The following is a 144,179-nucleotide window of genomic DNA, read 5'->3' as shown; positions in this document are numbered from 1 at the left end:
ACACCATGGAATACTATGCAGCCATAAAAAAGGATAAGTTCATGTCCTTTGTAGGGACATGGATGAAGCTGGAAACCATCATTCTGAGCAAACTATCACAAGGACAGGAAACCAAACACCACATGTTCTCACTCATAGGTGGGAACTGAACAATGAGAACACTTGGACACAGGGTGGGGAACGTCACACACCAGGGCCTGGCCTGTCGTGGGGTGGGGAGAGGGGGAAGGGATAGCATTAGGAGATATACCTAATGTAAATGACGAGTTAATGGGTGCAGCACACCAACATGGCACATATATACATATGTAACAAACCTGCATGTTGTGCACATGTTCCCTAGAACCTAAAGTATAATAATAATAAAAAAGAAAGAAACATCTTAGGTCATGGTGGCAGGGTTGGACTCTGAATGAAGAAAAATCACCTCACTCTCATAAAGAATGTAGCTATAGAGATGTTTTAAGGCCAGGAAGAGGGAAGTAGAAGTTATTACTTTGAATGATTGCCTTTAGAAGTGTGATTGATCTGGGGCAGTGGCTGGGAACCTGAAGAGAGTGAGATATTTTGAAATAATAGCTACAGTAATTGAAATAGTCACCTAGTGATGAATAAGAGAAATATAAAGTCACCTGCCTGTGGAATCTTTTAGCAAAATGTCTTTTCAGACTTCATTTTCCACATGGGTGATAAGTTTTAAAATTTAGGTATTTTATGTCAACCATGAAACCCTGAGTTTTTCCCAGATGAATTGAGAATGATTTCAGGGTTTTTGAAAAGTATGTGATGTGCACAAAAAAGGTGTGTGTGTGAGTGTGTGTGTGTGTTTGTGGGTGTGTGTGTATTGTGTTGTGGGTAGTCATGTGATAGTATAAAATAACATCCGTATCAGAGTTTAATTAACTTAGAGCTTTTTGGGGTTTCACCAGATAATGTCCAGAGGTTTCTTAAAGATTCTGCTAAATAAATTATCAATCACATTATGAGTTAATTATTGTACTTTGACAATAATCTATTGATGGTACTACCTTGAGAAAACTAGTCTCACAATATTATTCTGATTTATCCTTGCCTTATAATGTAGGAAATAGAATAGGAAAGCATGAAACAATCTGGCTTTCCTTATGCATATTGATTAAGGCCCCAAAGGGGAATGAGGAATCAATTCCATGTCACTATGGTTATTTGCACATAGAGTAACTATTTGGAATTTAGCCTGATTCATATTCTGGAATGGCTTTCAACATCCTGCAGAGTCAGCACTGTTCATTTTGAGGTGTTTTCCATCTACTTTACATGCTTAATTGCTCAGTGACTGGTGGGTTTGTTTCATTCACTATGAGCAGTCTTGAGGCAAAGAGGCAACCAACAGGCACTAGATTATTTTCTTCAATTTCAGCCTGTGGTGTCAGGAGAGGTCCTTGACTTGTGACTGGCATTGAGCCCAGCAACCCGCCAGATCTATTGGAGCCCTCAGTGGGTTTTGAATGGTTCATTGGAGGGAGTTGATACTATCCTACAGGAAAGTTGAGTGCCAGCTGGTTTTAAAAATGTTCCTCTTTGACTTTCTGTGGCCTCTCCAATAAACCCATTTTACGAATGGGGAAAGGGAAGTTTATAACAAGTAACTTGGGTCATTAAAATCCCCTAATGGCTGGGTGCTAATGGGTAGGGGTATAAGAACTCAGTGGACTCATAACAATGACACAATGGAATAATAATAGGTAGTAATTTCATGAATACTACCTATGTGCCTGAGTATCTACTAACTCTCACAATAATTCTTCATGTTACCTACAATTATTCCCATTTTACAGTTGAGAAAACTGAATCTCAAAGATAAAGCCTCAATAATCACACGTCTAGTAAGTGATAAATTCAACATGGAAACCTACTGCTATCTCATTCTAACATGTTAGTTTGCTTCTTCATAAGAAATCACGGAAAAAGATTATGTGGCTCCAGTTTTGCATACTGGACCCCATACATAGTTTATAGAAAATTGTCGATTCCTCTTCATTATGCTCAGTGTCTATTAGACCACTTATGTGGATGCCTAAGAGTGCCAGAACTACAGTAGCATAAACATGTACCAAAATGTAATCCTTAGTAAATATTTTTTCTGATCATATCATTGTGATGTTCCTGAGAGATTAGAAACACAGGAATTTTAGTTCAAAAGAAGCTATTATAATTTTCCACTGAGGTAAAATATTTTTAAACATTTTGTCTACTCGGTTGCTTTTATTCAAATTCAGGAGTCATGCTTTCTGCTCTTATTGAATTCACCACCACGCCTAGCAAGCAAAAGGGTTCTTGGTAAATTTTAAGAATATCTGGTTTCCTAACTCAGTTTTTTCCAATATTCACACTTATACGTTATTTGCTCCAGATTTGCCCCATCCCAGGCTAAGAGATCAATTATGTTTCTTTCTAGATGGATTCTGCATGGTTTACGTTAATAATTAAATGGTTCAATAGCTAGTCGAATCTTTTTCTCTGGCTTTCTAGCTGATATCTTTCTCTGACCATGTACTTGGTTCTAGAGATAGAACTGTTGTCTCGTTGATTACGTACATACCCCTTCCTTAATTTTGACCCAGCCTCTCTACCTTGTTGGTCCTGTTTCTCGCTGACCAGCTTGCTTCTGCCAGTTCTCCTGGAGGCTGAAGTCTAGTTTTCAGCACCAAGTCTCATCATTTTTTAGTTTTGTAATGTTAACACTCTGCCTACCTACACCTCTATACATTTCCTGTCACATGCATTCCTGATTACAAGCACTGCCTAAAGACCTACTATTTGTTCTACAGGTGAGCATGTCCTACTCTGGTGGATTTTTTTTTTTTTCATCTCTGAGCTTGACCTGAGATTGACCATCTGACCTGAGCTATAATTTTGACATAAATTTTAACTAAAAGGTAACCTCTTATTTTAGAAGTTTTTTTCATTGTTGAATTACATTCTTCTTTGAAAGAATTGAAGACAGCTAATTATCCATGTACTGCCAAATGGTTGGAAAAGATGTGGTTACTATTTACATTATCTTAGAGAAAGTGATCTAGGGAAGAGATGACCATGTCTACTTAGGATCTCTCATGCATGCTTATATACATAATGAAAATGATCAATATAAGAATTTCCATTAATATGCTCTTAGATTACCTCTATGTGCTTGCAGTAGGTTAGCCCAATAAGGTCATCAAAATTATATGAATTCATAATAGAAGGGTATTCCTCAATAATTGATCCAATATTAAGGCAGAAGCACTTCAACAAAAAAAAAATCATTTCTTAAGAACTTTCTGTAAAACATACACTATACTATGTGTGGACCATATAGAGACCTGTTCTTTACTGTCAAGGGACACACCAACTTGATCTGGTAGTGCATTGGTTGCACATAACATTCTATCTTATATTGCCATTGTAATAGACATAGTGAGGAATATAGTGAGGAACTTTCATTGATATTAGAAATATGTAACTCAATAGACATGTGTACCTTTTGAAAACTGGCCATCAAGGAAAGGGTCACCTTGATTGCTACACCTAGACTTTAGGCCTGACATCTAGTGGCCACTATAAGAATTGCAGCACAGGCCTATACACCATGGAATACTATGCAGCCATAAAAAAAGGATGAGTTCATGTCCTTTTCAGGGACGTGGATGAAGCTGGAAACCATCATTCTCAGCAAACTAACACAGGAACAGAATACCAAACACCACATGTTCTCACTCATAAGTGAGTTGAACAATGAGAACACATAGACACAGGGAGGGGAACATCACACCCAGGGGCCTGTTGGCGGGTGGAGTGTTAGGGGAGGGATAGCATTAGGAAAAATACCTAATGTAGATGATGGGTTGATGGGTGCAGCAAACCACCATGGCAAGTGTATACCTATGTAACAAATCTGCACATGTGTCCCAGAACTTAAAGTATAATAATAATTGTAAAAAAGTATTGCAGTGCAGGGTACCAGACAATGATTGCCCGATAAAGGTCACATGAAGGATCTGAGGTAGTTGAAATGAAAAATGAATTCCAACCAGCTTCCTCTCTCACAGTCCTGAACCTACAATATATATCCATCCTTCAAGTGCATTTTCAAAATATGATCCTAAATAATCATGTAATTTTAGAGGTAGAGGGCTCACATACCATTTTCATTTAACTATATTCTAATTACTGGATATGAAAAAAATATAAAGAAAAGCAAATCTTTAAATGTTCTGGCTTTAATGAGCACTTTTTGTAGAATTAACTTATTGAAAAGAGGAATTACCACATGTTTACATTGACTACATTTTGTCATGTTTTCTTCTTTTTTTAAAAAATGGAGGCTAATAATACTAATCTATTCATAGGGGGATGTCTTTACCTTTATAACAGTGAAGGTAATTATAACATAGCTTTTAAGCTTTTGGGGAGAATTTAAACAGTTAATTCATGTAAATAATTTTGAACAGTGCCTGAAATATAGTAAATCCAAATGGTATTTGCTATTTTTTATTTGGGGTTTTATGATGATAATAAGCATTACATAGTTTTTAATGTATGCACATTTGTGGTCTTATTATCTTGGAAAAGTATTGTTTCCTCATATTAAAGTCTACCTATTTGGAGAATTCAAATGTTATATGTGATATGAAATAGTCATCGAGATTCAAAGTTGAAGGAACAATCTCTAGTCCAGCTCTCTCCTTTATGTATGAGGAAATATTACTAGAGATGATTACACAACTTTGCAAAGGTTATACAGATTGTTAAGAATGTGCCTAAAATCTGTTTTTTTAAAACTAAGTTTAATCTTGATTAAATCTTGGTTTAATCTACCAGCACCATGTGTCTCATTTTTATCTTCAAACTAATGCTGACAAATGAATTTTTTTCTCACAAAGAGGTGTCTGTTTTCATACATGGCTATGGATTTATAATATACAAGTATAATAAAAAAGTTTTATGTATTTCTACATTTTGAAAAAATATTAACAATTTTAACAAGTTTTTTCACTGTTGGAAAATAGTAATGTAAGTAAACAGAAAGATTAAACATAGCCATAATCCCATTGTTCAGATATACATACACACACATATAATATATACATACATATTTATTATTTCCACATATGTCCTTCTGTACTGTTCTATAAACAGGTACATATATGTTTCAACTAAAAGGTAGATTTAAACTGTATAGGTTTTGTAATTTGTGTTGTTCATTTAGGTTATAACATAAAATTTATCTATGACATAGTTTTTGTTGGCTGCATTTTATTTTATGGTTTTACCAAAAATGGTTTAATTAATTCCACTTTGACATTATATTAATGATGAAAAAGGGAAGTTAGGCAATTTCTTAATAGCAGGGGCCAATTGAGAGTAAGAGAAAAAAATTGGTAGTGCTATTGAAAGCCGTTTCTTCCCTCATTCTCAGGTCATTATGTGCCAGCAAAGGACATTAGATAATTGAAGGAAGACATCCCTAGATGACAGTGTATTTACTTGGGTACTGATGGGAAAAAGTGGAGTGTTCAGTTGAAGAAACATCAAATAATCAACTTGGAAACATGAATTCTGTAAATGGCAGCAAGTGGAGTACATTATAGAGTTCAAACTCCTGAGGATAAAATACCAAAGAAAGAGACTTTGGTAAAAGAGAGTAAGCTTCCAAGTCTCTCTAGGTACACAGAGTAGACCCATACATCACGAGTTTGGACACGGTTCTTAGTTTATATTTGCCTTTATAAATGTAATATTGGGTTATAAGTGTGTGCATTTGAAATAAGCATGCATATCCCTTTCCATAATTGTTTTCTGAGACTCCAGCAGAGGGCTGACTGGCAGAGCCATATATTCCCAAGTGTAGGGGCAGGGGACAATACTACTAGAAGATAAGCTGCTCTAAGAGAGTGACTGATCCAAGGTCTCATGACAGAACATTCTGCATCAGGTTAGGACTCTAATTATAAACAGTCCACAAAATTTCCAGGCTGTAAGAGAAGAACAGATAACAATATAAAATTATATGGGAATATGACAAGAGTCAGGGCAGAGCTACATTATTATTTTTTGCCTTTCTTTGAACCTAGTTTTTTCATTTCCATCCATCACAGTTTCATAGTTGAACAAAAACATCTGTATGAAGGATATTTGGAAGTTTCCCAACTCATACTGTGGCTTCCTTTCTTACATGCTCTTCTAGAGCTCCATGTGACTTCTTTTGAATCCAAGATCCAAAATATATATTGTATATATTTTCTTTATAAAATGTGTTATCACTTAGTAGTGTACTCCCTACTTTTTTTTGCAATACTAATAGCAAATTATTGAGAACACTAGTAATGCTCCTTGGATCCTGCTGTGTGTATCCACAGGGTCTGCCTTTGATCCACATATCTGTCTTGTGTGCAGCTTGTCACAGTGCGAGTGAACAGGGGAAGCCAAGTGCCAAAGGCCCTGTTTGGGGACAGGTTCATTGTGAATGTCCTGCCAACCATGCCGGCCTTTAGGAATTAGAGCACGGGTGGACTGTCAGGTCTGTGCCTAGCACACTGACAGGTGGAAAGCACTGGAGAAGAATTGGCAGTTTGCATCTTTCAGGAGGCAAAGGCATGAAGTGCCTTATTCGCATTCTTTGGCAGGGGCACTTTCTATTTCTAAAAGACAAAGGTAGAAATAATAATAGTCCTAACAGAAAACTATAGTTTTACCCCCCTGATATTTTTTCTTTGAGCTCCAAATTCAAATTTGTCTTTTTTTTTTTTTTGATCTGAGAATAAAATCCCATGGCCATTTTGTAGAAAAATGTGATAAAATCACAGCTACACATTAGCTATACCAACTAATAGGAATATTTACTTTTTTGAGAAAACTCACTTGCCCTCCATCATTTCTCAGATCAGTTAGAGAAAGACAGCTATGCAGGAACAGCACTATTGAAATAGTATTCACACCATTCCACTAGACGGTTCACACACTTTCGTTCCTGTTTAAAAAAAAAAAAACAACATAGTTAAATTGCGTGATTTATTAGCTCATGTTAGAGGATGAGAAAAGCGATTTGGAAAACCTATGCATTCTGTGTAAGACCAAGCCAGCTGTCTCTGAGTAAAGACTTTTGGTCTTGTGCAAATTTTGCAAACTACTGAATTGCTAATGGGCTGTTTGTTGGATGTTCTTATACACTTAATGGACTCTACATCACTTGTAGAAAAAAAAGGTGGTGTTCTAAAGGCAGAAAAGGTAATGTCTATTTCATTAAACAAATTAGCAGAGTCAATAATGATATTTTCTTTGACGCTAACAGATTCTGCTACATGTCTATAACTATTAATCTGTAAAGGTATTTTATAACACAGTCTACTTCTAATTTTACTTTCTCTGAAACTAATTATCAAATATATTTATCTCCATGCATTCAGACTTTTACAAATACACGTCTTTCTGTGATCACCTTTAAGAGCACAACCTTAATTCAGGCTTTCTACACTCTGTCTGGTTTATGGTGATATTAAACTCAGACAATTTCATTTATTGAAATCAATCTGGGGAAAAACTCATTGGTCTATAATTTCAGATTATTTGACTGCTCACTGGCAAATGATTAGGTAGCATAATCATTTACTGAGCCTCAATCTGCATTTTTTGAAATTCTTTTACATATGCTATGATAGAGGAGAGTAGATAAATGAGAGAAAAATAGCAGCAAGTACCAGACAACTGAGCCATTTTGCAACTCTTTAGTTACATGTATAAGTTAAAATGCCTTCAGAGAGATTAGGAGAAGACTGACTACCAGAATCGTCCAAAATAGTTCATATTTGTGTATAGACACACACAGACACACACTCACACACGTACACACATTTCTTGTAATGAACTCATCAGGGAGCTCCTCCCTAATTTAAGCTCAAGCTTGCAAAGAAGTCAATTGTTTTTTTTCTTTTTCCTGACATTATTACATCAAAACAGTATCCAGGCATTAGACAGTATTTATTAGCTTGTAAGGCCAGAGATAATGATCCCATTCAATCAGAACACATGAATAATTCAATAGTTCCAACTTCACATAATTTCTGGCTCTACTCTTAAAACCAGAAAAAGAACCATTTGTATCATTTATTTATTTTTGGATACAATGGGTAAAAGATAAAGAAGGATTTGTTTTGTGTGTGTGTGTGTGTGTGTGTGTGTGTGTGTGTTTCCAAGAAAGAGAGCCTCTTGGCTCTTTCATTTCAAATTGGTCAAAGACAATGCCAAAAGAACATGTATATGTATGTAAATATGAAAAAGCATTATATTACAAGGGGCACATATAGCAATTACCTCTATGAATTATTTCTACATAAATTTGTTGAGGGTATTTTAATCACTGTGAACGGTTTCATATTTTACACACTACTGCTAGGTAACAATTATAGTTTCTGCAAGACCATTGAAGCTACAATTTCAGGGGTCATTTCTGCAATGTGCAATTTGAAAAGTACATTTGAAAGAGGATGAACTGTTTTAAACACCAAGAAGTTGAAATAATTTAATCTTATGACAGAAAATGTTACTGTTCCTTATTTTCTGACATGAACAATGAGAAAATATGGACAAGAACACCAGTTTTGCCTCTAAAGCAGCTCTGTCCTAAGAACTTTCTGCAATGTGTGATATCAAGGTAGTCCAATATGGAAGTCATTAGCCACATGTGGCTATTGAGCACTTGAAATGTGGCTAATGCAACTGAAGAACTGAATTCTTATTTACCTTTAATTAATTTAAATTTAAACAGCCACATGTGACTAGCGACTCCTTGTCAGACAGCATAGCCCTTAAGTCCTCAAGGAGAATGGCTATTACATTATAAATACTAACAGGTAGATACTTATTATTAAGATATTTTAATCCTTCTTTTTAGTTTACCATTTCTGTTGAAATTCTCACTTTCTTATTATAGCCTATCCAGATACTTGTGATTAATCCATCATGTGCTTTATTTTGAGAGTTCATTTGACATTTTGTGAAGTCCTGTTCCAATTGCTGCTTTCGCTAAGATATACTCTAATGAATGATGTATGATATAGCCACGAGAATGTATAAAGACAAGCAACAGATAAATTGGATGAGAGAACACTTTTATTTATATCTCAATGGCTTAACAATGTGATTGTATTAATAATTTAAAAGACTTTGGGAAGAAACTTCATTTGGGAAATATTTTGTAAAAAATACCTGGTCTTCAAGAAGGTTATTAGCTTTTCTAGAAATATAAAATAGTTATACTTTAGGAATTGTAAAAGTGTTGATTGACGTTATTTTATTTTCATACCCTTGCGGTGGGCCTTTCCTCTCCTACATCCTGAATATTATAAAGAAGAAGAGTAATCAGTAATGTTAAAAGTTAAAGGACAAGAGTAAGTAAGGTTAATCGATATACCTCTCAGGTTTATTTAAAATTTGGAAACAGCTACCATATGCCTTGTTGCAATCAGTTGTCCATAGAGGGAAGATCATTATCAAATTCCAAGATACAGATGCTTTGTTAACTTCCAAATACAGTCCAAGTGTGTGCTTGTGCATTCATTCTGGCCATTAATTAAAGGCCACTTGGAGAGACTTTAAGCTCTTAAACTGGATTAGTGAAAGTGATCAAAAGGACCAATTGAGTTTTGGAAATTGAGTTTTACAAGATAGGGGGTGGACTTTGAAAAGAACTTCCTAAATCAGGCATTATTGATTGCCTCATCACAGCCCTAAAATGAAGGTCGTCATTAAGAGGACTGGAGTAGAATCATTGACTGAATGTTGATACTATCTGCACAGTAGATGAAACGTGATGTAACAACAATCAGTGGTAAAATTCCAAAAGTAAAATCCAATGATACTTCATGAGCTGGAAGTTCATTTTGACACTGAAAGTTGCTTTCCCTGTAATAGTGATTGATTTAGAACAAAATTTCAGAGCTATTCTCAAGGGACACTAAAAATATTTTTTACAGGCCTACATTGATGAATTTCTGAATTGAATAATTGGAATGTTGTTAGACACAAACATGATGCTTATATAGATTTTCTACTATTATTGTTGTTTTGTTAAGAAGCCACTTTTTGGGTTTCAATTTTGTATATGTTATTTCTAATCCTCACAAAACCATGCAGACTGTATATTCCTGTTTTATAAGTGAGCAAAAGGGTTCAAAGAGGTTAAATTTGTTTATGGTTTTATGGGCAACAGGTGCTCAAACTAAATCTTCAACCATTGAGATTAAAAGTCCTTGTGTATATTCAACACCATGTTATTTCTCTAATCTTCAGTATAAGCACACAATATTTTAGTCTGTCTACAAAATATTAATTTACAAAAATGAATACATATGCTCTAGGTCACTTTTCTGGGAAGAAATGTTGTCTAAAGTTAGGATTCTATGTTATCTGTGGAATCTGGCAATTGACTATTGCTACTCATTTCCAAGAAGCATAGAATTCTCCAAGGTTAGGCTCAAAAAAAGTCTTTCTTTTTGTCAACATTTGTCTTCTAGCCATTCTATGTTGTTCATTTTCTGATTCAATAGCAATGGTTATGATTTAGCTCAGAGCCCCTTCAAGAATTGAGTGTGTATGGGTTCCTCTCATGGGAGAAAATATAAAGATAAATATAAATATATATTTATACATATATCAGTAACAATATATATTTATATATTTTATATACAAAATAATACATGTATAACATCTATTTACATATGTATAAATATATAAATATACATATATGTATAAATGTATAAATATAAACATATATGAATATATATTTATGTATATATGTATACACACACATATATATTCATATATATAATTTTCCAGAGTTCAATGACCACTTAAACACAGGTTTGTCTAAAGTATACTAGGGAAGATAATACTATATATGTGTTCTTTATGAGAAGCAAGAGTGGTCAGTGTATCAGCATCCTAGAGTTGCCATAATAAATGGTAAAAAACTTGGTGACTTAAAACAACAGAAGTTAATTCTTATTCTGTCACTGTTCTGGAGGCCAGAAGTCTGAAATTAAAGTGTCAGTATGGTTGTGCTCCCTCCAAAGGCTCTGAGGAAGAATCCTTTCTGGCTCCTTAGCTTCCGGTGGCTCCAGGCATTCCTTATGTCTGGATCACTCCAATCTCTGCCTCTGCTTCACATGGCTCATTTCAAGATTCTTAATTCAATTATATCTGCAAAGACCTTTTCCAAATAAGGTCATATTAACAGTTTCCAGGGGTTAACAATATGGACATATTTTTCAGAGGCCATCATTCAACACACTACAGTCAAAAAGGCCTATTTTCTTTTTTAATCTCATTGCCCCATGTAAGTGGTCCAGTCCTGAAAGTATTCCTCATTAAAATGTAATTAATACATAACAATTTGCAAAAACAAAAAAGCAGAAAGGCAAACTATAGATCTAAGTAGGAGGTAGTATGTTTAGTGGTAAATGATGCAGATCTGAATGTTGGACTGGCTGCTTGGGTTGCAATCTCACTCACAGGATCTGTGTCTGAGGACAGTTCGTGAACTTCTGTCTTCACTTTTTTCATGTGCACAACAAAATGACTATCCTCCTCACAGGGTTATCGTAAAGATTAAATGAAAAAACCCAGGCCAAGAATTTAGCATACTGCTGGCCATGAAGTAAGTGCTAAGCAATGCTAAACATCAGTACATGCTTCCCTGAAGCATTCCCTGAAGTTTCTTAGGCATAGTGTATTTATCTGTCCATCCATCCATCTTTCATTGACCTATTTATTTGCTTGTTAGGTTTACCAAAAATTATTATAAATAAGAACAAACCACACTCCCAGAAATAAGAAGGCTTTCTTTCTTAGAAGTCATCTTCAGGGACATTAACAAGTAAAATGACCTTTTTTTTTGGCCTATAGATATTCTAAATATCCATCCACTCACCATTTATTGAGCATTATTATTTCTGGCCTCAAGATAGAAACAAAATACCAAAAGATGATTTGGAAAATTTCAACTGTCAAATAATTTACATTCTATTCAGTGAGAGAATTGAATTATATACTTATAATAGAGTGCAATTGGTGATTTAAATGTAATATCAGACAGTGATGGGAACAGAAGGAAATGCAGGGAACATGCAGTTTAGAAGTGTGAGGGGAAAGGAAGATCAGAAGACCTTTTCTCAAATGACAGCCTATTATAGAGGAAAGAGCATAGATAGAGAAGTCTGGGAAAAGTCAGGAATGAATCCTATCTTTGCCACTAATGAGCTATTTTCTTTTCTTAAACTCTCAGCATCCTCATCTATAAAATTATGTAATATCTATATCACTGAATTGTTGGGATTAACGAAATAATGCATATAAAACAATGTCTGGTACCCAGCTCAAGATAAGCACATATCAGCTATTTAGTTGTTGTTATAATCACTATTAGTCAATTTCCTAGTGCATGGCAGAAGTTTAAATAGTTTCTTTCCTTTTCCTGGATGACAGTTCCCATTTCAGAACCATTTCACCAAGGAAGCCCTTAGTACCTGCACCACTTTTTTCTGCCTCATTTTTCTGTAATCTATGATAGTAACATATATCTGTTGAAATAATCTCTTCTTCTCTATACTATAATAATCTCCCTGAAAATTGGAAAGATATTCTATTCATATGTGTTGTCCTAGCATATGATAAAATGTTCAGCAGTTAGTGAATGTTTCTTGAACTAATACAATTTCAGGCACACCTTCCTGCTGCCCACTCCCCAAAATCTGATAGCTGTATTAATACCTTCTAAGAGAAAGGGTAATTCCATATAGATAGCTTTAGATCAGAGCTTTAGTACAAGTCCCCTTTAGTCTAGTTGTATTAGTTTTCTATTGCTATATACCAAATTATCATAAACTGAGTGACTTGAAACAACACATATTTCTTAACTGATGTTTGATGTATGGCTTAGCTAGGTTCTTTTTTGTCCTGAAGTACCTATTAGTTGATCTATTATAGTAGAGCCATCTTAGAAAAATAATTCCTCATACTAGAAGAGTTATATTGTGTTATAAATTACTATAATGATATACTACACTTGATAGTTATTAATTTAGTGCCATCTGATTTACCATAATATTTAACCATTCTGTATTTGAAGAGAGACAAATAGAAGTTCATTTTCTTGGTTTCTGAGAAATGGCAAACACAATGTGCTCTAGAATAATAATGAGAAGTTGGGAGTTACTGTATTTTCTGTATCAGAGTCTGTGATTACCTAGATATGGTAGTTAAATTTCTTAACTTTATTTTTATTAAAGTCAGTTGATGATTTACTACATAATGATGGTTATAAAGTTAATCTGGGTTGTGATATCTGCCTGTGTTATCACATAGACTGTCTACTTGATTTGGTCAATCTGGCTGCCTGATTAAGTGGCCTCTTCCCTCATCACTGTCCCTTGCAGCTTTCTTTAACACCTGCAGGCTAATGAAAAAATACACTGTCCCAGCTTGAAGAGGACATTGCTAGTAGTTGGCCTTTCTTTATGGAACCTCTAAATCAGGGCACCATTCAAATGACTTCAGGAGCCAGAAAGATGGAGTTACAGAGTAAAAATTTATGATGTCCAATAATTGAGCTAAACACACACCTCATCCACAAGGAAAAATATTATTCATGCTCAGTAAATTATTCCTACTCAGCAATATTGGCCTAGTGATGTCCATGAATCATGACTAGGGAAGCATCTATGACTTTTGTAGCTAAATTACCCAGGAAGAGATTAATTTTTAAAATGCTTAAGCTCCATTGGCCAGGCATCGTGGCTCATGCCTGTAATCCCAGCACTTTGGGAGGCTGAGTCAGGTGGATCACCTGAGGTCAGGAGTTTGAGACCAGCCTGGCCAACATGGTGAAACCCCATCTCTATTAAAAATACAAAAATTAACCAGGTATGGTGGCACACGCCTGTAATCCCGGCTACTCAGGAGGCTGAGGCAGGAGAATTGCTTGAACCCAGGAGGTGGAGGTTGCAGTAAGTCAAGATCCTGCCACTGCACTCCAGCCTGGGCAACAGAATGAGACTCTGTCTCAAAAATAAATGAATAAAATGCTTCAGCTCCATTGTTTTTCTTACACATTTTATATTTCATTTAGCAAATAAAATAATTTATCACTATATGCTAAGTTCATCAGTCATTCAATGATTATTTTCCAATAAATATTTTTAAATGCATAATGTAATTATATATAATTGTATATAATATATTGCCTATAAATACTTGAAAAAGGATGGCTGTAGCTAACTATTACCCCCATTCTGGAAATTTGGGCTTTCAGTAGAGGAAAGTTTTAAGTAGAATGAGTTTTGGAAGCTGCTGTGTCATTTTGACTATTTCGAGTGGTGAAAAAAATGTCTGGGGTATCCTCCATTGTTCACTCAGTCATCACTGCACACCTATTGTGTATAGAGCAGTGTTCTGGACATTGGAGATACAATAAAGTCCCTGACTTCATCAAGTCCATTAGTGAAATGGGGAATGATGGGCAGACAATAAACAATGTCAGACAGTGACAAATGCTATGTCAAAAAATAAAAATAAAGACAAAATATGAGGTTAAGAGGGTGATAATGGAGTAAGTTTAGGGTTACAGCAGTGGTTCTCAACTGGAGCGACTTTGCCCTCCAGGTGATATTTGACAATATCTGCAGACATTTTTGGTTGCCACAACTGGACAGACACTACTGATATCTAGTGGGTAGAGACCAGCAGTGCTGCCGAAGATTCTACAAGGCACAGTATAGCCCTGCCCCCACAACAGAGAATTATTTGGGCCAAAATGTACAGAAGCTGAGAAACATTGACTTAGAAGTAGAGAGAGGGTACAATAGACAGAATCTCCAAAGGCTTGAGAGAGTGGGACATTCACATTCTTGGAGAACAGACAGGGGAGCAAGAATGAAAGCTCCAAACCAGGGTGTGACTGGTATGATTAAAGAACAGATTCTCTTTTTAAGATATTTTAAATGACATCTTTCCAGTCCCTACGAATACTTGCAAGCCTAAGGCATAAAAACAGGTGAAAACTTACCACCATACATTGCAAAACATAAAACTTGTAAATTAAGCTAACAAATTGTTAGATAAAATATGTTCTGTTCCTCTACCTTAAAATTTACATTGGTAAAATTGAAAATATATAAAGCTGTGGTTTTCATAAGATGGAAATTTAGCAAAATACTGAATTATTACTGTGCATATTGGGATGGCCTATGGGGAGACTGAAACAAAGAGGTGATTCATAAATTGTTACATATTTTTAAATAATAATTTTTAACCTGTGATTCAGCAAAGCCATTAATCATATTATAATAATTTTTTACGTAATTTGCATTCTATGGACACAATTGCTTATTACAAAATCCTTTTTGAATAAATGTGGATTTTAAATAGTCTTCAATATGGGGAAATTTCATTCTGCTGAAGAAATAGAATCCGAAATAGTCAATAAAATTATTAAAGCCACATTTATATTTGAAAATAAATGTTGACTTTTACATGTCGTATTAAGTTACATATGATGAATTATCATTGTCACAGAAATATTTCAAAATAATTTTGCTGTGATCTGAATGTTTGTGTTCCTCCAAAATTCATATGCTCTAATCCAACTCCCAAGGTAACAAATACTATTAAGAGATGGGGCCTTTGGGAAGTGATTAAGTTATAAAGATGGAACCTTGAATAATGTGATTAGTGTACTTTTAAAAGAGACCCCAGAGAACTCATTTACCCTTTTACCATGGGAAGACTCTGCAAGAAAGTGGCATGTATGAACCAGAAAGTGGGCCCTAGACATCACATCTGTTGATGCCTTAATCTTATACATCTCAGCCTTGATACCTGAGAGAAATAAATTTCTGTTGCTTATATGCTGCCCAGTTTATGGTATTATTTTACGGTAGCCCAAATGGACTAAGACAAGTTTCATTTTAACATATGATATTACCATTTATATAATGATTTCCAAACATCTCTTAAAACAATATCTAGATCCCTATAGTTATAAGTTCTTCTTAAGAACTTCTTAAATCCTTTCTTAAGTTCTTCTACTTTTAGATATTTTATTGTTGAAATACAATAAAGAAAACTAAAAACAGCCATATGTTGCTCAATTTGTTCAATTTATTTTCAATTGAGATTTTTCTTGATCTAAAATGGTTTCTATAGAAATTAGTTTTGATTTTATTTTATAAGAATCTCCTTCATAGTCATATGAAATTTTTAACTAATGTTCTTGCAACAGAATGTCACTTTTGTTGCATATTTTACAAGTAGGTTTTTTGTTTGTTTGTTTGTCTTAAAGAAACTCTTTTCCTAAAGTTAAGAAGTATTTTCTGTTTGGGATTTTTTGTAAGATTTTGCTAACATCACTAAGTTCAAGCAAAAACTTATACTAAATAATCATGAATAAAATTCATTCAAAATTAATTTTATTGTTTGCCAAAGACAAAAAGTCCTTTTTTTTTTTGTTTAAAGATAGTTATATTTGCTTAGCTCATCTAATGTATCACAGGCCTAGTCTATTTTTAAATTCTTTCCTTTAATATCAGTTAATTGAGATTCCCAAATTGTGTCCAAATGGTTAGGAGATCAAATGTGATGTGTGTTTCATCAAGATGTTCTATCTTGGACAGATCTAGAAAATATTCGGTATAATCTTTGAATTGTTCCAAAGAATGCCTTTGCTATTAAGACATTTGTTTGATAAATTTGTCTCTTATTATGTCTTGTTGACAAGTTCAAATTTTTTTTTGTATATAGCACAAAGAATACTTCCGGCTTTTTCCCAAAATTTAGCTGGTACACCTTTTTCTTTACAATGGCATTAGCCTCAGTATTATAGACTTGTCCTCAACTATATTTAAATCAATCCCTGAAGTTTAAAGGTATTTTTCTAGTGCTTCACGTCACCTTATTTTAAAAAGTTGTGAAACAGATGAAATACTCTAATTTTTAAGTTTTCATTTTCTATTTCTGGTAGTTGAAATATATACAAACACACTGTCTCTGTAGATTGCTGAGTGACAATGTAAATGAATTGACAGCTTGCAAGGTCTCTTATCTGCAAGTTAGGTAGATAGAATACTGATCCCCCAATGATGTTCACATTCTAATCCCTGGAAGCTGTGAATATGTTAGGCTAAAGGGCAAAGGAGAATTAAGGGTGGGATTAAGATGGCTAATCAGCAGACCTTAAAATACAGAGGTTACACAAGATGGTCTGAATGGGCCCATGAAATCACGGGGTTGTTTTTTTTTTTTTTTTTTTTTTTTTTTTTTCATGGAGTCTTGCTCTGTCACCAGGCTGGAGTGCAGTGGCGTGATCTCGGCTCACTGCAACCTCTGCCTTACAGGTTCAAGCGATTCTCCTGCCTCAGCCTCCTGAGTAGCTGTGACTACAGGCATGTGCCACCATGCCCAGCTAATTTTTTGTATTTGTAGTAGAGATGGGGTTTCACCATGTTGACCAGGATGGCCTTGATCTCTTAACCTTCATGAGGGTTTTTAAAAGTGGAAGAGGGGCCAGACGCGGTGGCTCATGCCTGTAATCCCAGCACTTTGGGAGGCCAAGGCGGGCGGATCACGAGGTCAGGAGATCGAGACCATCCTGGCTAACATGGTGAAACCCTGTCTCTACTAAAAATACAAAAAAATTAGCCGGGCATGGTGGCAGGCACCTGTAGTCCCAGCTACTCGGGAGGCTGAGGCAGGAGAATGGCGTGAACCAGGGAGGTGGAGCTGGCAGTGAGCTGAGATCACGCCACTGCACTCCAGCCTGGGTGACAGAGCGAGACTCAGTCTCAGAAAAAAAAAAAAAAAAAAAAAAAGTGGAAAAGGAAGCTAGAAAAGAGCATCAGAGGGAAATATGACTACAGAGGAATGGTTAGAGAGATGGAACATTGCTGGCTTTGAAGGATGTGGGCCATAAGCCCAGGAACGTGGTTGCATGCTAAGAGTTGGAAAGGTTAAAAAGAAAAAAAAGGATTCTCCCCTAGAACCTCCAGAAAGGAACAAGATTTGTTGATATTGTGATTTTAGTCCTGTGTCAGACTTCATACCCACATAACTAAAGCAACATTGGAAAACCTCAGAAATGTTAGGCCAAACAAGAGAAGCCATACACAAAATAATCGTATTATTCCACTGTATTGCTATATCAACAATAACACACTTTATATAAAATAATACAATGGAATAATATGAGTACAACATGGGATATTTTGTGCTTTATACATCAGCAAATATAGCGGAATAGTATTTCATTATATGAACATACCACAATTTCTCCTTTAGATGGAAATGTGGACTGTTTTCAGGTTTTAGTTAGTATTCATAAACCATGCTCTTAAACATATTTTTTTCTTTGTGTTTTTGATACTCAGGACTCCCTTGCATGAAGCCTGGGGCTGTGGCCCCTCTAAACTAGAATTCTTCCTAATTACGTACCACCTCCCTAAAAATACCTTTATTTTTTAACATTGTGATACTAAATTCAAACTTTTCTTTCTTTATTGCAGCGACTTAGAACACTGCTATTAAAACTATTGCCTATTAATAATAATGATAGCAGCAGTAAATCACCATTATACAGTTACATATAATCTCTTTTGATTCTTGTAAAAATACTCTGAAGAAGTCCAGAGATGTAAAATGTCTTTCCTAAGATACTATGGCAAGTGAAACTAGAACCTGAATCCAAGTGAGACTTTTGACTCAAATCCCTACACCCTTTCCATTGCATTCATTTGCCTCATACCTTCATTAATCTCATCTTTCATTTATTCATATAGCTACTGAATGCTTATGACGTGCGAGATGCTGTGCTACCACCTCTTATAATAGCATATTGTATATTTATGTAATCATGCATGGTAATATCATATGGCATATTCTGTTTTTCTATTTGCTGAATAGAAAAAGAGAAATAATAGAGAAAGACCAACATTTTGTGAGGTCCCAAATGGGAACTCACTCAATTTTCAGAAATGTGCCTACCTTAAACAATAAAAAGAACAGAATAGAAATTCATCATACCCTTGCCCATGTACAGACAGTTAATTAGCTCTTTAACTTTTATCACATGACTTACTTGTGTTGTTTCACACATAATAGAAATGTATGCTTTCCCTTCTAATAAAAATAGCAATATATGACTAGCTTATTTCTTTGACATGATGTAAATAATGGAACCCCGATGACTAGTCTAAATTTGATTCATTTTAATTATCTACCAGTAAATTATTATTATTCAGGTTATTCATAATAGTATTTCCTAAACTTATTGGATGTTAAACTTAAAATAATCATGTATATCCCAAAGAGCAAAGACTCATGAACTCTAATGCCTGCTTGCATAAAGGAATAAGCAAAAAGGTGTTTCACAAAAAAAAGTTTCATATGTTGACACTAGCTTTAATTTAAATGTTCAATATGCAGTAAGCACCAGATATATCACAAATACACAATATGGATCAATAGTCATTTAAAAGATGATATACAATGAGATGGTTATTGGACTATACTGCCTATGTGTAACTGGGCAGTTTGAATGCCATGCTTCATATATTGCTCATGCAATTTTCTAGGTTTCTCTATGGTGGCACATCTCAGGGATTTTTTGCATAAATAACCACCTAAATACATATAATTTTTTGAGCCCATCTATATAACACTCATTTTGGTGTTGGTTTTTTTTTTTTTTTTAAGAAAAATAGTGTTACTAGTATCAGGTTCCCTTGCCATTTTGTTGGTTTGTTTTTCCAGAACACATATTGATCCCATAGAAAGTTGTTTGGGAGAAGCTAGTCTCGCTTTTTTTCTCTTTGCTAGTTCTAGTCACAACGCTGAGGCAGCGAGGTTTTGTCAATATAGAGTTTCTGTGTGGCTGTGTTTATCTCTGGCTGCATTCCAAAAGGAAACACAAATAATGTCTGCATAATCACTTCCTTTGTTCCTTTTCACTAGCCTGTATCATTGACAGTATTCTGTGGATGGAGTTACAAATGACAGTATCATAACATCATGCCAACTTTTAAGCACTTATACACCAGATTTCTTTTTTTTTTTAATGTGTCACAGTTGGGCACACAAATACAAAGACTGGATTCCCACATACAAAGTGAATAGAAGAAATTCTTTGATTAGTGTGGAGGCTTTAAACAGAAAAGGAGAAAATGTGTACTTGGATAATTGAGCTCATCTTTATCAATGAAATTTGCCTCAACATTTAACTTCCTCTCTACTGTCTAACATCTGCTTGCTTGCTTCTCTTCTTAGACTTCCTCTCTTGATGACCAGGATCAGATTATCTATGTCTCCACTGTGCTCCCTAATACAGTCCAAGTTTCAAATCATATCACTTTCTCTCACTATAAAGTGATTTTGTGTTTGTTTTTCTGTATTTCCTAGCAGACTGTAAAATCCCTTTGGACAGAGACTATTTCTCTGGTTCACTGTTGTATCATCAGTGCCTAGCATGGTATTTTGTATGAGAATATCTGTATCTATCTCTGTCTATCTCTATATATTAAGAGGGACACAGACCAAATATTAACAATGATGAGGACATAATCATTTTATTTCAATTCTGGTGTTGATTGTATTGAAGAACACAATGTCAATGATATTCTGATGCCTTTATTACATACTATATATTGGATTGACACTTGCGAATATTAGATTGGCTGACTATTTCAGCAATCAATTTTCCTAAAATGAGTACTGAAAAATATTGGCTCAGTTAGATCTCGACTGTATAGTTGCTTTGTTGAAGTATTATTTTTTCCTTTTCTCCCTTCCCTCCTTCCCTCCTTCCTTTCTTTTTGTGGTTGAGATCCTGTTCAGGAAAACATTTTGTCTATCACACAGTTAAGTTCTGGAAATCACTGGTAAGTTCGAATTCTATGTAGTGGTTGTTCTTGTTGTTGATCTTAAATAGGCTTGTACATTGTGGCTGCTATTATGAAGTACAATTGTAATTTTTTTTAATTTTAAGTTTTTTCAGGTAAACTTTTGAGTATCTTAGACTCTTAGACACTTCTCTTTGAGTGGAACTCACAATTCTATATTGTAGGTGACAGGTCCCTGAAGTGAGTTTAAAATGAAGTAGTCTACCAGAGGAAAAGTGAAAAAGACTTGATAACCCATGGTTCAAGACTCTTTAGGGTCCTCCAGAGAAAAGAACCAATAGAATGGATAGATAGACCACGAGTGAGACACACACACATACACACACACACACACACACACAGAGAGATTTTAAGGAATTGGCTTCCCTAATTGTGAAAGCAGGTAAGTCCAAAATACACGGGTAGGCTGGCAGACTGGAGAGTCAGGAAAGTGTTGATTCTGCAGTTTGAGTCTGAAGGCAGTCAGCTGGTAGAATTCCTGTTTCTTTGTGAGAAATCTGTCTTTATTAAGACCTTCCACCCACATTATGGAGGATAATTTGCTTTACTTAAACTCTACTGATTTAAATGTTAAACTCATCTAAAATGTACCTTCATGGAAATATCTAGAAAAATGTTTAATCAAGTATGTGGACACTGTGGCCCAGCCAAACTGATTGACACATAAAATTAACCATCACAGTCCATATAATACATCTCTTTTCTTTCCCTATGTCTAACAGACATCAACTGTTTGGAAGAGCACAGCTATTGTGATAATCCTGGTTGAGATCTCTTCTACCAGAGCAAGGAGTATTTAGTAATCAAGAGCTGGCAAACAGGATCAATCATTTTTGCCATTAAATTTAGAATAGGCTATGCCATTGACTTGTGTGGCTTTAGATATTCATTTAAATGGTTCTAAAATAGTATGCATCAGTTTCCTCATTGTCAAGAATAACAATCACACAAATGTGGAACGTAGCATACACATTGTAGAATACAATCATTTCTATTGCCTTGTTATTTCTGTGATAAATGCAGAGAATCTGATATTGAATATAGGAAATGGAACCCCAGAGGCTAGAAGCTGGCTCTAAATTTAGAGTATAAGATCTAATTGGGTTCTAAATTTGACAAAATGATTGTTCCTAGTTCCCAGTCAATGATAAGTACTAGAAGAACCATAAGCTACATACATACCACATTTTCTTTTACATTTGTAAGTACACCAATTGCTTTTTATCCATGTTTGAATTTTTCCACAAGGCACAATCAAGAATGCTTGTAAAAACATTTGTCTACATGGGAAAGGAAAGTTCCATATTTTGGCCATGTGCAAAGACAGGTAGCCATCTGGAAGGGGTCTGTTTCTGTGTGTCCAAGATGTGAATGGCCTTTTCTGATAATAAACAAAGTGCCCAAAGAACTTGTCAAGGGGTTTGTCATAAGGTAGACCAAGTGCTCATAATCCCACACAAGAAAGATACTATGCATCAGGGTCTGTTCTCTATTTGATGCATGCAAGTTCCATTATAGCTAATGGGAATTACATGTGCATTTTCAGGAGGCACTATGCTGTGTGAACTTCAGAGGAAAAGAAAACATAGGCATGAGATTTTAAAAGAAAGAAAGAAGGAAAAATAACAGAAAATAAAAGAAACCAAAATCAGTTTGCTCCTGTAGTCCTGTAATGATAATAAAAACTGTGGAGGCTGAAAATGGAAGTGTGCACTTTTTAAAGAAACTATAGTTATGTGCCTTCCCAACTATGTGTAAGCCCAGATTCACAAGAGTATATTTGGCAACTGGTACTTTAGCTATTCATTTGCTTCCATGAAACAGTAGGTAGATTGCATGGGGGTGTTGACTTCATTTTTCTCTTTTTAGTTATCTATTTTAAAGGATTTTAAATATTATAATTATAAATTCTGGAATTAATGTAACTGTATAAATATAAACTTCCTTTTACATAGACCAGAAAATGCAGGCTATGGAAAGCATTTATATGTCAAAATATACTTCAAATATTAACAGTTGTGTAGATAGTATCAGAATATATTTAAAATTTCATTTTTAGGCAATAGTTGACATAAATATAAATTATTTTTTGTTTAAACAGGTAACATCAAAAACACAAATAAGAATGGTGCTTCTTTGAAGTACATAAAATGTTTGGAAAGTGTAACTATTTTGAATTCTTGCCACATAGCTAAGTATGAATGCCTAGCATGAATCAAAATCTTCCAAAGAAATCTTGGCAGAAAAACACAAACCACACACACACAGAAAATATCTAGTCAGTCCCATGAAAGGAAATAAACAGACTACAAATAGAAATTGCTTTATTTCCAAGTCAATTCATTTTGGCAAACTACATGGTAATATAATGTCTTTTCTATGGTGATGAAAGAATAGTTTTAAGTGTGAGTCATGAATAGACCTGTTACAAATGATTAACATTTACCACATGATAGTTAATATTCATAATAGAAATAGATACAGTTTTATGCAATATAATTTAATCAAATGCCATAAGAATTTTCTAGGTTTTTTTTTTTTAACTGACCAACATTCAATTATCCCTGTGTGTGGTTTCTGTGCACAAAGGAGAGAGTTTCTCTTTTACATTGCTGCCATGATCCCTGGGGCTGTAAGAATTATTAACATCACAGCCGCTACTTAGATTTGCATGAGCAATTAAAAATTCTGGAAGTTATCTAGTCCCACTGGATGGATTTTCTAACATTTTATTAATAAAGTTGATAAAGATAATGATGATGATGGCATTTATTAAGGGTCTACTCTATGCTTCACATAGATAGCTGTTCCTTCCCACAATAATCATGATATATACTGACAGCAAAATGTCTATTACAGATGAGGAAACTGGGCTCAGAAAAGCTAAATAACTTTTCCAAGATTTCACAGCTAACAAGTGTCTGAATGACTAAGATGAAATGTCTGTGACCTAAAGCTTGTATTTTTCTCCATTTACTATGCTATCTTTATGTGGCTAAATGTTTATCTTACACTCACGAATTAACTGACTATATCTATTAGAGGGGAAACAAACAAAAATGTAATATGCCATAACAAATAATTTTTATATAAAAAAGAAAAAAGATATTTCTCATTTAACTTAGTTCACAACATAACTTTTTAATTTTAATATAATCCAAGTAGAGTAAAACCACTATCACATTTTTGTTATATTTTAAAATGTAATACAATGACTACAATTTTGTTGCAGGTAAAATGCACATTGTATCAAATATATATGTGTTATGCAAGTGTGTCTTGATAAAAAATGCTTCAGCATATTTATTTAAATTCTGAAATTGGAGGATGTCTGTTAAATTTGGACATTAAAGAGCATCAAAGTACTAAGATATTTTTGTTTATCTAAGTCATTGTCTAAATCCGTAACTAGAAATGAACAATGTGTCAGTATTAAGGTTCTGAGGCATCGGTTTCCTAACCAAGCATTCCATATTTTAGAGTTCCATCCAAGTGCATAAATATTAGTAGCTTTTGCTAGCTATGAATAGATGCTAGATGCTTGAAGCTTTTTATATCCCCCCATGAAGTTTTTGAAATAGAAAAGAAAACTTCCTTCTGTTCAACTCAAATTGGGTTTCCAGATGTCCAGGGTCAAAGGTTGGAAACGAAAGTTTTGAGGTTTGGGCTACTCTAACCAGATAGCATGCCTGAATGTGTGAGAGCTTCCCCAGAGGGCATCTTTTTGTAGTTTTTATATTTTCTCTGGTCTCTCCTGCTAAGAAGTCCATACCCCTCTGCTGACTTACGCTGTTCTGATTCCACTTTGTAAGTGGTCTAAGCCTCTTGGATTTACTCTTTAGCAATTGGCTATTTTGAACCATTAAAGTGCTGTTATAAATGCATAAATTCAGAAAGCTTATAATTATCTTCTTCCTGAGTATGATGTGTCAGGTTCTATTTGGTAACATTTGATGTTCTCTCTTTTTGTTAACTACCAGTATGAGATGAGAGATAGGGGGTAAATTAACAAAATATAGAGACATCAAGAACTTGATTTTATTTTGCTCTGCTGAATGGTTGATCTTTAACCATTGCTTTATATTTTAAGAATTATTTTTTGCAGGCCAGTTTTATTCAGAGAATATTCTAGAAATTGAAAATTTTACTAGAAAATATTTAAAATGAATCATCTTAAAGGCATGAATTATGATGCCAACTTGAAATACCGTGTTATCCAAAATAAACCTAGAGCAACATCTCAAACTTTTATTTTTCTTAATTGTTTATGAAATTTATGAAATGTACTAAATAGTTTGTTATATTACAGGAAGTAAGAACAAATACACCTTGAGCACCTATTAAGGCAGTGTCTAGCACAGAGCATGAACAATAACAACAAAAATGGTCTCTTGTGTTCTATTATGATTAAGTTGAATTATAACACATGCTCTCCTTTTTCCGTAGCTTATTCTAAGTTCTGAGCTTTTTATGTGGATTTTAAAACTATGGGAATCTCATGAAACAGTCTGTAAAGCTGTCTGTCTAACTAATACTTCACAGCCCTATAGTGAGGAGGCCACAGAGGAAAGTCAAAGAAGACAAGAGAGACAGGATCTGAGGAAGCAGGAATAACAGTAATAAAATATTAGTATATATACTTGAAATAACCTATTATCCATAATCAATGTGGGAGAATATAACGTAAGAAATAATGCAAGTGTAAGCACAGTTATGCACCTGGGTTCTGTTCGCAAATCTCAGACATTCCATTCCCACTAATATAAATACGCCCATATTCAAAAGGAGAGTCATAGGACAGACTTCTAACAAGATCTGCTCATATCTTTCAAAATCCGTGTTTAATCAAGGGCAACTCTTCCTTGCTCTAAGAGTTTGTTGCACCCATTAAGTTTTGTATTTGAGAAACATGAGATTGTAAAATCGCATTTCCCAAATACAGTGAATAAATAATAAAGTGTGCTATTTTATTATCAATTATTAAGTTCTATACATAACCTTATAATATAGAATTCTACTTTTTAAAAAGTTATGACCTACACTTGGTTGCTTTGAATAATGTATCAAACCATTTACATAAAAAGAAATACACTGCTTGTAAACTGTTCAACTTTAAGTAGTATTCAGTGGAGTGATTGAGGGGTAAACCTTAAAATTCAGATTGCATGGCCATTTAAATCCTGGCTGTCTCCATCTGGCTAGGTACTTTATTCATTTATGTTAGTGTTGCTTTATCTGTAACTATCTCATAGGTTTATTATGAGGAATAAAAGATGTGGTATATATAAAGCATTTAGAATAGAGCCTAAACTCATAGCTGTCAGTATTAATCAGAAAGTGAACTCCATGGGAACAGGGATTTTTGTGTCTTATTTGTTCACTGATGTATTTCAAATACCCAAGAGAGTGATTTCCAAATAAATAATCTACCAATTTAAAGAATAATTTTTAATTATACTTTGATGATAAAATATGACAATTTATATCACTTAATATCATCAGCAGAGAGAAGAAATAAAATTCTATTCAAATATAAAGAAAATATGCAGAGAAAATTGGAATTGGATTCACTTATTAAAAACTACTATTTTTTTTGGTTTTTATTTTATATCATTGTAGCCAATTAATGTAGCTTACAGAGTAGTTATTTTTGGGAATGTTCTGAGATTTCTATGTAATCTAAAAGGTGTTCCATTTTTTAATAATGTTCAATGTGTGTTTGACAAGAACACATTTTCTATTTGCAGGATAGAATATTGTAAGATATATAGTATATCAAACTCACCTATGTTGTTAAACTCTTCTAATTTGTGTCTGCTTGATTTACTGTGTTTTCAAAAGACACAGCTAAGAAAAAAAAATGACACATAGTAATACAAGAAAATATGGTGAGAGAAAATGTATAACAAGTAACCCTAATTAAAATAAAAATTATATAGCAACACTATTTATTAGATAAAACAGAATATAAGGGGAAAATCATCGATAGGGACAAAGAGTAGCATCCTGTACGGATGAGGGAAGCAATTTGTAAGATATTATATTAATTATAAACTTCCATGTACTAATACTTTAGGTTTAAATATATAAAGTAAAATATGACTAATTTGAAATGAGATTTTATCAATCCAGCCTCAGTAGTGTATTTTAACATACACTACTGTATAGAAATTGACAAAATCCAACAGACACAATCAGAAAAGTTTAACATAGTTGAGTTTGATATCATACATATCTTACAGTTTTCCGTCCCACATATTGAAAATGCATTCTTGTCAAAAAGACATGGAACATTACAAAAACAGAACACCTTTTAGACCATGTAGAAATCTCAGAAAAGTTCCAAAAATAACTACTCTGTAGGCTACATTAATTTACTATAATGATATAAAATAAATAAGAAATAAAAAATGAAACCACAGCAAACTTTCCCTTCCCTTAATCTTGGAAACATAAGACTCTCCTAAACTACTTGAAAATAAATGTATTTACATATAGAAGACAGAAGAAAAAGACAAACAAACAAATAACTCTAGAGAAATCCTAAGTAAATAAAAGAGGGAAAGAGAAAGAAAAACAGCAGAAATTAATAACAAGCACAACAATAAGAAATGCTCAAAATAAAAGTAGGTTCCTTAAAAAGAATAAAACAATATTAAAATTCAGGCAAGATCACTCAAGAGAATAACAACAAAGGCACATATAAATGATATTAGGAACAAAAATGAAGGTATAATTGCAAACAGAATCTAGATTTTTAAAAAGCTATAAAATCATGGTCAATAACTTAATGACTATAAATTGGAAACTTAGATCAATGGATTATTTTATAGATAACCATAAATTTCTAAAATTGAATCAAGAAGAAATAGAAAAACCAGAGTATATCAATAACCAACAGATAATTGAATTAGTAATTATAATCTCCTCCCAAGGAAGATACCATGGTCAGACATGTTTTATGGACAACTTATGGGATGTATCTGAAGAAAAGAGATCACCTCTCTCCAGTCAAATCCTAAAGAAAGTATAAATGAAGGTGAACAAAACACAGGAAGGTCACTTGCTCAATGCCCTATCATTTTCTTCTTTATCTTTCTAAAATTCAGTGTGGTAAAGTCTTAGGGGAAATAATATTGAGACCGAGAATATGCTAATAAAGTGACTCCCCATTTCCACCATGGATTCTTAAAATAAGCCACAAACATGAATGTAGCCATGCAGTGTAGATTGAATAACTCAATTCTTCAATAACTCACTCTCTTTCGGAAATCTTCATTCTGAAAGAATGGAGAGACCTGGCTTTTCCACAGGATTTCCTCTAAAAAGAAAGATACCCGACTCTACAGACCAAAAGTCATCTCTATGTCTCTGCCACAAATTCCCAGTGTTGACCATACACCCTCCTCTTATACTTGATAGGGAAAAGAGATCCACCAGAATTATCTGTGACGCCCACCCTTCAATTTCCAATAGTACACGCGCACACACACACACACACACACACATATATATAGAGAGAGAGAGAGAAAACACATATTCTCTATCCCTCATTTCCTCAAAGAAAGACCCAAGTCCAGGTTCATTGCATTATGCGCCCATTATGGATTTTCAACATCTTTAATGTCTTTCTTTTATTCTGAGCCTTTTCCTCACCCTCCACCATAGGGTAAAAATAAAACAGACATAAAACATCTCTATTAGCTTTATATTGCTGCGTAAAAATTACTACGAACTCAGCAGCTTAAACCAAACGCAAATTCCTATCTGACCATTGATGTGGATCCAGAGTCTCACATGGTGTGGTGAGGTTCTCTGCTCAGGGTCTCTCATGACTGAAATCAAGTTGTCAGCCAAGGTTTCCATCTCACGTGAGGCTCAGGATTCTCTTCCAAGCTTATTCAGGTTGTTGGGAACATTTAGTTCTTTGAGGTTGTAGTATTGAGGTCCCTGCTTTCTTGTTGGCTGATGACTAGAGGCTGTTCCTAGAGGCTGCCTGCAGGTCCTTGCCGTGTGACCTCTCCACAGATCATTCACAGCATGGATGTTTGATTTTTTTTCCAGGCAAATTGAAAGTCGTCTCTCTGACTTTCTCTTTGGAGGCCACCTGGAGAAACTGTGCATCTAAAAGGCTTCCCTGATTAGGTCAGACCCACCCAAGATAATCTTGTTACCATATAAAGTACCATGTATGATAATCACGAGAGCACCATATCATTGTATTGACTGTCTCTATTCACACTTGAATAGTAGGGGATTATGCAAGTGTGAGGCTTATTGGAGATAATCTTAGAATTCTGCCTTCCACAACACCCAAATCAAATAGAAACAAAACAAACAAAACAGCCTTTATTTGTAACTCTCTTCCTTATTTCTCTTCACTGCTACACTTGAGATAATACTACATTTACTGATTTCTATACTTTCTCAACTATTATTCCAAAATATAATTTCCTTTAAAACTATTCTATACCTATCCAATTGCTCATTAGCCATCTCCATTCAGAACATCTTTAAAAACATTATGTCCAAATAGAAATTTCTCATTTATCCCCTCCCTTTCATTTCTTTTATTTTTTTCACTATAATAGCCCAATCAAATATCTTTTCTTCCAAAATAAAATTCTGAAATTATACTTGATTCTGTCTACTCCCTTATTTCCCACAGAAGGTAGTAATTAAGTCTTGCAAATCTTACTTAGAAATCTGAACACTGGTCCCTTTCCAAGAGGTCCAGCCATTATTTTCACTCAGTTTTTCTTTAGGATATGGGCAGCCTCCTCCCTGCTTATCCTGCCATCTGCAGTCACTATCTCTGTCTCTCAACAACACTGTTCTTCTCCACTGTCTCCCTAAAGATAGAAATGTCCAACAAACGAATTGAGGAACCTTTCAAAATTCTAGCACAACGTTTTTGAAGACTTAATCCTCAGTAACTTTGTGACTTTTGGAGATGAGCATTGGTATTTTAAAATCATAAAATGGTTAGTGTTTGGGAATTTTTAAGGTATTAAAAAGTAAATCCGACTTCGTTTGTCAACAGCTACAGTTTTCTCTTGGATATGCCATTTACACTGCAGAAATGTTTTCTAACTAAGGAAACTCTGGCACGATGAAGTACTAAACATTACTGAATAATGTTCTGTAAACCCTCAGGCCATCTGCAGGCTTAAAATGGGTTTGTATCTCATATCTTTGCTTTCAAAGTCCTCCAGTGACTTTACATATATTTTTCTGGTAATTTAGATATCATTGAACTGGAGATTCCACAGTGAAAAACTTTAATACTCTTGAAGAAAAATTAAAAAAATAACAGTTTGATACACTAGAAAAGGCTTTTTTCTCTTGCTTTTCCTGCACACTAAATCTAAAAATCTAATCTTTGCTACAAGAATTGAGATTTGTGCCCATTATGGTTTTTCAACATCTAAATAGAAGTTTTTGTGTTTGCTTCTGGAATAAAAATGCAAAATGACCTGAAATACTTTTAAAATATTCAAATTTTCCAACTGTGCCTAACATGACACATTTTAAACTTCAAAGAAATAGTGATTTATTCAATAAAACAAGTTGTGTGCTTTTGAGCAATGGCTCAAAGCTCCTTTTGCCTGTCTGTGCTTCCCATGCCTGTCCGTGCTTCCCATGCCTGTCCGTGCTTCCCATGCCTGTCCATGCTTCTCATGCCTGTCCATGCTTCCCATGCCTGTCTATATTTTAAGTCACTGAGTGTCTTATCTTCATTTGGAGGCTGGATATATTTTCTTCCAATTTGTAGTCTTTAATCACTTCAGTTTTTTTGTGTGATTTTGTTTTGTTTTGTTTTTTAGAGACAGGGTCTCTTTCTTTTGGCCACACTGGGATCCAGTGACATGATCATGGCTCATGTAACTTCAAACTCCCGGGTTCAAGTGATCTTCCCTCCTGAGTAGCTAGGCCTACAGAGCACACTACCACATCTGGCTAGTTTTTCTTATTTTTTGTAGAGACAGGGTCTCACTATGTTGTCCAGGCTGGTCTCAAACTCCTGGCCTAAAGCAAACCTCCTGACTTGGCCTCCCAAATTACTGGCATTACAGGCATGAGCCTCTGTGCCTGGCCAGTCACCTCAGTTTTAATACTGTTTTTCTTAAGAGATAGCTAAAAGATTTCCTTTAAAAGTCATCAATATATAGACTCTGAGAATGTGATGTGTGAAAAAATTGCCTGTTGAAGTAGAGATAATAGCCATCGTTTTACTGAAAATCAGCACTAGTTTGAAAGAAACATTTGGAAAAAAAAGTTCTAAATGAAATTTTTAATAGGAGAGAAAAAGTAATCTGTGAAAACACATAACTTTTTCAAATATTAAGAAATATTGCTGAAATACGCTCGTCAGCTGCTGCTTTCTGCTCGTGGACGCCGCCAAGGAGGCATCGTTAAAGTCTCTCTTCTCCCTGCCATCATGTCTAAGTCAGAGTCTCCTAAAGAGCCCGAACACCTGAGGAAACTTCACTGGAGGGATGAGCTTTGAAACAACCGATGAGAGCCTGAGGAGCCATTCTGAGCAATGGGGAACGCTCACAGACTGTGTGGTAATGAGTGAGTCAAACACCAAGTGCTCCAGGGGCTTTGGGTTTGTCACCTATGCCACTATGGAGGAGGTGGATGCAACCATGAATGCAAGACCACACAAAGTGGATGGAAGAGTTGTGGAACCAAAGAGAGCTGTCTCAAGAGGAGATTCTCAAAGACCAGGTGCCCATTTAACTGTGGAAAAGATATTTGCTGGTGGCATTAAAGAAGATGCTGAAGAACATCACCTAAGAGATTATTTTGAACAGCATAGAAAAATTGAAGTGATTGAAATCGTGACTGACCAAGGCAATGGCAGGAAAAGGGGCTTTGACTTTGTAAACACTGATGACCATGATTCAGTGGATAAGACTGTCATTCAGAAATACCATACTGTGAATGGCCACAGTGGTGAAGTTAGGAAAGCCCTGTCAAAGCAGGAGATGGCTTAGTGCTTCTTCCAGCCAGAGGTCAGAGTGGTTCTGGAAACTTTGGTTGTGGTCATGGAGGTGGTTTCGGTGGGAATGACAACTTTGGTCATGGAGGAAACTTCAGTGGTGGTGGTGGCTTTGGTGGCAGCCATGGTGGTGGTGGATATGGTGGCAGTGGGGATGGCTATAATGGATTTGGTAATAATGGAAGCAATTTTGGAGGTGGTGGAAGCTACAATGATTTTGGCAATTGCAACAATCAGTCTTCAAATTTTGGACCCATGATGGGAGGAAATTTTGGAGGTAGAAGCTCTGGCCCCTATGATGGTGGAGGCCAATACTTTGCCAAACCACTAAACCAAGGTGGCTATGACAGTTCCAGTAGCAGCAGTAGCCATAGCAGTGGCAGAGATTTTAATTAGGAAACAAAGCTTAGCAGGAGAGGAAAGCCAGAGAAGTGACAGGGAAGCTACAGGTTATAACAGATTTGTGAACTCAGCCAAGCACAGTGGTGGCAGGGCCTAGCTGCTACAGAGAAGACATGTTTTAAATAAATCCTCATGTGTATGGGCAAAAACCTCGAGGACTATATTTGTGACTAATTGTATAACAGGTTATTTTAGTTTTAGTTTCTGTTCTGTGGAAAGTGTAAAGCATTCCCAAAAAGGGTGTATACACATATATATACGTATATATATATATATATATATACACACACACACACACACATATATATACGTATATATATATACACACACTATATATACATATATATACACACACATATATATACATATATATACACACATATATACACACATACATAAATATACATATATATACACACACACACATATATATATATTTGCACCATAAACGTACGGTAGTCTGATCATGACACAGAATGAATGTCTTTTTTTTTTTAATGTGCTGTGCAAAGTTAGTCTACTCTGAAGCCATCTTGGTAAATTTCCCCAACAGTGTGAAGTTAGAATTCCTTCAGGGTGATGCCAGGTTCTATTTGGAATTTATATGCAACCTGCTTGGGTGGAGAAGCCATTGTCTTTAGAAACCTTGGTGTAGTTGAACTGATAGTTACTTTTGTGAAGTTTACCATTAAAGGAGATTACCCAAACAAAATCATGGAACTAATGGTTATAAAAATGATTGTTGGCACATCCTATGCAATGTATCTAAATTGAATAATTGTACCAGATAAAATTATAGATGGGAATAAAGTTTGTGTATCATCCATTACCATGTGTAATCAATAAATGATTTCATTTTCTTGAAAAAAAAGAAATATTGCTTTACTATGTATGATACTATGGCTTAAATTGATTTCCTAGATTACTGAACCTAAATGATGATAACTTTCTTCTCTATCATCATTAAAATATTTACCAAGCCTTTGCTTACATAAGGCACTTAGAGTAGGCAAAGTTAGTTAGAAAGATAATCCCTGCACACATAGAATTAATTATTAAACAAAAATTTTCCAGGCTGATGTAAATAATAGCTAAAATGTATTGAGCACATACCATGTGGCAGCACTGTTCTTTGCATTTAATCTTTTATAGTTATATGCTATTATACATAAAATTTTGTTTTTCAGATGAGGGAAGATGAGGCACGAAGAGGTTAATCTAATGCCTACATAATTAGTAAGTGAAACATTTAGGATTCAAACTCAGAGCCCATAATCTTAACCATTAAGGTATCCAGCCTTTGAAGAATCAACTTGACTTGATTAGATGCGGTTGATGTTTTAAATATTAGGTTTAAAAAATATTTTATGTGTGCATGTGTGAAATCTTCTACAAGAGTATTAGCTTTAAAGAGACCACACAATATTGCTGTATGTGGAGAAATAGAAACTGGAAACAGAAAATCAGAAAATATGCTTTTTGCTAGTTGAGGATGTAAGAGAGTTTGGGGAAAAGTCTATATTAGTATTTTAGAATAAAGGGCCTTTAAAATCATATTAATAAATGCACTTATTTTACTTCAACAGTGAAGTTTTACCAGATTGCCACCTATTTTAAATATAACCTTTGTATTTAATGTATACTAAATGTATTATATATATTTCCCCCCGCCCCCAGCAGGAAGTCTTCTGATCTTTCTAAAATAAGCCATTATTTCATTTCTTTAAGAACAATTTTTAAAATTTACATTTTCTTTTCTATTATTCTGTGAACAATAACAACATCAAATGCTTGCAGAACCTTAATGGAATAAAAGTAAAATTGAGCTCCTATCCAGACAAAGGCTTTTATAAATTAACCACTATCATGCTAAAAAGATCAGAAAGCAATTTTTCCAACCAAAAAACTGCCCTGTTTCCTATCATGTGATTCACACTCAGAGCTATAAATAAAAGAGACCCAGAGAGACAGGACAAGAGAGATAATAGTAAGTGAAAAAACACTGTTAGCTATGAATTCTGAACTAAATGAATAAGCAATTGACTAGTGGCTCATAGGATTTTTTTATAAACTCTTAAAAAAAATCTCCATAGGTTTTAGTTAAATTCATTACTTAATTTGCCATAAACCACTATAGTATATTTCTGTGGATGTGTGTGTACATGCATGAAGTCAACTATTTTGTGGATATATATCCTTATGTATAATTTTCGTTGACTGCAATCACACTTTTGGAGGTAGTGAGAACAAAAATGAGTAAGCAGATTTATATGTATGTAAGGTATAGGAATATTCTGAGCTACCAAGAATTATTCTTCTTGGTTAGTAACAGTTAACTCAGAGATACAATATTTTATTAGTTCTCTCTGTGATGAAATTATACGTGCTGTCTCTCATACTCTCCGTCTATCCCAACCCCATACCTGTGTATGACAGAAAAATTAGATTTATCAAGTACATTTTTACATATTCTCTCTCTCTCTTTTTTTAAATTTTTTTTTTCAGACTCACTCTGTTGCCCAGGCTTGAGTGCAGTGGCAGTCTCGGCTCACTAGAACCTCCACCTCGCGGGTTCAGGTGATTCTCTTGCCTCAGCCTCCCGAGTAGTTGGGATTACAGGACCGTACCACTACATCTGGCTAATTTTTGTATTTTTAGTAGAGACAAGGTTTCACCATGTTGGCCAGGCTGGTCTCGAACTCCTGACCTCATGTGATCCACATGCCTTGGCCTCCCAAAGTGCTGAGATTACAGGTGTGAGCCACGGTGTCTGGCCCATTTTTACATATCCTTAAATAAATAATTCAAGACCCATAAAAACAGCATAAATGTTTATACTTATAATTCTTTAATTTAAAAAAATGCATTGACAAATATAAGCAATAATGAAATATACGTTTTTTCAATAAAATATGATTTAGCTATAAAAAAGAATGAAATCCTATCATTGAAAGCAACATGGGTGGAACTGGAGTATGTTAAGTGAAATAAGTCAGGAATAGAAAGTTAAGCACCACATGTCCTCATTTATATGTGGAAGCTACAAAAAGTTGATCTCACAGACGTAAAATGTAGAACACAGGAAAAAACTGATACTACAGGACAGGAAAGGTGAGGTAAAAGGAGGGATAGGCAGAAACGTGTTAAAGGATACAAAATTACAGCTAGGTAGGAGGGATAAGTTGCAGTGTTCTATACCACTGCAGGATGACTATAGTTAACAATAATATATGTTTTAAATAGCTATAAGGGGGATATTGACTATTTCTAACACAAAGAAATAATAAATGTTTGAGATGATGAATATGTTAATTACCCTCACTGATCATTATACATTCTATATGTCGAATATCACTATGTACCCCATGAATATGTACAATTATTTTTTGTCAGTTAATAAAGTAAATTTAATAAGAAATATATGTTTTTAACATGTACAATAATAACATAAACAGTTCATTAGCTCTAATAATAGGAAAAACTAGAACATGGTTAATTGTAACCAAAGTGTCTGAAACCTCATATTTCTAGTCTTCTGGCTCACTTATTGCCTACTCTTACTAACTGTGGTGAATTGATTTGTCATAAAGTGTCTTTTTTAAAATGAGAAATACGAAAAAATAATAAAATATCCAGAAGTTTTCATGCATATGTATTTGCCACAAGCCTTTTTACTTTTCTTTGTTTATAATTCTGCACTTTATTCTACAGACTCCAAAATGAGTCAGGATTAGTTCTGCCAACTGATGGGGAATTGAAATAAATTTTAAATGTAGCTAGTCCTAATTTTACTAGAAATGGCCTTCAGCATTCATCCTTCTCTTCCCTGAACCTTCCCTAGCCCCCTCCTACAAAGCTACAGCACCAACAACTTTGATGTGATTTTTGTCTTTGAGTCTAAAGCAAGTGCTTTCAAAATATATTTTAAAATAGTGTTATTGTGATCTTTTATTCTAGAATGGCTTTATTTATGCACAAATTCAACTAATGGCTCCTACCTCATGGAGCCTTGATTGCAAAGACCTATTTTCACCAGATGGGGATGTTGCATTAGGAAAGAGCAGCCCTGTAGAGTAAAACAACGATTCTCCTACAACCAGGGAGGTGCAGAAGGCAAAAAGCTATCTGCGTTTTTAAGATTTGGTCATAAAATAAGTGACAAACATATTTTGAAAATATTTAATGGTAATATTTATCCAGATGATTTACAATGGTTAGATGATTTACATTTGCACATTAGACTTCATTTTTTTTTTCTTTGTTTCTTGCTCACAAAAAGAACTTTGTTGTCAGCTGCCCTTTTCCCTTTTTTCTATTCAGGTAAAGCATTTATGAACATCTAAATAAATGGTATTTTAAGAAGGAGGTAGAATGTCAAGGATTTTTCTGTTTTTTTGAAAGTCTCAAGATAGTAATGTGGGTCAGTATTATTTTACCATTTTACAGTTGTTTTTAATCCATTTTGTATTTCCTTGTTCTTAGGATGCTATAATTTAAAGCTTCTAAGTGGGTAGTTATTTATAAATATTATTAGTAACCATTGACATATTTTTGTCTATACAGTTGACCCTTGCACAACATGAGGGTTAGGGGTACCAACCCCCTTGCAGTTGAAAATCCATATGTAACTTTTGACTCCCCCAAATCTTAACTACTAATAGCCTACTGTTGATCAGAATCCTTACCTATAACATAAACAGTTAACACATATTTTGTATGTTATATGCATAGTATGCTATATTCTTACAATAAAGTAAGCTAGAGAAAAGAAAATGCTAGAGAAAAGAAAATGTTATTAAGGAAATCATAATGAAGAGAAAATATATTTACTAATCATTAAGTGGAAGTAGATCATCATAAAGATCTTCATCCTTGTCATGTTCACATTGACTAGGCTGAGAAGGAGGAGGACCAACCCTTCGGTTGGTCTTGCTGTCTCCGGGTGGCAGAGGCAGAAGATGAAGAGGAGGTGAAAGGGGAACAAAAGAGGCAGACACACTCGGGGTTAACTTTTATTGAAGAGAACTCTAATAAAAGTGGACCCACGTAGTATTGTTCAAGGGTTAACTGTATTATATTTTCACTACTTTTATCACATTTCTGAAGAACAATGGTTGAAGTTGGCAAAATAAGATTTATAAGTATACCTAAGAGATATTGCAGGTTTGGTTACAGGCACCACCATAAAGCGAATAGCACAATAAACTGAGTCACATGAATTTTTGGTTCTCCAATGTATATAGAATTTATGTTTACACTGTAGTATAGTCTATTAAGTGTGCAATAGTATTACATGTAAAAAAATTATATAGCTTACCTTAATTAAAAAATACTTTATTGCTAAAACGTGCTAATGATCATCTGGGCCTTGAGCAAGTGGTAATCTTTTTCCTGCTGGAGGTTGGAGGGTCCTGCCTTGATGTTGATGTCTGCTAGCTGATTAGGTTGTTGGTTGCTGAAGGTTGGGGTGGCTGTGGCAATTTCTGAAAGAAAATAAGACAACAGAGAAGTTTGCCGCATCAATTGAGTCCTTCATGAAAAATTTCTCTGTAGCATGTCATGCTGTTCGACAGCATTTTACCCACATTAGAACTTCTTTCAAGACTGGAGTCAATTTTCTCAAACCCTGCTGCTGTTTTTTCAACTAGGTTCATGGATTATTCTAAATTCTTTTTCATCATTTGACAATATTCACAGCATCCTCACCAGGAGTAGATTCCGCCACTTGCTTTGCTCATCCATAAGAAGCAACTCCTCACCTCTTCCAGTTTTATTATGAGATTGCAGCAATTCAGTCACAAGTTCAGGCTGCACTTCCAATTCTATTTCTCTTGGTATTTTCACCATACCCACCATTACAATAGTAACATCAAAGATCACTGATTACAGATCACCGTAACAGATATAATAATGATGACAAAGTCTGGAATACTGTAAGAATTGCCAAAATGTAATACACAGACATTAAGTGAGCACATGCTTTTAGAAAAATGGTGGCAATAGACTTGCTCAATGCAGGGTACCCACAAACCTTCAGTTGGTATAAAAATGCAATATCTCCAAAGCACAATAAAGTGAAGCACATCAAGAAGGTGTGCCTGTATTCATGTGATCATTAACATTTCAAATCATGTGCTGATTCAATTGTATAACATGCTGTATTGTGTATATCTCTGAGGTGAACTCTCAGCATTTAGACTTCTAGAGGAACAAGTTTTCAGGAGAACTTCAGTTTGGGGAATTCTTTGATGTGATTGGTTTAAAAATACCTATGCTCACAATTTAACAACTTAAAAATAGAAAATAGTGCTGTTCGGATGTTCCCATATAAACTTTAAATGTTCATTATTAAAGCATTATTTTTAGTAAATTGAAAACAATCTAAATATGCATAAGTGGGTAAGTGACTAAATTATAACACTCCTCTCTTATCCTAAGGGGATATTATCAGGGAACCTGCCCTGATATTCACGTAGGTTCTTTTCTATTTTCCTTAAGTGTCGGCAGGCTTGAGAAATAAAAGGACAGAGTACAAAAGAGAGAAATTTTAAAGCTAGGCATCCGGGGGAGACATCACGTGTCGGTAGGTTCCATGATGCCCCACAAGCCACAAAAACCAGCAAGTTTTTATTAGGGATTTTCAAAAGGGGAGGGAGTGTGCGAATAGGTGTGGGTCTCAGACATCAAGTACTTTACAAGGTAATAGAATATCACAAGGCAAGTGGAGGTAGGGCGAGATCACAGGACCACAGGACCGAGGCGAAATTAAAATTGCTAATGAAGTTTCGGGCAGCATTGTCATTGATAACATCTTATCAGGAGACAGGTTTTTTGAGATCAACTGGTCTGACCAAAATTTATTAGGTGGGAATTTCTTCTTCCTAATAAGCCTGGGAATGCTATGGGAGACTGGGGTCTATTTCACCCCCTGCAGTCTCAACCATAAGAGACAGGCACACCTGGGGGGGCTGTTTACAATCCTATACCTCTAGGTGCGTATTCTCTTTCCCAGGGATGTTCCATGCTGAGAAAGAGAATTCAGCAATATTTCTCCCATTTCCTTCTGAAAGAAGAGAAATATGGCTCTGTTCTGCCTGGCTCGCCGGCGGTCAGAGTTTAAGGTTATCTCTCTTATTCCCTGAACAATTGCTGTTATCCTGTTCTTTTTTCAAGGTGCCCACATTTCATATTGCTCAAACACACATACTGTACAATTTGTGCAGTTAATGCAATTATTACAGGGTCCTGAGGTGATATACATCCTCCTCAGCTGACAGGATTAAGAGATTAAAGTAAAGACAGGCATAGGAAATCACAAGGGTATTGATTGGGGAAGTGATAAGTGTCCACGAAATCTTTACGATTTATGTTTAGAGATTGCAGTAAAGACAGGCATAAGAAATTACAAAAGTATTAATTTGGGGAACTAATAAATGTCCATGAAATCTTCACAATCCAAGTTCTTCTGCCATGGCTTCAGCCAGTCCCTCCATTTGGGGTCCCTGACTTCCCGCAGCAGGATATGTTACAAGACCTCCAGTGAATGTCTGAAATCATGAATAATAGTGAACTTGATTGCCATTAGTGTTTCACCCACAAGTTTTATGACTTTTTCATCTTAACTAAGAATTTATCACACACTGTGGCCACAGTCATTACGGTTTGAGATGTGACAGCAAAACTAGCATGAATTTCTTTTTCCTTTCTTACTACTTCACAGACAGAAGATAAGTTCTTAAGGTAGTCTTAGCAACCTCAGCATAAGATTTGTTTCTTTCCTTAAGTTGAGAACTTTCACATTTTCACTTACAGAAAGCACTTAATTGGCTTCCTTTTGGCATATCCAAATAGCCAGCATCACTATTTTTGCACTTTGGAGCCATTATTAAATAAAATAAGGGTTGCTTGAACGCAAACACTGCAATACCCAGCAGTCAATCTGATAACTCAGGGGTAGGGTAGACCGCGTGAATATGCTAGACAAAGGGATGACTCATGTCCCAGTGGAAGGGAGCCAGATTTCATTGTGCTACTCAGAATGGTGCACAGTTTAAAATTTATAAATTGTTTATTTCTGGAATTTTTTCATTTAATATTTTCAGACCATAGTTAACTGTGAGTAACTGAAACCCATGGAAAGTGAAAACTGCAGATAAAGCAAGACTACGATAGTGGATAATATATTAAATTAATAATTAACAATTTTGCTATTCTAAAATTCCACACTTATAGTAAATGTGAACATTTCTTCAAAAACTTGAAGGGATGTCCTTGATAGAGTTAAATTTTTAAAAATACATGATAATATATATTAATATTTTGTCATTCTGACTTTAAAAAGTCTGTTTTTAATCCCTAGATAACAATAAAAAAGCCTTATAAATGAAAACACACAGATATACACAAAAAAGGCAATTTTTCACCTATCCTGTTTCAAGTGAACTCCCCAAAATTATACAATACAAAGTTTACTTTTAAAAATTTTATTAGGCATGAATGAGCTACAAACATTATGTGTTATTCTGTATTTCAAATTGAGGGAGCAGAGAAATTCTTCAAATCTTACTATAATACATTGCTTTTCAGATTGCTTTGCCACATCTCCATACCTACCATGGGTGGAGCTAGGAAACGAACAAGCAAACAAAAACCAGCAATGAATATCACAACAGCAACACAACAAGAGGAAGAATGAGAAATTTATCCTAGATAGCTATTAGTGTAGTAAACCCTCTACAGCTCACCTCCCATATACCAAAGGCAGTCACTGTTAGGAAATTCCAGAAGGGCTGCCCCAACAGCTTCCACAAACCTATCTGCTATGGCTATCACATTTAGTCCATTCTGATCTTTTCTCCTGCATGGCTTCCACTTACCCAATTCCATGGCCTAAAAAACTATTGTCAACTGTTTATCATGAAACTAACAATGACCATACAGAGGAAAATATTTTGTCTGGCTTCCATCTCATTTTAAATAATAAATTAAGCATTACTTGAAAAATAAAATATTGGATAATTTCATATTAAAAATTTCATGCGCATCTGTGTGAAGAGACCACCAAACAGGCTTTGTGTGAGCAACATGGCTGTTTATTTCACCTGGGTGCAGGCGGGCTGAGTCCGAAAAAAAAGTCAGCAAAAGGTGGTGGATTATCATTAGTTCTTGTAGGTTTTGGGATAGGCGGTGGAGTTAGGAGCAATGTTTTGCAGGCAGGGGTGGATCTCACAAAGTACATTCTCAAGGGTGGGGAGAATTACAAAGAACCTTCTTAAGGGTGGGGGAGATTACAAAGTACATTGATCAGTTCGGGTGGGGCAGAAACAAATCACAGTGGTGGAATGTCATCAGTTAAGGCTATTTTTACTTCTTTTGTGGATCTTCAGTTACTTCAGGCCATCTGGATGTATACGTGCAAGTCATAGGGGATGCGATGGCTTGGCTTGAGCTCAGAGGCCTGACATTCCTGCCTTCTTATATTAATAAGAAAAATAAAACAAAATAGTGTTGAAGTGTTGGGGTGGCAAAAATTTTTTGGGGGTGGTATGGAGAGAGAATGGGCGATGTTTCTCAGGGCTGCTTCAAGCAGGATTAGGGGTGGCGTGGGAACCTAGAGTGGGAGAGATTAAGCTGAAGGGAGATCTTGTGGTAAGGGGTGATATTGTGGGGATGTTAGAAGAAACATTTGTCGTGTAGAATTATTGGTGATGGCCTGGATACGGTTTTGGGTGAATTGAGAAACTAAATGGAATAAGAGGAGAAAAACAGGTATAAAAGGTCTAAGAATTGGGAGGACCTAGGACATCTGATTAGAGAGTGCCTAAGGAGATTCAGCATAGTTCTGCCAGCAAAGATTATTTATTTACTTCAAGAGTTTAGAGTGGCAGTTTGGGGATAGCACCAGGAGATATCAGCTCTGATGGCTTGGAGAAACAGTGTAAACAAGAGCAGGGCATGTATGAGTAGTTGAGAACGGTGAATAGGAGTATGACTAGACAGAAGATAGTAGGGATGACAAGTTTTTTGGGGCACAGTCTAAGTTGGTCTGGTGTCGAATGAGAGACTGGGGCCTAATAAAAAGGAGCGTCTACACAGGAGCTTAAATGGGCTGTACCTTGTAGCATTCTGAGGACAGGTCCAACTTCTGAGAAGGGAAAGTGGTAAAAGTATTGTCCAGTCCTTTTTAAGTTAGTGCCTGAGCTTGGTGAGGTGTGTTTTTAAAAGAGTTTTAGTCCATTCTACTTTTCTTGAAGACGGAGGACCGTAAGGGATATAAAGGTTTCACTGAATACTAAGAGCCTGAAAAACTGCTTGGCTGATTTGACTAATAAAGGCTGGTCTGTTATCAGACTGTATAGATGTAGGAAGGCTAAACTGAGGAATTATGTCTGACAGAAGGGAAGAAATGACTGCGGTGGCCTTCTCAGACCCTGTTGGAAAGGCCTCTACTTATGTAGTGAAAGTGTCTACTGAGACTAAGAGGTATTTTAGTTATCTGACTCGGGGCGTGTTGAGTAAAGCTAATTTGCCATTCCTGGGTGGGGGCAAATCCTCGAGCTTGATGTGTAGGGAAGGGAGGGGGCCTGAATAATCCCTGAGGAGTAGTAGAATAGCAGATGGAACACTGAGAAGTGATTTCCTTGAGGATAGATTTCCATGATGGAAAGGAAAGGAGAAGTTCTAAGAGGTGGGCTAGTGGTTTGTACTATAGCATAGCCTGCCTTTGCTGGTGTGTGGCGATTAGGCCTGGTGGAACTGCCATCAATAAACTAAGTGTGATCAGGGTGAGAAACAGGGAAGAAGGAAATGTGGGGAAATGGGGTGAATGTCAGGTGGATCAGAGAGATACAGTCATGGGGGTCAGGTGTGGTATCAGGAATAATGTGGGAGGCCGGATTGAAGTCCGGGCCAGGAACAATGGTAATTGTGGGACAACAAAGAGTGAGTATAGCTGAAGGAGCCGGGGCGCAGAAAGTATATGCGTCAGGTATGAGGAAGAAAATAGATTTTGGAAGTTATGAGAAATGTAGAGTGTGAGTTGAGCATAGTTTGTGATTTTGAGGGCCTCTAAAAGTATTAGGGTGGCAGCAGCCACTGCAGGGAGACATGATGGCTAGGCTAAAACAGTAAGGTCAAGTTGTTTGCAGAGAAAGGCTACAGGGTGTGGTCCTGGCTCTTGTGTAAGAATTCTGACCACACTAACCATGCCTAGGAAGGAAAGGAGTTGTTGTTTGGTAAGGGATTGAGGTTTGGGAGATTAATCATACATGATAAGCAGGGAAAGCACGTGTGTTTTTATGAGAATTATGCTCAGATACGTAACAGATGAGGATGAAATTTGGGCTTGACTGAAGTAATGGGGGCTGTCTGTGAAGCCTTGTGGCAGTACAGCCCAGGTAATTTGCTGAGCCTAATGGGTGTCAGGGTCGTCTAAGTGAAAGCAAAGAGAGGCTGGGATGAAGGGTGCAAAGGAATAGTAAAGAAAGCATGTTTGAGATCCAGAACAGAATAATGAGTAGTAGAGGGAGGTATTGAGGATAGGAGAGTATATGGGTTTGGCACCACGGGGTGGATAGGCAAAACAATTTGGTTGATAAAGCACAGATTCTGAACTAACTTGTTAGGCTTGCCTGGTTTTAGGACAGGTAAAATGGGGGAATTGTAAGGAGAGTTTATAGGCTTTAAAAGGCCATGCTGTAGCAAGCGAGTGATAACAGGCTTTAACCCTTTCAAAGCTTGCTGTGGGATGGGATATTGGCATTGATCGGGGTAAGAGTGATTAGGTTTTAATGAGATGGTAAGGGGTGCGTGATCAGCCGCCAAGGAGGGAGTAGAGGTATCTTATACTTGTGGGTTAAGGTGGGGGAATACAAGAGGAGGAAGCAAAGGAGGCTTTGGATTGGGAAGAAGGGCAGCAATGAGATGTAGCTGTAATCCAGGAATAGTCAGGGAAGCAGATAATTTAGTTAAAGTGGCTCGCCCTAATAAGGGAACTGGGCAGGTGGGGATAACTAAAAGGAGTGCTTAAAAGAGTATTGTCTAAGTTGCCACCAGAATTGGGGAGTTTTAAGAGGTTTAGAAGCCTGGCTGTCAATACCCACAACAGTTATGGAGGCAAGGGAAACAGGCCCTTGAAAAGAAGGTAATGTGGAGTGGGTAGCCTCCGTATTGATTAAGAAGGGGACGGACTTACCTTCCACTGTGAGAGTTACCTGATGCTCGGCGTCCGTGATGGTTTATGGGGCTTCCGAGGCGATCAGGCAGCATCGGTCTTTAGCCGCTAAGCCGAGAACATCTGGGAAGGAGTCAGAGATCCTTGGGCCAGAGTTCCAGGGGCTCTGGGAGTGGCTGCCAGGTGAGTTGAACAGTCCGATATTCAGTGGGGTCCCACACAGATGGGACATGGCTTAGGAGGAATCCTGGGCTGCAGGCATTCCTTGGCCTGGTGGCCAGATTTCTGGCACTTGTAGCAAGCTCCTGGGGGAGGAGGTTCTGGAGGAATGCCTGGCCGCTGCAATTCAGGCATTTAGAAGTTCTTGTGTGCTGGAGATGTGGCTGGGGTTTGTCTCACAGTGGAGGCAAGGAATTGCAACTTTTTTCTATTATTGTACACCTTGAAGGCGAGGTTAATTAAATCCTGTTGTGGGGTTTGAGGGCCGGAATTTAATTTTTGGAGTTTTATTTAATGTTGGGAGCAGATTGGGTAATAAAATGTATTTTGAGAATAAGACGGCCTTTTGACCTTTAGGGTCTAGGGCTGTAAAGTGTCTCAGGGTTGCTGCCAAAGGAGTCATGAACTGGGCTGGATTTTTATATTTGATGAAAAAGAGCCTAAACGCTATCTGATTTGGGATAAAGAAAAAGGAGCATTAACCTTGACTATGCCTTTAGCTCCAGCCACCTTTTTAAGAGTAAATTGCTGGGCAGGTGGGGGAGGGCTAGTCACAGAACGAAACTGTAAGCCAGACCAGGTGTGAGGAGGGGAGGTAATAAAAGGATTATAGGGTGGAGGAGAGGAGGCTGAGGAAGAATTGGGACCTAGCTCAGCCTGGCGAGGAGCAGCCTGGGGAGGAGGGAAGAGGTCAGATGGGTCTGTAGAAAAGGAAGATTAGAAAGACTCAGTAATGCTTGGGGTTGGGACTGAGGGGACAGGTGGGAGGGAAAGAAGGAAGATTTGGGATGTGTTGCATTGGGAACAGAGACTAGAGAGGGACTGATGTGTATAAGAATGCCTGGACGTCAGGCACCTCAGACCATTTGCCCATTTTACAACAAGAATTATTTAGATCTTGTAGGATGGAAAAATTGAAAGTGCCATTTTCTGGCTATTTGGAACTACTGTCGAGTTAGTATTGGGGTCAAGCAGCATTGCAGAAGAAAATAAGATGCTTAGATTTTAGGTCAGGCGAGAGTTGAAGAGGTTTTAAGTTTTTGAGGACACAGGCTAAGGGAGAAGAAGGAGGAATGGAGGATGGAAGGTTGCCCATAGTGAAGGAAGCAAGCCTAGAGAAAAGAGAGAGTAGAGACAGGGAGGGAAGGGGTTTGGGGGTTCTTACCTTCCAGAAAAGTGGGAAAGGGGTTGGGGTGCAGAAATAAGGGGTTGGGGCGCACAGGTAAGAGGTCGGGGTGTGGAAATATGGGATGGGGCCCAGAGATAAGAGGTCGGGGTGTGGAAATAAGGGATTGGGGCACAGAGATAAGAGGTCGGGGCCCGGAAATAAGGGATTGGGGCGCAGAGATATAAGAGGTTGGGGCGCGGAAATAAGGGATTGGGTGCAGAGATAAGAGGTTGGGGCAGGGAAATAAGGAATTGGGGCGCAGAGATACGAGGTTGGGGTACTTGCCTCTCCTCTAGGAAAGCAGGACTTGCCGCTCAGGGTGAAGGAGAGGGGCTTGGGGATTTATTGCCCCCCAGAAAGGCGGAGAAGGGGTAGAGACACGGAGAGAAGGGGTTGGGGTACTTGCCCCTTCCCCAGAAAAGCGGGACTTGCCGCTAAGGGTGAAGGACCAAGGCAGGCGTCCCTGGGTGGTCTGACACCTCTGAAACCTGGGTGAATAATCAGAGAGGCGTCCCTGCAATGATTAAACACCAAGGGAAGGCTGCCTTCCCTAGTCCGTGACCGGCACCGGAGTTTTGGGTCCACGGATAAAACGTGTCTCCTTTGTCTCTACCAGAAAATGAAAGGAATTGAAATTAAGAGAAGGGAGAGATTGAAGAGTGGAAAGGAGAAAGTGGTTGAGGGACAGTGAGAGAGGTTGGAGAAGAGAGTAAGAAGAGGCCACTTACCCGATTTCAAATTGGTGAGATGTTTCTTGGGCTGGTTGGTCTGAGGACCTGAGGTCGTAGGTGGATCTTTCTCACAGAGCAAAGAACAGGAGGACAGGCGATTGATCTCCCAAGGGAGGTCCTCCGATCTGAGTCACGGCACCAAATTTCATGCGTGTCCATATGAAGAGACCACCAAACAGGCTTTGTGTGAGCAACATGGCTATTTATTTCATCTGGGTGCAGGCGGGCTGAGTCCGAAAAGAAAGTCAGCAAAAGGTGGTGGATTATCATTAGTTCTTATAGGTTTTGGGATAGGTGGTGGAGTTAAGAGCAATGTTTTGCGGGCAGGGGTGGATCTCACAAAGTACATTCTCAAGGGTGGGGAGAATTACAAAGAACCTTCTTAAGGGTGGGGGAGATTACAAAGTACATTGATCAGTTTGGGTGGGGCAGAAACAAATCACAGTGGTGGAATGTCATCAGTTAAGGCTATTTTTACTTCTTTTGTGGATCTTCAGTTACTTCAGGCCATCTGGATGTATACGTGCAAGTCATAGGGGATGTGATGGCTTGGCGTGCGCTCAGAGGCCTGACAAAAAAGTATGTATTGTCAGTGAAATGGGCTGAGCTGAGTAGGAACCACCCACATTAGACAAATAGTAGTAGGGAGTATGTGTGCTTTTTGATCGGGTCATGGCAGGGAAGAGTTGCGAGAAAATTTCCTGTTAACACTAGTAGCAATTAGTCTATAGCAATATTCTCAAGAACTTATTATATGACCGCTACAGTGCTGAGCCCTTCACATAAATTATCAGGTTGATTTTCAGAATAACATTATAAGGTAAATATTGTTATTGTCTTCAATTATGGAAAGAGGACACGGAAGTTTCTATGACTTAAGTAGTCAGGGCACATAGCTAATAAGGGACAGTCAGGACTGAAACCAGATAGTGTGCACTCTGTTATTCAGCATTTATTGAGTACCTCATTGATTCACATTCCTGCATCCTAGAGTTTGAGGGGACTATAAATAATAATGTATACCCTCTAGCAATATATATGATGGTTTTGATTTTAAAATGTATTAAAATGTATTACATGAAGGATCTTGGGAAGATTAACCACACATTGAGTGGAAGGTTGAATTGGAGTATGGGGAGATTAGAGGGAAGGGTATCAGGTAAAGAGCTATTGCAACGGTTCAGGAAATAAGCTGATGAGGGTGTTGGTAGGGGTGTTGTTGGTAAAGTTGCTTTTACATGAAAAATGGATTCTCTTCAAAGCATATGTAATATTTACTTAAACTGCAGCCTTGGAATGCCTCTAAAGTAAAGAGCTGTTATTTGACAGTCACATATAGGCAAAGGTGTATTATATTAAGCACACCACAAAACTATTTTCAAATGAGGAAATGATTTTTATATAACAGCACAAGTACCACTTAGATTATAAACATTTTCTTATTTAAATAAATAAATATTTCAAGTTTCTTTTTTCAACTTTTAAAATAACATTTGTTTACTGAACATTTACTATGTGCCATGAACTAGAGTTTTCATTCATATGATAATTGTATACCTGAAACAACATCAGCCAATGAAAGAGAAGAAAAAGAAGCTAAAGGTACTTTTCTGAAATACTTGTTAAACTCTCATTTTTTTTTTCATTTAAGGATAGGCACATTCTTACGTTGTTTCTATCTCATTGGAAGCTGTGTTTAATGTTATTGCTGTCTATCAAAACATATTATACGTGCATACTTTTAAAAGAAATCTTGTGATTAACCCTTTGTCATGCATTAATCACCCATAATGTATCTGACTGTTAATCTTGAATCTCATTATCCATCTAATTTGCCTAGAGTGAGCAATACACATATTGTTATTTGCTCAAACAACTTTTAAAATGAGCCCTTCTCTATATACTGGCAAAGATCAATATTAAAATTACAAAATAACAACCATCTTAGGAAAAATTTGGGGGAAATGCAAAAGTTATTTTCTAATCCAGATTAAGAAAAACTTTAGCTGTTTAGCATTTCAGTGTCAGTGAAATGGAATATTTAGAAACATTTTACTCCACAGAAAGTGTGTTTAGTCTCATTTCTCCATTGCTTTCCAATCAATTACATTTGTTGTAGCATGGAAATGACTAAATATTCCTGAGAAAGTGAGATATTGAGTTAAATTTGATTCATTAAATCTGATGATCTCTTGAGAAAATGTCATCTTCCTTTCATGTCTCTCTTTTGCTCACAGTTGAAATGATGAGGTACAAATGACCACAGAAAACTATGGACTTTTCTAGTCCGAAAGCTGAAGCAGACACTCATATTGGGATCTTGTCAGTAGGAGGTGTGAAGTCAGGCTGTCACAATGATGGCATCACATTCTTCGGCCACTCTCATGTGAATACTAGAGAGAATTCTTTAGTGATAAGTGCTTCTTAATGCTAACAAATTGCTAGCTCTTTCTTGGGTAGCAAATAAAACCCAGAAAATTCTGAAATGTCACAGTTACTTAACAATTTTTGAAAAGCTTTTAATATTCTTATTTCACATATCAAACACTAACTTTACGCAGAGCTCTGATCTCTAATGTTTGGAGATGCACATTCTACTTGCATGAACAGCATGTGAACAAGCTACAGAAAATATTATAATGTATAAATAAGAGCAAAATATCATGTAACAAAAACTCTGATTATCTTCCTCTAGTTTTTTATTTGTATTTTCTATTTTATGTTCATTATTCTGCTTTTTAACATATCAGAATATTAAGAATAAATGTATGTGAACATAAACTATCTATGTCATTATAAAGGACTGTAATTCTGGTTGATATTTAAATTTTAAAAAAAGAATCAGCAAATAATATGACTGGTTTTCTATTTACACCGATATCATAACTTTGAGTTATTTATTAATTAAAAGGTTTATAATTAACTGAAGCCATTATTAATGAGAATTATAGTCTTTACATTCACCCCAAGAGTGGCTTTTCACTAGCAAGTTTGAACTTCAGATATTTTGCATTTGATATCAGAAATCTGTCCTCTAATAACAAAATCCTTATGTATTTAATAAATACATGCCATTCCACTTAAGCTAAACCTTTTGTCCCTATTTACATATGTGATTGACGTGCATTATTTTTCTTGTTTTATTGGTGTTATTGTTATTATTGGTAATGATCTTCAATTGAATTTTAACCAAAATATAACTACAAGAGCTGTAGCATTTTCATATGTGTGGAGTTACTTCTAAGATATTTAATGGGGTGGGATGTTTATTGAAGTGGGCTTTCAAGAAAGTACACTTGAGGATTAAGAGAAACTTTGCAGGAATGTCAAGGAATATGACATGTAGCACCTATTGTTTTTGGGAAAATATTTCTCATGACTGTAATATTAGGCTCATGTTGAATAATGAAAAGGTTAAGTTGTCGATGGAAGGGGACAGGGAGGTATGTAACATGACCCACTTCAAATATCATACCTGAATAGGAAGGTTACAGGAAGAAAAGTGTGATTCACTTGAAAAGTCAAATAGAGAGGGAAAATTAGTAAAATCCCATAAAAAACCAGCTTCTGAGTTCCAACTTCTCATAATTTTGCCCTCACAGCCTCGAATGTCCGTTTACTTACTTTTTGGGGGTGACAAAACTGTGGGAAAAAGATACTAAGTGTTGTCAGTTGTTAGAGCTGGGGAAATAGTAGGAGTCAGCACCATGGAGTGGTAAGATAACTGTGCTGGGAGTCAGATTGGGTCCCTGGCTCAGGTCTATGACCATGTAGTATCATGACTTTGCAGAAGTCACTTACACCCTCTGAAATTAAGTATCAAATGAATGTGGTGCACTAAGAGATTTATAAGTTTAAATGACATTCCAGGTTACAGACTTGGCCAAGTCGGAGATTTGAAGAAAATTTTTAGAAACATGTCAGAAATGGCACTTTCATTTTTCCCACATAGAGAGAAGTATCTCCACCCTCATTCTGCTGAGAAATGACTTACAGTGCCAGGGAACTGGCCTGTGAAATATGATTGTGAAATCATTCTGATTTTTACTTTTTCAAGGGCATTAATGATTCTGCACCCATGATGCTCATCTTAGGAGCAAGCACTGAGGTTTGATTTGCTGCTGTATGTCATTCAGAACACTTTTTCTCCTGTATGCAGTGTTAATTATTAATAGCATAGGTATATTTGGAATGATGCATTAAAGGACACTAGGAAGAAAATACTGAGTGTTTGGGACAAACTGTAAGTCTGAAAACAGGAGTGGGTCTTTTTTCATTTTGCATTCTTCTGCCAGATTTATAAATATAAATATATAAAGGCATAAGCAAGAAAGCAAATAGCAAAGTTTCCAAAAGATGATATTATATTTTTATTACAAAAAGGACTAATCTGAATGTATATAATATATAATATGTATATATTATATACAGTATGTGAGAAGTCCACTGTATGAGTTACTACATTGGAATGATATTAATGCAGAAGAATGCATAAGGACTGAAATACCATTAGTCTGGTTACAGATTTTTAAAATAATAAATGCTCATAGAAAGACTGATTCAACTCAAGGGAAGAGAATAAATAATGCTCTTGGAGTCAGCAAAGAGTTTTATATTTTTCCATGGAAGAACTCATTCTTTATCCACAATTTTATTTTCCCTCAGTGTAAATGAAATCAAGTTTGGCCACTGTATTATACTCGTCAGAACATGATTACTACTTATGTGTTCTATAGCCCATGCAGCTTATGTGCTTATAAGAACTGCAATATAGGCTTTTATGATACTCATCAGCTTTTGGGAATATCAGCTTACCATGACTTGATTTGATAAATACCAGGAAATACAAGAGTTTGTGAAGCTATGGTCTATGACCTGCAGCTTACAGCAATGTTTCTAAAAGTATTCAAGTACCATCACTGTTATTTGGGCACTGCAGGAAATACAAATTCTTTGGCTCCAGCCCAGACCTACTGAATCAGAAATACTGGGGGTGGAGCCCAGTAACTTGTATATCTATGTTTTAACAAGTCTTTTACACAATTCTGATATGTGTTAAAGTTTGAGAACCACTGGTTCAGTAGCTCTCCACTTTTGGAACTGAAGAGTTTGTTTAAGACTTTAAAAATGCACATAGCAATGCAATTCCAATCAAAATCCAGGAAGAATGTTCTTTATACATTGATACACTGAATCTAAAATATATGTAAAATTCAGAGGACAAATAACAGCCAAGGCAAACATAAAAAGAAATCACACACACACACACACACACACACACACACACACACACACAAATAAACAAGGCTGGACTGTTTACACTTCAAGAAATGAAGACTTATTAAAAGCAATAGTAATTAAGCCACTGTGGTAGAGGGGCAAGAATAGACAAATAGAGCAGAAGAGAGACCTACACTAGGTGGTCATATAATTTATGACAAAGTTGACACAAATATGGCAGCAAAAATATGTTCTTTCCAGTAAGTTGTGCTGGATTAATTAGATGTACATGTTGGGAGAATGTTTACCTCATTCCAGGCAAAATAAAATCAATTATAGATGGAATGTATATACTAAGATAAAAGATAAAACAATAAATTTGAGGTGAAAACAGAAAAAATATCTTAACAAATTTGGTGTACACAAAGATCTCTTAAATAAAACACAAAGAATGCTGACTATAAGAGAAAATAATTACTTTATTAAAATTAAGAGATTCTGTTCATCAAAACACACTATTAAGAGAATGCAAAGGCAAACTATATAGTGGCAGAAGGGATTTACAATACATGCATTTGACACACGACTTCTATCCAGTTGTATCCAATAGTTTAAGAGCTCCCTCAAATGAATAGCAAAGAGTAAACAACTCTTTAGAAAAATGAGCAGGAGGCTTTTACAGGCACTTCACAAAAGTTGATGTCCAATTGTATAGTAAACATATGAAAGAGAAGGTACTCAAGTTTCTTAGCTATCAGTGAAATGCAAATTAAAATTATTATGTGACATCACTATACACCCAGTAGAATAGAGTCAAAATGAAAAGGAAAAAATATCATGTTGACTGATGATATGGAACAACCGAAACTCTTAAATTGCTTTTATCCTACTCCTAGGTATATACCCAATAAAAATGCAAACACCTGATGACCAAAATATATGTTCCAGAATTTTTATAAAAGCAGTATTTTTAATATCAGCAAAGTAGAAATGACCCATTAATATAGTATAATGGATAAACAAATTGTGGTATAGCCATTCACTGTAAAACTATACCTCAGTAAGTATGCCAAAAACTACAATTACACAGAAAACATAGATTAATCTCCCAAACATGTTGAATTTAAAAAGTGTGCAGTGTGTAACTTCATATACATAAGTTCAAAACATGAAAAATCTATGGGAATAGCAGTTGATAGTGGGGATGTGGGATAGTGAGGGCGCACAGAAGGTCTTCTGAGGAATCTGTTAATCTATTAATGTTGTTTTAGATCTGGTTACATGGGTATATTCAGTTCTCCACTTTTGGAACTAATAATTGAAGAGTTTAAGTATTTAAAAATGCACAGGGCAATGTAATTCCAATCAAAATTCAAGAAGAATGTTGTAAAATTTAGACTTCTGTAAATACATGCAATTTTCTGTTTGTGAGTTAAGCTTTTATTTTTAAAAGTTTCCTAAAACATTCACAGGGATATCAGGAAAGCTGTATTTTGAAAACAGCAATCCGGATGTAGTGTACAGGAGAGATGGAGCTGGAGCTGGTTTGAGCCTATTGCTTTAGGCTAAGACAAAAACAATGGTAGTTTGGTTTAAGGTAGAAACAGGGAGGTTAGAGAGAAACAGATAAATTCAAATGTAAAATTATTAGATAAAACTACCAGGACCTGGTGATGGACATGAAAGGTGAAGAGATCAAAATGCTTGATTCTGTGAATCTGCAGATTACCTTCTAAGAAACTCCTGTGATAGAGGTGAATGCACCAAGAGGTCAGTATCAGAATTCCCAGTGCTGTGTTGAAGAGGAGGAGGTGCTTCACCAGGGCAAAACTTGAGTTGAGACAGGTGCTTATCAGATGAAGTATTTGGCACGTTGATCACTCCTTGCCTTTTGATTGACTTTCCTCACTGCCCTCTTCCAGTAAAACACCTTCTGCTGGTTTTCCTCCCTCTTTTTCAATTGTTCTTTCTCAGTTTTACTTGTTGGTTCCTCCTCTGGAATGCCGAGGACTCTGCTCTAAATGCTTTTTTCTTCCGTATGTATGTGGTTATTCAGGCTCATCTTCTTTTCCAACAATGTACAAACACAACAATGTGCAAACACACCTCTAATTCCAGACTTATGTTCAAAATCGTGTAGTTGATATCTCCTTTTGGGTATCTAATAGACATCTTAAATTTAATATATTGGAAATGGAATATCTGGTCTTTCTTCCCAAACCCTCTTTTTGCAGCTTTCCACATGTGGTAATGGAGACCAGAAGCTCTGAGATCATGGTTGCCTCTTCTCTTTCTATCATACCCCACATTCCATCTTTCAGCTCTGCCTTTAGAATATACTCTGAAATCCCACTGTTTCTCATTATTTATATTGCTACAGTCTCATTTGCACTATCATATTCTCTCATCTGTGTTATTAAAGGAGTATCCTACTTAGTTTTTTTCTCTGCTTCTTCTCACGCTCCCTCTCCATATTATATTTGCAATACAGCAACCAGAACGATCCTTTTAAAATGTGAATCTGATCATTTCTTCATCAAAATACCACAGTGATTCCCCATATACACTGAGTAAAATACAAAGTCCTTATAAGTAAGTAAAAATACGAAGTCCTTATAAGTAAAATACAAAGTCCATGATAAGGCCCACAAGAATCCATATGACCTGCCTATTAATTTCCCTTTTGACCTTATTTTCTACTGTTCTACTATTTTTTTCATACTATTCTGTTGAACTTGGGAAACTTGATGTTCCTCTAATATTTTGGGCATGATCTTCAATGATCATTTGGTACAGCCTTACCCTGAATAAATTCCTGGATGGAATACTCTTTCCCTAATGGCCCCTTTGCCAGCTCCCTCACTCTCTTCAAGTCTTTGTTCAAATGTCACCTCAATCATTATCATATTTAAAAAATGCAATCCATACCCAATAACACAATTCTGATACCACTTACCATGCTTTTTTTTTCTGTAGTGTGCATCGCCTTCTAATATGTAATATAATTACTCAGTGTCTGTCCCCCTGCTCCATTAAAAAATAAGGTCCAGGAAGGCAGCGATTTGTGGGAGCTTTGTCTAATTTCACTAGAACTGTCTGGCCCACAGTAGATGCTCAATAAAAATCTAAAATTTATTTATTTATTATGTCTATTTAAAAAAAGGTTTCTGCTTCTCCTGTTTCTTCACTAGAATATAAACTTCAAGAATTTCGCTTTGCTCATCCACAGGTCCCAAATTTCTAGAAAAGTGCCTATCACATCCATAGTTAGTTTCTTACATATTTATAGAATAAATGAGTATTGAACTGTTATGTGTAGGGCAACTCAGGTACACATGGAAAGTCACAGAAGGATTCTAGAATATGCTATGCTCTAGAACCACAAGCAGTTGAACATTGCTAGAGAGTCATAGTGAGAAAATAATAATATTTGGAGATAAAAGTGGGAAAAGAGTCAGGGAGAACTCATGAAAAACATGTAAGCCATAATACATGGAAACCAGCAAAAGTTCTAGATTTTTTCCCTGGGAAGACAATGAAGAAACAATGGAGAATTTTGTGGAGGAAAGTGACACTATCAGATTCAAATGTTAGGAAAATATCTCTTACAGAAGAGAAGAGGACAAACTGTAAGAGTCCAGACTAAAGCGAGGCCAACTGATAAGTGGACAGCTGCAATAATTCATTGTGAAAATTAAGAGCTGATACAAATATATGAATTTCTCCCCTATAACTCAGTGGAAAATTTAATTACACAGGTAGAATTCCATAATAAATAAAATATATATTTATGATGATACATGGAATAATTAAAATGCTGGTGTATTTTTCTCTTCATCTTCAAGGCCTGAAACATAAATTAGAATATCACATTTTAATGTATGAAATATCATACTGATTTTTAAACTATACAACCTATGGACATCTTGAAAAAGAAACCACTACAATTTATCCAATACAACTACATAGCCTTTAATGTTGAAGTTCTTACTTAAGGATGTTTTATAATCCTCTTCCCATTTTCAGTACTTCTGCCTAAGCAATTATATCTATTCTTAATGATCATTATAAATGAGTGATACAAATGTCTTTACCTCTACCCAAGATCTCTCCTTTAGATTCATATACACAAGTGTCTTTATATGAAGCAATATATTTTATAAAATGTAAATATATAATTACACAGTATCACGTATATATAAGAACATAATAATGTCCTTATATGAATATATTTGACATCAGTATGCCATGTGCTTTGTGCCACTTTCCTTTTCTCTGATGCATCCTTCAAAATCCTTGACATATACACTTGGATGATTCAAAAGTATCTGTGTCTCAAATGCAACATAACCAAAATTAAACTCACTATTCTATTCCCAAAACAGATCCCTTTCCAGGATTTCCTTACTCAGGGAATATGCCCACCAACCATGCAGAAATATGGACATCATCCTTGACCCTTCCCTCTCTCTTATCCATTATTTCCAACATTCTTTTTTTTCCTGTATCAGAATGGAATGTTTATTTTTTATTATTTTTAATTTAATTTAATTTTAATTTCCAGGTTACATGTGCAGGACATGCAGGTTTGCTACGTAGGTAAACGTGTGCCATGGTGGTGTGATGCACCTATCAACCCATCACCTAGGTATTAAGCCCCACATGCATTAGCTGCTTAGCTTGATGTTCTTCCTCCCCCTGCTCTCTGACAGGCCCCAGTGTATGTCCTTGCCCTTCCTGTGTCCATGTGTTCTCATTCCAACATTCAGTCTTATCAATTTTACACCAAGGATGTCTTTCAAATATTCCCGTTTGTCTCCATCATTATTACTGCCACCACCTTAGTCCAAGCTACCATCATCTCTTGTCTTAATCATTCTAGTGGCCTCCTAACTAGTTTCCTCTCCAACACTCTTGCGACACTCTTGTTCCTTTCTTTCCTCTCAATGCATTCTCCACACTCAAGCAAAAATGATCATTCAATATGCAGATCTCATTTTGTCAGACATATGCTTAAAATCTTTCAAAGGATTTTGATTGATTTTGGGATTAGGATCAAAGTCATTAACAAGGTCTGCATAATCTGGTCTCTCCCTAACTCTGCTCCATAAAAGTCTGCATCATCTGGCCCCTCCATAACTAACCCTTCTCCTTCTTCATAAAAGTGTTATTTATCTTGTCCTATCACATGACTTTTGTACTTGCTGCTCCCTCTACCTGACCTACTCTCCTAATGCTCCTGATGCAATCATCCATACCCTGGCTCTCCTGGGTAATGACTACTAATCCTTTAGCTTTCAGTCCAACTGTCATTTTCTCAGGGAAGCCTACCTGCTTCTTCAGAACATACCAAGTCCTTCAAGTACCTTTTACTTAAAGCCCCTATCATAGTATAACTTACATTTTTCTGTTTGATTATTGGTCAATGCCTGTGTCCCTCCCCAGCCTGTAATCTCTGTAAGATCAGGGAGTTTCTGTGTACAGTACTGTACCACAAGTACCCAGAATAGACCCTAGAACATTTTTATGATCAATAAATATTTGACTGATGAAAGAACCATTTGGGGAAATCAGGCTCCATAATGAACGTCACCAAGAAGCAAGAGGATGCCATTAGCTCACTGAGCCCCTGTGAGTGTCAGGCAAAACAAGACAGAAAGTCTAAGGAATAAACATTATAACTGACCTTTTTTGACTTTATCTAGTTTGCCTTTGATACCTAATTGAGTGTTAGTCCTACATATTATGGCATGTAATAAGGTCTTCAATTGAGTTCTGGAAATTAGATACTAAATCATTGGCTCAAAATCGTTTTGATTTAAATTAAACAGCCGTTAAGTTATAGATTTTAATCATTTTTCATCCTTTAGTACATCATCTGATTTATATAATAACTACATTTAAAAATATTTCAGTTCCATTGATCTGGGAACTAAGGGACCTGAAAAAGCTGATCCTGAGATGTTTTTACACTTATAGAACACTTTTTGCAGAAAGCTGAGTATTAGTAACAGCTTAATAAATCGGGCAGCTACACAATAACCCTGCACAGGCGGAATGTATTAAGATCAGCTTTGGGGGCGCTGAGGATTTTTTCTTTTTTGAAATATGAGATCTAAAATAATTTGGTTTCTAGCTGCTTGCCACTGTTCTCACTCCACACTTGCCGTTTTACATATGATTACTGAGTTGACCCCAAAGGCTTTTAGGTTGAGAGGCTGCAAGGTCAGTGTCCCTGCCACCTCCCAATCTCTGCCTGTACCTACCTCAGACATGTCTTTGTACTATCCCTGCTGGACACTGCACCTTTCCATAATTATAAATGTCTGTTTTCAGTCACTTCAAAGGTTTCCCAGCACTGGGAGTCCTCCTTCAAAGCCTCTGCATTGCTGAGGAACTTCTGTCATTGACAGGAGGTCTTGCTTTGAAGTTTTTCATGCCATTTATTGATTTCCCCCTTTAAAGATGTTCAGATTAGAAAATGCTTCACCCCCTTTGAACATGTGCATATTTTTATGATGTTGAAGGGTTAATCCTTTGAAGATATTTACATTTTATAGCAATGTCCTTATATGAATAAATTTGACATCAGATATGCCACATGCTTTATGACACTTTCCTTTTCTCTGCTGAATCCTTCAAGATCAAGATCCTCTCAATTTAGTGTGTTGTTGGTTCTTATATTATGCTTTGGTTCCTTTTTTAATATAATGCCCAAGAACGAACTAAGTGTGCTTGAAAAGGGTTTGCATAATTTAGAAATAGCCTTTATTCCAATTATTTATATAAGTTTACTTAAAGTTGGGACATGTTTAATGTTTAGCAGGATTTGCAATGTTTTCTGGACCTCATGACCATTTTTAGTGTTCTAAAGTTATACATTAGCACCAACAAAGGTTAGGTTTGAAAAGTAGCTCTATCTTAGTTATAAAATGCATAATTTCATACACATTTTTCTTTGTACATGTGCTTAAACCTCAGTTTTCTAATGCCTTGAAGAGAATAAGGATGATATGAGGATTAAATTTGAAAACTGCACTTTAGGAGTTTAGTACGGTGCCTCACACATAGTAAGTTAGCTATGCTTGTGGCAATTCAATGACCAAATCCAATTAGTTTGATACTGGATAACAGCCCATGTAATGTTTTAGGCATTAGCTTTAGGACTGTCCCTGCTGATCAGAAGTACACTACCGTCCTCTAATGAACTGATTTCAGCAATTCTACCTCTTGGAATTTCTCTCATTTAGCTTAAGATTTCGATTACTGACACAGGTAGAATAAAGTACTATTAGGAGAGGTAATGCTTTAAATCCTAGTGTAAATGAAGACTCTGAAAGCATGTTGTGGTGATACAGACAAACAAGAAAAGGAGGAAACAGTCCTCAAGAGTAGAAAAGGAGCTGGGAAAATTGAGGGAGCAATGGTGGTAAAGAAAATGGGGTAAATGTGAACTTTCACACAATTTTTTTCAAAGGTTGAAAATAGATACACACAAACACATCACCCCAAGCCTGCTTTATAACTAAAAATGGTAAATAGTGGTAGAATGCAAACTAAACTACAGATGCCAAATCTAGAAATGCCACACACAGAGAAAGAAAATAAATATAATTGGCATGAATTTTGATGCCTAGTGGGCTGGTAAAATCATTTAAGTGTAGTCCAGTTGTTAACCAGGAATCATATATGACCTCCCTGTGCATAATAAAAATAAAGTAGCTCTATTTAATTTCTGTGTTTGGCATAATAAGATTGTAATCATAATGCCAGGGAAACATTTTCATTTTCCTGGATGTCAGTGATTGACTTTCATTTCTCTAGCACTCTAAATGTATTGTTTCATTCAGTAATTTAATCATTTATTTATTTGATATTTATACAGTGCCAAGGAAGTATAAAAGGCCAATAAACATATAAAAAGATACTCAGCTTTACTATTCATGAGGGCAATATAGAGTAAATGTAGACAACAATAAGGTACATATTTTATCCATTATCCAATAATAGCAAGTGTTATTATCTTAATAGTATCAAGTGCTGTTAGGGTTGTGGAGGAATTAGTATTTCTTATACATTGTTGGAGGAGGTATAATTTGATATATATTTGCAGAATATGATTAGAAATTATTTATAAAAATGTAAGTGAGTATATCCTTCAATCCAGAAATGTTCCCTCTCAGTTTTATTTGCAGAAGCATCATGTTTGTGATAGCATTGTATTAATAGGAAAAAAAAAAGAAATGAGGAAAAGAAATAGAAGGGAAGAAAGGAAAGAAGGAAAAAATTAACTTAAATATCTAAACATCCACTAATAGTGGAATGTTTGAATGAACTATAGATGTTCTATTGCACAAAATACTACACAGGAGTTAAGCAAAAAACAAACAAAAAACCATAAGCTACTATCTATATGACCAGAGATAAAAAATTTTTTAACCATGTGGAAAGAGAAAAAAAGCAAAACTTGAAGAATAATATGGACTGAGACTGGTAAAAGATACACAAAGTGTAAAATATATGTATTTATATATGTGTGTAAGAAATACAACACTGCCTGTGCTCTGAGCCTGCATTTGAGGGTGCTAATCAGTGGGGGCTCTTTATCTCAATTAATTAATCAATATGTAATTGATTATTAATCTTTGTGTAATAGATTTATAATAATATATAAATATATTCATATATTCTTGTGAAATCCTTTCTGTAATAGGGATATATTCATATATTCTTTGTGTAATTAAAATAAATAAGTAAAACTAAGTACATACATATTTCATAAATCATCTTCTAAACAAGTTAATACACCAGATTTCATTCCAAACATGCAAATATTGAGATTGTCTGTTAGTAATTTAATCTGTATTTAATTTTTTGCAAGTTCCCCATTAGTCAAGAAATCTGGTGTGCTACATTTTATTAAATTATTAGAAGGGTACAAAAGGGAGATGGCTTTACGCTTTTGGATCAGGTAGTAACAAGATTACTGCCCCAAAGATACTTCAGATGTAAGGTGTCTGCCCTAGTATATATAATGAGTGGGCAGAGGCAAGAATGTCTCCCAAGCAAAGTCTCATGTATGTTTATACCCACCCAATCTCCCACCAAGGCTCCCTAACCCCAGAGTTGCCCAAGAATCTATAGTGGTGCCAGGGCTACCAAATTGTTCTCCACTTCCTCAACTGGAAATATTGGAAATAGAGCAATACATTTTCTGAGTTGTACATGTAACATCAAAATGTTCAGGTTTTCAAATATATATTTTATGTCAAAGAGTTCTCCTCTTCTTTTCTTAATCTTGCTTACATGAAAATATATCTTTCCAACTCTTAAAGTATCTCAAGCCCTGATACTTAAAATTTTATTACAAAATCAGAACCATTGAAATTCCAGTTGATTTTGAACATAGTATAATGCATGTTGATATATTGATTCTCTTCTGGAGTCCTGTAACTATAAAGAAAATAAAAGACATATATACATACGTGTGTATGTGTGTGTCCCTCATTCATGAGAGAACAGACTCTAGCTATTGAACAGACTCTAGATATTTGGCCTTAATATTTATTAAATTGATGCAACATATTTGGCCTTAATGTTTATTATACATGAACGTGGTTTTTTATTAAGATATAGTTTATTTAAAAATTGCTCTATTTTTGACATCGATAGCTTTTGTGGGGGGTGGATTTTAACATATTTCCAACTCCTGAGTCTTGGATTGTATTCCTAGACAGTCAGCTGGTGTCCAGACCTTTTATTTTGAAAATTAAACATAATTTTTGTCTAGCCTCTCCTAGATTGTGGTCTTGTTGACAAATTTTATCTTATATTTTTCTCATTAGTGAACATTGTTAAAGAAGGCTATTAATAGCAACTCTTTCTCTGAGTCATGGAACTGCACTTTTATTTAGTGAATACATAGCAGTCTTTATTGGCCTTTCTATACAATCCTCCATTGTTTCATAGGATTATTTGATACCAAGGAAAACATTAAAATATGCTATCCTAAGGGGAAAACTTGGATTGATTATGGCTATTTATCTTCAACTATGGGTGCAAAAGCAGCATCAATGCAATAAATTGTCCAAAATAAAGTGTCCCATTAGTATTTAGGGGAAAAAATGGAAAATGTGGTAGAACATGTGTCTACAGATTTTTATTTACTAAAAATATATCTGAAATTTTAGCTTCAACAGAAACTGCACACGAGTTTTTCTTTCTCTTCTAAATTGAAATTGCCTTTATAATTGTCAGACAATATGTGTTGCCAAATGAATGCTGCATAGTTATTTACCTTTATTTTTCCCATGAAATAATAAAATTACTTTTATTACATGCCACAAGCCACTTTTCAAAACTTTTTGAGGTTTCCAAACAAAATTTAGAATAACATAGGCAAAAATGTTTGTAAAAGCACTATAAGTTTTTATCCCATTAATGAATATTGAGTGCCAACAGCTGACATCACATAGAGACAAATATCATATGGCTTCTGCTCACCATAATGCCCAAAGATAGTCAAAGCCATGTGAGGAGGCTACCATGTAGCTTGACACTTGAAATACCATGAAGCAAGCATAGGATTACAGGAGCAACTAAGACAAAGGGAGCCTCCCCAAGGTTGGGAAGGTTAAGCACAAGGGGATGGTTTCAGATTATTTTAGAAGAGGTAACATCTCAACAGAATCTCTAAATATTATCAGAGGTTACCTATTTGAGGGATTGGACAAAGATAATTACAAACACAAAAAAATGGTAATCTAAATATGCTAAGACCTAAGGCAGCATAGCATTTTGATAGATTCTCAAATATTTCAGCATGTATGACACAAGAAGAGGCTCAAGGAGGTATAGGGCTAGCCCTAGAGAAGTAGACAAATGCCCAGTGTGATGCCATGATGGGTGGGAGAGTGCTTGGGTGCCAACTAGGGAAACTGGAATGGACACAATAGAGAGGCATTAAAGATCTTCAGTCATAAGTGAGAGTTAGTCAGATGCAGAGTTCAGAAGGAACATCCAGTCATTCAGAGCAAATCAATTCTTTCAACTGCTTAGGAAAAATTTATATGGAGTCCTCCTTTACTCTGTGCCTTCTGTCACACCCCAATTCTGGTTCAGCAAACCTTACTAGCTTTTATCTTGAAAATATGTCCAAAATATCAGCAGTTCTTGCTATGATATCACTTCCACACAGGTCTGAGTCACCATAATCCTGCCTAAAGATTACTGCAATTATATCCTAAATGATCTCTCCACTTCTGCCCTTGTTCTCTTCTAATCTAATCTCTATAGGAGCCAGAATGATGCTTTTGAAACACATCAGACCATGTCATCATTCTCAGTTATTAGAGAATGCATTATATCTTGTCGGCTTCTTATTGTCTCTTTATTAGCTTCTTGTTGTTACTCGACAGATTACTACCAACTTACTGGCTTAGAATAGCACACATTTATTATTATAGTCTGGAAATCAGAAGCCTGATATCAGTTTCACTGGATGAAAATCAAAGGTGCTAGTAGAGCTGAGTTTCTTCTCCAAACTCTAGGGGGACAATTAATTCCTTGCCATGTGTGTTAGTCAGGGTTCTCTAGAGGGACAGAACTAATAGGATATATGTATCTATGAAAGAGTTTATTAAGGAGAATTGAGTCACATGATCACAAGTCCCATGATAGGTCATCTGCAAGTTGAGGAGCAAGAAAGCCAGTAATGGATCAGTCTGAGTCCCAAAACCTCAAAAGTAGGAAAGCTGACAGTGCAGCCTTCACTCTGTGGCCAAAGGCCTGAAAGCCCCTGGCAAACCACTGGTCTAAGACCAGGAGTCCAAAAGCTGAAGAACTTGGAGTCTGATGTTCAAGGGCAGGAAGCATCCAGCACAGGAGAAAGATGAAGGTTGGAAGACTCAGCAGGTCAAGTCCTTCCATGCTCTTCTGCCTGCTTTAATATAGCCATGCTGACAGCTGATTAGATGGTGCCCATCCACATTGAGGGTGGGTCAGCCTCTCCTAATCCACTGACTCAAATGTGAATCTCCTTTGGCAACACCCTCAGAGAACACCCAGGAACAGTACTTTGCATCCTTCAATCCAATCAAGTTGACACTCAACCATCACAAGTTCATCCTTTGTCCCAACTTGAACCCATTACACATCACCTGAAGTCATACAAATCTTCAAATAAAGACAGTAATAAGGTCCTAATTACACCTAACATAATACAGCTATCCTTCATACAACCATAAATGCACTGATTCTTAACCTAAATTCTATCACCTAAAGTTAACAAGACTTAAGTGTTGATATGAAGTCAATAAATCTTATGCCTCATGATAAAAGAAAAAGGAAATAAAATGAAGATATTTTCTTAATACAAATGTATCCATGCACAAACATGTTCTTAACAAAATAAGGAGGAAGCACTTATGACAATTACAGTCCTCATTTCTGCAACTGGTCGCATGGTCATAGCTGGTATTGATTACTACCTTCTTCTACCACCCATTCTGTATTCCCTTTGCCTTCTGCGCACATCTCAGTGGATTGTGGCTTTTTACCTTGTGTAGTGACCCAAACCTTCACTTCTGAAGGGTCTGGGTCATTTGTAGTCCTGCCTGGATTGAGTTGTTGTAGTTTCCCATGGACCCCAATCACATGGCATGGTAATACTAAAAGACACCCTAAAGCATCTCCTGTATTCCACGCATACTCTTGCTTACCTCCATTGTGAAGTAGTAGATCAATTTCATCTCCATAGTCAGGTCAATCACCCCAGCCAATACCATAACTCCCTTTTTAGCCTGTTGACTTAGAGGTAGGAGGAGCCAAAAGTGGCCAAGTGGCAATCTTAACTTCCAGTTTAATAGAACTATTGTTGTGTCTCCTGGAACTGAGATCTCTAGGCCAGCAGAACATAATGTCACGAGAACAGGAAGCAAAAATTTTGTTAGTGGTTCACTGCGGGTGATGGTGAGTGGTGCCACTTCCACCTCTTGATTCCTGGACCCATGAATCCTGGCTGTGGGAGAAACAGTACCATATATTGGATGCTGATTTATGGCATACACACCCTTCTGGAGAACTTTGTTCAGCCTTGTAAAGTATTGTCACCTAGTTGGCATTGTAATTGTGACTTCAAAAGGCCATTTCACCGTTCTATCAATCCAGCTGCTTCAGGATGATAAGGAACATGGTAAGACCAGTGAATTCCATGAGCATGAGCCCACTGCCGCACTTCCTTTTTCTTTTTTCTCTCTTTTCTTTTTTTGAGACAGAGTCTCACTCTGTCACCCAGGCTGTAGTGCAGTGGCATGATCTCAGCTCACTGCAACCTTCACCTCCCAGGTTCAAGCAATTCTCCTGCCTCAAGCAATTTTCCTGCCTCAGCCTCCCAAGTAGCTGGGACTACAGGTGCGTGCCACCATGCCTGGCTAATTTTTTGTATTTTTAGTAGAGACAAGGTTTCACCGTGTTAGCTAGGATGGTCTCTATCTCCTGACCTCGTGATCCGCCCACCTCAGCCTCCCACAGTTCTTGGATTACAGGCTTGAGCCACAGCACTCAGCCTGCCACACTTCTTTAGCTATCAAATGAGTGTCTTGGTCAGAAGCAATGCTGTGTGGAATACCATGATGGTGGATAAGGCATTCCGTGAGTCCACAGATGGTAGCCTTGGCAGAAGCATTGTGTGCAGGGTAGGCACATCCACATCTGGGGTGAGTGTCTATTCTAGTGAGGACAAACCGCTGCCATGTGCATGATGGAAGAGGTCAAATATAATCAACCAGCCACGAAGTTGCTGGCTGATTTCCCCAAAGAATAGTGCTATATTGAGGGCTCAATGTTGGTCTCTGCTGCTAGCAAATTGGCCACTCAGTGGTGGCTGTAGCCAGGTCAGCCTTGGTGAGTGGAAATCCATGTTGCTGAGCCCATGCATAACCTCCATCCCTGCCAGCATGGCCACTTTATTCATGGAACCATTGGGTGGTGACAGGGATGGTTGGGGAAAGAGGCTCAATGGTGTCCACAGAACGAGTCATCCTATCTACTTGATTATTAAAATCCTTGTCTGCCAAGGTCACCCTTTGGTGTGTGCTCACATGAGAAACAAATATCTTCACAGTTTTGGACCGCTTAGAGAGGTCTATGTACATACCTCTTCCCCAAATTTATTTGTCACCAATTTTCCAAACATGCTTCTTCCAAGTCCCTGACCATCCAGCCAAACCATTGGCTACAGCCCATGAATTAGTATATAATTGCACATCTGGCCATTTCTCCTTCCAAGAAAAGTGCAGAACCAGGTGCACTCTTGAAGATCTGCCCACTGGGAAGATTTCCCCTTGCCACTTTCCTTCAGGGATGTCCTGGAAAGGGGCTGTAGTGCTGTAGCTGTCCACTTTTGGATGACGCCTGCTTATTGTGCTGAACCATCTGTAAACCAGGCCCTAGTTTTCTCTTCTTCTGTCAGTTGATCATAAGGAACTCCTGATGAGGTCATCAGTGCAGGGTGGGGGAGAGAAGGCAGAGTAAAAACCATAGGCATTTAAGCCATTTCCTCCTGTAACTTACTTGTACCTTCAGGACTTGGCTTGAGCCTGATCACATATATACCACTTCTATTTGATGATGGAATGCTGCTGTGCACACCTAACTTTATGGCTAGATGGGTCAGAAAGCATCCAGTTCAAGACAGGAAATTCAGGCCACATGGTGCCTTAATGACTCATAATCAAAAGTTCAGTTTCCACCAAAGCCCAGTAACAGGTTAAGAGGTGTCTCTCAAAAGGACAGTAGTTATCTGCAGAAGGTGGCAGGGCTTTGCTCCAAATCCTAGTGGCCTCTGCAGTGATTCACCTATAGGGGCCTGTCAAAGGCTCCAAACAGCCTCCCTATCTGCCACTGACACCTCCAGCACCATAGGATCTGCTGGGTCATATGGCCCAAGTGGCAGAGCAGCTTGCATAGCAGCCTGGACTTGTTGCAGAGCCTTCTCCTGTTCTGGACCCCACTCAAAATGACAGTTTTTCAGGTCATTCATAAATAGGCTGGAGTAGCACATCCAAATAAGGAATATGTTGCCTCCAAAATCCAAATAGGCCCACTAGGCATCGTGCCTCTTTCTTAGTTGTAGGGGGCGGGGCAAATGCAACAATTTATCCTTCACCTTAGAAGGAATATCTTGATAGGCCCCACACCACTGGACCCCTAGAAATTTCACTGATGTAGAAGGTCCCGGAATTTTAGTTGGATTTATTTCCCATTCTGTGGCATCCAAATGTCTCACCAGTAAGTCCAGAGTGTTTGCTACTTCTCGCTCACTGGGCCCAATCAGCATAATATCAACAATATAATGGACCAGTGTGATATCTTGTGGAAAGGAAAAGTGATCAAGATCTCTGAACAAGATTATGACACAAAGCTGGAGAGTTGATATAATCCTGAGTTAGGACAGTAACGATATATTTCTGGCCTTGCCAGCTGGAGACAAATTGCTTCTGGTGGGTCTTATGGACAGGAATGGAGAAAAAGGCATTTGTCAAGTCAATGGCTGCATACCAGGTACCAGGAGATGTGTTAATTTGCTCAAGCAATGAAACTACATCTGGTACAGCAGCTGCAATTGGAGTCACCACTTGGTTAAGCATAGGATAATCCACTGTTATTCTCTAAGATCCATCTGTCTTCTGCGCAGGCCAAATAGGAGAGTTGAATGGGGATGTGGTGGGAATCACCATCCCTGCATCTTTTAGGTCCTTGATGGTGGCATTAATCTCTTCAATCCCTCCAGAAATGTGATATTATTTTTGTTTTACTATTTTTCTAAGTAGAGGCAGCTCTAATGGCTTCCATTTGGCCTTTTCCACCATAATAGCCCTCACCCTACCAGTCAGGGAGCCAATATGGGGGTTCTGCCAACTGCTAAGTGTGTCTATGCCAATTATGCATCCTGGCACAGGGGAAATGACCACAGGATGAGTCCAGGGACCCACTGGACTCACTGTAAGTTAGATCTAAGCTAAAACTCCATTAATTACCTGACCTTCAAAAGCCCCTACTTTAACTGGAGGACAACAATGATGTTTTGTGTCCTCTGGAATCAATGTCAGCTCAGAGCCAGTGTCCAGTAGTCCCTGAAATATCTGGTCATTTCCCTTTCCCCAGTGCATAGTTACCCTGGTAAAAGGCTGAAGTTTTCCTTGGGGAAGGATGGGAGAAAGAATAACAGTATAAATTTTCGGCAGTGTAGTGGTGTCCTTCTTCAAGGGGACCTGGTCCCACCCCTTCATGACACCCTCAGTGTCATGTTTAGAAGCTCAGTGTCCCCAGATTCATCATGGTCCTCCCACATGTCCCCATTCTAAGTTTCAGGGTCCCATTTTTTCCAATCAATGCCCTCACCTTAGCAGTAGACACATGGAGAGACTGAACATGCACCTTTCCTTACAGGTCAGCCACTCGCATGATAAGAGCTTGTGTCTAATTTTCCACAATTTCAGCCCTTTGTCTATAGGAGCTAAAGACTCTCACTCAGGGCAAGCTTAGAAGACTTGAGGCTCAGTATGCTTCTGTTGTCAGCAGTTAGAAGCCCTGAGCTCATCCTTTTATCACTTTGTCCAACAAACTTAGGAGCAACAGCCAATTTCATTATATTCCTTGGTTCTCCACATATGGTCAAAGGTATTATGTATAGAGTCACTAAACCTGCCTCTCATGAGTGGTGAATCAGGAGTATCAAATGCATTTATTTTGCATAACTCTCTAAATAGTTCATGCCAAGAACTATCAGTGTTCTCCATACTATTAGAAGGAGAGTCCATAGCATTTTGGGGTCTAATCAGATTAAGCAGCCAACTCCAGAAACCCCAAAACCAACTAAAGAAATCCATCCTTAAAATTCTGTTCCTCTAGAACCATTCCTGGTACCAAAATCTGTATTAGTCAGGGTTCTCGAGAGGGACAGAACTAATAGGGTATATGTATCTATGAAAGGGAGTTTATTAAGAAGAATTGAGTCACACTATCACAAGGTGAAGTCCCACAATATGCCATCTGCAAGTTGAGGAGCAAGGAAGCCAGTAATGGATCAGTCTGAGTCCCAAAACCTCAAAAGTAGGAAAGCCGACAGTGCAGCCTTCAGTCTGTGGCCAAAGGCCTGAAAGCCACTGGCAAACCACTGGTGTAAGACCAAGAGTCCAAAAGCTGAAGAACTTGGAGTCTGATGTTCAAGGGCAGGAAGCATCCAGCACAGGAGAAAGATGAAGGCTGGAAGACTCAGCAAGTCCTCCCATGTTCTTCTACCTGCTTTAATATAGCCATGCTGACAGCTGATTAGATGGTGCCCATCCACACTGAGGGAGGCTCTGCCTCTCCTAGTTCACTGACTCAAATGTTAATCTCCTTTGGCAACACCCTCACAGAACACCGAGGAACAGTACTTTGCACCCTTCAATCCAATCAAGTTGACACTCAGTATTAACCATCACACCATGTCCACATTCTAGAGGGCGCTCACATTCTTTGGCTCATTGTCACTGCATCACGTCACTTTTCCTCCCTCTGCTTTTATCTTTGCATCACTTCATCTCTGACTTCAACATTCTCACCCATTATAAAAACTCTTGTGATTACATTGAGCTCACCAGGATAATCAGGATAATCTTCCCATTTTAAAATTATTAACTTAATCACTCTGCAAAACTCCTTTTGCCATATAAGACAATATATTCACAGATTTTAGAATTAGAATGCGGATATCATTGGGGGACTGTTATTCAGTTTACCATAGTCTCCAAGGTAATTTTGTTTTAGTTTTTGTTATTTGGTGTTTGTATTTTCTCCACTAAGAATTACACATTGAAATTATGAAATCATCCATTGACTTAAGCCTATATCACCAAATAAGTATGATACTAATTTCATCAATCAAGTAAAGTTATTCCAAGCAACATACATTTATAATAATATTGACTACAAAACTGAAAATGAAAACTATATGAGTGATAGGTGAAATTTAAGCATTCTTGATTCCGGGGATTATCTAACAAAGGGTGCATCCTTTTTCTATGTCCCTACATAGGTTTAAAGTACCTACCTATCTTTTTTATTTGTGCATTATTATTTCATAATGTTATATATGCTTGTTTGTGCTATGCGAGCACTGAGGTTTGAGAAGTTTAAGGCTGTTAGACTGGAAAGGGAATAAGGGTTACAATCTTCTCTCTATGACCTTTTGTAATTTATAAGTCCAAATGGACTGAACAACACTGAATAATTAATTCATGCTGTGTTTAAGCCCCTATGCTTGCATGTTTTACACCCTAATTATTATGAATTCCTTCCTTGTGCAAATCTTTGATTCCCTAACCTAAATCAGGTTAATACAGACTCATATGCTCCAATTATGGTGATATCTTTCTCTTAACCTTGGCAGAAGGAACATTATAGTAGGTCAAAAAGTATCTTTGAGTTTCATTGAGAAATTAACCCATAAGGGAATTGTGCTCATGGTTGTAGTGTTAATTAGTTTCACCATGAACATATTTTGTGGCTTAGTTAACATTCAGATACTCTCTGCATTTAAATAAAAATATATGCCCCAATATGCTAAAGCCAGTCAAATGTGATTTTTATTTAATGATTTTTTTCTTATGATTCAAGTAATTAGCACATTGCACATTTTGACTAATTAAGAAAAAATAACAGTCACCACACCCCAGTGAGTCATGCTGGTGGTGTTTCCCCAGTTCTAAAGGTAGAGAAGCTGGAGAGTAAGAACAGCTTTTCCACTAGGTTGTGGAAAGAGAAGGAGGATAAGAGACAACAGAACAGAAATCTGAGATATCTAACCCTTGAAAATACTTTCTCCAAAATCCACGTGCTAAAATGAAAAGAGAAAGACAGATAATTTGGATTAAAACACATTCAAGCAAATAGTTTGTTAAGTACATTCTCTATACACATTTCCATTGCATATTCATGGTTAAATATTATTATCAAGATAGGACATTACAATGGGTGTGTTCTCCAGAAAAAATAAATGTTGTGTATATGATCATTGCATCCATTAGTCTGATTCCTTATTAGAGAAAAATTCTAAGAGCCTTATACTTATAGAATGAAAATACGAATTCTCTCAATGCTAGAATTAGTGTGTATATGCTCTCTTTCAACCCCACAGGAAAGTGACTTTAAAGTAAGATTTTAGAATAAAGAAAATGGCTTTTTGCACAACTATCAAAACCTTTACAGAATGTTTTCTCCCTTTTTATAGATTTTGTACATACTACTCCTAATTTAAAAGAACATCTTCTTGAAAAAGTGTGAGCAGTTTCTATTCTTGAATTTCATCCACAAAAATAAGATTCGAGTAAAAAATATTAGCTGACCTTCTTGAAATTATAGAATGAGGAAAAGAAATGACCATTCTTTACACATTCTATTTTTGTTTGATTCTGTTCGTTTCTCTTGCTAAATAAAAACATTCATGAAATATATTAATTTTCAATATATTTAGATTACTAGTTTTAAAATATACTATCAATAGCTCTGATGATAGGATAAAATAACTCCATTTTATTTGTCATGATAAGTAAAAAATTTTCGGCCAGGCGCAGTGGCTTACGCCTGTAATCCCAGCACTTTGGGAGGCCGAGGCAGGTGGATCACCTGAGGTCACGAGTTCCAGACCAGCCTGGCCAACATGGTGAAACCCCATCTCTACTTAAAAAAATACAAAAATTAGCTGGGGTGGTAACACACGCCGGTAATCCCAGCTGGCTGAGGTGGGAGAATCACTTGAACTCGGGAGGCAGAGGTTGCAGTGAGCTGAGATTGCACCACTGCACTCCAGCCTGGGAGACAGAGTGAAGCTCCATCTCAAAAAAAGAAAAAAAAAAAGAAGAAAAGAAAAAAAAAATTCCCACAAGGATACCAAGGATATAGAGTATAGAGACTGTTATAGTATTTAATTATAAAGATTTAGAATTACTAAATTGTGACTGAACAAAATTACACATCTTTTCTTTAAAGTTAGTTATGGCCTTTTGGATAAAATATTGACTAAGATTTTATTTCCAGAGTGCTAACAACTCGAAAGGTTTAGACTAAAGTGTGTCAATGTAAGAAATCCTTTAAACTTTTTATTTTCATTTTATTTTATTTTATTTCATTTTTTTGGAGCATTTCTTGGACACCTAATGTATGGACAGTATGGACAGAAAATATTTTAGTGTTTTTAAGTTAATATGATATTAGTACCTTCCAAGTACAAAATCCAGATAAACTAAACAAAATTTTAAAATATAAAACTATAAATGATAAAGGAAAATTTATAATCGACTTGAATTACAACAGTTTGATTAATGACAGTATTTTGACATTTTATATTGGATATCTAGATATTTGGAAATAAAGTCACATATATAACTCAATTTCTAGATTATAGAAAATAATGAGTTAAATCTCCTGTGAATATAGGAGTTCATGCTTTCATGATTATTTCAATCTAGGGTTCATTCTTAGAAGTGAGATTGTCAAGTCAAAGCAAATGCACGATTTAGGTTCTGATGCACATTGACACACTGCCTTTCAAAGAGGTAAAAGTTAATATCACCATCAGTAGGGTGTGAGCATGAGAATGTTTATTCCTCTCTCTAAGTATTAAGAAACAATTTTACTCTGCCTATATAAGAGGAAAATTAATTGTTTTAATTTGTAAGTAATTGGTTGTTAGTAAGCTTGAAGATCTTTTCATATGCTTTTATTTATATTCCTCTTATGTAAATTGTGTATCTTTATACCTTGACCATTTTGCTATTAGTATGATCTCTTTTTCATGTCTGTTTTCAAAGTGTATTATAAACTGTTATTATATTAATGAACTTTTGCATTTATTATTTTAAAATAATTTTCTTACTTTTCTGTTTGTCTGTTTAAGCATTAAATCTTTCTTGTTCGTTTTTATTCAGATGTTTTCAACTTTACATGGTCAAACTTTAAAATCTCTTTATAGTCTATGATTTGAGGTACATGAGTAGAAATATAATTTATACTCCAAGGGTATGAAAATATCAACCATACTTTATTTTTCTATTTATACTATTTTTTCTATTTATACTATTATCTTGTTTACAGTTGAGATTTAAAAGAGGCAGAATGTATTTTAGGGGAGCTGAGTAAAGTTTTTTCTTTATTTTCTTTCAAAATGTCAGCCAGTTATTCCAATAACATAATAAATATTCTATGTTTTCTCTATTAATTTAATTTAATTTTAATTCTTTTTCACTTTTTTTTTTTTTTGAGTCAGTGTCTCACTGTCACCCAGGCTGGAGTGCAGTGATGTGATCATGGCTCATTGCAGCCTCCACCTCCTGGGCTCAGGTGATCCTCCCACCAGAGCCTCCTGAGTAGCTGGGACTACAGGCACTCACTATCATGACCAGCTCATTTTTTGTATTTTTTGTAGGGATGGAGTTTCACTATGTTGCCCAGGCTGGTTTCAAACTCCTGGATCAAGCAATCCTCCCACACTGGCCTCCCAAAGTGCTAGGATTACAGGCGTGAGCCACTGTGCCTGGCCTTCTGCATTGATTTAAATATTACCTTTATTATATGCAACATTTTAATGTAAACTTTAGTCCATTTTTGAACTCTCTATTCTGTCCATTGATTTATGTTCCCTCTAACATGCTGTCAAAATAAATATAACTTTATTTTTCCTCTTGTTTAATGGCATTAACTAGCATTTCTAGAGCAATATTCAATGACAGCCATAGTAGTGTGTATTTTTGCCTACTTTCTCAATTTATTATTATGCCTGTAATATTGTACCATTAGTCATGATGCTGAATTAGAATACGTGTATATATTTATGTATAAATATGCAAACAAAATATTTATAAATCTATGTATACATTTCTAAGAAAGTTTTTAACTAAAAATAGACAATATTTATTAAGTGTTATTTTAGCATCTCTTAAGGTAATCAGAATTTTCTCTTTTGATTTAGTAATACGATCATGAGCTGCATAACGATCTTTCAGTCAGTAATGGACCAACCACATGCAAGACAGTGATTCCATAGAATTGTAATGAGCTGAAAAATTCCTATCACCTAGTGATGTAGCCATCAAAGTGTCATAATGTAGTTATTTTTAAATAAATTTAGTGTAGCCTAGTGCGCAGGGCTTATGAAGTCTACATGAGTGTACAGGCCTTTACATTGTTACTACTTACTCACTGATTCACCTAGAGCAACTTCCAGTCCTGCAAGTTTCATTCATGATAAATGCCCTATACAGATGTACCATCTTTTATATTTTGTCATATTTTTATTGTACCTTCCCTATGTTTAGATACACAAATATTACTTTTAATGGCAAAAACCACAATTATTTTTGCATCAACCTAATACCATTGTTATAATTGTCTACAGTAATCAGTACAGTAGCATCCTTTACATGTTTATAGCCTAAGAGCAATCAGCTACAGCCTAGATGTACAATATGCTACACAATTTAGGTTTGTCTAAGTACACTCTGTGATGTTCTCAGAACAATAAAATTGCTTAATGACACATTTCTCAGAACATATATCTGTTTTTAAGCAATGCATGACCGTACCTTAAATTATGTTAACACACATCCTTCCGTAATATTTGCCATGATCTTTATTTATTCATATATTTTATTTATTCTTATATTTTACCTTTAAATTACATTTTTAAAATTGACTTATTTTACATCAGTATTCACAAATAATAACAGCCTGTACTTTCCTTTGTGTATGTTGTTTTAGTGTTATTCAGAATTCTGGTTTCTTAAAAATAAGTTCAATGTGTTCTGTCTTGAGTTATGATTGAGTCAGTTTTAGTAACAGCAAAACTATACTTTTCTCAAAGATGTAAAAAGAAAATAATCTGTGAAATTGTATAGATTTGCTCTGTTTCGAAGATGGACAGTAATAGTCATTGATCTATTTCTTTAGTTCTTCTTTGATTATGGATTTGACTAGGAGTTCATCTTTTCTTAACATAATTTTGGTAATTTTTTTTAAATTCATCAATTTAATCCAGGTTTGCAAATGCATTCTCAAATGATACTTTTAATGAGCTTTTGCTTCTGGGATTATATGCAATTTATTTTTCTGTTTTCAGTATAGATACTTTTCAAAGTTTTAATGCTTTATTTTGTTTTTGCATTTTCAAATTATTTTTCTGTTTCTGCATTTATCTTTTTTGAAAAAATACATATTCCCAACATTTTGTCATTGTAACATCTTTATGAGGTAGATATTTTTTTCTCTCTGCTTTGAAGATGGAGAGACTGAAGCACCATGACATTTAAGAAATTTACATGCACTTACACAGCAGTGAAGGATCCAGCCAGAATTCTATCTCATGCTCCTTGTAGCAGAGGACCAACTTATTACCCACTGCATTGTACTGCCTCTGGCATTTCCTGAGCAAAGTAACTATTTACCCAATGCACTACGAAAGATCTTCAGAAATAAATCTTGTAAATTTTTAAATAAAAATAATCATGGTAGCCCAATTACTCTTTTACATAATTATTCACCATAACTGTAGTGGAAGTTTGACTATCTTCTCCCTGCTCAGCATCCAAATCCCAACCCCTGCCTCATTCTATTAGACCTTAATTAATCCGTTTTGTAGTCAGTAGAGAAAGTGTTCTGACTCCTACTATGAAAAAAGAATGAGCCAGATTCTTCCACTTCCTAGTATAGCACAACTGGTAGAATGAGAGGTCACTTTGACCTTAGCAGGTCGAATAATAAGGTGCTTTCAGGATTCAGAGGCAGTTTGAGGTTAGAGTCATGGTAGAAGCCTCAGAGACACATGGACTAGATACTCCCTTGAATGGGTCTTGCTGCCCATTCATTCAAGCAAACTTGAGCTAATTTTTTTCTTTGTCATAGAGTTTTATTTCTTTCATTTTACTTTTTTAAAAATTGTGTAATTAAATAATGTATGCACACAATGGAAAAAATCAAATAGATCTTCAAGGATTATCAAGAAAAACAGTACTACCTTGTTTCACCCACTTCCCTACCTCATTTGAGGTGATGCTTTTCAAAAGGCAGTTGGTTTCAACATTTTAGCTGTTTCTCTTGGGACTTTTACTCATATTTCTAAATAGCATACTTATACCCTCATTTTTTGAATTTTTGTTTTCATACATTAACTCTTGTCTTCCTATTACAAAAGTTGCCTTAAAAATGTTGCTACCTCCCACCTACATGCACCAACATCCTTGCCAACACGACCATATTTAGCTCCCCACAACACACATATTCACACATACATACTAATCTTTTTTCATCTTCTCAATATATAAATGTAATCTGATTTTATATTAAACCAATACTTTGTGGTTAAATATTACATTGACTACGTAAACATCACAACACTATCCTTCATTTCTTACACAATTTTTGGTCTTTCCTGGATATAATTGTTTTTCTTTCCATTTGCTTAATTTTCTATGAAATTATAACTAATTTATTCACAAACCCTCCTCTGATATGAAATCTCCTCTCTATACATTTAATCATACTTCTAATGAGTCACTATCATATTTTCTTTGAATACAGATTTCCTGGACATGTAAGTCCCCCTGATCCAATGTGAAGTGGTTGCCCTCTGTATTAAATGGCTGTTCAATGGCATACCCCATATGGTTTTCCAAGCTTTTCTTCTGATTTTTTCTTGAGTTGGAGATCCTGTTTTCTATCTCCTTTGTCTTCTCACTTCTTCGTTGATTCTCTCCAGGACATTATCAAAAAAAAGGAAGTTGAGAAGCTACTATGTTGACTATCTGAAAGTGTTTTCATCATCATCATCATCATCATCATCATCATCAACACTTGTTTAAAAGTTTGAGTATATACATTTCCATATTCCTTAGAATTTGGAGGGCTTTAAATTATGCTTTTCAAAAGTTTGATGCCATTCTGATTTGTCTTTGCATGAGATCTGATTGTTCCTATTCAAAAAATTTTAACTCTTTATTCTGTTTTTGGTGTTCTAAAGTTTAATAATTTGCCTTGCTGGGGAGCTTTTCAAATCCATTTTGATGATGTCTTTTCAGAGGCTGTCAGGTTGGAAACTTGTGTTTAGATAAGGGAAGTTTTCTTGTATTATTTCTTAAATATTTTTCTCTTTTTATTTTTTCCTTTTTGTCTTACCTGGTTGCTTACTATTCAGATGTTTATACTTTATCAACTGATCCTGTAATATTCTTCTATTTTCTGCTGAGTTTTTTTTATTTGTAGAAGGTTTTCTCAAATTTATCTTCTAAACTTTCTATAGGAAGTTTTTTTTCCCGCTATCATAGTTTTATTTAATAAGAGCTTTTGTTTGGCTCTTTTAATATTTTATGAAGACATCTTTGTTGAAAATCAATTGACTGTAAATTTATGCATTTATTTTTGGGCTCTCTGTTCTGTTCTATTGGTCTATGTGTCTGTTTCTATGCCAGAATCATACTGTTTTGATTACTGTAGGTCTACATTAGATTTTAAAATTAGATAATGTGATGGCTCTGGCTTTGTTCTTTTTGCTCAAGATTGCTTTCATTATTTGGGTTTTTTGTAGCTCCATATGAATTTTAGGATTGCTTATTCTATTTTGGTAAAAAATGACATATGTATTTTGATGAGATTGCATTGAATCTGTAGATTGTTTTGGATGGTGTGGACATTATAATAATATTAATTATTCCAATTTATGGTACAGAATATCTTCCCATTTATTTGTGTCTTCTTCAATTTTTTCATCATTGTGTTATGGTTTTCTATGCACAGGTATTTTAACTCCTTGATTTCCTCCTATTTTATTTTTTGTGTTGCTAAAAAATATGAAGAATGAATAAGATGTACTATTTGATAGCACAGTAGGGTGACTATAGTCAATAATAATTGTATATTTTAAAATAACTTTAAGAATATAGTCAGATTATTTGTAACTCAAAACATAAATGCTTGAGGGGATGAATACCCATTCTCCATGGTGTGCTTATTTCACATTGCATGTCTGTATCAAAACATCTCATGTACCCCATATATATATATATATATATATATATATATATATATAACATGTACACACAAAATTTTTAAAAAACAATAATTTTTAATAAAACATGGGATTGTTTTCTCAGTTTCTTTTTTGGATAGTTTTTTGTTAGTGTATAGAAATGCTATGGATTTTTCTATGTTGATTTTGATTTCTGCAATTTTACTGAATTTATTTGTTATATCCAAGAGTTTTTTTGGCAGAGTTTTAGAGTTTTCTCTATATAAGATCGTGTTGTCAGCAAACAGCAGTAATGTTACTTTTTCCTTTCCTATTTGGATGCCTTTTATTTTATTTTGCCTAATTTCTAAATTAAAATTTAGTAATTACTTACAAATTAAAATTTGAAATTAATTACAAATTAAAATTTGCCTAATTACTAAAATAATTTTTTTTTTGGCCTAAGTGTTCTTGTTCAAAAAATTTTAACTCTTCGTTCTGTTTTTGGTGTTCTAAAATTTAATAATTTGCCTTGGTGAGGAGCTTTTCAAATCCATTTTGATGAGGTCTTCTTGAGCCTGACAACTTGGAAACTTGTATTTGGACTTCTAGTACTATGTTGAAAAGAAGTGGCAAAAGTGAGCATCCTTGTTTTGTTTCTTATCTTAGGGAAAAAAAAGCTTTCCACTTTTCATCATTAAGTTTGATGTTAGCTATAGGCTCATCATACATGACCTTTGTTTTGTTAAGGTACACCCCTTCTACACTTGTCAAGAGATTTTATTGTTAAATAATGTTGAATGTAGCGTCTGCATCTACTGAAATGATCATATGACTTTTATTCTTCATTCTGCTCTTGTGGTGTATTGCAATTGTTGATTTATATATGTTGAATCATCCTTGCATCCAAGGGATAGATCCTTCTTAATCATGATGAATGATCCTTTCAATGTGCTGTTGAATTCAGTTTGCTAATATTATGTTGAAGATTTTTTTAGTTTATATTTATCAGGGGTATTGGCTTGTAATTATCTTTTCTTGTAGTGTCTTTGTCTGGCTTTGGTATCAGGGTAATAGTGGCTTCATATAATAAGTTTAGAAGTTTTCCCATCTCTTCAATTTTTTTGCAAGAGTTTGAGAAGAATTCTTTTTTATTGTTTAGTAGAATTCAGCTTTCTTCCTTTTGTGAGATAGGCATGTATTGCTGTAAACTTCCTTCTTAGAACTGCTTTTCCTGTATCTTGTTTTGGTATGTTATGTTTCTATTTTTGTTTTTCTCAAAAGACAGTTTTAAGCTTTCTCTTTTAATAACATCTTTTGCCTATTGATTATTTAGAAGCATGTTGTTTAATTTTCTCATTTTTATAATTTTTTGAGGTCCCTTCTATTATTGATTTCTTGTTTCATTCTATTTAGTGTGGTTGGGAAAGATACTTGACATGATTTCAATGTACTTAAATTTGTGAGGACTTGTTTTGTGGCCTGCATTGTCTATCCTGGAGAATGTTACATGTGTGCTTGAGAAGAATGTGTAGTTTTTTGCTGTTTGGTATCATGTTTTATACATGTTTGAGAGGTCCATTTATTCCCATTGCAGTTAAAGAACAATGGTTCCTTATCAATTTTATTGATTTTCTTTCTAAACAATCTGTCCACTGTTGAAAGTGGGGTATTGAGGTCCCCTATTATTATTGTATTTCATTCTATCTCTCTTCAGATGTATTGATATCTGCTTTATATATTTAGGTACTCTGATGTTAGGTACATATGTGTTTATAATTGTTGTATCTTCTTGACAAATTGTTTCCTCATCATTATATAACCTTCTTTGTCTCATCTTACAGTTTTTGACTTGGTAGCATTTTTAGAGTTTTCTCTATTTCTTATTTTCATTTTCTCTCTGTAAGATTTATTTCTCTATATAAATTATATTTTGTCTGAAATATGTATAGCTACCCCTTCTCTCTTATGATTCCATTTGCATGGAATATCTTCTTTCCTCTTATCATTTTCATATGTGTTTTTAAAGACGAAGTGAGTTTCTCATAGGCAGCATATATTGGGTGCCTTCAGCCATTCTGTGACTTTTGATAGAAGGATTTAATACATTTACATTCAAGGTACTTATTGATAGATAAAGACTTACTACTGCCACTTTGTTCATTGTTTTCCAGTTGTTTTGTGGATTTAGTTTCTTTCCTCCTCTCTTGTCTTCCTTTTTGATTAGATGATTTTCTCTAGTGGTATGCATTAATTCCTCATTTTTTATCTTTTACATATTTACTATAAGTTTTTGCCTTGTGGTTACCATGAGGCTTACATAAAAATATCTTATATTTGTAACAGGCTGTTTTAAGTTGATAAAAAAGTTAACTTTGCACAAAAAACACTATAGACTTTTGCTCTACATACATCACAATTTCATGTTTTTGATGTCACAATATACTTTTTTATATTGTATACCATTAACAAGCGAATATGGCTATATTATTTTAAGGGTTTTGTCTTTTAACCTTCATACAAAAGATATAGTGATTTACATACTATTATTACAATTTTAGAGTATTCTGAATTTGATTGTGTACTTACTTTTGCCAGTGAGTTTTATACTTTCATATGTGTTCATGTTACTAACTGTCATCATTTTCTCTCAGCTTGAAGAACTCTCTTTAGCATTTCTTGTAAGATAGGTCTGGTGGTCCCACAGCATTCTTTTGTGTGGGGGAAAGTCTTTAGTACTCCTTCAGTTTTGAAGAACAACTTTGCCAAGTATTCCTGGTATCCAAGTGGTTTTGTTTTTGTTTTGTTTTTTTTCCTTTAGCCCTTCGAACACATGATCCCACTCTCTTCTGGTGTATAAAGTTTCTGCTGAGAATTCTGTTGCGAGCCTTGGAATTCCCTAAATATGATTTGCTTTTTTTCTCTTGCTAATTCCAAGATCTTTGCTTTGTCCTTGATATTTGAAACTTTGGTTATAATATGTCTTGGTATCATCTTGTTTGGATTAAATCTTATTTGACCTTCCTGTACCTAAATATTTCCCTAGATTAGAAAGTTTTCTGCTATTATTCTTTTAAGTAAGCTTCCTACCCTTTTGTCTCTCTTCTTCTTCATCTCTTATTACTAGAATATTTGCTCTTTTGATGCTGTCCCATAAATCCTGTAAGTTTTCTTTATTCTTTTGTATTATTTTTTCTCCTCTCACTGTATATTTTCAAATAACTTGCCCTCAAGTCCAGAAATTCTTTCCTCTGATTTATTAATTCTTCTGTTGATGCTCTCTATTGCATTTTTAAATTCCATTTATTTTATTTTTCAGTTCCAGAATTTCTGTTTGATGTTTATAAAACAATTTCAATTTATTTGTTAATTTTTCAGGTTGGGTTTTTATTTTTTTAATTTTATTAAATTGTTTCTTTGTATTTTCTTGAAGTTCATTGAGCTCCTTTGAACAATTATTTGGAATTCTTAGTTGGTTCACATACCTCCATTTCTGTGGGGTCAGCTATTGGAAGATTATGATGTTCTTCTGATGGTAATTATCTCCTTGGTTTTTCATGTTTCTTATTGCCTTATGTTGATGTCTGCACATTTGGTAGAGCACTCTTCTCTTGTAGACTGTAATGACTAGTTTTTTTGTGGAAATATCCTTGTCTCTGGGTAGAGGATGAGCATACTTGCTGGATAAGGTACAGCAGTTCTGATACCACTGAGAGTGCCAGCTGTGTAGTCCCTGTGAAGTTTCGTCAGTATTAATAAAGATTGCAGAGATCCTCAGCAGCTAACATTGTCTATGGTGGCAGTGACACTTTCTCTTCTATCCTTTCTAAAATTAATGGATATGTGGATCATTTCTAATTTAGTGTTATTATAAACACTGCTGTTATAAATATACCTGCCTGTGTTTTTTTGTGTGCATATGTGCATAGGCACTTGTTTCTGCTGATTATATACCTACAAGTGAAATGGCTGAGTTATAGGTTAGGTATATGCTTAAATTTTAAGATTGTATTAATTTACATTCTAACCATTAATGTATGAAATTTCCAGTGTGTCACATCCTCATAACATTTGGTATCATCATATTTTATCTTAGCTATTCTGATAGTTTATTGTGGCTTTTATCTAGTTTTCACATATATTGATTCTTCAGCATCTCTAATTTAAAAGATACATTAAAAACTATTTGTGGCATCCACATATTTTTTTGAAGTAAACAAAAAGCACTTGCTCATATAATTTTTCAATCTATAGAAGAGTTTTCTCCTCTTTTCTTGAAAAACCAAGGATTCTCTGAAGCTGTTTCAGGACAAGAGAAAAAGAAGAAAAAAAGAAAAAAGAGCTGGATCTGACCCCTCAGCCCTTCCTCAATCAGATGAGCTCTGGTTGTATATTGACTTTCTAAAATACAATCTTGCAGAAAAAGTTTCTCTGCTAAAAAATTTTAAAGCTACACAACCATTCTTCAAAGAATTAATGGCAATGAAACTGAAGAAATACACATTTTCCTTGACCCATGGCCTTTTTGCGGAGGCCATTTGCAATCCTATGAGTTCATGGCTATTATTTTCACTGGCATCTGATCTTGCAAGGGATGGGGGCAGCCAGAAGGGTAAGACAAAGCCTGATAAAGACTCAATAACCAGCATCTTTAGAAACCTTACTTTTACCCAACAGTCACCTAGCCACACAAACATACTTCACCACAATTTTTAAGTGTGGCTGAACCTAATCAAAAGTAGTAGTAGTATCATATTCAAGCATGACTTCATATACCGCTAAGAGCTCTAATAGGATAAATATAAATAAAGGTGTCCAAAATCATATTGGGCCAGCTAATCAACCTTTCAATCTGCTTTCTTCAACATAAGTATATACTGCTACTTCAGGAGGTAATCATGAGGATTAAAGGAGATGATGCATATAAAGGACCCCAAATATAATTTGTTCAAAAAATGTTGTGATTTATTCTGTTATGACCACGATTATCCGGCAGAGTGACTACATATACTGGCCTTTGATCTATCTGATTCCCAGTCCCAGTGATCTATATCCTATGGGACATCAAAAGCTTCATATATCTTTTCCCTATTTTTACTAGTTCCTCAAAAGTGTCAGTCCTCTAGTTCCTAATCATCTACAACACCGTTTTCTCCCAGATGCTGTATTTACCCTCAAAGTAAAGTATCCCTCCTTCTCCCCAAGTCATAAATCCTTCCATGATACCCTCTGTAAATATTGTATCACATTTAGCAAATTTTTTATTATCTTCAATGCCTTATAGAAATATTCTCTTCACTTTCTTGGCTTAACTGAACCTTTGTGACACCATTTTTTTTTTCTAGCCCTCTCAAGTGATGACTTTACCTTATGTACTTGGGGAGTGGGAAGAGAGATTAATGAACTCCTTACTCTCTTTTGTGGGTTCACGAACAATGTTTTACATCCTCTTTTAAAATAACAATAACACAACACAACAAAATAAACAAAAAACAACCTATTCCTTTGAGGCACGTATTATTAGAAAACCACCCTGTTGCCTTCCTCTTAATTGCCATTTTTGAGCTTCCCAGTCCCATCCCTTGTCTGTGGGCAATATTGACACCTCTTTTAGTCTTTTTTCTTCACTCTTTTCAACCCTCATTACCATCCTCATGCCCAGTAGGTAATCCTGGAAACACCTTACCAAAGAAAGTGAAACCATTATAAGGGAAACTTTGAGCTTTTCTACATCAATGTCTGTTATCACCTTTTTCCCCCTTAGGTTATATTATAGAAGAGCAAACACTCCAGGCTAAGAATAAAGGATAATACCCCCTTTTCCTCCCTTAGGAACCTTACACTATTATCTTTTCTAGCTTTTGTTTGTTCAATCACTCTTTCTTAATTGGGGAATTCTTATTTGTATTTAAATATACCCAACTCCCTCTCTATTTTGTTTTATTTTATTGACAAATTATAATCATATATAATTATGCAGTACACAGTGATGTTATGATACAGGCACATAAGGTGGGATGATTGAATCAAACTAATTAACATATCAATTTCCTTAAATTCTCACCATTTTTTCCTTCTGTCTAGTTGCAACTTTGTACCCTTTGACCACATCTCCCCGTTTCTCCCAGCTTCTAATGACCACTGTTCTGCTCTCTCCTTCTATTTGTGAAGTCTTTTAGTTTCCACATTTGTCTTTAAAAATTACTTTTGGCAACCTTACATTAGTTACTACTTTCTAACTTAGTACTCACCCCAAAACTCATCATTTTATTAAGCCTCAAAAAGGCTTCTTGAGAATAAATCATACGAGTATCTTTTTAGGCCTTCATCTTACTTGGCGTCAACATCACTTGACACTTTTGAGAACTTCATCTTTCTGAATACACTTTTTTTTTTTTAACTTCTGTGATACCACACTCACTGGTTTTCCTTTGGCTGCTTTTTTGTAGTCCTTTTTGCAGAATCATTCTCTCTATTTGGCCACACATGTTGAAGTTCCTTATTGAAAACTCTTCATGTCCTCTTTACTAAGTTTCATCCATCTTCCATGATTTTTTTCTATGCTGATGATATTCAAATGTATATCTCATCAAAGATTTTGGCATTGAACTTCTGCCACATGATGGACTATCCCACATCTTCATTAGAATGTCTTTAAAGTCACCTCAAACTCACCTAAACAAATCTAAATTGATGCTTTTTCCGATTCTAAGAAATCAGGTTCTCTTACTTTGTTCCATATTTTAGGGCAATACAGCTAATGTCTCTAATTGAATAAGAGAAAAACCCTGAAAGCCATCCTTTGCAACTCTCTCACCTCCATATCCAGCATATCTTTTATATTTTACCTCCCATTTATCATTCAATTCTGTTTATTGTCTATCTCCATAGTCATCACCCTTTTCTAATTTTTCACTACTTTATTCTTATCTTTTACTCTATCTTATCTCGTTCATGTATCTTCTTGTGGCCCATCCTTATCTGCACATTGCATTGTAACCACAGTGATATCAGGGAACCTGCCCCGATATTTACATAGGTTCTTTTCTATTTTCCCTAAGCATCGGCCAGCTTGAGAAATAAAGGGACAGAGTACAAAAGAGAGAAATTTTAAAGCCCAGCGTCAAGGGTAGACATCACATGTCAGTAGGTTCCGTGATGCCCCACAAGCCACAAAAACCAGCAAGTTTTTATTAGGGATTTTCAAAAGGGGAGGGAGTGTGCGAATAGGTGTGGGTCACAGACATCAAGTACTTTACAAGGTAATAGAATATCACAAGGCAAGTGGAGGCAGGGCAAGATCACAGGACCACAGGACCCAGGCAAAATTAAAATTGCTAATGAAGTTTCAGGCACCATTGTCATTGATAATATCTTATCAGGAGACAGAGTTTTGAGATCAACTGGTCTGACCAAAATTTATTGGGAGGGAATTTCCTCTTCCTAATAAGCCTGGGAGCGCTATGGGAGACTGGAGTCTATTTCACCTCTGCAGTCTCGACCATAAGAGACGACCACGCCCAGGGGGGCCAGAGACCCACCCCCAAGTGCACATTCTCTTTCTCAGGGATGTTCCATGCTGAGAAAAAGAATTCAGCAATATTTCTCCCATTTGCTTCTGAAAGAAGAGAAATATGGCTCTGTTCTGACTGGCTCACTGGCGGTCAGAGTTTAAGGTTATCTCTCTTATTCCCTGAACAATTGCTGTTATCCTGGTCTTTTTTCAAGGTGCCCACATTTCATATTGCTCAAACACACTTGCTGTACAATTTGTGCAGTTAATGCAATTATTACAGGGTCCTGAGGCGATATACATCCTCCTTAGCTGACAGGATTAAGAGATTAAAGTAAAGACAGGCATAGGAAATCACAAGGGTATTGATTGGGGAAGTGATAAGTGTCCATGAAATCTTTACAATTTATGTTTAGAGATTGCAGTAAAGACAGGCATAAGAAATTATAAAAGTATTAATTTGGGGAACTAATAAATGTCCATGAAATTTTCACAATCCAAGTTCTTCTGCCATGGCTTCAGCCGGTCCCTCCGTTTGGGGTCCCTGACTTCCCGCAACACAGTGACTTTTCAAAAAGTGGCACTTTTTGTGCCTCCAGTGCAAGAGGCTAAATAAATAATGCTTTTTTATTTACAGCATGCTATCATTATTGGTCTCTGTGAAGCCTATTTTTGTAGTTTTATTTTCCCTTCTATCTTTGATTTCTCACTCTCCTCGCTGCCTCTGATGTGTTCAATATATTTTAATTATAAAATATAAAATATCATTTTATATATAAATATAAATTGCAATATAATTAACTTTTACTTTTTTTACTTGATGCCATGTTTTTTAAGATCTAACCAATTTCTAACCACCACATGGCGTTTCAGTATATATCCTTCCTGTTTTTCATGGATTCTTCTAATAATAGACACTTCTGCTACTCCCATTTTCTCAATACTACAAACAATGCTGCAATGAACTTTCTTGAGCATCTTTGTTCCTAGGGAGCAGTCATAAATTCTCTAAGATATATGATCCAAGTATGTCTGTAGTATATTCAACTTTAATAAGTATTGCCAGATTGCTTTTCTGAATAACTTCACCACTCAACACTGTGTACACATCGCTGCCTCTTCACAACCTTGCGAACATCTGGTATTGTACTATTTTTTATTTTCACCAACGTGAGTTTTTATTTTTACTGTGTATTGCTCTGATTTCTGCTGAGTTTAAGTATATCTTCATATACGTTTTACCTAGCTTCCTTTTCTGTGAATTGTCCATTTATATCTTTTGCTTAATTTTGTACTGAGTGTTGATGTTTTTCTTGAAGGATTTCCTTGTACATTCTACATATAGTCTCTTTTTGGTGGCAGAGATTACACTATTTTCTCCAGCGAGTTACTTATTTGGTAGCCTCTCTGAAAAATACACTGTTGAATATAAATCTTTGATTTTGGTAGGGCCGAAACCATCAAATTTGTCTTTGGTTTTTAATTTCTGAATTTATTAAAAATGTCTTTGTTCACATCTAAGACACAAAATTATTCTATATTTTTCCCTTTAGATTACTAATTGTGCCATTGACATCTGTACATCACCTTTATACAAATGGTGAGTCAGTTTCATTAGTACTGTCTATGGAACTAGGGGTGAGCAAACTTTTCTAGCAAAGTGTCAAAAATGAAATATTTTAGATTTTGGGGACAATAATTTTTGTCACTACAACTCATCCTCTGATGTGGTAGCACCAAAGCAGCCATAAACAATATATAAATGAAAGGGAGTGACTGTAATTTGAAAAAATGTTATTCACAAAATCAGTTGAAAAGCTGGATTTGGTCTGTGGATCAGAGTTTGCATGCTGACCCTGACAATACTGTCTTTACTCATTTGATGTGTGGTGCCAAATATCTTTATAAAACAAGTTCCCATTTATATACAGTTTTTGAAATACTCCGATTATAGGCCACTTGCATGTACCTTTCCATGTCCTTTTTACCTATTCAACATCCACTTCTACCTACTTCATACCTCATCTGGCTTAAGCATTATTTCCTCAGGAGCCTCTCCTATCTAGTACAAATTTCTTTCTTATATATATTTATGGAACCATGTTACTTTACTTTGAATCACTTAGCACAAAATGTAATTACACAATCATCTGTGTGGTAATTTGACATCTTTCTCCCTAACTAAATTGTTAATTCCCCAAGAGCAGGTGCTATTTCTGTTTTAATTTATCATTTTATTTCTAGTGTCTATTATAGTGCCTGCCCAACAATGCTCGCTCAATAGATATTTGTTGAAAGAATGAATCCTATGTCAAAAAGATTCTGAGAAAACTGGGTCAATTTTGTGACTAATTCAAGTCTCAAATAATTTCTACTGCATGTTTGAGGTTACTCTGGGGTTTTCATAATAATAAAATCTTATTCTCTCCCTTCAGCACTTTTGATTCCCTGGCTTCACCATACCTGCTACAATATATTCTCCTTTATATCTTTGTATTAGAGAAGAAATAGGTCTGCTTTTTTTTTTTTTTTTTTTTTTTTTTTAATAGAGGCAGGATCTCACTCTCACCCAGGCTGAAGTGCAGTGGCACTATCATAGCTCACTGTAACTTCGAACTCCTGGGCTCACGCAACTAGGTCTGCTTTTTTAAAAAAATCAAGTACACTATTGCAGATATGTTCAAAATTATACCCACATGGGTTTATTCAGGAACAAAATGTCATATGGGGTGTAACATTAGACAAAAACATAATTCATGATAATCCTATTTGATATTGGAAGATTTTAAGTTAAGCGACTGTGTGAAATTATTTTACATTTCAAAACTTTTAGGAGGATTGTTCAGTGACAATGTTTGTATAATTCTTGAAATATTTGCCTTCTAGTACCACAGGCATGATACCTAATCTTACAGGTAAGAAAATGTTAATTAGCGGTGTTTTATAAATATAGATAGGGAATAGAGTATGAGATGAAAGGGATAGAAGCTTCCTCTCTTCCAGACTAAGACTTAATAAAACAACAACAATAACCAATATCACATCCAATAATGCCAGCTGCTCTCTGTATTAACACTTTTGCATGGAAACTCTTGAATCATGTTTAGTTTCCCATAGTTTCCATTAATCAGTTAATTGAGCATGTCAAATCATACCGTTGGGTTCTCTGTTCTTCTCTTTAAGCCTTTTATAATGTATAACGTAAGTATTTTCTTTTTACTTCTTTTTTTCTCTTACTTTTATCCTCCTCTTATTATTCTAACTTTATTCATCAATAACCTTATATGCCATAATATATCTAATATGTCATATTTCCATGTGGAACATGTTCTATTTTTCAACTTATCTGCCACTCTCTCCAGTCATACTATTGAAGTGTGCATGTATTCCAAATGTTTCATTCCCTTTCAGAGAGCATCCAATATCAAACGAAGCCTCTAAAGAATGATATGGCCTAACAATTAAGACAAAATTCTTTGAAGACTTAAGGTAACCTTCCTGAAAACGTTGTTATAGAACTTTTAGGTCAATTTGCAGCTAAAGATTTTAAAAGATTTAAAGTGAGGTGCTTTTTTTTAAGTTGAATTAGTTAAGGGTTTCAAAACAGACAATAATGAAGAACATGAGACAGAGAGAAGAATGAGGTACATTTTTAAAATTTTGTTTCTAAAATTTCTCTGATACCAAAATACATAAGAAATTACAGTAATAGACTAATGGAATAGTGGAAAACAGCTATGTACACTGTAATATGGCATTATTCTCTGAAAACAAAAAAATGAAAAGCTAACTTTATAAATTTTTTCCTTTTTGTTGTACAACATTCATTTTCTAATAACTTACGAAGTATGTTATATTAGTTGATGGAAATACAAAGTTGATCAAAACATGAACTCTGCCCTCAAGACACTTCCCATCTAATGCATAAGTTAATCAAGATATAAAATAAAAATATCTCAGTGATAATACTTGTAAGAAAGCTAAGTTTAAAAATCATGTTAAGGCCAGATGTGATGGCTCATGCCTGTAATCTCAGCACTTTGAGAAGCTAAGGCAGGGGGATTGCTTCTGCCCAGGAGTTCGAGACCAGCCTGGGCAATGTAGTGTGACCTTGTTTGTATAAAAAAAAAAAAGAAAAAAAAATCATCCCACTACTTGGGATGCTGAGGTGGGAGAACTGCTTGAGCCAGGGAGGTCGAGGCTGCAGTTAGCTGTGATTATGCCACTGCACTCCAGCCTGGATGACAGAGTGAGACCCTGTCTTAAGGAGAAAAAAAATAATGATAATTTGTAGAAACATAAAACTTAAATAGAAGGTAAATTGTACTTCAGCTAGACACAGCAAAACAATAGAAAGGAAAGAAGAAAATGCTATTATACAACTCATCCATACTTAGTATACATTTACAAATTTCTATTATCTTGAATTATTTTCTTTATCTTCTTTATATGGATTCTTGAATATAAACCCTCACACTTCTTTCTGCCCAACAATTTACATGTGTATTCTTACTAGTTAACAACCAGATCAAGACTTCATGACTATAAAACAAAAGTCTGGTTGTACCAAAAATTTGACAATAGCAGCTGTGAGGACAATTCATTATCCTAGAGGTCAGAGGAATTTATGTTTGGCACTTATTTTAAACCACTATCATACTGCTTCATAAATCTAGTAGCACACTCACTTATGATTAATATTTCCAAAAGTCAGTTCTCCTGGCATGTGATTATTTTGATATATGACGGAAAAAGGGAAGACAGCCTTGTGTTTTATATGTAATAAGAACCACTGGTTTAAAAAATCTGTCTCAAAAATGGTCAAGTGGTCTTCTCATGGATCCATTATTGCTCACCAGTATTTATCACATGGTATTCAAGTGAGTGTCATTAAACTAAACAGCTTTTGTAGTTAATAGTCAGCAAATGCAAACCATTCTGTCAATCTTGCCACTGGTTAACACCTAACTAACTACAACTTGAATATCTTGAAAACTGTAGCATTTCATTACCCCTTCCACTCAGTGCTAAGGGACTAAATATCCAGAGAAGACAAAAGTGAATTCACCGACTTTCATAGTCTTCTATTTTCCTTACTTGAATTTCCCATCACTGAGCCTGTACCACCAGCATAGCACTGAAAGTAATAATAGAGAAAAATTAATTAAATGACTATTTCAATTGCAAGACTTATTTCTGGCATTATGAACTAAAAGAGTACGTATTGAGCAGTTTGTAACTGACAGCAGTGCCATGAAATTACAATGCAGCCATGATAATTATCCTCTTCATTATTTTTAAATATATATCAAGATAAATATAGCATTTCTTTCACTTTTAATGGCATGCAGTATAATAGGAAGACAAGAAGAGGGGTGTTTTTCTTACAGTGTTATGGTTAAAGACAGTGACAAAGAAAAGAATATGACTTTGATGATGTTCCATCATCAATGCTGAAATAGACATCAATTATATTATCAGTCTATACAAACTGCATACACACAGTTAAAGTAAAACAAGATGCACTTTCTTCACAAAGCTGTAACTGCTGACAACCATCAAGAACAAAAATATAATGCAATTGAGGTGGACAAAATGATTTGTTTCTGGACTCAACTGTATCAATTGTCAAACGAAGTTCACAGAAATTTAAATGTAATTAATTTATTATTATTTGAAAATATACTAAGCAATTAGAGAGACTTTGGGATCCTGTATTAGTCCAGCTTCTTAATGTGTTATTTTCATTAGGTTTCTAATTCTTTCAAATTGATTTAAGTTAAATTTAACATATAGCATGAATTTCTTCTTGCTTTAATATTAATTACATTTTTAGGATGAACTTCTTCCTGCCTTTTATCTTAAATGTACAGAATAAACACTGAAAGTTTGGAGAAAAAATTACTAAGGCTATGTCTATAGGTCTATTGGCAGAAATCTCAACCCAACTTCTGCTTGAATTTTATCGACCTGCCCTTTATCTCCAGTGACATATAGGAGCTAAAATATACAGAAAATAGTGTTAGCGATACCATTTCTTTTGAACTTGAATCAGATTTAGTGACTCAGAGGATGATGGTATTGAAAAAAATGTTGGATTATAACTCATTTCCCAATGATACAGTAAATTTTTCATCCATATGACAGGTTTGCGTTTGGTGTTTTCCTAGATTCTTTGGACATATTGAATAAAAAAGATAAATAACTTTCTAAACATGACCTCACTGTTTGGGGAAAAGACCAAAGTTCAAGGAAGAAAGCATTCTAGTCTTCCTCTATCAAGAGATTTTGAGCATTGTGGAGAAAAGGAGCTGGTGCAGTACTCTCTCCTTATTTGCTTCACAGGTACACATTTGGGAGCAAAGTCTCTTTTCTATCGAACTTTAATTACACAGTGCAAGGAGGTCCACTGTATGAGACCAGAGGAATAGATAGCTTCAAAAATGAAAGGTAATATCGCCTTCTGGGAAACTGGCAAGGATCCTGTGGTGAAATAGCCAAAACGTGGAGGGTTGATGTCAGTGGAAAGCCTCTAGATACACTTTGCTGGTGAGTCTGACACTGTGAGTCCACCATTGAGCCAGAAGAGCCACAAGGTACCAGTCATCCTGGTGAGAAATTTAGGGGGATTCTACCTATCCCAGTGGAACCTGTTCCAAGTATGGTGAATAGAATTTACCAGGGAATAAACTGGAGCAGAAGCTGGGCCAGAAAGAAAACCTGAAGCAGAAGCTAAACCAGAAACAAAACTATGGGAGATAAATAATTTGTGGTACCACAACTTTGTCACACTCAGAACACGAACTATAGATGACAAGTTTCCTTGCTTGGACTTCTTGGGTCCCCTTCCCATTCAATTACAGATCATTGACCTGGTAATGGACACTCATGTTTACCAACCCTGGCAGTTATGATAGAGGGGATATTTTACATTTAATTTCTAATTGAAGAATAATGAGGGGAATCTGTTCAAGTGGAGTTTTATTAAATATCAGACATGGATAGAATGGTCTTTGTTCAAAGACAGACAAAAGAGACCAAACATACTCAAATAAATGATAATGTGACATAAAATTAAACTATTATTTAAGAAGCTAAAAAAAGGAATATATGTTAAGAAAATATTATGGGAAACAGTAGCTTTACAAAGTAGGTATGCTGCTTTCTCGATCAAAATATGCCATTGGGGGAATGAAAGAAGATTTTAATATAGCTAATTGATATGAAAAGGCTCTGGCTGCAGTAAAGAAAGAACTAAAGGTGACTAATACTATGTTATCACAATATGAGATTTGTACTCAAAGTAGATTCAAGTAGGAAAAGGGAGAGCTGACATTTCAAACAACTAAGTCCTGATGTGGAAGGTAAATTTAGGAATTTTTCTGGAAAACAAAGGAAAAAGGACAAAAGACAAAAACAATAACAGGGAACACAGTGGTTTAAAATCCAGTTTGTATACCCAAGATATGGATAATTGGGATTCCTAATAAATATGGAGAAATATAACAGAAAAGAATTAAATTCCAAATTACTCTTTCATGAGATTTTAAAAACTACCCTTAACATGTAGATTAATATTCTTATTTAGTGCCAGACAAAATTAATGAAAAGAGCCTAGAAATGTGCTGCTCAAATTGTTAAATTTTACCAACAAATACACTTGCATAATAAACAAGGTAGAACATAAGAAAATGTTTTTAAAAATCAGGTCTTTAAAATGGCCTGTAGATTCCCTTTTGATTTTCTCCTCCTATCTGCTTCCTTCTCTGGCTTCATCTTCTGTTCTTTGTTTCATTAGCACTGGTCTTATTGCAGTTTGTTGACCAGCCAGGCATGATCTAACATTACAGTCTTTGTACTATCAATTCCCTCTGCCTCAAAGCCTTCCCTGAGATAGGAATATGACTTCATTCCTCACTGTCTTTAAGATTTTCTCAAATCTCACTATCTCAAAGGTGCTTACCCTGATACAGTATTTCGTACTACAACTGCTGTGCCTCTTCCCAACCAACTCTGTTACCTCATATTCTCCTCTTCTTCCCCTTCATATTTATTTGTTTGAATTCCCTATTTTTGGCTGGGCATGGTGGCTCACGCCTGTAATCCCAGCGCTTTCGGAGGCCGAGCCAGGTGGATCACCTGAGGTCAGGAGTTTGAGACCAGCCTGATTAATATGGGGAAACCCCGCCTCTACTGAAAATACAAAAATTAGCCGGATGTGGTGGCATGCGCTTGTAGTCCCAGCTATTCAGGAGGCTGAGACAGAAAAATTGCTTGAATCTGGGAGGAGGAGTTTGCAGTGAGCTGAGATGGTGCCACTGCACTCCAGCCTGGGTGACAGAGCCAGACTCCATCTCAAAAAAAAAAAAAGAAAAGAAAAGAAAAGAAAAAAGAATTCTCTGTTTTTCTTTTCTCTCTCTTTCTTTTTTTTTTTTTTTTTTTTTTGAAATGGAGTCTGGCTCTGTCGCCCAGGCTGGAGTGCAATTGCGCCATCTCGGCTCACTGCAACCTCCGCCTCCCAGGTTCAAGGAATTCTCCTGCCTCAGCCTCCTGAGGAGCTGGTACTACAGGCGCGCGCCACCACGCCCAGCTAATTTTTGTATTTTTAGTAGAGATGGGGTTTCACCATTTTGGCCAGGATGGTTTCAATCTCTTGACCTTGTGATCCTCCTGCCTCTGCCTCGCAATGTGCTGGGATTACAGGCGTGAGCCACTGCACCCAGCCAGAATTCTCTATTTTCATGGAGAATATGTGATACTTGCATAATTACATTTTAAAAGAAAGCTTTCTCATTACTAGGAAGCATATTACAAAGTTTAACATGAGAAAGGGAGCATATTTATATTAGTTTCTATGTTACATTACAAATTATCTTAAATTCAGAGACTTCAAAAAAGAAATAATTATTATATTACTGTTCTGTAGGTCAAGAATTCATGAGCAGCTTAGCTGAATGGTTTTGGCTCAGAATCTCTCGTGAAATTGAAGTAGGCTGGGGTCATCTCATGGTTAAAGTGGGGGCCAGAAGATCCATCTCCAAGATAGCTCACTCACAAGGGTATGGGCAGGAGGCTTCAGTTCCTCACCACATGGAGGTCTCCAGATAGCTTGAATGTCCTATTGACATGGCAGCTGGCTACTTTCAGAGCAAATGATCCAAGAATGTTACAAATGTCTTTTATGACTTGGTGTCAGAAGTTACACATGGCTACTTCCCCAATATTCTATGCATTAGAAAAGAGTCACTCAGACCAGGCCACTGGGATATTAATCTCCACCTACACAAGGTAAGAGTGTCAAACATTTTGTGGATATTTAAAAACCACCAAAATACTAAGTGAAAAAGAAGGAGGACTAGGAGGAGGAAAAGGAGAAGAAGGAACAAGAAGAAAGGGAGAAAAGGGGAAAAAAGGAAAGGAAGAAGGGAAGGAAGACTAAAGTAACCCCCTCCAGATAACTGTGATCTACCTGTTTAGAATGTGAGACTACTACATTTTATTAATTCACTATTTTATATTCTTATAAATTCAAATCTTAAAATGAATGTATTGCTAGAAATACATGTGTTTCCATTGTTATTACTAACACTTTAAGTAACTATTTTAATTTCAGTAAAATGATTTAAGTGGACGCTTCATACCAACATCCTGTTTTTACATAATTCTTTCATATGCGTCTCCAGATGAAACGGGAAATCTGAGTGCAGCCCATTCTGTTGCAATTTTCTTCATTTTATGCCTAATTCCTATGGCTAGTAGGTAACCCCTTCCATTTCTCTGCACTCAATTTTCTTTTCTGCAGCCTTTGGAATAAACAGATTTTCAGTTTTCATTCAGTTCTGATATTTTGAAGTCTGCAGGAAATTTTAAACTTCTATGAGCCTAAAGTTTCCAGATTTCAGTAATGATAAATATAACTTTAGCAATACTCTTATGCAAGTGAAAAGGACATTTTATGTTAATTAGAAACATAAGTAAGTAGAAGCCCAAGAGTTTTATTGTAAACTATGACACATTTAATAATTTTATCCTGATGGGAGACCCCATGTACAGGATTCAAGCCCTCAGCGGAGACAATAGGAGACAATAATCTCCCAAGAAGACACCATTTTATTTTCCAGTAATCTAGGAAATGCTTTCAGAGACCCTGCATAGAGGCTTTTCCAGAAAAGCCATATATTGTGAAAGAGGAATGGGCAAATAGAACATTTGATTTTAAATTTCTGGTTTGATTAAATCTTCATTTTCATAATACATTTTTCTTTATCCTTTGTTTTCGGTTGTTGAAACTAACATAGGTTAATTTGATTTGTTGCCACTCGTTTACTTGATCAATACAAATGCCTCTGCTATTGCAATTTTTCAGTGACATACATACACTGGTAAGGCATCAGGTTCTGTCATTTCATATTATTTTGCTGCCTTATAGAAATGGCCTCTTTCCCTTTTCTTCTGACACAATCTATTGTGAGAGGTCATTTCAATCTGCTCCATTTCTGAACAAAGTCTCTAAGATTGGTTTTGAGATTTTGAGTTTCTATTTTAGCTCCCCGCATGAATGACACTAAGCATTTTGCCATGTGTTCTATGTCATATCTCATATAGAAAGAGAGAAGAAGGGGGAGAGAGACAGAGAGAGAGAGAGAGATGCCTTTATTTGAGCACTGCCTTTCTGCATTGAAATACTCGATTTATCACACAGTCAGCTATAGGTTTCTTAATCAAGCTACTAATAATGACACTAATAATCCTCACTGCTCAGGTCAAAGTAAGCACCCCACTTTTTCTCCCTCTCTACAGCTTTGTGTTTTCTTTAGTGAGGCATTGCAGCCATACTGCTTCTATGAGCTTAAAAAGCCAATGGTTCACTAAGCAGACTTTTCCTTTACAGTTTTGTGCTACAGAAGACACTACTAGCAACTCTTTTACAACAAATGTGGCCTCTACAGTAGCACTTCCCACTCCCCTCTCCCCCTGGACAGAGTTATAATGTTTCAATTAAGTGTAATCCAATGTTCCTGGCATTTGCAATTGTTATTCTTTCCCTAGTGTTTGGAGTGACACATTGCTTTGATTTGACATCACCTTGCTTTTGGTAGAATCAAACTTCCCACATACTCCTTACACTTACCACTCTGATTAGTGGCAGGCTGAAGTAGCTAGGGGGTTGTGACTCATGGGCATTAAACTAATTTTGTGCCTGGTTCTTACCTCTTCATGCCTGGCCTGTCACAGGCCATCTCTATAAGCTCTTCTCAGGAAAGACCATTAGGACACATAGAATGGGAAAAAATCTGAAGGCTGTTGACTAAATGATATATCAGGCTTTTGCCATTTTGTCTTTGATGCAACCTAATATATGTATAATTTTGTGACCAGACTTTAACCGTGATTTGCCATCTTTTACTCCAAATCTTGTGCCAGAAATTCTCCCCAAAACACAAAATATGTGTCTTTTCATGCTAATTCCAACTGAACTCTTGACTATTTCAGCACTTATCTAACTTATCCAGTTGTTATCCTTACTTAAAATATGGCTCTGGACTTGGTATCTGACTGGCCTCCCCTCTAGATTTTTAGCTGTTAACTTTGAGCTAGGACAAATAGCATGACTCTAAGAAGATCATCACTGTAGCTTCATTAACAAGTGAAGTATTTCAAGCATGTTGTATTTTTTTTTCTATGAGAGATAGAAATTCAGGGCAAGAAGCCAAAGAAGCAGAAAATCAGAAGTATCAATTCATGGAGTGTAAAAAGAGAACAAGAGAGATGCTGTTAGAACAAAGAAGCCACCCAGAATGTATCTATTATTTCTCAGTGAGTCTGACCAATGATGCAACTGTCACTGCCTTCGTATTGGCAAAGATAGGACCTTGGGATTATGCAAAAAGCCATTTCTATGTATGTTTTCTGGTTCTCTTAAGGACTGTCTCAGGAAACTTGAAGATAGAAAGGCAACTTCTTTTCAAATAGAGGAAACACATCTGTCTTGATTATTGGCCACCAGTATGAGTGGTGGATAATTCATTTATTCTGCCTTTAACTGTTTCTTGTGAAATGATTCAAACTCAGCATCTGAATCCATATTTATCTGGGTGTTAATGATGTTCCACAGGAAGGGTTACATTGCTGGCCAAGTTAAGAAGCTATTGTAAATTGGGGGCCTCATTAAGGAGAAACTCTTCCTGTTAGTGTGACTGGAAACCTCTTTCACATTGTTGATGTGCATTAATATTCACTGAGTATATTTTGTATGTGTTCATATAATAAATTTACATAATAAACATAGCAAATTAAAGTTCATTCTCATTGCAGAAAAGATGCATTTGTTCTTAACAAATCCTTTTGTCTTCATGAAGTTTGAGTAAAAACAACCATTCAAATAGTCATGTGCCACATAACAACGTTTTAGTCAATGATGGATCACATGTATGATGGTGGTCTCATAAGATTATAATGAAGCTGAAAAATTCCTATTGCCTAGTGACATCATAGCTGTCATAACATTGTAGCACAACACGTCACTGATGTGTTTGTGGTGGTGCTGATGTTAAAAATCCTACTGTATTGCCATTTATCTAAAAGTATGGCACATACAATTATGTACAATACATAATACTCGATAATGATAATAAATGACCATGTTACTGGTTTATGTATTTACTATACTATAATTTGTATTGATATTTTGTAATGTACCTTTTCTACTTATATACAAAGGAAGTTAATTGTGAAATAGCGGCTTTCAGTAGAATCAAACTTCCCACTATTGTAAAGTAGTCCTTCAGGAGGTATTCCAAAGAAGGCATTGTTATTATAGAAGATAACAGATCCATGCATGTCAGTGTCTCTAAAGACCTTCCAGCAGAACAAAACATGGAGGTAGAAGCCAATGATATTGATCCTGACCCTGTGTTGGCCTAGGCCACTGTATGTGTTTACATAGTAGTTTTTAACAAAAAGGTTTGAAAAGTACAAAAAGAAAAGAAAAAAAAATTTAAATTTTAAAAATAGAATAAACCTTATAGAATAAGGATATACAGACAGAAAATATTTTTGTACATTATACAATGTGTTGCTGTTTTAAGTGAAATGTTTTTACAGAAGAGTCGAAAAGTTGAAAAAGTTTTTTGATCCCACAAATAAATGAGAACATCAGTGGATGAATGCTTGAGGAGATACATACCCCATTTTCATGATGTGCTTATTTCACATTGTATGCCTGTATCAAAACATCTCATGTATACCATATATATATATACACCCACAAAAATTAAAAATTAAAAAAAAACTGTTTGGAGTTAAAAAATTTAAAAGGATACCAGTTATATACAGACATTCTGACCCCAAAGAGGAGAAAATTGAAGAAATAAAAGGAGTCATTAGTTCCAAACAATTTAAAATCAGCCAGGTAAATTTTATTTATATTATATATAAATTAATATTATTGTATTATATAATGATGTGATTATATTAAATTATATTATAAATAGCTAGAGAAAAATATAAGCATCCATTGCTTTATTAGTTGTTTGTATTTCCAAGGTCTATTTAAATGTCAGTCACTTGAAAATAAAATGTATTTTCCTACAGACTCATATATTTAGCAGAGTGATTAGGTTTGCAGATCATTTGAAAAACTCAGTTTTACTGATAATATAGCTGAATGAAAATATGAACAGCTTAAATTCTAAATTCTGATATTAATAGAACACTATGTAGAAAAAAATGTTGATGATTTCAAATAAATGTAAATCATTATTATAGTATTATACAATTGTCATGTTACATTGTCTTTGCATTTTACAGACATGCTCAATGAAGATATAATTTCACTAGAAAATGTCTATCATCTTTTCTAAACACCTACACCATCTTCTTCTTATTTTTTTTCTCGAGTCCTCAGGAACCCAGTGCTCTTTTTCTAATTTGTCTGTCTAGAAGGTTTTAGCAGCAGCATCCATGTTGAAAAAGATTAGCAACTAGGAAATAACAGTATAGTGGTGAGAAGGAGATATATCTATTTTTGCCTTTGTAGCTCTACATCCGGTAGCAGGCTTAAAAAGTAATCCACAATCCAAGTTTATATACATCTTGAACTATATTTTATTATAATACCCCATCAGCTTATTTTAAAGTGTATATTTTTAATCCATCGGGAATCGATTTTATTATGTACTGTGATATGCTATATCAATACCATTTATTAAAAATTCTATTACTTTCCTTACTGACCTGATATACTTCCTTTATCATATACTTACTACATGTCCTTAGGCATGTTTCTGACTTTTATATTTTGTTACATTGATACTGTTTCAACATCATACTGTTTAAATTACTATATCTTTAGAATGTAAGTTAACATTTTGTACAATGAGGCTGTGTCACTATCCTTCCAAAAATGTTTTTACAATTCTCACATTTTTCTATTGTACTCCAAATTAACTCATGAATCATTTGGCAAAATTCTTAAGAAAAATCCCTTGCTATACTGAATAATATTTTACTAAATTAATAGATTAACTCTGAAGAAATAAATTTTTATGTTATTAAACCCTCTGATTCCGTACTATAATAAGTCTGCACATACTTTGAGTCTTCATTTACTATCTTAATTAATCTTTTAATTTTCTTTATTTAGGTTAGTACTACAGTTAAATATTTTCTCACTGTATGTGATACTTTACTATTTTGAATTCTTTTACTGTTACAGGTTCTAAATCTAAGTTGCCTACAGCTGTTAAATATTATTTTGTGATTGACTCTTTTCCTTATTATATTACTACTTATCATACTTCAATTGATTCAGGTGATTACCTTGGGCTTTCCAAGTACAGAGCATATAATCTATATGTAGTGTTGTTTTGTCTCTTTTTTTGATAATAGTTATGCCTATGATGTATTTTATAGCAATTAAATAGAGTATTCCTAAGTGTTGAAAGTAGAAGTGACTCCATAATTAAAAATTATGTGGTCTGTTTTAAGACAGTCTTTATCATGTGAAAGAGCTATTTTTTCATTTCACATTTTTTAGCAGTCTTACAGAGAATATTAAATTTTATCAATTTAATATACAAAGACTACATTACTTTTCTTCCTCAAATTAACTGTCCTTAGAGTCTTTAAGTAAAACCTCCTTGCTTATGTAATACTGCTCAATTTGATTTGCTAATGGTTTATAAAAGAGTTTTGTAATCTTATTCAAAAATGTGATTGATATATGTTCTTTGTGTTTTCATAATATCTTGTTTAGTTATTGGCAAGAAGAGTTTAAAAGAACACTAAATATTTCAAAATTTCTATCTTTTTCTATAACCTGGAATAATTTAAATTGTATAAGTTATCAAAATATTAAGATTTGATATAACTATACTCAATAATACATGCATATTCTCTGATCTCCAGATGTTTATACTCTAATTAGCATTCAAATTATGTCAAAACACAATGCTATTTCAGAAAACTTGTAAAATATTTCCAAGAGAACTAACAAGGAGTATAATGTAAAGAACTTTAGATTGAAAACCAGGATATCTAGGTTTTTGTTCAAATTCTGTCTCTAACTATATGATTTTTGGCTAAGTCTCTTGGCTGCTCTGAAGTCAAATATTTTATTTGGAAAGTAAGGTAGAAACTGATGACATCTAAGATCATGTGTTTTGTTGCGATTCATCAGAACAGTATATTTGCTCCATGTCTTAACTGTATTTTATTTGCAGTCCAATTCAAATTTTAATAAACTATGTTGTGAAGATTTGAAAAAATATTGTAAGTTACTGAGGAACAAATGCATGTGGCACAAGCCACACGTGGTATGCCGATACCACTGAAATTTATCTCAGTACAGATGGTCAAATGAAAATATGTGGTGTTCGCTGAGAGAAGGTAAACGTGTCCTTAGGTCTCCCCTGCAAAAAAAAAAAAAAAAAAAAAGAACCATAGAACAGTGTTGTGACCCTCCAGCTGACCTTGCTTTGCTCTTTTATTGTCACGTCTTAATTCACCAGATAGTTGATGGTGAAGTATAAAAAGATGTTTTATGAGCCTCATTTTATTCTTATACATTTATAATAGTATCTACAGAATGTGAGCTCTTAATTCACATTTTATCCATCACTTATTTTATCTCCACAGATGTATGCGCAATTGTTCTTCTAGGACTCAGTTCAGCCCACAGATGTCTCCACAGCTGCTCTCTATTCCAAAGGGGAATTTTTTTCCTTGGAAGCAGTCATGTAAGGTTTTTGTTGTTTTGTTTTGTTTTTTTATTTTTTATTTTTATTTAAAGTGTGGTAAAGACTTTTTCCTTCCCTCGACTTGGCAGTGGGGGCGGGGGTTGGTGGGGGTGGGGGGATCTTACCTAAAAGATGGCTTTGAGATTTGCATCAAGAAAACATGACAATAAAGCACTATCTGTATTTATGCTCATTCTTTAAATTCTGCTTAATGTTTTTGCATACTGTAGGCCCAAGAATTATAATCACCCAAAAGTTGAATCTTTTGCCTCCTGTTTCCATGACTGAATTGATATGCTGAGGCAAAGTAAAAACATCACAATTCATTCAGGGCAGGAAGAGGAAAAAAAACAATCAAACAAATGCCTAGTTTAGGCAAAATTGCCAATTTGAGAATAGCTTGGGGCTTGTGGGGAGTAAATGATTCAAATTGCTGCCTATATTATCTGCATTTACTGGGCTTATGAACTTTATAATTTTCTTTGTGTGGTAGGGATGACTACATAATTTAATAGAATAAACTTGAGGTTATATCAATTATATTTTTGTCCATGTTACTCCAGAAACCTCTGAATATTTATATTTGTATAAGAAAGGTCTTCCCTTCAAACATCGCCTATATTCAACATTAAGTGTCATTGAATATTCAACTTGTAAGCAGCCTTAGAGAGAACTAAGGTCATTTCTCTCATTTTATAGATTATGAGCTGACAATCTGGATGATGACATGACTTACACAAAATCATACAGTCAGTCTGAGGTAAGAGTTAGATGCCTAATTTTCTGATGAATAGGTCATCAGTACCACATTCATTGTTCATCATTAGCTTAAACTCATCAGAGGTTAAAATTACCAAAGATCTCTGATGTTAGAATCTTTACAAAATTGAGATTTACTGCTTATTTTTTGGCTGTGTGTGTTTTTGGCTTTGTTTTATTTTTGTAGGAGATGGTTAAAACACTTGTGTAGAGCATTTAAGGAATAATAAAACCGTTTATTTCCTTTTGGGAATTAATGTAGCGGTGGAGATCTTTACAATTCAAAATCATAGGTAAAGTTATTTTTTAAATGTAAAGCAAAATTTATACACCAATGTTTTTAAGAGTGGTTATTTTGAACATTTTATTTAATTTGTTGGGATAGAAGTAGAAAAACACAAGCCAGGAAAATTAAACTTTATAGAAAAAAAACTTATGCCTCAATGGTTAAAAGTAGAATTTATATTGGCAATAGAACTATTGGAATATTGAGGATATTGCAATAGAAACTATTGGAATATTGGGGATAAATTAGAAATGTACTTTCATTATCATGGATAATAGATAATAGACACATAAGTGTACAAATGCAGAAATTATTGATTTAGACCAGTCTGATGTTATAAAACATAATTATACATCTATATGGCTGACAGAGCATACATTAAATTTATTGATGATTCATTCAGAAACTATTATTGCTAATATTTAAGCTACAGATTTGTTAGTAAACTTGGATCTTTTACAATACAATTTAAAATATTCATTAATTTAGATATTATATGTAGTATCATCACATGCTAAGCAAGCTGTTGATATTGCTTCTATTTCTCGTTTGTTTTGTTGTTGTTGTTGTTAACAAACCATACTATTATTTCATTTGGTTGAGTTTCCTCATCTGAAATGACTTGGTTATAAAGACCTATGTATTTTGATTAGCAATTTTGTATAGTTGATTTTAAGATCTAGAGTTCCACAGCTGTTAATATATAATCTTATAAATTGATCTTTCCTTAGAATGATATCTATTGTACTAATAAAAATGAACTGATGTAATGTTTTTATGCATCTATCTAGATATCAGAATTACATGGTATCCTTCAAGAGGGGTAGCATAAAACAATTTCTGATAGCTATTACTTGGCATGCTCTTTCACCAAGATTATTATTGGAGCAGTTTTGTTAAGAGGCATTTGTCAACATACCATATGCTGAAAACTTTTGTTGATTTAAAGTATAAGGGCTGAGTTTTCAAAAGGGAGATTTTGGTGTGCATAAAGTTACACACAGAATTGCATTTTCCCCACAGTTGCATTTTCCCCACAATTACCTAGTCATGCTATAGACTATCAACTACATATTTTTTTTAAGTTTTGCTTTGCTTGCAAAAATAATATTTTTTCTTTCCCTCATTTTCAACAAATTTATTACTGCATTTCTTTGATTCATATTTTATAAAATATTGGACCTACAAAATCATTCTTTTCCATGTTACTCTTGAGAAAGTTCTCTATTTCCAAAAAATTTTCTTCCTTTAAGCAACCAACTTACAAAATGAGAGAAATGGCTTTTGAGAAATGGTTTAGAATAATAAATCATCAACTGGTAGTCTTTATACATTTATTTGTTACATTTATATATAATTCATATATAATATATAATTTATAAATGTATATATTATAAAGATATTAAAGGAAGATTACTCCTCAAAATACAAAAAAATTATAATAGCTGTCACAACCTCTATCAAATATTGTCTTCTAAGATTAAAATATGAAGAAACTGAAGTAATCTATGTGTTGACTCTGTTGGGATGTAAAGTAATTTTATGAATTAGGATTTGATTTGGTCTTTTAGTCTTGTTTGCTATAGGTTCACTAAAAGTTGCAGACATTTGAGCATTTTCATGTCATTCTTTTTTTTTTTTAATGATAAACTCTTATTCTGCCAACAACAACAACAACAACAACAATGTGTAACTTGGATACCAGTTCCTTTTAATGAAGCTTTTGAGTCTTACAAAATATGATTAATCTGATTAGCGATTCAGCCTCCTTTTATGCTTACATTATCTAACACAAAGAGCCCCCCTACAGGTTAAAGTTTAAATGTGGATTACCAGATAAAGCTAGTCCTGACGAGGTTTCTATGGTGCAAGGAAAAATTGGATTTGCTTTTCACCTCATCTCAGGCTCTGTCATCCTGGTTTTTGCCTTGCTCCCTTGTTCACAGCAAGGATATTAATTTTGCAGTAAAATCTTTAAGCAATTATGCAGATAGCGCTGAAAATGCAACATACACACACAATAAGAGAAGCTTAACTGAAAAATGGACCCCAGATATTCATTAAAAACAGATGGCTACATTGCCAACAGCATAACTTTGGATGTTTGGGCTAAGCTGATATTAATCTGCCACAACATGAAGAGAGGATGAAACTGCTGGTGTACAAACTGTATGTATTGCTTCTTCTTTTTGCTTAAAAAGGAATATAATGATGATTTATGACTGCCCTTTTGATAAATGTCCAAAAAAGCACTCAAAAGTGAAGTAACATTTTAATAGTACTTGCTCTATCAAGTACTGATGCTCATTTTTGAGACATGTGTGGAATATGATAAATCATATTTGAAAATTCTTATTTTTCAAAAATTGTCATGGAAGTAGATGCAAGGATTCCATTTAAAAATCAAATATATATATATACACACACACACACACACATATATTTAAATCTGTTTAAAAGAGGGACTATTTTGATTATAATATTTCAAAATCACTATAAAACACATTTGAATTTATCTGATGACCTGAGGACATCTTGACAAGAAGATAATTTTCTCTTAAATGACAAAAAACAACTATTTGTTGTTTATTTGCTCAGTGGAAATAGTAAAATTTTCAATCTAAACAAAATAAAGTAAAATAAATCAGAAAAATGTTTGGCAAGTCTTCCAAGTAAGGCATGGATGATAGAATCCATTGAGATAATTGCTACAGTGATAAATGCATAAAGTATATGTTTTTATCATTTATAATTATTAAACCAAAGTAAATAATTGAACAATAAGTTGTACCTAAAACTATACACATGCAATAAGTGTTAGAAGATTACAGAGGACTTCAACCAATGCTTTCTTGTTGGCCAAATTTATCTAACCACAGAAGCTACTTTCTGGACAGAATTGTCCTTATGGTATTACATGGACCGAATAATACCTAGTCAGACCACCATAAGGACAGCCAGCCACATTGAGTGTTGGGTCCAAAGACTAATTGAAACACCTTGACATTATTCTACTGCTTTATCTACATTTTGAAGACTGAACTGGGAATCACTGTTTGAAAATAGTCTTTATTACAACTAGAGAGTTTATTTTATCCCTTGAGTGTTAACCATTATTTTTTTCTTATATTAAAAAACTTTATATTTATTGTAGAAAAAAATTAAACAGATACTCTAAAGATAAGAAAGTTCAGATCATCCCCAATCCTACTACCCTGAGATGACCACCACCAATATACTTTTAATACATATTTGAAGGTATTTTCGATATAAATAAATGTATATTTTTTAAAAATTGAGATCCAGCTGGGCACGGTGGCTCACACCTGTAATCCCAGCACTTTGGGAGGCCGAGACAGGCGGATCACCTGAGGTCAGGAGTTTGAGACCAGCCTGGCCAACATGGTGAAACCTTGTCTCTACTAAAAATACAAAAATGAGCTGGGTGTGGTGGTGTGCACCTGTAATCCCAGCTACTCGGGAGGCTGAGGCAGGAGAATTACTTGAACCTGGGAGGGGACGAAGAGGTTGCGGCGAGCTGAGTTTGGACCATTACACTCCAGCCTGGGCGACAGAGCGAGACTCTATCTCAAAAACAAAAAAACAAAAAAACAAAAAAAAAGTTGTGATCTAACTGTTTATTATGGAATCTGCTTTTATTACTTTTATTCTTCCAACAGTCTATGTAATGACTATCAGTTCTATAGAATCCAATGTTTTTCCAGATCCTTATTTTACTGAATCCATAGTATTCCATTGTATGAATAATTAAAAATTCATTTTACTAACCCTCTATTTATGGTAAACAGGATGGAATTTTTTATTACTATTAAAAACATCACAAAATTCATCTATTTAGCTAAAATTCGTATGTAATATATGTGTTACCAATTAGCTCATCCTCTAGCATTATCCTCTTTCACATGTAAATAAACATTTTCTTGGGCAAAGTATACTCCTAGAAAAAACATTCAACAAGCTCTTTTGATTAACTCAACCTATTTTTAAAAAAATGTATATTTATAGTCTGACTAAAATAACTTGTTGCTAATGGAAACTATTACTTTATGTTAATAACCTTAAAATAAACCTTTTCAACCTAATCAAATTTCTATCAGCATTCTCTATGTTGCTTCAGCCATGCTGACCATTTGCTATTCCTCCAGCATGCATTCTACTCTTAAATACCATCAGACCTTTACAGATGTGTTTCCTCCTAATGTCCTTGGACTACACTCAAGTTGCTGTACTAAATTATCAACTACCCTGTGAACCCCTCATTTAACCCCATCTGTGATAGTCATGTGCTGTTCCTGTAGATAACCTCGTGTGCTAATCTCTATTTAAGGTCTTTGTTTAAATCAAAAGTATTTGTTTATATGTTCTTCTTTTTCAATGGGTTGTGAACAACTTCAGGTTGAGGTTTATGTCTCATTCACTTTTTACTCCCAGTACTTGATGAAATGCCTAACATCTACTAGGCATTCTGAAATGTTCATTAAACTAAATAATGACCTGAGGATATCTTGACAAGAAGACAACTTTTTATAAACGACAGAAAACAGAAGCACAGCTACCTTCAGCAGGTCCTGACTGGGGCTGCACAGGGCTCAGCCAACTCTGGTGGCCTCAATGTCATTTTAAAGGATAAAATGAGCTTGAAGCTTTGAGTTTCCTTCTCCCTTTCACCACTGTGAATGATTCAAACGTATGTATGCACTCACCACCACCTCCCAAAAAAACCCTTATTTGGCCCCATCTGTTGGTGAGCGTAAGGAGATATGGTTAGATTTTGAAGCAAAGGGAAGAAGAAGCAGAATAGTGATTGAATAGGGATTTGACATTCTTAGGGATTGTTATCCTGTCCTTCCATTAACAGGACTGTTTAGGCAAGGTGAAGGAGGAAAATGACATTATTACAATTACCTTGAAACAAATAAGCCCTAGATGCAGAACAATCTTAAATTTATGTATTAATATTCATTTGTAACTATTGAATGTGTGCTGTTGGTGAAACATCACATTAGATTTTCGTAATGGTGGCATGACCAATGGCTCTGAAAATTTTTTTGCTCCACCTTCCTTGTATTGAAGCCATATAGCTGTAAAGAGAGACTTAGGAAGCCAGAGAAAGGAAACTTTGGCTCACCCAAAAATCCATCTGAAGGAGTTCAAGGAAACATAATTCCAAAAAAAAAAAAGAGAGAGAGAGAGAGAGCTTCCCCTTATTGGAAGGAGCCAGAAAGAGCAACCCACTGGGGTGGGGGATGACTTAGAGGGCTGTCTCCCCACTGTTTGTGAAGTTGCACTACATGATTTCCAAATGTCTTCCAAATCTAGAGTCTATGAATGGTTATAACTATTTATGCACAAAAGCCTCCATCCGGAATCATCATCCCACTCACAAATAATTTTCATGTCTTTTATTTCACATTTTTCTTTCCAAATGAGAAATTAGACAGACTCCTTTATGTTTCATTTTGAAGAACTGTCTAGATTAAATTTGGGAATAGGGATTCTATATCTAGATGTAGATATAAGCTTTAAAACCTAACCTATTGAGTGGATATTGAAATCTTTAGAAATCTTTTTCTTATATCAAGACTATTTTCCTGTGTTTGCATCTGTCATGACAAGTGTGATTAAATATTCTGGCAATGGTATTCAACAGGCACACTATCACAAAAACAATTTCTGTGGCTTGAAAAGTGATGTTTAAAGCCATTTCAGTGATACCAAATGTTTCTTTGAGGTTAACATCTTGTGACAGGAAATGAACAAAGCACTAAAAAAAAAAAAAAAAAAAAAAGTGCAGCTAGGCATCATATGAAAATTTAGTATATTTTCTTATGAAGAAATTTCCTTAAACAGATACTTACTTTAAACTTATTGGTTAATAGTATTATATACTGTTAAATAAGAATACTTATTTTTTAAAAAAGACCTGGGAAACACATAAAGGTTAAAACACAATTTTATTTTTAATTGAAATTGTTTTTAATAAAATCTCGTGAGTGTTTTTAAGCTCTGAGTATTCACATTTGAATATGGTGAAAGTGTGTATATTTAAAGAAGTAAGCTATTTAACATATGAGCCAGATAATCTGCTTTGATAATGAGGACCCTGTGCAAGTAAGGCAGAGACCATGATCCCAGGTAGAAGGCAAAAAAAGAAAAAAAAAATCAATCTATTTCAAGGCCAATAGCAACACTCTAACACTCCATTCAACCCTACCGAACATACCTGCATGGTCTCAGCCACTCATCCCTATAATTTGACAAGATAACCAAAAGTATATTTGGTACCGATGGTAGTTAAGAGTTTCAAATGTAAATTTCTACTTTCATATTATTATTTTTGTTTGTGCAGTTGGTTAGTTTGCTGTGTAACTGACTTTGATGCAAATGAAATACTATGATACAACATATTAAGAATAATTGGAACTTGAATGTACTTACTTTCTTATAGCCTATTTTCCTTCTTTTTAAAGAATGGGACAAATAATGTTACCAAATAAATGTTAATCAAGGTATTTAGGAAAGAATATGAAAAAGTTTAAAAGTATTATTTAAATGCTATTATTCTACTTATTTTTACCATAAAAATTGTAACTCAGTCTAAAATAATTTTATATTTATAAATGAAATATATGTGAGTCTATAAACATACCTATGTATTCTCAACAAGATAATTTCATGTGCCCTATTTTATCCCTCCCAGAGAAGCCATTAGTTGGAGTCTCTAAGAGTCACTAGTCAGACTTCACATAGTGTTGCCTCAATATTTGCCACAGGTGTCTGATGTGGTGCAGCCGGAGAAACAGAAAAGCCATCATCTTTGTTGTGGTCATGAGTGCGATCCTGGGCGAGTGGTCACAAGTTCCAGGAGATGGACCTATGTATTGTTCATGGGCCACTGCAGCTCCTCACTTGTGGCTTGATCACTTCCCTATCCAGCCAGGAAAAAACAAAAAACAAAAAAACGAAACAAACAAACAAAAATATACAGCGATAGGAAAAAGATAATTTATTCTCAGGCCCAGGGAGAAGTTGTCTTTAACACTTTTCAGAGAGAGTATACCTAAGATCCTATGAAGATAACCAGAAGAAAAGTAATACAATTACAAAGTGCAATGGGCCCAGGGTCCTGTAGGTGATGTTGGATTCAGTTAATGCATTCTTCATGATTTCTCATTTGAGTTCTTATGCTAAAAGTCTGGATGACTCTGGGGGCTAGGCATGTAGCTTAAATAGGTGGATCCAGATGGATGTGTTTCACAATACATGGAGAAAGCACTGTTGACAAAGATGAAGTAGAGAATTCAGACCTCATCAAAAAAAAAAAAACCCACAGCAACTCAGCTGCTACCCAACACTGCTACAGCAGTTTCACTCTTGCCATCTTTCTGATTTTTAAAGAGCACCTAGGAATCTGGATTTTAATGGAAAATCTAAAGTTCAGAAGTTGTCAATCAATTCAATAATCATAATTTAAAACTCTGTGTAGCACAAACAAAACATGTCCATAGGCTGCTTTCAGCTCATAAATATGTGCTTCTACTGGAAATTCTGAGAAAACTAAGACTGGGCTTCAAGCTTTCAGATTTTGTGCCTACTATTGTCTCTTGGTACCACATAATAATTACTGGTACCACATAATAATTGACTTTATAAAATAATTAGACTTAGTTGACAAAGCACCTTTGGTGTAGAGCTGGAAAATCTTAAGTTTTGCCAAGACATGCAACAGTAATGCTCCATTATATTTCAAGACAATATCTGGTTAAAAACTAATTAAGATAAAATAATCAATATTTTAAAAGCTTACTTATATCTTTCCATTTCTTCTGTTATGGAATGGATTTTGGTAGTTAAGTCTACTTACCAATCTGGAAACAAAGCCTTTAATTTTGGTTTATCATTTAAAAAAAATGGGAGGAGCTAAATTATTTATTTTTAACATCTGAGAAAAATAACATTAACACAAGCGTAATTATAATATGAACACTAGCATTGGTTATTTGATCACCTGCAATTATGAGTAAGTGCTTTTTAATTTCTTTATATGCAATATTTTGGCATAAATTGGTTAACATCTACACTTACCTTAAGATATAGGTACTATTATTGGCCTCATTTTACAGATGAAGTTACTGATGATCCAAAAAGTGGAAGCCATTTGCTCAAGGTCACACAGCTAGTACCAAGGCAGCTTAGTTTGTGAATGTGAGTGTTTAAGCAACATGTTCTACCATTCCTATTACTACCTATACTTATATTGAGTCCTTTGATGAGCCAGATATTCTCATCACCCCAATAGCCCATGAAGAACATGTTCTTATCCTCATTCACAGGTGAAAAAAGTGACGCTCCAGGATGGTAATAATTTGCCCTTGTTTGACAGGGCAAATGGGTCCCAGTCCCAGATTTGACATCCAAAGCTAGACATATTTCAATACATCACAGTGCTACCAGAATGTAATAATTTCAAAAAAAATCTTAAATGGAACCTAAACCACTTCTGTTTCGAATAAAAATCATATTCTTTGAGTTTATATTCAGTGTTGATATAGGCTAATTAGACAAAATATAGCTAATGAATTAAGTCTTTTAAAGCTCTTTAAGATTTCTACTTCATTTCAAGATAAAATAATCTCTTTTCCTTAACATCAATCATTCTTCTTCATATGCAATGCTTGTTATTCATCTTAAAACATATATTTATTATGTTTTAACAAGTTTTAAACTATCTCTTTTCTGTCCTACTTAATCATTAGATCCCAATTTAGAATATGAGTAATGTTGTAAGAAAACAGACAATCTCTTAATTCTGAATTATTTTCAGAATTGAAAGAAAAAACTTTCTACTGCCTTTCCGTGATGGTGACACCCAGCTTATTTTTATTATCATTCTGACCTCTTTAAGCTATAATTTTTAATAAACATTTTGTTAGATGATTATTGAGTTACTGCTTAGAATATTATATCACAAGAAAATTATAATTAATGCTTGTAATTTCTCTTTACTACTCAGATCTTACATTCTTTTGGAGGAGAACATTACCGTTTTCTCATTTACATATATATAAATCATATAAATTGGCACATTCCTACTAAATGAAGTTTCACTATATTTTTATATAAAATACTAGACATATCAGCAATTTTAGGGAATATTTAAAATAGTGGATACCTTCCACGTTATTAATTGGCTCCCAGTCAACTGGAGCAGAAGTACATTCAAGCGCAGATACAATTTATCAATTTGAATAACCATTTTATATGAATTTAGGGGATGCAAAAACTGTGCTTTTGCTATATATATCTCCACATTATGCCTGAAAAGATTTAACATTGGAATTGCACTAGTAGAAACTTGCAGCTTTTATTACCAAAAGCAAGAATACAGGGCTGTGGGAAAATCTGATAAACCAAACTCTAAGACTCATGACTTAAAAGCTCAATTTTTCCTCCCCCCACCCCATAATGTTGACCTTGGTCTGGTCTGTTTCTCTCTGATTGTTTAAATTGCATTCTCCTTCACGGATGGTGGTTTCTTATTAAATTATTTATTGATGTGACTGACACTAGTTGAATAGATTCATTAAATTTCACAAGTTGTTAGAGCCTAGTTCACTGGAAAGAAAAACCCCTCTTTAGACTCTTTAAAGGACAAAAAGCGTCATGTTTTTTGAGCTCTTTTAAAGTATTTAATAAAGCATGAAAAGATATGACATCAATCCTACTAAAACACAAGAGAAAATGAATGATGTTACTGTAAATCTTTACATCAATCACACCCAATACTTTGGAAAACAATATAGTTTTGTTTGCATTTCAGAAGTGACAAACAACTCTTGTGACTGGCTTAACATAGTCACTTTCTATTAGTCAAGACCAGAAGCAAGTCAGAATTAAAATGTGGCCCTGCGTTGCTAGGCAGCTGAGTTGTCTTGACATGGTGGTTAGTTTCCTTTTCACTGACTGACAACAGTGAAATGAAAGAAGTTTTGAAAAACTTGATAATGGTTTTCAAAGGAGGAGGATAATTGGTGGTGCTCGCTTGTGCAGTTCTGTGTGGAAACTTTCAGGCGGCCGTGAGAGAGGACTGTCACTAAAAATTTAAACTCTTGTACACAAACTTGACCTAGAGTCTTCTCCAGGTTTTGGCGGTTCACTTTCAGAACACCCCTCTGAGACCAAGGGGTGTAGGATGAAAGCATTAAGACAGATGGGTAAAGCCCCAAAAGAAGAAAAGAATCAATAGTTGTGATTTAATCCATTGATGAAAAGGAGGAATTAAGTAAAATCTTAAAAATTAGGAATATGTAAAATAACTTTAGATAGCACCCGTGACAAAAATGTTTTAATTGCATAGTGAGTTGCAACTGAGCAGAAACTTGCATCAAATGCAAGAAATAAAGAAAAGTACATTTTTTCTTTACTAAGGCAGAAATAAAACAATTGCCCTGATGTTATTTTTTAAAATATTCTCTAGTTGATAATTTACCTCAAAATGTATCTCCAACATAACTCCCAAAGCATATAAATAATTACAGCTTAAGCATTTGTTGTCTGTGGCAATAATCAAATATAGCATATATTTAACTAAACAAACAAACCAAAAACTCAAACAAACAAAAAACACATACACAGAAAATGCATGTTGCTCACTATTTCATCCAAAACCACCTAATGCAAGAACATTTTAACTATCTTTGCCATTAATTTACCCAGAATTTTAAAAACTGAGCAAAATGGACTCATACTGAAAGAAGGGACCAATTAGTGTTGGATTAACATTCATGGTTATTTACAGTTGTTTTTGTACTTGTTCTTGTGCTCTGACTTCCTAAAATTTCACAACCCAAAGATTTAGAAAAATGGGGTTGTTTAGACGCAAAGTGCAATGAAGTGGCTGTGACCATTGTGTAGACACCACCTCTCTCATTATACCCTCTCAATCAACGCTCAGTACACAGGAAACCGCAATAAAGCCCATCTGCCACGGTTAATCTGCAGGCAAACCCACACCCATGTCTATGCCCGTTGCTCTCCAGCCTTATTATTCTCAGATCCAAAGCTTCATAAGGGATCAGCCAAAGTCCATTAAAGTAAATAATAGCTAGAAATGACAGGCTTAGCAAGGATTGGGAGGAAGTTGAAGACCAATCTGAGCTCTGAGCTCTGATTAATAGAGAAAAGCATTAGGAGAAAAGGGGAGAAAAATGACCTCAGCCTGCTCCAAAGAATTCCTGAACCTTCGTTGTTAGGGCAAGTGCTACCATCTGAGACGTTAGTGATCCTTGAATTTCCTTCACTTTGATGCAGCTCAAATGGGAAAATTTTGAAAGTTCAGCAAGGCCCCAGACCTCAGCTGGAAAGCTGTCTGGAGTCAACCCTGTCAAAATTCTCTTGTGTAAGAGAAAGCCTTTATTAGCTAGATTGCAACAACAACAATAACAACACCCACAAATGCCCTACACAGTCTTGTAAGGAGGGGCTGCTGCTAGAGATTGCAGATGCAGTTATTATTTCTTTGCATATAGTCATTTTTAAAAAGTCTCCAAACAAATGTAGTAAAATAAAACAATAGTGATTCTCAAAATAAACGCCTTTCAGGAACTAGCTGGATTTAGTCTGCTGGTAGGAAAGTATATGTGTATTTGTGTGTGTGTGTGTGTGTGTGTGTGTATGTGTGTGTATGGGGGAATGTGCTTGGGAGGGTATTCAAATATTTATTCAGTTTCATCTTGATATTTAATATTTATTTTCACTGTGCAACACAAAAAAATCTTTCTTGAGCAGTTCAAACTTGTTAAGTCAAGATAGAATCATAATGTGTTTTAGTGATTTCAACTGCATGTTTTATATAAATTGACCAGGAAAAAAAATTCCAAATTAGTTGCAAAATAATTTCTCCTCTTAAAATTTTAAAATTATTTTACAGCTTCTGTGTGATACACTTCCTAATGAGAGGAGCCCAGGCAATGTCATCTCCTTCTGTCTCTATGCCCCACATTAAGTGTATTTCGTCTTCAAATAAGACAGTTTTCAATTTTGGTACAGCTCTTAACAGTGCTTTGAAGAAATCTATACATGGTAGACCTATTTGTAATAAATAAGAAATTTCAAATCTGCTGTATAACTTTTAAACATGATTTTCCTTGTATAAAATTCCATATTCTATGTGAAATGTGGATTGAAATTAGAATAGTAGAGAAAGCTCAAAAACTGTGAAGGCTCTTTTAAAGTAAGAGCTGAAGAAAAACAAAGCAGCCCCTGCTTATCTGAAATCCCAGTCTGAAGGGGAGAAAGCATTTGGCAGAGGCAAGCAGGTACTGGGAAAGTCCCATGGATTTCTTAGGAAGATAGTAATGATCCTGATGAGGACTTGATGTCAGGGAGGCTCACCTTTGAATGTATTTCTTGTTCAAGTTTATATTGTAGCATGCAATTTTCGTAAATAAAATGAAGAAGCAATGTAAAGAACCATGGTTAAATCATAGTGTTTCACAGATATCGCTGATAACTTGGTTAATGCACTGTTGATGTGCACGTGGTACAATTTTCATATTTTAATCTTAAGTAGAACATGAAATGACAATTATGAAAAGACAAAATAGATACCACCAACAGCTGTAATTGCTATCTAGGCTGCTCAAAGATGGGCAAAAGACACAGTAAATCAATATTAAGTTCTCCAGAAATGCAGGTATCACAACAAGGACATCATATAACATCATTATAAGCAAATTCTAATACAATTTGGACAGTTGTAAAGAACACAGGATTAACACAGGGAATGAGAAGATAACTTGTCCTCTGTAACTTCAGTTGCTATCTTATGGAAAAAATAAATCTCTGGGAATCATGATTATGTAACATTTAGTTAAGGCTGTAAACCGTGTTGGCTTTAATAAATGAGTACGGTTTCTTTTTTCACAATTTAATATGTAAAGATCATAAAGGGTTAAGTGGTTCTGCCATGTGTAATAATAATAAGTTGAAATTTAACAGTCTTAATACACTGACTTACATGAAATGCTTTTGTATATAATAGTATATCCTAGGCCTACATTTTGTGGTGTTACAGAATACCTAATTAAACTTGTGGGTTAATAAACCAACTAAACTTAAAAAAAAAACTATTAAAGATTAAAGGCATGGTATAAATATAATAAAATAATGAAAATTGAAACTGCAAACCTTCGGGATTAGAAATGAAATGGGAAAAAGGCAACTAGATAAGGAAATAAACAAGAGCTTCAAGGAAAAGATATAGCAAATGCAACAAATATGTAAAAGTAGTTTGGTCATAAAATTAAACATTTGCATTTCAGGTTCTAGTTTTAGAGTGTAATCATTTAAATGGCCTAGAGAAAGTAGTTCTGATTTTATTCACATCTTTCTGGGGCTGTTAGTTTCCCTTGTGGGAAATGAAACAACACATAGCCCAAAAACTTTTCAAAAATTCTTACTGATTTTTTGCATTTATTCATAAGTTATTTATGTATTTATAAATATTGGAGAAATATTTCACATTTCAATTGAGCATTTTAAATTTTTAAATGAAATAAAATGTTTAGAATCTATTTATTCCCTTATCTTCTTCCTCATTCCCATAATTGAGCCTCATTGAGTTGAATTCACAGGCTCTTCCACCATTACATAGAGAAGCAATATAAAAGAAACACTTTTCATCATTATTATCTAGTTTACATAAAAATGCTGTAAAAATGGAACTAAATTTGAATCAATTTGAGAATTATTTGGTATCAGAAAATAATCTATTCGTCAAAAGGTTATCAATTAGAATCAAATTTCTTTGTGTGTGTGGTAATGACAAACAAGAAAAATAAACAAAAACATATCAATTGTTTACCATGTGGTTTTGCACTTCCACAAAATTTTTATCTATTTTGAACATTGTATTCATGTTGGCATTCGATGATAAACATACCCAAGTTACTTTGCTATTTATATAAATTAAAAAATTAAACGTCCATGTAATATATGTTGTGCACATGCGAAACATGTTTATAAGTAATCAAGTGCATGTTATTATGCATATTATGGCATATACTGCTCCATATGCATTATCTCACATAACATGCACAAATAAGCAACTATTAGGTTGGTGCAAAAGTAATTGCGATTTTGGCAATTAAAAGTAATGGCAAAAAGTGCAATTACTTTTGCACCAATATAATAGATTTTATGACCTTGAAATACACATTTTTTTAGTCACTAAATGCCACTGAAATTTTAATTTTATTCCTGCAAAGCATGAGTTTTAATAATAAATCCACTGTGTACATAAATGGGATTGTTATTCCAAATGCTCTCCATTAAACTGTACAATAGAATTGACATTATAAAATAAAATATAAAACAATTTCTCTTTGGGTACATTATATTGCTATTGACACTTAAAACTGCATTATTTTCTGTTCTTGGTATCAGAGCAGAATATTTAAAATGAAAACTACTTTTCTTACCCTTTTACTGAAGACTCAAAAACAGAAGGCTATTACTTTCTACAGTAATAATGATCTTCCAATTCTCTACATAAGAATGAATTAAAACCTTTACATTAACCACAAGGTGTCTCCAATCTTTAATTCTCTAGATTTTCCCTCCCCTTCATCCTCATTTTTTGGTGCAGAGTGAATATATACAATCAGATTGCCACATTTGGAAACTTCAAGAAGATTCATTCAGATGTAAATTGAAAGTGTATATTTTAGAAGGGACTTTATCAAACTGAAATATATATAATATACTATACATATGTAACGTTATATATGTCATAGTTATATCTATTATATAATGATATATATCACATGCTTATAGTATAGCACATGTTTAATAAGAATTTATCAGTTATTTTATGAGTATATATTTTGGAAGTTGGCCTCTTAAAAATAGTGACACAACACCAGAAAAGAAAAAGAAAAAAAGTTTAACATCAAAGCATAGCTTGTTTTAGTTTATTCATAATCAATATTTAATTTTTGAATAATCCTATCAGCCAGCTATAACCAATTACTCCAAGAAAATAAAAATTTCATAGTGGACTATGCTTATCAAATAGCCACAAATACAACTAAAATCTTGTTTTTTACAGACCAAAGCTATTAGTGAGAAGTAATTGCTAAAGCCAATCTCATTATGAAATATGAGTATATAACTGAATATATAACTAAATATGAATATATAGAATAAATCTGATTTAAAAGAATTCCAACTACAGAAAGTCTAATCCAAATCCATGTATGGCTTATCTCTCTCTTTACCCAGAAAGATAACGTGTATGTGTGTGTGTGTGTGTGTGTGTGTGTGTGTGTGTGTACGTGTGTGTTTAATGGGATGCTGTTTATCCCACTATATCTTACCACTCTGTCTCTTTGGATAACAATCACAGGACCCAGATGCTAAGGGTAAGTGATATTTTCCCACAAGCGGCTTCTGGCTCCTTGGCAGACGTGATAGGCAGTTGTGTTGGCAGTCGCAGTGCTGCCTCTGGCTCTCTTGTGTGGCTTTGCTGTTGAGAGGATGCTTGGCCTGCCCTGTCCTCCTGGATACCATTTCCCTCTGACAGCCCTTGGGTTTTGTGAGGCTTTATTCTGTACAAATCCCTTGTGCAGTCTCTGGATGAACTCTCTAAAGGCAAAATAGAGCCTTTCTTTCTGGTTGTGTTTAATGATCAGCTGAATTGCAGGTCCAGGTACTCAGGAAAACCAAAACCAAAACCAAAACTTTTCCAATTTTGTCTTGCTATTTTGTTTTAATTTCTGATCTTGTTTTCACCCTGAGCACGTTGTATCCCAACTTAATTGCCAGCAAGTTGGCCAAATGATTTTGTATAAATGTTGTGCTTTCTGATTTTTATGTTGTAATTTACATGATTTTTGAAAGTCCTTTGTTTTCCCATATTTATTATCATAAACAAATTTGAAGATTTATTTTAGATCATAAATAACAACATAGAATATCTCTTGCAAAAAATGTAAGAAAGGAATTTCATGATTTTACCGAGTGTGATTGGCTGATAAGCTATTTAATGAAATAAAAGTAGTATGCTTTTGAAATTGATAGAGAAGTAATACTTCATTCCTTGCATGCTTGTAATTTGGATGACATTTTGAAGCATGTGCTCAAGTTGTACAAACAAAAGCACACAGCAGAGCCAAACATTGTTTCAAAGACACCAATATAGCTAACTGTTTGCTGAGTAATTTGTGACATTTTCACACATTTCCTCTCAGTGATATCACAAAAGTAGTCATAAGTGTGTATCATGGATTAAATGATTCTCTGCCTTACTATATACCTGACCACAATCCCCAAGGCAAAACAATATTTTGGGATACTGATAGCTGTATTTTCTTTGTAAGCTGAAATATTAACAAAGACCTAGAGTTTCCTAAAAGAAATATTAGGAGCATTTTGCATAAAAAAGCTCATTCCAATTAAACCTGGGTTGAAATGTATTTCTTTCCAGTCTGACATTTTTATCTCATATGACTAAAATTCTAAAATTATTGACGCTGTGTTTTATAGTTTAACAAGTGAATTACTTAGCAGTCAAAAAAAGACTATACAAGTTTTATATGGGTCTTCAGATAATTATCGAAAACAGTTTCTTATTAAATAAGACTTCATGTGCTTTATGGAAAACTGCAATGTGTAGCATCATAATATTATAAATTAAGAGCAAATGTAATTTAAAGAGGAGCTTCACTGAAGCTTCTAGGAGAAATAAAGATCATACCTCTTCTTGACAGCTGTGATTCTGTTTTTACAGACATTGTTGTTAATGTTGAACCCTCTCTTATGCAGAGTATGTTCTTACTGTAGCCAATGTTCTGCAAACCATGTGCTTCTAAGCTCAGTGGAGAAATTAACCACATTCTAATGTGACTTCAGTGTTCTATGACATGTGATAAATCCATGTTCTGAAAGAGCATTTCTGGTTAAATTAGCATAAATCCTCAAAGATTATTGACAATTGGGTTGCTATCAAGCATATATTCTTCTTTTTTTCCTGGATTGACTTTGCTCTTTCTTAAATATAGAACATTTAATAAACATTTGTGGAAACAAAAAAATGTTAAGTAATTTTTTTTACAGCATTTTGACCTTTTCATCTTCCAGTTCTAACTGGGAAATGTGGCACTTTCAGAAAAACTATTGCTAAAGCTTGGCTTCTCATTTTCTACAATATATAAAAACTCAAAAGATTGTAATTACATATTCTCTACACTATTTGGTGTTAAGTTTGACTATACTCCTCTGCTAGTAAGTTTTTTTTTCTTTTTCATCATTAAATACCTGCATTATTCTGTTTGGGTTTTCCCTCTCACTAATTAGTTTTTGGTAATGTAGAATTGTATTTTAAAGACCTGAAAACAAATCGTAAATAAGGTACATTTATAACAACAGAGTCCCTGGTTAAGATTCTCTAAAACAGTAAGCAGAAAGCAAGCTAAAACTATTTTTTGTTCTCTTTTTACCAGTAGGTGTCACTATTGGGACTAAAAGGTAGTGATCTCAAGCCATCTAACAGAATTTAATTTTAAGATCATGAATTACCTGTATGATCCAAAGGTAATTTACTGAGCCATGCTAACCAAACCACCCTATGAAAAGTTACTTGGTCAAATTTATCTCAAAATCTCAACTAAACATTTGAAATACACATTTGAAATGTGAAATGACCCTACTAACAATATGCTGGCAAGGGACCCTGAGATATCAGATATTACAGCAAAAAATAACTCATGGAATTTTTGAAAGATATAAGAGAATAAATGTAATTTGAATAGTATTTTGGTATGATCAGATTTCAAAAATATTGGATATAAAAATATAAATGTTGTAAAACAAGAGGATTAGGGTTTTGCCTTTTCAAAAGTTTCAAGGTTGCATGTAGTGTTACCATAATATTCCACACTTGAACAAAGACATTTATGGAGTCAGGTCTTCTTTTTTCAAAGAGAAAAGTCCCTGAGCTTCCTTATATAAAGACATCATAAATATCTTCATCCTAGGAAATATTAAATAACTTTCAACTTCTTGTGGAAAAATTAAATCTTTACTTTTTTTCCCCCAAAAGTGACTTCATAAAGCAGTGAAGCTATTTTCAGCCTAATTTCATGAAAATATACTGCAATGATATTTTCAGGTTAAATATCACTTGAGGGGACTATATTTTGTTCACATTTCCTAGGAAATCTTAGCAGTAAACTTTCGCTTTTTGATTAATCAAAATATTTCATGGGCACTTTAGTTTCATCTAAAGATTTTATTTCAGTTTTTAGTTGGTTGTGGGAGATATATGGATATGTGTGTGAACAGTGTGCCTCCCCAACAAACAATGTCAAGAAATACAATTTCATATCAAAATAGTTTTTAAATCTTAAACTTGAATGGGAGCGTTATGTACAAAGAAAAAAAAGATATTACCTGTTATTTCTTTGTTGAATAATCTTAAAACATCTCTTTGAGTCCAAGCAGCTCATACATCAGAGCTTGAGGGCCCTTTTATTACCTGAGAATAAGCAGTTAGATATGACAGCTTCAAAAGTGTGAATGCCATTATTCAATGTTTTATACAGTATATTCATTGGTCATCCATCTGGTGTGCAACTTTCCAATAAAAAAAAGCCGAAAGTCATTCTCCTGCTTGTTTTTCCAAGGCAGTTCCGCAAGGACAACTGCACAGAGACAGATTCGCCAGTAGAGGCCTCTCTAGATTTGCCTTCTGATTACAAACTCAGAATGTGCCTTGAATCTGCTGCAGTTAACACAACTACTTGAAAAGATTCTTGTTGCATAGGGAAAAAGATCACTCTTTAATGCCCTTTTAAGTTCCATGATGTTGATTAATGTTGCCCTTTACATTAATGATGTTTCAAGTAAAAGAAAACAAATTTAAAATGGATAAATTCTATTGAGGATGCATTAATTAGACAGAGACTTTGCCATATGCTGTGGCTGGAGGGCTTGCTGGCCTTTCTCTTGTAGTTACCTGTGTAAAATCCACCCTATCCTCTACATGAATGCCCAAGCTGAATAGCCATTTGAATGAAGGCTTTAGTTTGATTCGCCATACAAGGGGTACTGTGTCACTGTGTTTTCTTTCTAGGAGTCACTAAGTGATTTCTATATCTGTTGTCATGGTGATATAGCAAAGCAGGGGAAAATGGGGGCAACTTCAGGCTTTCTCCTCACCCTCTGGACTAAGATGTTGTTAGCAAGCCTATAAAACATTGGGCTTTATCTGGGCCTTCTTTTTGTTCTCTGATTGTCAATAAAACTCATTTTAAGGGTAACAAGGACATCTAAATGTCATCTGTCACAGTGTTAGAGAGATTAAGTTTGTTTAGGGACTTGTGCTGGACAAAGGCCACTATTTGTTCCGCAGATACAAAGCAGTGTTGGCTATCACCACTCTTGATTTAGAAGGAGGCCCAGAGACCATCGAGGAAATATCATCTCAGTTGCAGGTGTCTTGACATGACAGCATTAAAAAGACAGAAAAATAGTTATGGTTTTGAATGGGAATCTACAGTTCTGTTTCTCACACCCCTTTGTTGATTTCTCAAACCTAAAGTCTTCTCCTAGACTAGACGGAAGAATTTTGAGTTCAATTTCTGAGGGCTTCAGGCCTGTGTAAAAACATGACATACGCATGATGGTCTCTGAATGAATGATAAAAGAGAGAAAAGAGGTTTTGCAAGGAAAATCCAACAATAATGTATACTGCATTAATTCAACATTTGCTCAATAATGAGGCTAAATGGAACGTACAGATTAATGAAGACATTGGTGTTATTAAAATCAAATCCTGTGGTTCGTATGCTTTTTCTTAATAATGAACATTGTGGCTATTGGAGAGGAAGAACAGGATTTTTTCTATTAATTTGGCACACATCCCAGATCTCATTCAACCAGAACCTATCCCCTGCAAAATGCAGCCCATGGCCTTTATGTGCCTTATTCTTTCTATTTTATACGTGTTAATTTGAGTGAAAAAATATTTTCTCTCTATAAGTGAATCTGGAGCCTAAGTAATAATTCAATAACATTAAACTAGGATGCTTTTTCTAACATAAAGAGGGATTGGAAATATACAAAATTACATGCATATAATGTGGTGCTCACATCACATCTGCCTGCACTATGTAAATTGATGCAGCTTTCTTGGGACTTCTAGAATCTGAGTACATCAATGCATCTCAAATACTATATTATAGAAAATATTCATGGTAGCGAGGGCCACTATGTTGAAACATAGATGAACTATTATAAATGTTGAGCAATGGGAGAATCTTTGTTTACCTTTTATTATGTCTCTATAATTTGGATATTTATGAAATATGATGAAAACAGAGTAGTATGGTTCATTTTACTATATCCCTGTGGGCACAACCCCACATATAACACACTATGTGTACAACAAACACATCACCTGGACCAGAGTTGACATTAGGAATGACAATGATAAACTCCCTCATGATCACGACTCTGTGGAGAAAGAAAATATACACTTATATACGCTTATATAGTAAACTTGAGTGTTCTTAATTCAAGCTCTCTCAAAGCAATTTGAAAATCTGATTTTAATCGTGCTGAAAGAGATCTGGGTGTACAGCCATAAATGTTTTATATATCAACTATTGGATGGATTCCATATTAGTTGTAAATTTGGTAGTTAATGATGAAGAAGCTAAACTCATAAAGACTAATATCAACATCTAGAACTAGACCTTGTAAAAAATAAAGTAGGAAGTTGCACAATCACATAGTTGTTAACATACCTGTCATACTAAACATGTGTAACTACGAAAAAGACTTACAGCTGGATTCCCTTTTTATAAAATTCCTGAAGCAATTACCACCAAGCTCAGTTTGATTTCTTTTTTAGATAGAAAGATTTATTCTACATAAACTAATGAAAGCAAATACAGTATTGAGATGCTATTACATCAATATTATGGTCCTAGATGACTTTTGTTTAGTATCTTAATAGCTCGGTCATTTGTTATTCATTCAGCCACACACGGGACACCAGGGTGTTATGAAGGACAATACTCTCGGGGCATTTTGAGTTCAATTTGTGTTTCTCTACTTATGCAGAACATGTGTTGGCATCAGCCATGGTTACAACAGGGGAATCACAATATACAATGAAGTTTTACCACGTTGCTCTGAGATAATTTTTCATTTTTCAAAACACAATCATCAGAACAGCTGAAGTATACAGTTCTTGCGCTTTATTATTAAAGTTACTGGATATATGCTTTCTTTCTGCTTTTTAATCTCTTATTTCTGGTGGTTTTTCAGATGAGGCATTTTCTGAAAGAATAAAAAGGAAATTCCTAATAAAAAGGGCATTAAGCTGCAAAATAGGCCAACAACATGAAATATTTGTTATTTATACTTATAGGTAAAACAAGGTGACTGAGAAAATAAATTGGATATGTCCACTGATCCCCAGAGATACACAGGACACAGCGCGAGCGCGCGCACGCACACACACACACACAGAGATTTATATACATAAAGCTTTACTAGTTTGTCTTCAAGAAGACATCAGTGTTTTCTTAGAGCTTTTGTAGCTTCACAGTTCAGAGTAATTCTAATTAGAAAAGTTGAAGGAAATGGATACTACAGGGTATCATTCTTTTTCTAAATTTCTTGAGATGAAAATCCTCTAAGTGCCTTTAAGTAGCTATGCAATTTGAACAAATTATTTAATTCCTCTAGCCTCAGTTGTCTCTCAAGGAAGATAATAGGGATGGGTTTAGATAACCTCTAAATCTTCTTCCACTTTAAAATGCAGTTAACAAATTCATAATAAGGTTTTCAGTTTTTAAAAAATGTTTAGTGTTTTGAAAGCAACTATTTTTATTAAGAAAAAAACAGAATTGACAAGAGCTCTATGGTTAAGAATAATATTCAAAAAAATAAACAGATCTGTTTAAGATTTACCCAGCAATTGTATTCTGTAAGTACTATAGTCTTTTCATTTCTGACAAATGCATAGCAAAAAAGTTCATCAAATTGGTTCTAAGTTAATTCATCAAAGCTACATATTATTCTGGATTTTAAACCATGCCTTTGCATTCAGGAAATAGTGAAACAACAAATGAAAACTTATTAATGAAATGAACTTTTTATAACAAAAAAAATGTTTGATGAATAATACGCTTACTTGATATGTCATTGTCACTTGAACCAAATGAAGCACTTGAGAATGTTTCCTTTCCTCCTACTCTCCCATTCTGCTCCCAAAATTTTGAATCATTTTTTCTATTGTTATTTAAAGCAATCATACAACATCTAAATTTATCATAAAATAGCTGACTTTGGTGGATAATTTCTACATGATCAAATTTCCTTTCCACCTTACAGAACACGGTATTTGTTTATCAGTTGTGATCATCTTGAAGTATATCTACAATGATAATATGAGTAAAGAATTCTAACATTGACTTCTCAGGAATGTTTTCAGCCAAAGTACTCTATGTACATAGAGCAGCTTAATTAAAATATTGGATGAATGTTGTTATATATAATTCTTTCTCCTGCTTATCTACCTTATTCATTAAAGACTAAATATTTTTGTTCCAACTTGTGAATATAAAATTATGTATTTGTCCAAATTTTATTTTATTCAGGTACTAATTAAAATTGAAATATATGCTTCAATAGAATCAGCTTTTGATAAGTTAATAATAACTCATTTTTATTAACAATAATAACTATGTTATATGGAGAAAAATTCTAAAATGTTTGAGAAAGTATAGAATCAGTCTGATAATGCATGTTTGGAAAGATAACCCTCATCATATTTTCTTAGTAGATATTGGTGCATCTTATTTTTATCAATGCATTCAAAATACTGAAAAATTGAGTAGTATATTATAAAGGAATTAAAATTCCTAATTATCTAATCTTAATTATTTAATAATTTTTTTAATTTTCTATATTTTAAATTACACTAATAATTACCATCAAAATTTTTAAAGCCACAATGTAAGAGAAAACATAATGAAATGATTAGATAGTTAAAATAAAATGTGTTATTTGAATCTCCATTACAGCTTACTATTTTTAATATAACAGATATTCAATTTTACAAAAAAAAGTTTTGTACACCAAAAGATACATAAATTTAAAATCTAATGAGAAGATAATATAAATTAAGAATTATTTTATCACAATATTGACATTTTAAAAATGTTTTTAGGGAAAAGTTTTTAAAACAAAATTATAACTTTGAAAATGTTAATAAAATCAGCTTTCCAATCAAATAAATTTTTCTATTTCTGAATGTATTATCTCCTCCATTTTTAAAGTCAATACTCTAAGCTAAAATGCACATAATATATACCAAAAATTGGTTAAAAATAATCGTAATTTAAGTTTTACTTGAAGGCCACCCTCTTAATAATACTTCAAGTTGAAATATTTGAGTCCTTAATTACTCTGCCTGAATTTGTACAATCTGAAAAACAAACAAACAAATAAATCGGTTTAATGCATGAAGCCTGGGTAAGCATGTAGTTCTTTCATTATTATCACTGTGGTATCTGAACAATAGATTTTCAACCTATGAAAAGAGTAAAAATTTATTAGCTATCTTTTTATAAGCTTGAAGTTTCAATACTATTCATTTTTATGACAAAATTGCAGTACACGCTATAAAAGGACAGCTTGTTTCTCTCTTAATACCAATACTTATGTTTTTGAATGTTTTAAGGATTTCATATCTTTGCAGATACAATTTTTAGTATAGCTTTGGCTAAAGTGAAATATTCATAGATATTTTTCAGTTCATTTTTAAGGTTTATCCTGTCAGTTCTGATGAAAAAAAGCAGATTAAAAAATACTTTCTGACACCTAATAATAAAATGATTATTTGATTATTGGAATAAAATGAATTCCACTATTGGAAGTTCAACTGAAAAAAATAACATGGAGTTAGTAATATCAGAGTTATTCAATAAGCAAAACATGGTTCCCATAATATAATTATTCTATTGCTTTCAAATACTGGCTGTCATTAGGTGAAAAATTGTTAATTCTGGTATTAAGTTATCTTTAAATAAAAATGTTATTGCTGATGCAACTCAGTATTAGAGTAGAATAAAATACCCAAGGAATGTGGTAACAGCAGAAGAAGAAATATCTGTTTTCACAAAATATGTGACTATTGTTCATCTGTATATGAACTTATATGTAATTTAAAAAATAACATGTTAATCTGAAATGGCAACATGTTCATTGGGTAGTAGCCATTTTGGAAACTCGAAAGACATATCTTTACTTGTTTGCCATTACCAGACTGAGTTTCTTTTTCTTTGATTTCCCTTTTTCTTCCTCCTCATCCATATGTAGTTTATGATATTTAGTACTCCTTTCTTCATTGCATTTTATGACTCTTAGTTCCCTCTTTTACCAAAATCTTGACAATTTGTTAAGAATTTTACTTCTTTAATAATAACCTTTAGTAACATCAATCATTTCACATTTTAGTCTCTCATTATTTAGATTTGATATTTAATGGTACTTTAAGTAGCTTAGAAAAGTTAGTTTTAAAACAAATAGTATTTTTTATTTAAATAATATTTTGCTTCCTGTAAATGCTTCCTGAAACAGGACTCAAGTCTCTTTATTAAAATGACCGAAGTCTTATTATAATTTGGCTTCCTCTTCTTCAAAGCGTTTCTTAAAGTCAGAAAATACTTGCATTTGCAGTTACAGAGTGCAGGTTGAGGGGAAGCCATTTTTTAGTGACATTCAAAAGCAGCAAAGGGGATAAAAGAATTTACAAGAACTTTATAGTATTTAAACATAGGTAAGAATTGAAATCAAAATAAAAGTAGACTCCCAAGCCTGATGCTAATATTAGAAAATTTATGTGTGTGTGTTATTTCTCCACCTACTTTTTTAAATTTTAAATCACCCTTTGAAAGTTATTTGTGTGAGTAGTATGAGTAGAGTTTTGGCTTCAGCCTCAGAGAGGTCTGAGTTCAAATCCTGACTCTGGAAAAAGAAAGTAAATTCTTAATGACATATTTCATTCGTATGTAAAATGACGATAAAGGTTACAGTGACAAGATAAGGTACCTTAAGTATTTATCAGAGAACCTGACACTCAGGAATGCCTCAATAAAGTTGGCCTTTGTGATGTTGTTGGTATTTCTAGCCAAAAAAGTGTCACAGAAAAAAATATTGGCATAGAGTCAGGGGAACATGTTGGTTGTAACCCTTATAAGACAAGTAGCATAGGACAATTCAATTAATTTCTCTGAGCTTAAATTTCCACTTCTATAAAATATTCTATATCTTTGAGTGGACTCTGAGATCTATGTTATGCCAGTAAATGCCTACAACTCTCTGATTTGTAGTATTTTCTGACATTTGTGGTAAATCCTCTCACCATGGCCAATTTCAAGCTGCCAACACCACCTGGGCAGAGATGCATGGTTTCACATCTTAATATTATATATGATACAAATAAAATCCATTTAATTAAGATAAACCATAGTAGAAAAGTAAAAAGTACAAGTGAAATCTCTTTTATAAAGTTTGCTGGGGAGGTACAAAGCTTTAAATAGCCAAGATAAAATAAGAAGAAGAAGAAGCTGAGAACAAATGTTATATTCAACATCACCTAGTATAAATATCTGGAATATAGTAGGTACTCAATAAAGTTTGTAGATCAATTGAAAGAATACACATTAGTAATTAGAAAAAATATTTCTATTTTTTAATATAGAATAAGTTGTTATAGTTTTAATATATTTGCATTCTGCGAGTTTCAAGGAAAATGATTGATTTCATATAATTTACTTTATCATATCATATTATTTTATATATTATTTCTACCATACAGATTTGATAATTGTAAAAAACTTCAAAAGCATAGATATTAGTGAAATATAGGATAATAATTAAGAATTAGTGAGTTTTCAGTATTATCTTTGTTTTTAGTAAAATTTATTTCATGATAAGTATTTATAATTTCTTTGCTTTTATAAAAACAATGGTTGTGTTCAGTAACTCGGCTTTGCAACTTTCCTGAAAATTTAACAATCATGTTTTCTAGGCCAAGAGGCACCAGCTCTAATTCACCAGTGCATATGAGACAAATTAAGTAATGTTTGTGAAAGACCCTATACCTTTTGTTTTTCAAGAAAACTCTTTAAACTATAAAACATATTTATTTGTTATCACTATTGTTTTACCCAAGTTTCTTTGCACACAATATGATGAATTATTGCTTTTGGCTGAGTCAAATGAAGAAAGTAGATAAGACTACCAACACAAACAAACAAGAAACCCATTATTAAACACAACCCAAACTGGAAAACATTACGTTTTAGTCAGTATAATCTGTCAGAACATGTTTCAATGTCAATAAACTGTGCTCAGTGTTGTCTTAATTAATAATTGAAACTATACCTTTAATGATTTTATGAGATAAAAAGGCTATCAGCAGTATACTAAAACTGTTTTTTAAGTGCCTAGTTTTAAATCAGCAATAAAAAGTCACAGCATTTAGATACCACTCTGAAGGAAATATTTAGATATTTTTCTTCCTAGACTCATGCATTTGCCTAAGCTAGTTGATTTTTAAAAAATTAGGCATAGCATGATTCAAAATTGGCACCCTGGGGAATCATTGCCACCATAAGGAATTCTCTGTAAAATCAATTAAACCAAAGTTAAGTAAATTAAATGAAGTAAATCTCCTTCATTGAAACTCTCAAAATGCAAACATGTTAAAACGATACCTACTTACTCTATATTCGAAATACATATGAATTTTTTTTCTAATTATTATTGTGTATTCTTTCAATTGTTTTACAAACTTTATTTAGTACTTACTATATTCCAGATATTTATGCAGGTGATTTTGAATGTTATGTTTGTTCTCAGCTTCTCCTTGTTGATATTTTATCTTGGCTATTTAAAACTTTGTACCTCCCCAAACAAACTTTGTAAAAGAGATTTCACTTATATTTTAACATTTCTGCTATGGTTTATGTTAATATGGAAGATTTTATATACTTGTCCCTTTACTCACTACCTAGTCTTTGATTTTTCTAATGTTTGTGCAAATGCTACATGAAAAATGATATAAATTTGGTCAGCAAAACCAAGTCAGCTTGGTTGTGTTATGCAACATAAAAAGAGAAATGATTATTTAAACTTGTTGAGCTGAAAATTGTATTTATAAATAACTCTGAAAAAATTACTTTTCATATTCCCCAAATTAAAAACAGTAGAAATTAATTTTCTTGTTAAAATAAAAAGTATATTATACTATTCATATCTTAAATGCAGACATATATACATATATATATTGTTATGCCTATTTGACTTACACTTGAGAGAGAAATTGGGTCTATGATTTTCTCTCCAAATTCTGAAAATAAAATTCAAACTTCCAGATAAATGACAATATTCTGGATCATTTAAGAAGCCAACTCAATTGAAAAATAATTATGTTTAGGCTTAGGTAAAAAGACAGGTTATTTTTCAAGGTCATTATCATGTACAATAAAAGTTATTAGTTTTTCTGACTGATATAAATACAGCAATACTTAACTAGTTATAAAAGAAAATGTGTATTATTGTAATTTCTCATAAATATTTTCAAAGTTTCAAGTGCATAGTAGTAAAGCTATTAAGTGTTATATTTTTACTTTGATGAAATAATCTTTGGAAACTCTCTTGATAAACAGGTACTGTGTTTGTACTCTTAATATTACATCAACATTGCTCCATAGAGCAGATCCTTTATTTGTAGGTTTTATTATGATAGAACAGAGTGGCTTACAGAGAGGGAATGTGTAAATAAATCACAGCTTCTTAAAAAAATACAGACACCTTTAGAAAAATTCCACTGGCAACGGAACTTGTTTTGAACTATATTTTTATTTCAAAATAAATGTAACTTACTGAGATTCACATTCCTTAAAGTAACTGAGGAACAGGAAAGCAAAACAAAGAAGTGAGGTGAAGTCATAAATTGTAGTAGGCCTAAAATGTAAAACCATTCCTTAACCTGAAAGATTTAGTTTCACTTTAAAATGGCAGAAATGAAAACAAAGGATATTTTAAACACTTTCCTAATAATTTACAGTATATTTTAAACACATAATGTTTATCACTAAGGAAACAGTATGTATCACACAACATTCAGTGATATCTATGCCTGTAACCAAAAAATGATGAATTATTTGAAATTCCAAAACAAGAAATAATTAAATGACCTATTGCTATCAAAACAGTATTAGAATCAGGAATGTAATATAGATTTCATTCACATAGGAAGCATTGTTTATGAAGTCGGTATTTAGCCTATCATTTTAAATTTTAAAACAAAAAAGAATATTTTATTTATTTGTTTTCTTTTTTTCTTTTTTCTTTCTTTTTGAGATGGAATTTCACTCTTGTCGCCCAGGCTGGAGTGCAGTGGTACAACCTTGGCTAACTGCAGCCTCCGCCTCCTGGGTTCAAGCGATTCTCCTGCCTCAGCCTCCCAAGTAGCTGGGATTACAAATGCTCACCACCACACCCAGCTAATTTTGTATTTTTAGTAGAGACAGGGTTTCACTGTGTTAGTCTGGCTAGTCTCAAACCCCTAACCTCAGGTGATCCACCCACCTTGGCCTCCCAAAATGCTGGGATTACAGTCATGAGCCACCTCACCCGGCCAAAAAAATGAACTATATTAAATTCAGTATTTGGTATGTTTCAGGAAACACTTATTTTCTATCAAATATGGGAAATATAAAATATGTTTTACTTCAGGAGTCATCAAAGTTTTGAAACAATGGCAACAGCCTATGAGAAAAAATTTTAAAGTCCTAATTTTCACCTACTGTCTTTTCTAAAGCAATGTAAGTTTATGTCTCTTTTGTTTTAATTTTTAACATAAAATCACATAATCACAATTGAAAATCTTGGTGTGAAGATTCAAAGAGGATCAGCTCAATATGGCAATCTAAGTTAACTCAAAACTCCAAAATAATCATACCTGTTTGGGCATGTTTTGTACCTCCCCATCCAATTTAGTGAAGGAGGTAAGCTGAATTTGTCTGTTTTTTTTTTTTTATTTTTTGAGAATAATCTTTGACATAATAATAATGATTACCTTTTGCACAGAATCTGGATTTAACAAAAGCATCCTGAAATAAAAAACTTAACATCATGAGCCTTTCTTTTATGTGCTGTATTTTAAAGGGCCATATTATTAATTACTATATATGCACAAACTACTCTAACGACTCAACAGGAGGGTTTGTCTTTAGAGGGTCTGTCATTAATGAAATTGAAAAGTTAAAAAGTGATGATTAGAATTTGGTGGGTAGAAAAGATAATTTGCATTGTGATTTCAGATCTACAGTGTAATGCATGACTTTATTGTATTTGAAGCTCAGTGAACCCCATGGTTAGTTGTGTTCTCAAAAGGAAGTCATACATTTTCATTTCAAAGTATACACAGATACCAGGTTACCAAATATGACAAAATCAAGTTACTTAAAATTGCAATCCATGGAAATTTTAAATAATTTAATTCTTGAATAAAGTATCAAAATCTGAATGTGATGACAACTTTTCTTTGGGGATATTGTGCAACTTTGAAAAATGCTGCTAGTTATAAGAGTGAGAAAAGCATGTAATTAGAACCTTAGTAACCTAAATTTGAATCCGGTTTCTATCATTTATTAGCTTTATATCTCCAGTTAAAGTGATTAAGCAGTTTCAATTTCCTGACTTGAAACAAAATAGGGATAATAAAATTTACCTAAAAAAGGATTTGTGAAGATTACATTGGAAAACACATGGAATAGCTGGCACAATATCTGCCATAGATTAGGAGCTCAATATCACTGTGTTCATATTCCCTTGAATTTACAAAATTACATCTCCTTTTGAACTTTGCTGTTATCATCATATGATTGAAAATCTGAAGGAAAGTTTTTCCCAAATCAGTGGTTCTAATTTGTAGATTATCTTGGTCTGTTAGAATGCTCTGGGCCTTTCCAAAGTTGGACTCTGGTGTTAATATTTTTATAAGAACAACTGACATTCTACAATTTCTTCTGTAAATTATTTACTAATGAGAAATACAATTAAAAAATGTGTTTCCTGCAGGGTAAAATAAGAACTTCCAGAATGTTTCACATAACATTATCAAATTGGCTGCCCTGCCACTTACGCGTGCCCCTCCTGCAGTGACAGTATTACTATAAGCAGTTTTCTGGTCTGAAAGGTATCCTCACAAATACAAAGCAAAATTGAAAAAGAGTCAAGTGGAAGAGAGAACCAAATAGAGAAGCAAACACTAGGTGGGAACCAGAAAAGAACCCAGGGAGGAAGAGTAGGAAGTGAGCTATGGCACTAAAGAGAAATAATAACCAAGGAAGGAAGGGTAATCAACATCATCAACAGAGTTCAGGGAGAAAGAAGACTAAAGATAGCAACAGTAGGTCATTGTTGACCCATATGAATATAATTTTTGTATAGTGATTTAAGCACATCTACAGGAATTAAAGAAAAAGTGGATGTTCAGAAAAATTCTATTACTCTACCAAAATAATTATGGCTGAGATCCACAGGGACCTCCATGTTCCTAAATTTGATGAACACTTTTTACTTTACTTCAACTCTCAACCAGATTTGGCACTGTTGACCACTTTATCTTTAGAAAATTATTTTCCCTAGGCTTGATTTACAATACAGTTTTATTTTCCTCTTTGGCTATTTATAAGTTTCTGTTACAGACTTTTTCTTCCATATTGCCCTTCAGTGTATAATTATTCCAAGCTTGGTTTTAGGCCTTATTCTCATATTTTATAATATCTTCCCATGCAATCTTATCCATGTCTATAGTTTAATTGATTAACTAATCCCAAATAAATCCCAAATGTTTGTTTCAATCCCAGGCTTTATCTTTTAGTCTCAGGCCCATAAACTCAGCTACCTGCTTGGCAGCTCCACCTAGCTGTCTCCAAAGTGCTTCTAACTCATGACATGTTCCAGAAGCCTTCCTCCAAAATACTTAGAGTACCCATTTCAGAAACAGATACACCTATGCAGTTTCCTGAGCCAGAAACCTGAGTCACCTTAATCCATCACTAACTCCTGTCACTTTTAGTTTATAAATATTTCTCAAACCACTATTCCTGCCACCAAATTCATTCTCTATACTATAGGAAGATTTGTTCAAAATTCAAGACTCATCATAAAACTTCTTCCACTCTCAACACCTCCTCATTCTTAATTTAAGTGCTTTAATTATTCTAAGAATAATGACTAAAATATTTAATATAGCATACAAGACTCAGAATGATTTATCTATTGCCTATCCATCTATATTCCCAAAGGAGACTAGGGCAATAGCATTCAGGGTAGTGAGTCAAGTGAAAGCTGTAACTATATATAGGGTATAGCTATACATGCCTAAATATAGAAAAACAGCCAGTTGAGAGAAATAGTTAAAAGGATCTTTAAATTAATGGTAGTAATGGAAAAATCAAGATCTCAGTAGTAGGAGTTAGTAGGTGCAGCATAATTGTGCAGAAGAGAAAAGATATAATTTCTAGTAAACCAATCAAAAAAGTAAAAAGGAGTTAAATTTAAACATGAATATGTATTCTTCATAACTGTCTTTAGTTAAATTATATATTAAATGTGGCTGATTATAGTTACATGTTCAAAAGATATTAAAACTCACTATTATACAAAATACAGGTAAATATTCATTTTTTATTTTTTATTTTTGGGCATCAATTTAAAATATTGTATCATGCTTTGGAAATCTATTTAAACACAAACAATTATTCATTCTATATTCTAAAATATCTACAGTTTCTTAATTTTCATTTTTAATAATGACATAAAGTCACCAAGTACACTTTGCTACAAAATAAATTTGCTTTTGGTTACCAGAAGATTTTCTGTGAGTTTTAAAATGGATAAAATACCACTGGACAATTCTTAGTTGATTAAACCAAAAGCACCTCTACCCTAAAAACATGATTTGCCACTATTGAAGGGATTCAAAAGAAGTTGCTGCTGGCTCTTAGGGCAATTCCAGTTATTAGCAGATGTATGCTCTTGTAGGTATGTAAGTACCTCTTCATATCACTTTATCACTCATAAAGTGTCACTATGTAAACTACTTTCTGGGAGGAAGCCAAGCACTTTTAGAAGCTGAATAACTCTTTTGGGCAACTAGAGTTCTATTCATTTCGCTGAAACAGTGAATAGTGTATGAACTGGAATAATCTGATTCAATAAGTATTAAATAATTCATTCTCTGTATAATTTTACCTGTGGTGTGACTATAAAGTATGGAGGTTGGTTTTATCTGCACATTTGAACATAAAAACTCCCATAACTGCTATTTGTAAAGATAACCTTGAGCTAGTATATGTTTACTCCAATAATGATTCCAGCAATTTAAAAAACTTGGGAATCATCTTTTGGAATGAACTTCAAAATAAGGTTATTGGTCAAACAAGAAATTATCCAGACATTTTAATCATAAACCCCTTTGTCTAGGCTAAAATGTGATTTCTTGGGTTCTGCACCAAGTTTTTTGGTTTCTTATTAAAATTGGATAACTTAGAGTTGTTCAGAAAAAAACTTACTGGCCGGGCGCGGTGGCTCACGCCTGTAATCCCAGCACTTTGGAAGGCCGAGATGGGCGGATCACGAGGTCAGCAGATCCAAACCATCCTGACTAACACGGTGAAACCCCGTCTCTACTAAAAATACAAAATATTAGCCGGGCGTGGTGGCGGGCACCTGTAGTCCCAGCTACTCGGGAGGCTGAGGCAGGAGAATGGCGTGAACCCGGGAGGTGGAGCTTGCAGTGAGCCAAGACAGCGCCACTGCACTCCAGCCTGGGCGACAGAGCGAGACTCCGTCTCAAAAAAAAAAAAAAAAAAAAAAACTTACTTGCATAGATCAACTATCATAACAGAAGGTTACTCTAAATTAGAAGTTACGTAAATGTTTTGAGGTTTAGCAGCCTCATTTGAATAAATTTATAGATATCAGGCAGGATGACATTATGAACACAGGCGTTTAACTGGTTCTTGCTCACTTCACCACCAATATAAACAATAGGCTCTAAAGATAGCGTTAAATCAGCGCAAGTTTTGGGGACTGGTGAAGAAATTTTGATAAAACTTTCATAAATTCAGCACTAATTGAATCAAACTTCCATGAATTCAGCACTAATACAATCATATTAGATGAAGTTACCATAAAATAGCAGTGTCAGCAGGGAAAAAAATAGGCTACATACAAATAAAGAAACTTTGAGTCTAACTAAGACGTCTCTTTCATTATTTTGAGTGCAAGAAGTTAACAGAGATTGCCTTCTATCTTTTGAGAAGAAATTTTTGTTACTCAAGAAATCTATAGCAAGCCAAGTTGTTAGTAAAACCCATGTACACATTGCTAAGTATGCAGGGTCTGAGAGAGCATGCATCTTCCTGAAGATATATTAACCAAACGGTGACCTAGCTGCCTGAGATGAACCTTGGCTAGAAAAGATTAGTGGTGAGTATTAAAGCTTACTCAATCATTTTTAAGTCAATTATGTTTATATTAGCATATTAGTTTATTACAATTCCAATAATGATCTCAAGTCAATTTTGAAAATCTGAAAATGTGATTTTGAAAAGAAAAAAGGAAAGTTTCTCTATGATAGATTTTAAATGTTTTATAAAACTAAATAATTAATATGTTGTCACATAGGTAACAAAATAGGTTAATAAAGTAAGTTAATAAATTTACCAAATTACATACAACAATTTAATATTTGATGAACAGGACATTTCTATTGTTGAAATAGCAAATTATTTATTGAAGGTTGCTGGCAACACTAGGTAGCTGTTTGCAAAAAATGTTACATCTTGTTTCACATAAATACTTGATGAATTAAAAATTTATATCAAAAAGTGATTCTAAAGATGTACCAGAAGAAAATATAGCTGAGTGTAACAGGGAGATATAAAAATGTTTTCTAAACTTCTGTATCCTAAGAATGAAAGCACAAATGAATCAACTAACAGATTTAACTTCATTTTTTTTTCTAATTATGCAGCTCACTGTAAGGACTTTTTCTTACACTTATCCTAAAGCAATAGGGATAATGAAAGACTGAAACTCAAAAGCTGTAGAATATGGATGCAACCATAGTCTACATACTGCAAAGTAGACATATGACTGCCCAGAACCCTAATAAAAGAGCTTCGTGGGAAGAAGAAGAAGAGAAGAAAAGCAGCAGAGAAAGCACTTGGCAAGAGGGCTCAGCCACAGCAGATTTCAGAAGCAGTAGCAAATGTACCTTTCGGAAGATGAGAGGCACAACCAAAGGTGAAATATCTATATATTTTCTTGAACAGCAGGAACAGGAACAGAGGTGAACTGCTAGCAGCAGGAATCCTGGACTGGGTATGTTTTATAGAAACAGAGAAAGTGGGGTTATATGAAGAATCACAGAGACGTAGAATTTGGGGCAATCAAGAAAAATCTAGATTTGCAGTATGAAAATCAAGTAGCTGGAATACTACTAAAATGCCTTTCTGACCAAAGGAAACTCTTGCAAATAACTGGTCCAGGAAAACCCAACTAATTTAACAATGGATTAAAAAAAAAATCAGTATTAGAGCTTGGATTTAAAAATCACCATAAAAATAAAATAAAATAAATAAGTGGCATAAGTTTCCAGTAAATGAAGGATACTTATCAGAAAATGTTGCAACTCTGCTTTAAAAAATGTAAGAAATAATTGTCCAATTTTATTTTTGTAATGAAGGAAGACCTCAAAGCAGAAATGCAAAAATTCAGGGACAAAATGGAAATAACATGAAATAAAATAAAATAAAATGTGATCTGCTAGAACTCTCCAAAGAAAAATTTTAAAAATGAACTCATAAATAATATTTTTTAAATATAGAAAAATAAAGGAGAATGAAAATCGTTTTAAAAAGTAAAGTAATAGAGAAATTTTACAAAGCAACCAAATTTAAGGAAAAATTGAAAAGGAGTGAAAAAGAAAAAAAATAGAAGAGAAGCAAAGGGAATTAACCTATGCAGAAAGATTGAAAATAATACACAATAATGGAACAGAATCTTTAAGTATATAATTTTTAGAAATTTCCTGGCTGGGCACGGTGGCTCACGCCTATAATCCCAGCACTTTGGGAGACTGAGGTGGATGGATCACGAGTTCAGGAGATTGAGACCATCCTGGCTAATACGGTGAAACCCCGTCTCAACTAAAAATACAAAAAATTAGCCAGGCATGGTGGCACACACCTGTAGTCCCAGCTACTTGAGAGGCTGAATCGGGAGAATCACTTGAACCCAGGAGGCAGAGGTTGCAGTGAGCGGAGATAGTGCCACTGCACTCCAGCCTAAGCGACAGAGCAAGACTCCATCTCAAAAAAAAAAAAAAAAAATTCTGAAATAAAAGACTTGAATTAACATTAAAGTGTCAAAAATTTTAATTTTTAGCATTACAACTAGTTATGAAAGCACCCAATTTTTCTATATAAATGTTTATATGATTATAAAATTATTTTTAAAAACTTAAAATATAAACAACAGCCCACAAACAAAATAATTCAGATATAACTGCACCAAAGATTTTAATCATTATTAAGATTTGGTGTGTCTGTCTCAATTTTACTTTACTTAATTAAGCATATAATATGATATAAAATACAATATGTAACGAAATAATATTTAATATACAGCTTAAGAAAAGAGAACTATACTTAAACGTGGCTTAATAAATAAACAAGTATATTTTGTCATGTATTTATGTGTTATTGATAATAATATAAAAGTTTATGTTAAAATACATTCATACTCATGGTAGAAAAATTACATAGAACAAAATTATATAGAATGAAGAGTTCATCATCTTTCCATCTTAGGGTCTTTTTTGGTGTATCTTCCAGAGGCTTCATGTCTTAACACAAATGCGAACGTACGTAAACAAGGTTTTGGACTTTTTTTCCATTAATAATGCCCTTATTTGCCCAGGCGCAGTGGCTCAAGTCTGTAATCCCAGCACTTGGGGAGGCTGAGGAGGGCAGATCATGAGGTCAAGAGATCCAGACCATCCTGGCAAACATGGTGAAACCCGGTCACTATTAAAAATACAAAAAGTTAGCTGGGTGTGGTGGCATGTGCCTGTAGTCCCAGCTACTCGGGAGGCTGAGGCAGGAGAATCGCTTGAACTTGGGAGGTGGAGGTTGCAGTGACCCGAGATCACACCACTGCACTCCAGCCTGGTGACAGAGTGAGACTCCGTCTCAAAATGATAATAATAATAATAATAATAATAATAATAATAATGCACTTATTTAGATATCCCTCAACATGAACAATATAGATCTACCTCATTCCTTTTGATAACCATATAGCATCCCATTGAAAGGATGTACTACAATTTACCTAAGTATACCATGTGCTTATTTTCAATCTTTAGCTTTACCATCTATGTTGCAGTGGATACTTGTATACACATGTATATAAATGTCAAATATGTCCTAGTATATCTGAAAGATAAATATCAGAAGTGCAATTATGAGGTGAAAATATAAATGCATTTAATTTTTTTACAGCTATTTTCCCATAGATCTCCATATATGTTACCATTTTCCATACCCAGAAAGATAGAATGTAACTATATTCTTTCACCCTCGCCACGCTGTATACTACCACTTAAAAAAAAAACTCCACCAATGATAAGTGAACAAGATGATGTACTTCATTATTGTTTTAACTGGAATTTAAACACCATGATTAACACCATGATTAAGATGGAGAATCCTTACTGTCCACTGGCATTTCTTTGAAAATTGCCTGTTTAGAACTTATCTCATTTTGCTGTTGGATATTTATTGTTTTATTGTTGATTTAAAAGAGCTCTTTACATAGCAATTAAAATAATCTTTTGCATGTCATATGTGTTACAATTAGTCTTTCCCAGATTGTCATACTTTTCTTAACGTTCCTTTCTATTTCTGCAGGCAAAACTTTCACATTTTAATGTAGTGAAAATTACTTTGTGATGTAATTAGAAAGTTTTTCCCACACTATAATTTTATTTTTACTTTTTATAATTTTCTCTGTATTTCAACAACATTTGTTAAATATAATTCATAGCATCCCTTTGTATCAATCACATAATTTCTTTTGTTTAGCTTGCATTATTGGTTATTTAGTTTGGTTCTTTTTTAAAAAATTATAGGCAGTATTATTTTTAAAAATCTATATATTTAATATACGTTATTTTACTCATGTCTGTTTCCTTATGGTAGATTGTTTTGTACTGTAATTATAGGGTCAATGAGCATTCTCATCTTTAACACTTTACATTTCTAGCCTTGACAAATGGCCCTTCATGAATATAACAATTTACATGCTTACAAGCAGTATATGAGATATATCATTTCTTGACACCATTACCAATGCTCAATGTTGTTAGTTTTATATATTTTCATTGTAAAATTTTATTTTCACATTTACCTCAGAACCAACATTAATTACATTATTTATTCCCGGTCTTTTGTATTTTTTCTTTCAACTTCATTTCCAGAACTTTCTCTAAAATTATTTTGTTTTCTGTGTCACTCAGAGAAACGATTGACTGTAAGGAGAAAAGTGACCTCTGGGCAAATGGTAGACAAATTGCACAAAGAGAAACTCATGTTGCTACTCCTAGAAAGAGGAAGAATACTGTTTTTGAGCGACATTTCTAGACTTCCCTTCTTCAACCTAATAGTCCCATTTTTTTCTAGTGAGATAACAACATCATTTCAATTACATTATGCCTACTTCTGCTACCCATTTAGACTTTTATGGTTTTCTATTCTCACTTGTCTGGGGAAAAGATGGACTATGTCTGCTAGGTTGAATGAAGCTCAGACTTCATATCATTTCTTTCCATATCCATCATCATGGGGTAGCAGCAAGAGGAGGGCAATTCAACCTTTCTCCACTGAAACACTTCTATCACATTGTATGCAAAGCTCCAGGCAGACAGGCTGAAGACTTGCATGTTCTCCAAAGACTGCAGTCGTAAAACCACGCCTGCAAGATCAGAGCCTTGCTAATTACAGTACTAACATTAACTTTTTCATTCATTGTCAACTTTCATTCATTTCTTAAGGTTAATACTAATTGCAACAACAAAAAAAATAATGCTAAATAGGGTAAGCAATCTGAGAACCCAAATGGTATATCCCCCTCCTGATACACATTCTCTTATTAGACACATACACAGAGGAGGGAAAAAAAAATCCCTCCAAAGAGCTGGCACTGCAAATTATTTTTTTATAAATTATATTTGTTCTAGGGTTATTGAATATACTATTTTTTTATTTATAAAATGAGAGTTTGGGGAAAATCGACTTGGTAAGCAGTCTCAATGGAGAATTTAAAATGAGGGAAAACATGGTGAAGAGGAAATAATAAGGATAGTAAAGTAGTAGATCTTGAAAAGTAATCTAGGATAAATCAAAGGGACATTTAATAAACATGATCTTTGTTAAATTTGCTTTGGAACTAGCTAGCAAAAATTCCAGAACTATTTTGCTAGTTAAGAAAATAACTGCTTTTCTGAAATGACTCCCCTGTCTGGTCTGTTATTTATCTTCTAGCTGCAATTATCATATCAAAATGTTAGCTAAAATAAAATAAATTTATCTTAATTGGATAAAAAGAAGGATGTACTTTTATTTCGGTATTTATTAATTTGGTGAGAATACGTTGACATGTCCCTCTATATAAGCAGTCATTTCTTGGTTAGGAAAATCAGAATCCTTGCTTGTCTGTATTAACCCCTGGGATTTCCTGCCACAGGATTTGTTTAAATTATAATTCAAAATTGAATTTTGGGCTTCTCCTTCCTAGCGATATTTTTCTGTCATTATCAGAAGGTACATTAGCAGTGCATTTTATCATATAATGGACTAAGTTTGAAGGGAGTAAATAGAGTAGTATAGGTGTTAAATGCTGTTTGTATTCAAGTAAATGTTAACTAAATTGAGATGGTAAGCATGTGTACTGCCCTTAACACAAGGCCCAGTAGCATATGCTGCTGTGTATGTATGGCACCTATATGTGGCACTTTGTCTTTTCTGGTTAACCAGTGTATTCAGATTTTGAGGACAGTATTTGGGGGCTCAGAGAACCCACAGTTTTCACATACGCAGAGGTGGGTTCCCTTAGCACTTACACTCACCCAGGGTAACCTCAGCCCTTAGGACTTGATTCAAAATGTTTCTTTCCATTCAATATCTAGTCACTTTCAGGTTTTCCATACCTGGAGAAAAGCCTACAATGTGCTCAGTCTGCTGATTACTCAGGGCTCAGATACCCAGAGATACTGATGTGGCAACTCTTAAAGGGCCTTGTGCTCCAAGTTGTCAGGTTTCTTTTACCAGTAATTAAAAAAAAATATGCATCAACAGAAAGGAGAGGGAAATAGAAGCAACAGTACTCACTCTTACTGTTAATACAGATCTTACAAGAATTGCAAACATAATTAAATCACTGCTTTTATTATATAATGAAATAGACACCATGATTAAACCTACTCAGAAGCAAGTTGCTTGTCAAATTATAGGTTCTGAAATATGACCAAATGCAGCAGAAGCCCTTAAAGACAAGCACTTATTTGGTGCCTACGTGCTAGGGTTGTGGAATGTCAAGTAAACTAAAGGAAAATAGACCTCAAAGGAATAAATATGTCAGTTAAAACGTGAATGTTCTTTTGCAATCAATCAATTTCAAGTCTAGCCTAACAATGCTACCTTTTACCACTAGTCCTAATTTTGGTTGTAGGGCCCTCCACTGGGGTGCTACCTGTTTTTTGTATTTCGTGCAATATTACTTTCTTTTTTCTTGCTGCCTCAGCTATTGCTATCAAATGAAAATACATGAACAGCAGTGAGATAACCTTCCCAAGAAGAGGACAGCAGATGGGACCTTCTTTTTGTGTTCTAGGGAAGAGGCACTTACTCATCCCTGTAATGTCCTCATTCCTCGGGAGGAATACCATGCACATACTAAATACATGTGAGGATTGTGGTAAAGTGGACCATATTTGTAGCAAAATATAGGTACCCTAAATCTAATAAGAGATTAACAACAGCAACAACAACAAACAAGGCTTAATGGGAGAAATTTACTCGAAAAACCACTCCATAAGGCACTGGACCCAGATTTACAAGTTTGTTCTTCCAAATCTTCAAGAAACAGATGTTTTCATCTAGTTAAACTCCTTGAGATGTTATTTTATGAATTAAATCATCACTCCAAAGCTAAACTGATAAAATATAAGGAGTATAGTTCAAAAACACTATTGCACAATCTTACATATGAATTATTGTAAAAAATTAAATAAAATATTAATAAGCCTGAAGGCATTTCTACTAAAGTGAATGATAAAGAAACCAACACTATTATAGCTACTATTTTGTAACATTTCTAAAGGGTCACGCTAATGACATTATTTATGAAAATAAAGAATATAAAGAATGAAGAGCAATACTTTTTATTGATCGATAATTGTATTTTCTGTCTAGGAAAACAAAGTTAATCTACTAAAAAACTATTATTCAGTTCTTGACCAGGTACTAAAGAAATAATCTGAATTCATCAATGTATTAAAGTACCATTGCTTTAATATAATTAAGCTGAGTTTACTTAAAATATGCAAGAGTGATTCAATATTAAGAAATTAATATTATTGATAATTTTTTCAATATATTGTAACCTTGAAAAATGCACAAAAACACTTTATATAAGTGTTTTAGACTAGATTTTTTTAAAATAGAATTTTATTTGTTAAAGCAGTTTTAGTTTTACCATAAAATTGAGCAGAAGACAGAAAGAATTCCCATATATCTCCTGCCTCCCAACTCCATGCAAACCCCCTCATTATCAACATCTCCCACCAGAGGGGTACATTTGTTGCAATTGATGAACCTACATTGACACATCATTATCATACAGAGCCCATAGTTTACATTAGGGTTCATTCTTGGTAATGTACACTCTATGTGTTTAGACAAATTTATAATAACATGTATCCACCATTATGGTATCATACAGAGTAGTATTACTGCCCTAAAAATCCTCTGTGCTTGCCTATTCATCTCTCTCTCCCTTAAGCTTTGGCAACCACTGATATTTTTACTATTTCCATAGTTTTACCTTTTCCAGAATGTCATGTAGTTTTTATTATACACTATGGAGGCTTTTCAGATTGGGTCTTTCCACTCAGCAATATGCATTTAAGTTTCCTCTATTTCTTTTCATGGCTTGATAACACATTTTTTTTGGCAGTGAATATTTCATTGTCTAGATGTACTACAGTTTATTTATCCACCTAC

At 34.6% G+C, this 144,179-nt stretch overlaps 2 long non-coding RNA genes and 1 pseudogene across 2 annotated transcripts; 2 read left to right on the top strand and 1 right to left on the bottom strand.

The window, feature by feature from the left end:
- The first annotated feature begins 31,401 nt into the window (after nucleotides 1–31,401).
- On the top strand, nucleotides 31,402–32,446 carry LOC100610044 (heterogeneous nuclear ribonucleoprotein A1-like; annotated as a pseudogene).
- Nucleotides 32,447–33,557: 1,111 nt separating this feature from the next.
- On the top strand, nucleotides 33,558–102,441 carry LOC129143541 (uncharacterized). Its single transcript, XR_008547133.1, has 3 exons — nucleotides 33,558–33,606; nucleotides 101,566–101,666; nucleotides 102,366–102,441. It is a non-coding gene; the product is annotated as an uncharacterized LOC129143541 (long non-coding RNA).
- Nucleotides 102,442–109,715: 7,274 nt separating this feature from the next.
- On the bottom strand, nucleotides 109,716–119,601 carry LOC134809611 (uncharacterized). The gene is made up of 2 exons (XR_010155830.1): nucleotides 119,489–119,601; nucleotides 109,716–110,007 (listed from the first exon to the last, which is right to left on the bottom strand). It is a non-coding gene; the product is annotated as an uncharacterized LOC134809611 (long non-coding RNA).
- Between the last annotated feature and the right edge of the window lie 24,578 nt (nucleotides 119,602–144,179).

This window comes from Pan troglodytes, chromosome 2 (genome assembly GCF_028858775.2).
Source record: "Pan troglodytes isolate AG18354 chromosome 2, NHGRI_mPanTro3-v2.0_pri, whole genome shotgun sequence".
Lineage (NCBI taxonomy): Eukaryota > Metazoa > Chordata > Mammalia > Primates > Hominidae > Pan > Pan troglodytes.
The sequence above is the reverse complement of the archived record's forward strand: the minus strand, read 5'-3'. Positions and strand labels throughout refer to the sequence as shown.